General features: G+C 39.4%; 3 protein-coding genes across 4 annotated transcripts; 2 read left to right on the forward strand and 1 right to left on the reverse strand.

Moving 5' to 3' along the window:
* The first annotated feature begins 5,424 nt into the window (after positions 1-5,424).
* On the forward strand, positions 5,425-20,588 carry PRICKLE1 (prickle planar cell polarity protein 1). Its single transcript, XM_082310566.1, has 8 exons — positions 5,425-5,511; positions 10,897-11,076; positions 13,338-13,451; positions 14,287-14,424; positions 14,921-15,124; positions 15,756-15,942; positions 16,083-16,946; positions 18,369-20,588. The coding sequence occupies exons 2-8, from the start codon at positions 10,945-10,947 to the stop codon at positions 19,223-19,225; spliced, it is 2,496 nt and encodes an 831-aa protein (XP_082166692.1). The 5' UTR covers positions 5,425-5,511; positions 10,897-10,944; the 3' UTR covers positions 19,226-20,588.
* A 4,914-nt stretch (positions 20,589-25,502) lies between these two features.
* On the reverse strand, positions 25,503-98,587 carry PPHLN1 (periphilin 1). Of its 2 annotated transcripts, none has more exons than XM_082309784.1 (10): positions 98,511-98,587; positions 93,025-93,072; positions 91,842-91,933; positions 88,375-88,554; positions 87,402-87,463; positions 68,869-69,083; positions 64,777-64,859; positions 60,413-60,532; positions 57,629-57,769; positions 25,503-27,940 (listed from the first exon to the last, which is right to left on the reverse strand). In XM_082309784.1, coding segments are annotated over exons 2-10 (1,104 nt in total). In that variant the 5' UTR covers positions 93,026-93,072; positions 98,511-98,587; the 3' UTR covers positions 25,503-27,730. The 2 variants fall into 2 exon arrangements, with proteins under 2 accessions (XP_082165910.1, XP_082165909.1); XM_082309783.1 differs by having other exon boundaries at positions 68,827-69,083.
* Positions 98,588-98,661: 74 nt separating this feature from the next.
* On the forward strand, positions 98,662-110,648 carry ZCRB1 (zinc finger CCHC-type and RNA binding motif containing 1). The gene is made up of 8 exons (XM_082309785.1): positions 98,662-98,829; positions 103,645-103,732; positions 103,904-103,932; positions 107,178-107,289; positions 107,371-107,478; positions 108,331-108,440; positions 108,532-108,607; positions 109,981-110,648. The coding sequence occupies exons 2-8, from the start codon at positions 103,649-103,651 to the stop codon at positions 110,110-110,112; spliced, it is 651 nt and encodes a 216-aa protein (XP_082165911.1). The 5' UTR covers positions 98,662-98,829; positions 103,645-103,648; the 3' UTR covers positions 110,113-110,648.
* Positions 110,649-142,464: the final 31,816 nt, after the last annotated feature.

Genomic DNA, 142,464 nt, shown 5'->3' on the forward strand with positions numbered 1-142,464 from the left:
CATTTTAATGAAACTTTAATTCTTTGCTGCTGAAGCATAGGATTGTGGTTTTAAAAGGTGTGTTGGTCTTCAACTCTGAGAGCATTAAGAAAAGGAAATAAAATAGGCCTCTCTTAGACATGCATTCTCAACACGCGGTAGCTGATGCCGGCCAGTCCTCAGGCCAGCGATAGCTGGGGCAGCTCTCCGTAGCAAGCTGTTCAGGTGCTGTTTCCCTCCTTGATGTCTAGTTTCTGGATGCCTCAGCAGCTCCCTGTGCCATTGTTTGGCAGGTGAAAATACAAATGAGCATTTTTTTTTTTTTTTTATTTGTCTAGTGCCACTTGATTGTCTCCTGATTAACATCTATCTGATGTTAATATTTCCATTGGATGTTTTCGCTTACTTCCCAAAGTTGTTTGGGGCACTGTTGTCTTTTCCTGATTTTTTTTACTTGTTGCATTTCATATGCACTCTTCCTTTTAATCCCCATATTTCCCCCTCTCTGTTGCATATCATCTCTTGTCTTTTACCTGCCTGTCTCCTATGGAGCTGGTTCTCTCTGTATTTTTAAATGTTACTTAAAAAATAGCAAAGATTCAGACTCCGGAGCCATCGGTACTCACGAGGTGCTGCCTCTGTGCCCTTTCTTTGCAGTCTCAAAAAAGAAAATATAGGAAGACACCAGTCAGCGACCCAGTCGAGAGGCCCTGAGGCACCAGTAGCAGTACCCATCTGCCTCTTGTAGCTTGCACTCCCAGCAGCACGTGATGGTCTGTTGTTGGTGCCAAACTGCCCCGTTTGGGTGGGCAGGAGGAAGGGGTGTTGGACAGGGAGGGCACAAGGAGGTTTCACCTATGGCTGTAGGCGTAGAGTGGCACCAAGAGGGCTGGCCTTGCTCTGGTGGCCCGTTAGGGTCCTCCAAAGTTTCAGCTTTGCTTCAAGGGCATCCACTGTGTCAGGTGTCTTCTAATGATCATATATAGTAGTAAAATTATGAAAACTGTTGCCACCTACAAAGGCATACTTCCGCACTCGTGTTCTTAACCTGTGAGAGGAGGCCTAGGGCCAGGTTTGACAAGACACTCAAGTATCTAGAGATGCAGGTGGGTGTCCACAGGGGTTTCTGAACACACCAAGGCGAGCATAGTTAAATTTCACTTGAGTTTGAGCGTCACGTAAAGTGATCTTGGAGATCAGGCCATTGATGCACCAGCTGAGCAAGACCCTCTTGCCCTTGTGTTTGCAAGGCCCACGACTCCCAGTTTTCCCAGAAGAGGGAGCGAGGCTGACAACTGAGCCTGCAGCTCCACAACAGTCCAGCCTCATAGGAGCTGGTCCTCGTTTTTCCTTATGCCGACACTGGCCAGTCCAGGGAACTAAACCAGCATTTTTTCACTGGGTTGGGTTTTCCCGTAGATCAGCTCAGACCCTGGTGGAACCGCGTCCTTTACTCTGGCCTCTTCGCTCCCTGGGGGCACAGACCTGGGGCCACTGAAGGCGGAAAGGACCTTGGTGCTGTAAACACTTTGTAGAGCTCCTTGCGCTGTAGCCTGCAGGCAGGACCATACATGGTCGAGTTGCTATCCCTAAAATTCCTGAAGGGCATACCCGCCTTCGTCAAGTGTGGGCTTTGATTTGTGCGTAACCCCTTGGGGGCAGTTGTAACTCCTGCTCCGTGGACTCCTCCTGTGCTGTCAGAAATGTGCAAAACTTTTCTTGGTTTGTTTTGTTTCAAAACATGAAACTTGATGTATTTTGAATAGTTTTCTTATTCACTTCTCTGACAGAATTATTACTCACAGATTTTTTTTTTTTTGTTCTAGCTTCCATTCACCTTACTGCATACTTTCACCTTTCATAGCTGACTTGCAACTTTTTATTTTAAATTAACAGGTGAGATGATGCTTAATTAAAACTCTTAGAGTGGAGGTGGTGATCATTAAAGAGTGATGATGTAGAGGGTGAACTCCTCTGTTTATCCACAGAACTAATCGGGCTTGAGAGGTGGGTGTTATGCCACTGTCCTACCCGGAGAAGCCGCCTCTGAAGCACAAGAGGTTAATTCGTTCTCTGCTCCTTGGTCTCTCTTCTGTGACTGCCAACAAAGGTAGCAATTACAGTGTTATCTCAGGGGATGTTCCCTGATGTGGATAATTGCGGAACTGGGAAACCACACTGATAGAGAATTTCTTACAGGCCAGAGAACACCCCTGGCCTGGTCAGTAGTAAAAGTAAGTTGTTACCTAGACTAAATTTGTGCTAATACCTTAGGGCAAAAGGTTCCATATCAATTACAAGTCCCTTGAACCATCCGGTTGTTTGAAGGATCAGCTCTACCCAGCCGCAGTCAAGAATGTGGAACATGCCTTAAAGGGCAAGTCAGTTAGTGCCTGTCTTTTTTTAGCTGCTTTTTTTTGGGGGGGGCAACTTCTGTAGCATAGTTTATGCTTCAGATAACAAGTATGTGTGCTGTCGTATTTGTTGTGTAAAAATTAAAAAAAAAATCATAGCAACACATTTGTTCTTGTGAAAGCAGCCTGAATCAAAAGAGATAGCTAAGGAATGACTTTCACAATTTGCAAATGCCTAGGGGGAGTTATGATAGCTGGTTCTTTAGCCTAACATTCAAGGGTATGATACGATCCAAGGTCCAGTGTTTGAGCACTGAAACACAGAAATCAGATTTTAAAAAAAAAAAAGTTGTTTAAAATAATTGACTACTTGAAACAATTTAACAAGGGCTGTAGTGGATATAACAGGAGTTACAGTGGGGTTTTCATTGCTGGTACTTTTAAATCAAAATCAAATGTTTTGTTCATGCAGACAGTAATTTTAGAAAAATCTTATGACCACAAGAGTTCAAGCTAGAAGATCACAATGGTTGTTTTTGGCCTGATAATCTTTAAGTGCCTTGCCCAGAACAATATAGTAGTTTCTCTGCTCGAGCCAGAGAAGTCCAGGAAGAGAGAGTAGTGCAGCCAACTGTCTGTGTAACGCCCTCAAACACTTCAGTATCAGCGAAAGCGTTAGCAAGATTGGGGACAGTTTGACTGCCCAGTAAAGTAAGTGAACGTCTCTTCTTTGGCTTCGGTAGGCTCTAGGTCAGGAAACTTTGCAAACTTATCTGCAGCCATTGAGCTGGTTGTGTTGCAGAAGTCCCCAAATGAGATTCTCCTTTTTGCAATGTGCTGTGCAGACACGGCCAGCCCTCGCTGCGGGGAACTACTGAGAAAAGGTCAGGCACCCCTGGAAAAGGAGTAGACAATATATGCAAATTGTTGGTATTTAATTCAGTCGTGTAGTGGGGAAGAATAAATGTTATTCCTGACATTTCCATTTTTGATTAATGATGAATGGAGTTGGCAGATGTTCAGCTGGCCACCAGATGGGGTCTGCTCAGTCCAACAAACGGAATAGAAAACAGTCTGGGTCTTGTAAAGCCAGCACTGACAAAAGCTCTGACACAATCTCTGGTTCATCCCAGTGATATGCCAACTTTGACCTCCAAACAACTTAGCAGTTTAAGAATGGAGGTAGTACAACCAGCGAAACTGCTTATGGAAGTGAAATGGGGTGTGGAAGGACTGGAGCTGGTTAATTTGCAGGAGTTTCAGCAGGTTTTTTTCCGCTGGAGGAGCCACAGGCCGCAGCTTTGATTTCATGGGGCTGGATCCGTGCGGGACCTCCCTCATCCGCCTACGGTTAGCAGTATAGCTGTACGGTCTCTGGCCACGGCTCACGGCACGGTCGGTCGGTGATGGGGTGGGCTGCTTTTAACGTCGTTAACCCAGGACAGGCTTTGCGACGTGAGATCAGATAGCCCAGTATTGGTCCCGACCCATCAGCCCGCCTTTCTGTCTGCCTGCCTCTGGCGGTGGTTAATCAGCACATGGGGGGCGGGGGGGGCTCTTCCCGGCCCGCCTTGAGACTGGCGTGTGCCCGGAGGGGTGGGGATTGGGATGGGGATGGGGACAGGGATGGGGACAGGGATGCTTCTCTGAGCGCCTCTGCCCGCGGCGGCCGCCGCGCCTTTACCCGCCAGGGCCGCCTTCCCTCAGCACCCTGCGGGCAAAGTCATTCAAATTTCGAAGAAGTGAATTTAAATTCATGCAAATCCAGTTCCTGGGGGAAGCGATAAGTGTCTGCGAAGTGCCCTGTCGCCGTCCCGCACGGCGGGACCGGGCCGATAAGGCGGGACCGGGGGGGGACCGGCCCGCCGCTGCCCCTCGCAGCGAGGGGGGGGTTGCCGCTTTGACCCCGAGATGCAGCGCGAATAAATTCCCTTTGATAATGACTTCCCAAGGGGGACAAAGAGCGGGAGGGAAGAGGAAAGAGGAAATTTGACCGCGGTGTTCACGGTTACATTCACGGTGCCGGAGGGGAAGCTGCCCGCCAGCCTTTGAAGCCAAACCCCCGCCTCTCGGGGCTTTCCGTGCCCACGCTGGGCAGGGATGGGGGGGGGGGGCAAAAGCGAGGGCTGGCAGTTGTTTGTCCGGGGGCATTCAGAAAATGGGACTTTTCTGTGCATAAGCTGGGGCTCGGACGCCTCTTTCTCGCTTGGGCTGTGCCAAGGGAGGCAGGGATGGACATCTGCTCGCTGTGGTCCTCCGCTTCGGATTGATTTTTGGTTTTATTATTTATACACGGCGATCTAGAACAAATGTTTTCCTGTCCTTATCCGAGCCCTCGGTTTCTCCGTGCGCTTCGGGGCGGCAGGGGCCGGGCCGGGCAGGGTCAGCCCGGAGCACGGCGGAGGTGGGGTGGGGTGGGAGATCTATTTCGGGCGTAAACACGAACAAAAGCGTTGTCGCTAAACCACATTGTCCGTCGTGTCCTGAGCGGAGAAATTTATCGCTTCTGCCAAGGCTTGGTCCCCGGGCAGAGAGGCGGCGGGGCCGGCGACCCTTCCTGCCTCGGGGTCGGTGGCAGGAGCGGCTCCCGCCGTCTCCCCGTCCCCGCCGTGGGCAGCGCTCGGAAGGGAAGATCCCCGGTGGGAGAAATTCCTCCCCCCGCCGGACCGAGGGGCGGTGAGGGGCGCTGGGGCCGCACTCCTGCCGCGCCGGGGGATGCCGGGGTCGGGGGGAGCCCCGTGGGAGGCGGGGCCGGCGTGGGGTGCGTTTGGGGAGGAGCGCTCGGGAGCTGCCCCCTCCCTGGCTTGCAGCCCCGGGGGAGGGTGGGGGGTGCGGCGCAGGTAGCGCTCCCGGCAGGCGGGACGGGGAGGGGGAGCGGCGGCACCGCCCGGCCGGGGCAGGGCCGGAGAGTCCCCCCCCGCCGCCCCTTTCCTCGTCGGGGCTGCGCCTGGCGCCGGCCGCTGCTCCGGACCCGCCGGGGGAGGGAGCCGCGCCGCGCCGGCCCGGGGTGAGGAGCGCGGCGGGGGGCTGCGGCCGCCGGGGCCGGGCTGCTGCTCGCTGCGGCCGCGGGGCAGCGGGGAGGGGGCTGGGGGTCGGGTCTGCAGCGGGCATCGCCTCTCCTGCGCCTCCTCGCCCGGCTCCGCCAGCAGCGTCGCCACTGTTTCGGTGCGGTAAAGAGGTAATTCGCGGCGCCTTGTGTCCGCTCTCGTCCGCCGGAGAGGCTGGGTGGGGGCCGGAGCCCTGGGGCAGCCGGCCCCGGAGCGGGGGGACCCGGGGGGCCTCGGACCCACCGTAAGGTCCTTGAAACTTGGGCAGGGCGGGAAAAACCCCACCTGCCCTTCAGAGAGCTCTGCCTGCTGCAGAGCATCGTCCCGGCTCCTCCGGGATGAGCGCATATGGCTCAGCGTGTCTGTCAGAAGAAACCGGGCTATGCGCGGAATTTTGTTTTTACAACTCCGGTCTTGTGACTTATTGAACACTTTCTTGAAGTGTTTTCTCTGGAAACTTGTCTCAAATGAGGGCTGTGAGCCCTAACAAAGAAGGGTGTTGTTCGGGAGCCAACAGGTGACGGGGTGAAACCTGAGTATATGTGTACATTGGAGTAAAGTCTGGCTGCTGTTTAAAATAGAATTTAAAAAAATCAATGGGAGACTGTAAAAGGCAAGATTTCTTTCTTTCTAAATCTGTACACCCTCTTAAGGAGGGGGGGGAAGCATCCACGAGAATACCGCTTCCTCGGCTAGAGGTTTGGTTATTCCTAACTGCAGCGTGCGCCTGTATTTCCATCAGTGCTACACAGCGCCAAGCATAATACATCCAAATCAGATGTGTTGGCGTAGGGCGATGCTTTGTCACGGGGCTTCCTCCTTTTGTTAATGCAGGTAGCCTGTCCTTGCGGCACGGCTCGTCGAAAGAAAATACCCTGAGAAGGACCGTCCGACTTCCAGTTGGTAAAGAGATCTTTGCGCTAGGATGCTAGAGGAGGAAAGCAGTTAACTCTTCTGTTGGTCTGTGTGCACTGGCTAACGAAAGGGAAAAAAGTTCTTACTTCTAGGGTCCACCTAAAGGTCTGTTGAATGAACAAGTGTACAGGCTTCGTTGCGTCCCCCACTGCTCGGGGTAGTTCATGACTCAAAGGACCCAACAGCAGCAGAAGTTGCTGTGTGCTGGTGCTGATAAAAATTCTGCTCGTCAACTCTGGACCCAGATTTCCCAAGTACAGAGCTCTAGAGCTGTCTATAAATACGTTACTTGTACTGTAGCTAGGGAACGGGACTTTCTGATCATTCGCGTAATACATATTGGAAATAGTCTTTACATTATTAATAGGTATTTTATGGTGGTTTGTTGCTGCTGTATTACACCCTTCCTCTTCTAATGTAGTTATCATGCACCAGGGATTAAATAAGCAGGTGAATGGGCTGGCCATGCTAATCTTAACTCGTTGAGCCTTCATTGTGAATGGATGCATGTGATATGCATCTTGTATCCCCTATAGCCTTGTTAACAAGCCTTCTAACAAAAAAGTTGTTAAACAATTTGCCCTGCAGGACAGAGTAAAACAGCAGGGGATGGGCAAGGAGATGTTTGTCTAACTGTGCTTACAAATCATGACCTCTTCTATCTGGTCAGGGGTGAACATAATCAGTGAGCTGGAAATTCTAGCACGGGGATAACTTTCATATGGGGTTCAGCAACAGCTTTGCTCCAAGTTTGATATCCTAACATTTTGTGTACCAGTAGGTTTGTAATTAGGAGTGTAGTTTGTCTTCACTTCTAAGAACTTTGTCATAACATGGTCATTTTAATACATCAGCGGAAAAAAAAAATGTATCAGTTGCTTTCCTTTTTAAATCAAATTTAGCTGTTCAGTTCAATTATGTTATTCATAGTTGTCAAGCTGCCAGTGAAATACACCACCTTGTAGGCTATGAAGCTTTTTTTGCGAGGCAGTATTTGAACAGAGCTGAAACCTCAAAATGTTCCACAGTCTTCAAGAAAGCGAAACAAAACATCCTTGCTGTGTTTTGTAGATGTCATGGCAGGAGTAGACAGACCACCTTTCTACTCATCCTTCGGAAAGCATTTATTTTTTCAGCTGTTGTTTATATTCATTTGAATCCTCCTTAGGATGTAATCATTTTAAACAGATCACTTTGAAGGATGAGTGTCGTTGGGGGGCGGGGAGGAAGAACCCTGTAGTTTTAAAATGCAAACCAAATTACACTTGAGCAGGAGAGGAAGGAGAACTCCTAAACAAGCAGTTGCTAAAATAGTTCTGCAGATAGCCTGCTGTTAAGCTGGGCTGGTTTAGAAACCTCACTTGCAGCAGCACCACGATATTTGTGACATGGCTGTATTGATAGATGGTGTAGTCAGTCATTTTATAGCTGGTTTAGCATTAGCTCTATGGTAGAGTTTTTCTTTTAAAGTGAATGCTGTCCTTTGAGTAATCTCGGTTCATTGAGATTTATGAACCTCACTTTAAACGTTTCCAGTTGCCTTATCTGGGGAGGAGCACCCTGACTGCAAAGTTGCATTTTACAGTTGGAGGTGAGGTGTATTTTTCCTTTATTCTCTACCAGCCATGCTTTCAACCTGCCCGGTATCGCTGGGAAAACGGGCCTGTGGGTCTGTGGTTTTCTCTTGTTGGAGCTGGAGCGCGTGCTGTCTGAAATGCATGGGTCAAAGGCGGCACAGGCAGGCTCAGTCCCTGTGGAAAAGCAGCCTGGTCTCTCTCGTACCAACGCCTTGTCTTCCTTTGGAATTAAGCAGTGCTCCTGCACTTACCTACCTTTGCTGTACTTGAAATCCTAACATAACCCGGCGCTCCTTTATGCCACGTAGAAGTAGCATGTACCCTTAGTGTTCAAAAACCCTCAGAAAAGTTAACAAGCCTGCATACATTCAGATTTTGTTTTGTTTCCTTGTCTTTCAAGAGAAGAAGGTAAGTCAGAAAAGTTAATCTTTGATCTTACAGAGAAGGGTTTTTGAATAAACAACATGAAGCAATTACTGAATTACCTGTGTGCTCATGAGCATTGGGTGTTGTGTGAGCGGGCCGGGGTGCACCCTGCTCCAGTGCCCGGGGACTGGCAGAGCTGAACCTGTCTCTCTGCCTAAATTGCATTTCAGATCTGCTTCCTGTGGTGCGGTTGAGGTCGGGCTGCCTAATGAAATGTTGGGAAAGATGTTTCATCTAGTGACTCCTTTTATTCCTGGATTATTGGGCAGGAGTCAGTTCTTGAAAAGTGACAGTCTGACAAACAAGTTCTCGTGATGCAATGCCGTAAGAATTGGAAATACCAGCTCAGGCGTCAGCGAGTGGCACGTTCTTGTAAACCAGATATCTACCTCATTCTGAAGGGAAATTGTAAAACAGTTCATCTGCTGCTGAGATCATCTTGGAAGGACTTGTGCTTCTCCGTGATACTCATAGTGATTTTATACTTCAGAGTTATTTAGGTATAGATGATGCGGGACACAAGCTGCCAACCTGAGCATCCCCATCCGTCTGCAACAGTGAGCACTGTTGCCTTTTTTGCTAGCAGTGATTTCTTAACTGCATCTCAGTATTCCTCCATCCCTCCTGCCTTGCCCCCCAGTGTTACACAAACAATAACAAAAGCCATACCTGATGGTTGACTTCACTTCCACTAGTATGTGGAGAGGGAAGACAGTTTTGTATCACTTGTCTTATCATCTGTTTCTGAAGGAAATTCATTCAGGGGATCTAGTATGTACCAGGGTGTCTGTCTTTGTATTTTAAATAGACAGGATTGAGCTTTTAGGACTGAGTTTGATTTTACTCGCCTTCCTTGACAGAGGTTGTAATATGGTGATGCTAAGCTCAGAAACTGTTTTGCTAACCTTCACTTATTCAGCTAGAGTAAGATTTCAGAAATTTGCCTGACAGCTGACAAGCCTTGTGGAAATAGCCTGTTCTCAAAGGGAAGGTTGGCAGGTTTGCTTGCCCCATCAAATACTAAATGAATCTTTTATTACAGTGCAGCTATGCAGTGTAACAGAAGTGTGTTGGCATCTTAGCAGTGTACCAAAAATAGTGCATATGTTTTTGAACCAGATGTTTTTGGAGTAAAGTTAACATACAAATTAAATTTTTTGAGCACTAGCCCAGTGGAAGAGTTAGGTAATCCCATCTCTTTTTATTGCGTGTGGGAATGTATAGACTTATTGAAAATGGGGGTAGATAGACTATGTAATACTGAATATCGTCATTTCTCCAAGTTTGTAGCTTTGGGTGCATGTGGCCACTTTTTATGGAGCAGGTTTGGGTTTACGTACTGAATCAACAGAGCCTGGCACTAACCAGTGCCTCATGCTTGAAGAAGGAGAAACTCTTGTTGAGTAATTAGCAGAACACTTGGGTATGCGGTTTTAAATCTTTCTTCCACCTGTGATCTAGCAGCAATTTATTTTCTCTAATAAGGTGGTGATGGGACTGGAACTGCAATGTGGGACCCACCAGAAGGGTGGTTGCTCTCCCCTTTAGACCCACCAGCAAGGCTATATGTCAAGGAGATTAAAATTTTCTACAGCTCAGATTGAGCACTGACAAAATTGCATCTGTGTTTAGATGAATAGGTGAAAGAATTGCCTAAAACGGGGAAGGCACAGCTCATGTGCAATGTTGTACTGTAAAAGCAAGCTTGTTTCTAACCCCAGGGGTCAGGATGTCTGTCATGGTGGGATACATCCTCTCTGCTTTTGGTAATCTGTACTTCCATGAAATTCCTGGTCTGATTTTCCTAAGAATTTCTGCTAGAATTAATGTAAGATATTTATCTTAGTAAGCTTTTTACTGCAGAATGCTACGGATGTTGGTGAGAGCCTTCTTTGCCAGTTGTGACTCAAAATGATCCCACTGATATTAAGTGAATCAACAGAAGCATCTTCCTGTAGGGTTTTAAATTAACAGAACGATTATGATGCATTTTACAGAGCCTAATCTGGCATAATTGGATTTCAGATATTTAGCTGGACCAACGCCCTTCCGCTCTGATACAGCTAAAACAAAGTCCTCCTTCTCAGAGGAATCCAGCAGATGCTCACTGCTCTGTGCCTCCCTTCTGAAAAACAGGGTGCTACTTGCACAACCATCTTTCCTCAACAATTTCTTTAGTTTTTGACAAGCAGTTGTCATGTCTTTTGTGTTACTAGATGGGTGGTAGTAATGACTTCAGGAAGAGCTCCTGCCATTCCTTTTGTTAATATCTGCTCAATGGGTTTTTCCTAGATAGACCTCCACATAACCTGTGATGTGAAACAAGCAGAACTATAAAAGATGATAAATGATAATATTGAAATACTTGTTGGTTGCCAAATGTGGTAGTGTGTGTCTAGGTTTCTTTTTCTTGAGTAGTTTTATTTTTGTAACTCTTCTAAGCACTTTTGAATCGCTTGTAGCAAGTTGTAATGATGCTTCAATCATTTATTGTTCTGGGCAACACAAGGAATACTAAACTGTTGAAAGATCATTTATGCTGATAATTAGTCGTTGCATGTTCAAATTTATTAAAGCTCTGTTAATCTCTTCCTCCAGATCAATTGCTTGATGAGCTGCAGCTGAAATATTTAACGCTTCACACTTATGCCATCGGAGATGGAGCCTAAAGCTAACAATCTCGTTTTCGGGTGTCAGCGAAGCTCAACATCTGACGATGACTCTGGCTGTGCCTTGGAAGAATATGCCTGGGTCCCCCCAGGCCTCCGACCAGAGCAGGTACCAACACTGCTTCTGCATTTTTAAAATAAGCCTTGTAGGGACTGTCTAAGGGAGTCATACCCTGCCTTTACAAGTCTAATTAAATTCTTATAATATTATAAAACTTAAATTTGTCTAAAACTCTTCGCTTCTTGTTTTGTTTCCTATTCCAATGAGGCTGTGTTTAGGGAGCTTAAAATCCTCACCACTGAGGAGTTTTATGTTCCAAAAAAACCTTCCCAGTCAAGATTTTTCAATAAATGTGTGCTGCAGAGGTATGTATTGTCGAGTCTAAAAGCAGCGTAGAAATTTGCTTTCTCTTTGAAATAAGTTATTGGTTTAAATTAAAGCTCATGGCATACCTCACGGCATTGTGCTACTTGGCCAGTACTTCGCTGCACTTGTACAATTCTGTACATAATTAGGCATTTGACATCTAGAACACGTATGTTACTACAGCGCACATAAACGAAAGCGTTCTGTCACTGTGACAGGTAGTAATGTATTTTACGCTTGTTTAAATAGTTGTATGCCTGCCATTTGTTCATGCCAGGATTTCTGTTGCGTGGTCTCTGGAGCTGACGCTCATGGGTTGGTTGGGCTGTTCCTTCCCCTCTCCCCTTTCTTCTTTATCTTTTATAACATCACGGTAATGGAAATAAAAGTGAAATTATCGATGAGCAAGTTGAGATCAAAATGAACCTCTCATAGTATTCATTTACTGGATGATATTGCAACTGTGCTGAAGCTGGGTACTCGGTAATATCCAGTGTTAAATGGGTGGAGTGGCTTTGTGATGTTCGTTAATGGAGGCAGAGCAACCCTCCTTCAGCTGGCAAGCTAATACAGTCCATAGTTATAAAGGCGCAGAAGATGTTTCCTTTTTGCTATGCAGAGATTTTCTCAATCATGAAAAAAGTAAAAACTCAGCAGGGATGGCAAGTAATAAGCTATTATTAGGGAAACTCAAATTTTTATCACTTACTTAAGCATATGTAAGAATACTGATGAATCGGACCTTAAGGCGAACAGCAAGCTAATGTTCTGCCAGAACAATTAAATGTCATAAAATACCCTCATAATCCAGCTAGCTCAAACTCAGAAAAGATTTTTTTCTAAGAAGAATTACTTATTTTGAGAATGGTGCAATAAACTTGAGAAAAGGGCATGAAGTATCTTTAAAGCTTCACTTTGTACCGCATGTTGTTATCTTTTCCTACAGCTTCTTGAAATACAGTCAGTAGTAAGTGGGCTTACAGTAGACTTCTGATGTTTAAATTTTGGTTAAATGAAGGCCATTAAATGTTTCGTACAACCTTTCCCTTGCTTCCTGAGTCAAGTGACTGATTACTGCTTCTTTTTCATCTGTCTTGCACAGTAATAAGCTGTTGACCTGAGCATTATTTAAATCTGGATGGCAAGTAATATTTTTGCCAATCATCGGCTCTTATTTACAGCCCCAGGTCTCATGACAAGCTGGAAACAGCATAGGAAAAACAATAAATCTGTAGCTGTTCCACAAAAATATTTTTTACCATTGGGCTTTTGTCATAGTGTTCATTACAGCTTTCCTGTCATAATTTTCTTCTGAAAAAGAAAAAAAAAAAAAAAAAAAGTGAAGATTGATAGATGTGTATACCTAATATTGATATCTTTATCAAAAACATGCAGCCTGTGAAAATTTCGTAGTTAATTTGCATCTGATTGAAATGTGGCTGGATCCAGCCGCCTCCCAAGGGAAGGATGTTTCCACCTTCTTACCAGAGCCCACATGGAAGCAATGAAAGCTGATGCTTTGGGTGAACCTGATCAGCAGGAGACTACAAAACAGCTTTTGTCTCAACAATGTGTAAAATGCAGAGAGCAAATTAAATTTGTTTATATAGTGGCTGTTTTCTGGAAAGCTTCATGCCTTGTGTGGTAAATTGCAGAGGGAAACTTGGAATTTCCACGGGGTTGTTGACCAGCCCTGAAGGGGGTGGGAATAATGAGAACATTAAATGTGCATAATTTATGATACCCCCCTAATTGTCACTGCAAATTGCATTCCAGAAAAGCAATTCAGCAGCTGGGTGCTAGTTTTATCAGAGACAATTCAGGTTTGCTGAGCTGGTTCATCTGGGTCTCGTATTTTCAGCACAAACCCTGTCACAGGTCTAATGTAGCGTAACCTTCTTCCCTCGTAAATGAGACCTGAGATAAAACAGTAGCTGAAGGACGCTTGCGGCGCTTGGGTGATGCGTGTCCCTCGGTCTGAACTCTGTCTTTCTCCTGGTCAGGTCCAGCTGTATTTTGCCTGCTTGCCCGAGGAGAAGGTCCCTTACGTTAACAGCCCTGGAGAGAAACACCGAATTAAACAACTTCTCTATCAGCTGCCACCCCACGATAATGAGGTAAATACAGAATTTAGGATGCACCGTCAGGGCTTCGGTCTCCCAGGTGGTTTTTACATGGAGAATTACCTACCTGTGTATTTATTACAAGCCTGCCCCGTGGCCTGCAGTGGCATCTGACCTACGGTGTGCACACGGAGCCCATTGTTTAGCTGTCCCGTTGGCTTGTGTGCAGATAAGAGCTGTCTGGAAGGACACTGCCTTTGCTTGTTAGGGAGGCTGGTGTCACTGCAATAAACTTAACACAAGTTGGGTTTATAGTGTTTGCAGCCACCCACCAATTACCAGGAACCTACAAATTCCTGGAATTGCATTGTAGCACAGAAAAAGGATGCTTTGTGATAGTAAAAGGTTTGCATCTCAGATATGCAGTGTAATTTGGAGTAGAAGTGGAAATAACAAACAAGCTCTTTGTAAGGAAAGGGGGCGGGGGTGTCAATACTTAAGATCTTGTGTATACTGCAATACTTAGTTGTGGGCAATTAACCATAAATCTAAAGGACAACATTATGGCTGATTTAGGTTCATTTCATTATTTTAGGATACCAGCAGGTTTTGGTTTGGCTTTTTAATATCTTATTTCTTGCCTAGACAACTTCTTAGTTTAGTATGGTGGGTTTTTTTCCCTGTAACGCATACAAAATCTCTCTCTGTACTACTTTTGTATTATGCCATATTAGCTAAATATTAAGAAGGTAGAGAAGACAAGTTGGAAAAGTTTAATGATGATTGCCAGCACACCTGATTAATTTCTTGCATATGTGCACTTACTTACTAATCTGTTACTTTAAAAGCTCAGTATCTAAAATGAGTTCTCCTGTGTTTTCACTGGAAGGTGAGATACTGCCAGTCTTTAAGTGAAGAAGAAAAAAAGGAACTGCAGATGTTCAGTTCTCAGCGCAAAAAGGAGGCACTCGGCCGAGGCACTATTAAACTACTCTCAAGAGCAGTGATGCATGCGGTTTGTGAACAGGTAATACTGCTGGTGCCACAAGCCAACTAGCGGGCTGAATAATGTAAAAGTACAGTATCTGAATATTATGTGTAAGCTTATCTCTGTCTATGTCAGAACACCAAAAAAAAAAAAAAAGGCATTTTTGAAACTGCATGTAAATGGAAAGAAGGCAGTGCATGCTTAAGCAAAACACAACCTTTGATACTGGGAAGGAGTTGAATCTTTGATATATTTCCTACTCAAAAAACCCTGTTGCTGATCCACACTAACGTAATGACAAATGAAAAACAGGCATATGCTTAAAAATGTTATTATGTATAGAATTAACTTCTATTCGCAAAAGGTTTGTTGATGCACAGTTTGTCTAGACCAAAATTAAGAATATTTTTTTTCCTTCTTGTCAGAATTTTGGAATAAAACCTGCACATTGGGTTTAGTGTTTTAACTTCATTTAAATGCTAGAAGCTAGTAGTTTGGGATGGGAAGTGTGTTCATTTTCTGGTTTTCTTCCTAGTGTGGTACAAAAGTAAACGGTGGTGAAGTTGCAGTTTTCGCCTCGAGAGCTGGGCCTGGCGTGTGCTGGCATCCCTCGTGTTTTGTGTGCTTCACGTGTAATGAGCTGCTGGTTGACCTCATCTACTTCTACCAAGACGGAAAAATTCACTGTGGCAGACACCACGCTGAACTTCTCAAACCTCGATGTTCAGCCTGCGATGAGGTAAATGCTTCACGTTTTACAGCCAATCTATGCTCCTCTTGTTCAGTTAACAAACTGCATCGCTTGGGCAATTATAACTTCAGATACATTCGTTTAAGAAGTCAGAACTCTGCTGCACAGATGTGTTTGAGGGCTGAGGGGTGTTTCCTTTCTTGTCAAATTGGCAATATTACAAGCAATATGATGGTATTTAGAAAGTACATACCTGTTTGTATTTAGAATTGAATCTTGTAGACTGAATTAGAAAAAGGATCTGTACAAATATTCCAAAATATCATCCTGCTAGCAGCTTCTTTAATGATTGAGTTCTTATGTTCTTGGTTTTGGGTTGGGTTTTTTTGGTTGTGGTTTTTGTTTGTTCGTTTGTTTGGTTTGGTGGTTGTTTGTTTGGGTTTTTTTTTTTTGCTTTAAAAACTATGGTCTTGTGTTTTGTTTTGTTTTTTGTTATAGAGAAGGTCAGAATGCCACAGTTGCTATGGGAGATTGTTGTTTCTACCTTTGTACTCAAAAGGCAGCTAAAGAAAAATAAATGTAGCGTGCGAACTGCACAATTAGGATCTTTTGCATGCTCTAACTCCCAAGGTGAGGTTTTGGCCACTTAACTAAAAGTTTACTTTTTATCTCTGAAAAGATCATTTTTGCTGATGAGTGTACAGAAGCTGAAGGTCGCCACTGGCACATGAAGCACTTCTGTTGCCTCGAGTGTGAAACAATCCTGGGTGGACAGAGATACATCATGAAGGATGGGCGACCATTCTGCTGTAACTGTTTTGAATCTCTCTATGCGGAATACTGCGAGACCTGTGGGGAGCACATTGGTAAGTATGTCCTTTTTAAGCATTAAACTTACAAATTAACGGAAAGCCAATTTATGAAGTTATTTCACATTCCAGAACTGTGGATTGTGCAAGTGATTTTTTTAAAGAAACCCAAAGCATTGCTTTTTCTGCCTTTCCAGGTGTTGACCATGCTCAGATGACCTATGATGGACAGCACTGGCATGCCACAGAGACTTGCTTTTCTTGTGCTCAGTGCAAGACCTCTTTGCTTGGCTGCCCTTTCCTTCCAAAGCAAGGGCAGATTTACTGTTCAAAAACCTGCAGCTTGGGAGAGGATGTTCATGCCTCCGACTCTTCTGATTCTGCGTTTCAGTCTGCTCGATCCAGAGATTCCAGGAGGAGTGTCCGCATGGGAAAAAGCAGCCGGTCAGCCGACCAGTGCCGCCAGTCTCTCCTCCTGTCGCCGGCCCTCAATTACAAATTTCCTGGCCTTTCAGGCAATGCCGATGATACTCTTTCTCGTAAGCTGGATGATTTAAGCCTTTCAAGGGAAGAGGCAAGCTTTGTTAATGAAGACTTCTGGAAAGGAAGAGTAGAGCAAGAAATGCCTGAAGACCCTGAAGAATGGGCTGAACATGAAGACTACATGACTCAACTTCTTCTGAAGTTTGGTGATAAAAGCCTCTTCCAGCAGCCCACTGAAGTAGACATTAGATCAAGCGAACACTGGATTTCTGATAGCATGGTCAAGAGCAAGTTGGACTTGAAAAAAAATAATCCAAGCCTAGCAAGTAAGAAGTATCAATCAGACATGTACTGGGCCCAGTCACAAGATGGCTTGGGTGACTCTGCCTATGGCAGCCACCCAGGCCCTGCCAGCAGCAGGAAAATCCAGGAGCTAGACATGGAACACGGGGCGTCAGGATACAAACACGACCAAACACCATGGTACGGAGGTTCACTTGAATGTTTGTCTGACCTGAAACAGCAAGAACAAAGTGTTCGAGACTCAATGGATTCTTTGGCTTTGTCTAACATCACAGGTAATGGGGGAAAAAATGAATGGCTTTGATGGAGAGGTCAACCAAAGCATGTTGGGGTATTTTGAACTAAGACTTTTCGTATCTGTGACTTCTAAAAAGCTTTAGTAGCAAGAGATGCACGTAAAGTAGGCAATAGCTTTTATTGAGCACATATTCTTCCACAAGATATGTTTCTGCTACTTAAATTCTATTTAAATTCTTCTTCTTTCCTTTTGAATTCTCTTTCCTTTGCTTATAACAAAAAAATCTATCATGTTAAACAGAGTAAGAATGGTCTTGAACTATGCATTTGATATATACAAACCACCACTTTAAGCAAATGAAGGTTTATTTTTTTCCATACCTTAAGTACAAGAAGTTGCATTATATACTAGGGTAATATTAAAGATAATCTGCAAAACACTTTAGGTAATTTCCTGATTTGCTTGTAAAAATATGTAGAAAATCTGAAAGGATGGTAACCTTCTTAGCCTTAGGAAATGAGGTTTATGAGATTATCTTTCTCCATTGACTAAAGAGAAACTGATAATCCACTTTTGTGAACCTCCTTGTCAAATGTGATTGAAATTAGCCAAAGGGATAAAAGTCAGATATGCAAGGGTCTGTGTGTGCACGTGTGTGTGTGTTAACCTTTCTTTCCTGTTTCCCTACAAAAAAACCAAACCTGAGAGTTAGGTATGAGACCCCCATTTTAAACATTGTCCTCTCCTCTTCTCCATTCCTTTCCTTCTGTAATGCGAATTAGCGTAGCTACTCGTGTCGCTGAGGACCGACCACATGCTGCATTGTCCAGGCAGTAATGAAGGAACTGACGGGGGAGCTTGGTTCAGGGGGCACGGGAGGAGGAGGAACTGGAGGTATTGCACCTGGGAACGTCACAGCGCAGGCGACGCTGCTGTTGTGGGATTAAAGGGTCATTGGACACAGACCTAGAGTAAACCAGGCCAACTTACTGCTGATGATTTTTAGAGGGCAAGGATCCTTGTTGCAAGGCAGTAAGCCTGGCCTTCCTGTAGAAACAGCTGGAATATTGAATTTAGTGATACCAGAAACATGAGATATTTTAGCCTTAAAAATGGCAAGCACGGACTGTAGAATAATTTTAAGTCATTCATTTTTTCTTAGAGGTTTAGCTGTATGGGTGTTAGACCTGTTTAAATATTTTAAACGCATTAAACTTCTTCCGCTCTAGATGTCCTGATGTTAGCTAATTCTTTGGTAATCAGAGCTAATACTTAAGTGTTTTGAATCAAAACAAAGCTTATTCTTCTACGAAGCTAGTTCTTTTGGTAATAGTTCCAAAAAACACTAATAAGGTCTGCTTTACTGAAAAGAAATGTTTAATATTTATTTTGTTATCATGCTTGTCTCTTCAATAGTCCTCTCATTTTCCTTCTCCTCCTTTCTCCACTCTCACCGCAGGGGCTTCAATGGATGGAGAAGGCAAGCCACGGCCATCTCTCTATTCTTTGCAAACTTTCCAAGAACTGGAGGTAGAGGACTGTGAGAAAATGAGCAACATGGGAACTCTGAATTCTTCAATGCTCCACCGGAGCACAGAGTCCTTGAAGAGTCTGAGCTCAGAGTTGTGTCAGGAAAAGGTCTTACCAGAGGAGAAGCCAGTGCATATGCCTGTACTGAGAAGATCTAAATCCCAGTCTAGACCACAGCAAGTGAAGTTTTCAGATGATGTTATTGATAATGGAAGTTACGAGAATGTTGAAATACGTCAGCCTCCAATGAGTGAAAGGACTCGTAGGCGTGTTTACCATTTTGAAGAGCGTGGAAATCGGCCTTCTCATCATCGTAGAAGAAGTAGGAAGTCTCGTTCAGATAATGCACTTAACTTGGCCACAGAAAGAAGATGCTCCCCAAGAGAGAGATTTCGTTATTACTCCCCTCAGGATCATGAAAAATTCATTCAAAACAGAAGCTCACGTGAGATTCGGGCATATATTCAAAATGCGGAGCTGTATGGACAATATGCCCATACTAGGTCTGATTATGCACTGCGGAATCAGGTGGTTGATAAATTTTTTGGATTGTATGGTGAGGAAGATGACTCCTGGTGTTCAACTTCATCCTCATCATCCGATTCTGAAGAGGAAGGATATTTTCTAGGACAGCCAATTCCACAGCCACGATCACTGAGATATCCGTACTATACAGATGACCTTTCTGGTCCAACTACTGCATTATCTAGTTCTCAGTTTGGACAAAGGACAACCAAATCAAAGAAGAAGAGGGGACACAAAGGAAAAAATTGCATCATTTCTTAATTTGCTTTTAACGGTTGGGAAGACCAGTCAACTCTGTAGCTACAGTTTGAACCACATCTTTTTATATTAATAATTGTACTTAGGCAAGTTGCTAAGGTTCTTAATGCTTTGCCAGTGTAAATGATAACCGTGCCAGAGTTTACATTGTACAAGTAACGTTCAGAAATGTCACCACGCCAAACGATGATCTGCTCAGATATTGCTAGGTTTACATAGTATGTTGCAGCTGTCAAAATAGTGTTATTGCAGTTCTTGATACAGACCTTTTGTAGACGTTTTATTTTATGCTCGCTATTCACCTATGTTGAATTATCTGAGAGAGGGGGCTCAACAAAGATCAATAAATAAAATTGTCAGTCCTGTGCTGTAGCTATACCCACACAGGGTGATCTTTGACTTTTTCCTCTTACTGCCAAGAAAAAGAAGGCTCTATACTGCACCCCTTCTTCATTGATAAAGCTCATTCTTCCTCCTTCACATTTCCTTACAAAAACTGGAATTTTTTTTCTATTTGTGAAAGTGCTCCTTTTCCAGAGAGTCCACTAGTAAGGAGGCAAAAATCGGAATGTGGAAACTGAAGCGCTTGAGGCCTTGATGTATCCTAAAGCAGCAGTAAATGGTTTATACGTTTAATTTTCATGTTCTTCCCTCCACAATTTTTTAAAAATTCCATCCCTCTGTAAGGGTTTTCTGTGTGCCTGTGTAAAGGAAGATGTTAATTCAGCTGCTGGAATTGGACTTAGCTGCCAATGAGCGGTGATGGTTTTTACGCCGTGTCCCCCATCCCCCAGCAGTGAGAGAGAGGTGTAACTGCTGGAGTCCTTTGCTCAGGCATGTAACCCCATTTAAGTCAATGAATCTACTTACGCAACAAATACTTTCATAAGGGCTTAAGGGATTAGGCTCCAGAATTGTGTCTTTTCAAATGCATTATCCAGGTTTTAAAATGTATTAGCTGCAATTCTAAATCAAAAGACATTGATATTTATAATGTAGTATTTCATAGGCTTAAATGTATTCATAATTTAACAGTGCAAATACTAATGTACATATTGTACAGTTAAAATTTTAAAAGCTGAATATTTTTATATCCCTGAATTTGAAGAAGTTTGTTACAATATCAAACTAGATTTGTTAGGGGTTTAACAGCAGCATTATGGATGAAATATTGCTTGTATTTTAGTCAGGGGTTTTAAGTTGAAAAATATTGAAAAATGTTTAGTGCAAAACAGCTTGATTTTGTCTACTAGGTATTAAAAGCTCTGTATGCATGGTGGGGCTATGTAAATACTCTCTAAACTATGGCCCTCTTAATCTTGCAAGTGTTATTTATGGGTCAAGCAAAATGTAAACTATATAAATGTAAAAACCACACAAGCCTGGAATATATCAGTACAACAAATATGCAACTCCTGTGGATGTGGATTTTTTATTTTTTTTTTTTTAATTATTGTTCCCCTCCTTTCCCAAAAGTAGTTTCTGAAGCTCGCCTACATAAGGGAAGAGAGATGCTGGGTGGTTCTAGAAGGCAAGCTGGCAAAAAACGATAAAGTAGCAGCTAATCTCAAAAGTTGCCTTGAACTCATATGTGAAGCAGGAGCTATTTTAAGTTATAATAAACTTAGAATCATAGAATCGTTAAGGTTGGAAAAGACCCTTAAGATCATTGAGTCCAACCGTTAACCTAGCACTGCCAAGTCCACCACTAAACCATGTCCTCGAGCACCACGTCTACCCGTCCTTTAAATACCTCCAGGGATGGAGACTCAACCACTTCCCTGGGCAGCCTGTTCCAATGCCTGACTGCCCTTTCGGTGAAGAAGTTTTTCCTAATATCCAACCTAAACCTCCCCTGGCGCAGCTTGAGGCCGTTTCCTCTCGTCCTATCGCTTGGTACTTGGGAGAAGAGACTGACCCCCACCTCGCTACAACCTCCTGTCAGGTAGTTGTAGAGAGCAATAAGGTCTCCCCTCAGCCTCCTCTTCTCCAGACTAAACAACCCCAGCTCCCTCAGCTGCTCCTTATTCCACTATTTGTTTTAAATAAAGGGCAGAAATTTGTTAGCTGAATTAACAGTGACATCCACCACCAATTAAGACGGTAAATGCTAAAGCCGTTAGCTTTCTGACTACCTGAAGAAAGGTAGTTAATGAAATAACAGATGCTTCTTACAAAAAAGCCTGGCGAATTGAACTAAGCTTGCCCTTCTTGAGGATACAGAAGTTTGGAAATAAAAGCAGCTAGAAGTAAGGGGGGGAATAGACGCATGAGTATTGGCTTACACCAAAGAAAATGAAGCTATTGCTAAGGCTAAATCAAACTAGCAGTTACTTGCTTGTATTTTCCAGGGTAAAATAAGCAACAGATCCTTTACTCCCAGCAGTAGTATTCACCATATAAGTCATCTTTCTAGTACAAACAAGTCTTGTGTACACGTAAAGCTGATCAAAGTAATACTGTGCTACATTGCATGGGCCAACGGGCGGCTCGTGGGATGCTTCCAGCTGGCGGGCTGCTGTGGTGGCTCGGGCAGCGTTTGCTTTCCTAGCAGCCACACGCCTGTTGCGCTGAAGTCTGTTACAACAACCAGACTGCCAGGGCTTACGGGACTTGAGGAGGGACGCTGACTTGTTAATACTTTCCCCAGGATGGTCAATGATTGGGACCTTCCATTCTTACCTGCATTTCCAAATAGAGGGAAGCAGGATCCTCAGAAACGAAATGCTGTGCCCTTTTTGGAGCAAGTAACTGTCTCATGGAGCGATGTCTCCACCAGTACTTCTGATCTTACACCATCTTCTGAGATACAGCATATGTACGCTCCCAAAGTGCAATGTCTTACAGAGTATTAGATGATAAAAGTTCTCCATAGATTGTTAGTTGCTTCTTAATACTTTTTCTTGAAAAAAACAACGCAACTATTCAAAGCAGATCTCTAAAGTGTGTCATTTACAAATTACCTCCAGAGTTAACTTTCACATTACCTCCCTCTAAACCTCAAAATGAATGAGCTGAAAGATGTCCTTTTTCCCCATGCCCTTACACAAAACCCAAGGGTGACCTTAGGGCCAACAGTGTCATTGCTGGAGCACTGTGAATTCTCTGCTCCTGCAAGGGCTCTGGGTACTTCAAAATGTGTGATGTAAACCGTGACATAAACCCCCCTCCCACCACCGCTGTTTATATTGCTGGTTTTCAGCTGGCAGCTTTGGCAGTGGATAGCGGCCTTGCCTTGTCCTCAGTTTTACTCAGAAAAAATGGAGAGGCACATTTGGCTGTGCAAGGGGGCAATAAACCTCCCGTGCGCAGCGCTGCTCTCCCTCTACGCAGCAGCAGTTCTCCAGGCAGGAGCCGGACCTGTTTTCCCTCCAGACCCGGCTCAGCCACGGGAGGAACGGTTGCGCAGCACCGTGCCCAGGGGAGCAGCGCTCCAGGGTTGGTGCCTTCCAGTGGTTAAGCAGCTTGTTCAGAGCCGGTTTAGATACCTCTGCTCTGAGGCACTACATCTCCCTCACCTCCGCTGGGCTGCAGGACCAGACGTAATTAAGAGCATTAGAAAACATTCAGAAAGCTTTGTTTTGCTGAGGAAGGGACTGCTAAGAGACATTCACGTCCGGAAGACTAACAGGTACTTGTAACCACGCTTAATGAAAGGGGGGCTAACATATTTTTATCCACTTTAAAAATTCTACACTAAGTTTAAAGATGGCTGTACAACTTTAGTTTTTTCACCTTGACCTAAAAGATTTCTACTTCATTATTTTTGATCACTTCCTATGAGAAATGTTTCTAATAGACTCTTCCACCTTAAATATAAAGAGAATGGTATGGGATATAGTGTCTGCTACCAGCCCAAGACTCAAGATAGATACAGTCACCAAAGCTGTAAATCCTGGTTTGTGTTATGAGAAGTAGTACCTGTATTCCAAATGGAGCTTATGCCCCGGTAGGCACCTAAGCACCGCACAGCTGCTCATACATTACCCCCAGGTGGGATGGAGGAGAGAAGCAAAAGGGTAGAAGTAAAAAAACTCGTGAGTTGTGGTAAAGACAGTTTAATAAGCTAAAAAAACAAAAAAAAACCACCTCAAACCAAATCAAACCAACAATAAAAAACACCCCCAAAAAAACCCCAAAACCCCCAGTTGCTCACCACCAGCCCACCGATACCCAGCCAGTCCCTGAGCAACAGCAGCCCTGGCAAACTTTGCCCCCACCCCAATTTTATTGCTGAGCATGACATCATATGGTATGGGACATCCCTTCGGTCAGTTGGGGTCAGCTGTCCCAGCTGTGCCCCCTCCCAGCTTCTCGTGCACCTCCCGCCTACTCACTGGTGGGGCGGGGTGAGAAGCAGAAAAGGCCTTGACTCTGTGTAAGCCCTGCTCAGCAATAACGAAACCATCCCTGTATGATCAACACTGTTTTCAGCACAAATCCAAAACACAGCCCCATACTCGCTACTGTGAAGAAAATTAACTATATCCCAGCCAAACCCAGTACAACCTTCATGATAGTGAGAAATATCAGGGCAACACATTATCCTCATCCTCATCAAAAGAGGAAACCTTGCACAGAAAACAGGGTCGCAAGGAACCGGTCCTTCTCTGATACATGGCAACAGCTCCTTTCATATCCATAGTGGGTTTATTGCTGATTTTCACCCTATCTATCTGCGTACATTGTCACTCAAAGCTGCCAACTCACCCAGTGAGGTTACAGATCCGTTCAGAACCGCTCCAGCCTCAGCAGGTAGCACTCAATTTCCACGCTCCTTTCCCTCCTTTTCCTCTTCCCTTTTTATTCTTTTAAGGGCATCTGCACCTTAATGAGCGCTAGGAGTAAGATTTTTTTCAGGGGCTCTTAAGAGGACAAAGAAAATCAATTCCTCCAGCACAGCATCTGGTTCCTTCCACCAATGCTCTTCCTACCCCTTTCCAGGAGGCCCATCAAGGCTGTCCATCAGACCAAGGACAACTTTTTACATTGATACGAAATGAATCCAAAGTGTATGTTTGTTTCTACAGGAAACAAGACTAAAAGCCATGTTTCTCGCTTAAGTGATTGGCGTAATAGTTTACTTACTTACATCAACAGAAAGCAGACATCACAAAAGGTTAAATGTGAACGTTCAACATAATGACAAGTATTAAATGGGAAACCAGTTACCTATCACTCATGAATGTGAATTAAACCTTTCACAGAAATAGCACTTAAAAAAATTCAAGAGGCTCCTTAGCTCATGAGTAAAATTTAATCAATTTTAAAAAAAAAAAAAAGTCCGATTAAGCTAAGGACAACCTAATTAATAAACTTTTGAAGGATCTTGCTGACCTATCAGCTAATGTAAAAAACCCAAGAATATTGGCTGACAGGTTGGGCTCAAAGAGTTCTGCCACAAGGGATTACATCAGGCTGGTGGCCAGTCACCAGTGGGGTTCCCCAGGGCTCAATTTTAGGGCCGGTGCTCTTTAATGTTTTTATAAATTACATGGACACAGGAGTTGAATCTGCATTAATTAAGTTTGCCAATAGTACTAAACAAGGAGGAGCTGTGGACTCCCTTGAGGGTAGAGAGGCCTTGCAGAGAGATCTGGATAGACTAGAGAGTGGGCACTCACCAACCGTATGAAATTTAACAAGAGCAAGTGCTGGATTCTCTACCTGGGACGGGGTAATCCTGGTTATACGTACAAACAGAGGGATGAGAGGCTGGAGAGCAGCCCTGCAGAAAGAGATCTGGGGGTTTGATGGCAAGTTGAACATGAGTCAACACTGTGCCCTGGCAGCCAAAAGGGCCAACCATGTCCTGGGGTGCATCAAGCATGGCAAGGTCAAGGGTGGTGACTGTCCCACTCTGCACTGCACTGGTGCAGCCCTACCTTGAGTATTGTGTGCAGTTTTGGGCACCTCAAAAGAAGGACATCATTAGAGCGTGTCCAGAGGAGGGCGACCAAGACAGTGAAAAGTCTCGAGGGCAAGACTTACAAGGAGCGGCTGAGGTCACTTGTCTTGTTCAGCTTGGAGAAGAGAAGGCTGAGGGGTGGCCTCATCACAGTCTGTGACTTCCTCAAGGGGGGCAGTGGAGGGGGAGCTGCTGATCTCCTCTCTCTAGAGACCAGCGATAGGACACGAGGAAATGGAATGAAGCTGCATCAGAAGTTCAGATTGGACATTAGGAAAAGGTTCTTCACTGAGAGGGTGGTCTGTCACTGGAACAGGCTCCCCAGGGAAGTGGTCAGGGCACCAAGCCTGTCAGAGGTCAAGGAGCATCTGGGCGATGCTCTTAGTTATATGGTTTAGTTTTAGGTAGTCCTGTGAGGAGCAGAGAGTTGGACTCCATGATCCTTATCGGTGCCTTCCAACTCAAGATATTCTATGATTCTATGATTGTAAGCTTAGGTCTTACTTTACAGAAAAAGACTTGAAAAATCAGATACTTTTATCATAGTAAATTTAATCAGACTTCTAACAAAGGAGACTCCTAACAAACTGTACAGTAATAATGGACATTTTTAATCAAAAAATATATTAAACATGATTTCAGTATTTTTTCGTTAGCATTTCTAACCCAAAGCAGAAACTCTGCTGTAACACCCTGAAGGCTCTCAGTCCTGTAGGCAAGTTGTAGTTACGCTTCTGCCTCAGAAAAGACTTTGCCTGTGGTTTCATGACTGATCTTGGTAAGCCAGGTTGTTGCCAGAAGGGGCAGGTCAGGTCTAGCTACTCTGCCACAACAGGTTGCCTCTCCTCCCCTCTCGCCCTCCCCAAATTAGCATCCTGTAGGATCCATGAGCTGATTCCCACTCACTGCGCAGCCCACACAATCCCAGGTGCCAACAAGGTAAGTTGCAGGTCATCTCCTTTGAGCAATGTGAACTCTCAGAAACCAACAAAAGCCAACTGCAAAACCACACCCTACTGACATTAAAACTAATCAGGCATCTCAGGAATCTGATATAATATGTATTTAATATACCATATCACGATTTGCATGTGTAAGATGCTGTGATAGATACAGTACCTTGTAGATGCAAAATCATTGCTATTTCATTTACTTTTCTGCAAACCATCCTGATGAAATCTGAGAAGCTATCTTGAAAAGGGGGCTGAACTCAGTGACTTTTTCATTTAAAAATAATGTACAATTTGGAAACGGTGAGTTTTAGTCATTAGTCCTTTTACAGAGTTTCACGTGTTTTTAAATGCAAATGTATACAAAATAATCATGCTTATACTTACCTCTTTGTGATTATGACTCAAATTATTCCTTTCCTAAAATGTTCATAAAAAAACAGTACCTTATTAAATGTAAAGCTGGACACAATCCAACAGTCAGGATACCGCCAATGAGTCCTAAATATTTTTCATCTCTGAAAAGTAATCACATAGCACTGGCAGGCTTGTGACTCTCCTCAACCACTGTTCGCCAACTACAAGTCGCTCTATCAGGTCAAAAGTGGCTCCAGACATTACACAGAATCACCTAGGTTTGAAATGATGATGGATTTGGGGCCTTAGGGTTCACCTTCACATTACATCAAATCCAAAGCAACTTGGAGTTACTAAAGAGACGGTCCTGCTCGCTTGCCTTGCCTCACCTGGCCACCCTAAATCCCTGTGCCTTCTTGATGTCGGAAGTAAAGATTACACAGCCTCCTAACTGTTAAAAATAATGCATGAAAAGTGGTGAGAAGGTGTAAGGGGGGAAGGGGAAAGAGTAGAAGAAGGGACCTTTCCCTGCTCAGTGGCTGCCTGCAGTTAGTCTGTAAGGTGTAGTCAAAAACATAAAGAAAACATTTAGTTGCAAATATTGACAAAAAATTGAGTTCATCCTACATAATACTGCTTACTAGTAATGACTCACGATATGAAAAACACCAAAATTTAAAAGGCATTGCAGAACCTGCAATTAGAGCAAAAATACAGCACTTTTTATATCAAGTAGTTAGAGTTGCTCTGGCAGTCAGAGACTAGAGATAACCCCTAGTGTAATTTTACAGAATGAATCCGAAGTTTAATTTTAAACTATAATAAATAATTTAAATCATAGTTGCAAACAATTTTGCAAGTCTTCCCTTCCTATAGTGTATATGAAAACAAGACATATTTCTGCATAAGTTGAGGAATGAAGAGCTGCTTCTTGTTATTTTAATAAAAAATACAGTGTTTGAAGTTACACTTATAAACATCAAAACATAAGTGTACATCCATCGGACTGAACATTTTTTCCTAGGTAACTGTGTAAAGGTTTCAAAAATAGTTTGCCACTTTACAGCATTTTTTAAAAGAACGTCCTTTCAAAGGAATATATGTCAACAAGTACAGGTAGGAAGAATACAATTGAGGAGACCACAGTGAACAAGATATATCCACCTGAGCTACTATGAAGGAGTGCAGGCCTTGGGTTCAAATCTCCAACAAGATCTCCTCTTTCCCCGCAAAAAGCAGATTTATGTATTATGGCATACACAATGCAGAGGATCTAAAAGCACGCTTTTGTCCTTAGTATGAGCCCTCTTTGAAGGGTTCTGATAGATCTTGATTGGCAGCATCGTACTGAGCAATGAAATGTTTGAGTTCTTCAATGCATCGCTCACCTATTTCATGCAAATTCTGCCTCAGGGCAAACTGAATGGACTTCTCTAATGATGGATCTTTATCAATTAGCATCTTCACTACCATGCCAAAGGTTTCACAGTCTTGTCTGTAGACCTAGAAAAAACACATTTTAGAAAACGATTAAATGCAAAAGACTCTTTACATTAGCACACCAACAGCCCTCATTGAGTTAGGTGCCACTGCAGATCCAAACCAAACAAAGAATATTAGATTTAACACGAATTTCAACTGTAGGACATATTTGCCTTTTCCTCTCTTCTGACCTGTGCTAACACAAACGTAACTAGTTCAGAACTATCTGGATACAAGAAATAACTCTTATTGAAAGAAATGCCTTAAAAAGAGAAATTAAGTTCCTCCTGCAGCAATATTTAATAAATAATGGCAGAGCAAAATGCAAATGCTAAACCAGATTTTCATTGCAAATATATGTAAAATTAATTTAACCGTGACATGTCTAGCAATCTCAATCTTTATACAAAGCAACAATAACTTAGTTTGTGATCTTTCCTAATACTTTAAATACAAGTTACGTTTAAACAACTTCACCAAATTATGTTTATTTGTTGGATATCTGTTTTTGTCAAAGTCCTTGACAAATACGACTTTAATCAGTTTAACTGCATTGGTGATTCGACCACTAAGGATAAGAGAAACCTTGGCAGCGGTTTGCATGAACCCGTCTGATCTTGTACTGCAGGGAATGAAGAGTTTACAAGTCAGTTATGTACTGCAGTTGAGGAGAAGTAACTTCTCGTTATCGCTGCAAGTGTTTTTCAAACAAACATCTGACTATGCTCTTAGGCGGTTTTCAAAGAGAGTCAGTGGCCTTTCAATTATTTTTTTTTCCAAATTCCAGCTAAGGTTATTAATCTAACCATCCACCAAAAAAGGAACTTGTCAAATTCTGCCAACTGCCAGATGCAGTCCATTTTCACACCTCTTTGGCCCATTTCCGTTTAGAAAATACACTGGCTTTTTGAATGAAGATAACTCCGTTTTATATCTCTGTACATTTTTTAGGAGAAAAAAAATATCTAAAATGTTGATATTCCTCAAAGTATGATTATTTTTTATTATTGTGTGCTTCTGTTAGAACTTGTTTTTTACAGAGATGTGTGACCCTTTCCTCCCATATTTATTTATATTGAGGACACAAAGGATACAACTGTATATAAGCAATTCCCCATTAGTAAAAAAGAAAGGAAAAAAAACAAACAAAAAACCCCCCACAACGAAACACCATCACACTGTTTTATTCATAAGGACCAGTCCAAAGGCAGCTCAAGCATATTCATGTCAGAGAAGCAGGGGAAAAAAAGTACATTCTGCACACAAATTAAATTATTCTCAGAAACACAATGATTTAACATGATACCTTTAATAAAGACAGTTCTCAAATGTTTGATAGTATATTCTATAATAATAGTTTAAAATGAGACCCACTTTTCAAACACTGGTTAGCAAATAAAAGAAAATCTTTTGGAAGAAACTAATTTTCAACAGAGATTAAGAAGTCAGAAAGAAGAGTGCAGCCCAAAACGAACTGGAGCTAAACATCTTAAGTGTGGAAATAGTGTGCACATGGCATTTTTTCTGAGAGGGGGTTTGTCTCCTGCTTTGTGTTTAATTCTTTGGTAGTAAAATATCAGCAAGAAACAGACTCTCAGAGTCCATGCTCCACAGCAAGTGAAACACGGTACTTGCTAAGAGAACTTCAAACAGAGCAAATTTGGGTTTCTTTTTTTCTGACTCTTTCCAAGGAAAAAGCTCAGGAAGAATTGCTGTATCTGATTAACCATATGACAGACAGATGGTATTTCACTTTGGATAACTCTGGCCTTTCACGTCCTTGCAGCATGCTTGCTAGCACCTTCACAGAACGATTTCTGAAAGATTTTTTCTCCCCAGAGCCATTATGTTTTGGGGGAAATAGTTCAAAACCTTTTTTTTTTTTTTTTTTTTTTTCTCCTTATTGCATCTCTATTTGTCCTATTTTATCACCTTTGAAGTGGTCAGACCAAGGATGTGTGAATGATCTTCCACAGGTAAATGAACCCGGTAACTGTCAGTCTTCAGAGGATGCTGTGCAACACCGGCATGAGTGAAACCCTGACGCTAATCGAGAACACAGACACATCGCCCCATCCTCTGCACGGGAAGGCTCCAAAAGCTATAACTGAAGGAAATGCTCTACTTTTAATTGGTCTTCAAATTAATGGCAAATAGTGCTATCTGCTATTTCTCTCACACACCACAAAGAGCTAACCCAGATGAGATTCTCTGACCCTTAGCATATAAATATTAGCTCAATCTAAGCACATTTTTCTTCAAAACTTTCACAAAAGAAGACTTGGAGGATAATCAAGAGAGCCATCGTTGCCGCTGCGTCTGGAGTCAGAAGTCACTTCGCTGTCACAACTATCTGGAAACTAAACACCTTCATACATGAGATGAACTTTTTCAATACTTTCTGACAAAAGACTTAAAAAAATAGAATTGGCCTAAAATAGGGGAAGAGGGCGAAGGTGGAGCAGGAAGGCAGTTCTAACAACAGAAAACAAAGGAAACAGCTCAGCTCCTCCAACAACAATTGAGCAATTTTCCCTCAAGAAGCTTTCTACCCCAGCTGCTAATTCTGATCCCCCTTGTGCAATCTGCCTCCTTCTCAATTGTGCTGATAAACCTATTTGTATAGCTGCGACGTAAATTGCATCACTGAGATGATCCCTTTTAAAATTACTTCCTCCCCAATTAATGTGATTCAGTGATTCAATTCTAAAACCAGATGCATCAGCACAACTGAAAGAACTGTGAGCCACAGTCGTGAAGTGAAAATAACTTCATAAACCAGTTTATATCTGAAGCCAGTGCACGACTAACAACCTCAGAGAGAAGTTACTATGTTTTGCTGAAGGGAGTAGAGACTATAAATTACAAGAATACCAACTACTGCTTAATCAACTATTTGAAAAAAATACAACCAACTACTTGACAAAAATTGTGAAAGCACTCAAAGCTCTTGAAAAAGAGGATGGTGGTGTGGCATATTAAAATCCATCTTCTCCAGAGAAGAGAAGGAGGCTATTTCTGGAAAATAAGCTGAGAATGGGATGCTTAAGGAAGAGAGAAAACTGCAGAAAAGACTCCAAACAAGCAAAAAAGCTCTCTGTCGGAGAAAAATACTGGAAGAACTTGTGACCCAACAAGGTTTTAAAATATCCCCGTCTTTAAAATTCCAGCTGATACGGATTTTGAGCTCAGACCACGGAAAGCTCATCTGTAAACATCTGGAACTAAAACCTGAAAATGATTCCATGTGTGGGGAAAGAAGAAATAACATTTTTATCTTGAAAAACAAGAAAGGAAAAGATACCAAAGACATGATTATTCTGTCTGATATATATGTCAGGTAATCCTGAAAACAGCTAAAGCCATAGGGTGATCATTTGCCAAGGCCACAGCACGCTTTTATTCTCTGACCTAAGCTACGGCACCAGCATAATGGAAACAACGTGTAACACTTTAGTAAGCAGATGAAGGAGAAGCAAAAACAGCTGTTCTATTCTCAAATATATATTTATATTTATTTTATACCCATACACACACAAAATATATGTATAGTCTTGATTTTCCTACAAATGAGAAGTATATAAGCTGAATTCATGTTCTCTTTGAAGAGTTTTCCAAAAATCAGCACATCTGGCATCTGTAAGTTCAGAGGATCACAAATATGCCTACTTTTATATTATTCTCATGGCATTTTAGCTCTTCTGATTCTTACATGATAATAGCATAGAAGCTCTGGCTGAGATCAACTCTGTGCTAGTCTCTGTATAAACACTTAGGCTTTGTCTAGATGCAAATCTAAAGGCGTGATGCACCTGCAACGTTAGTGAACACTCATATATTTGAGAAAACTAAACCAAAATTTGCACTGTTAGACCTGTTTAAATATAGCTAAGAGATATTTACTTCCAGATCTAGCTAGAGCAATGGAGATTTAGTCCCCTAGGTTGGAGGTGATCATCAGCTGGAGGTGATCGAGCCCTAGAATTCACCAGGTAGAACGAAACTTTTGAGAATTCCCTAATCTGCATCAGTGCAAAGTTTTCACAGTTAACCTCAAAGCGCCATCAACAGTGAATTAAATTACAGTGTAGGACACTGACATGGAAGCGATGAAGGATACCGCACATTCTCTTCTTCCAGCTCAGCTTTGGGACATTAACCTCTGGTGGGAAGAAGAGGGGCAGAAGCAAGCAGATGAGGACTGCTCATTTCTTAGACTGCTACATCCCTCCTGCGATGATCATCTAAAAATGGTCTTGGCTTAAACCAAAGAAAACATATTGAATGGTTTAGGTGATGGGTGGAAAACACCATCACCAAAATGTGGTTGCACCTCTGAACTCTGGATGTGGACGAAGTTATACCTAGCTAGGGAATACCTTGACGACATATCTACTACTCACTGACAAATTCTGCATCGTTTCCTCTCCAGCCTAGCACAGCCCCATGTTCTTCTCCAAAACTATTCCAGAGCTGCCTGCGTATTTTGCACAACAGAGCTGTTGGACAACATAAATGGTAATGAGAACAAAAACTAGAACTTAAGACGTCCTCCCCTGCAAGTGACTACAGTCTGCAGAAGAGTCAGAAACTTTGCCATCTTGGTCTCAAAGTCTTGCATACCTGGCCAAAAAGGAGCTTCATTTCAACAGCAAGAGTAGATACAATATTCAAGGGGGACAAGGCCAGGAAAAAGAGAGAGTTAAAATGGAGATATTCACAACCCTTATTTCAAGCCATGAACGAAATTTCCTCAGCTTAGCTCTACAGTCTCTGCAAAGAAAGGCTTTTTAACTGCTCAAGGGAAAAATACAGCTTCTGCTCTAAGCAGCCTTTGAAGAAGAGGGAAACAAGACAGAAGTTCCCTGATAATTGGAAAGACCCCCAAGAAGACTGGTCCCACCAGGCTACAAGTTAGCCCCTGTATCTCCCATGTCCACAGCTGGTAGAAAGTACAACTGAGTAGCAAATGGGAGATGCAAATTTCCCCTCTCTCTCAGAAATGACTAAACTGAATCTTCACTTCTCATTTCTCAAAGAACTGTTCTAATGAATGTGCTTTATTTTATATAAAGGTAGACAACATTAACTACCTTCTCCAGCTATGGTTTTGAATGAATATGACTGTGGCACTTTTTTTGAATGCTCTTGGCTTTATACACATGTAAAAGCCTCTTGAATAGGAATCAAGAGACTCAGGCATGCAAAGCTCGAGCAGCTTTATGCAAGAGATGGGCAAATTCATTTCAATGCAGAAGGTGGTACTTCTGCTCACAAAGGCAAGCAGGACCACCAGGCATGACAACCATATCCATTAAGTGGATGTGATGATTTAGCAAGTGAAAATAATGCCCATGATTTAATCTGTAATTTCCAATCCCTTGCTCTTTTTCATCACAATCTTTCCTGCATTTTTGAGTATTCTTACCATTCCATCCATTTACAGATTCATCTAACACTCTCTCACCCCCAGCAGCATTCCTTCTTCACAGCAACACGACACAACTCTCGGCTCTCTGAGCAGCTCTGCACCCTATGTATACAGCCCAGCATCAGTGCTTGTGAGTCAGTGCTCGGAGATGCCTGTTCTCGGCTCCTCACCCAGAAAGCCAAAGACCCTCAAGGCCCAGTTCACATGAGGGAAGGAGTTAGGGTTGTGGCTCAGAAACCACGTTAAACAGCCTGCAACCCTTAGATACTAACTCACCCTTGAGAAGATCCAACATGCCCAGCAATCACAATCTTGTATCTGTGATTCATGCAAGTATTCATTTAAAATATTATCTTTCAGAAGACAGAAACTTTTCAGTTAGTAAGGGCACATTTCCCACAAGTATCAAATACCCCATGCAAGGAGAAAAGAAGCAACATGCTCACTGGTAGTTGTTTGATTTCTGACAAAGGTAGAGCTTGAACTTGCAGAGCACAAGCATAGCACCAGTTTGAAAGCCGTACCACATCCCCTCCAGACACCCCGTTAATGAAAGGGCAAACTGCCTGAAAGCTCTCTTGCTTCAATGACGCCCCAGGGCTCCTCTACACCAGACAGAGGTAACAGCTTTTGTTCCCCCAGCTACACCGCGATAGCTAGGTTGGTATAGCCCTCTGGTGGTATAAGCCAGCTTCTTATTTCCCCTCCTCAGCAGACCTAAAATAAGTCTGACAAAGCACTCTTCTGTTAACACAGCCACATCTATGCCAGGTTTTCTGGCATGGGTAGACAGACTATGAGGTATAATTTTTCTTGTACTCCTAACTAAGAGCTATGCTAAAAGATTTTGTAATGTAGACCTAGCTCTAAGCTGACTGCATATGCAGTAAGATTTTGCATTATAATTGTGCATGTAAACTCTAGCAAATTGGGAAACTACTATACACTGCATGACTTCAGTACTGCTGGTATCAAAGTGTTTTCCTTGCCAAAGACATCTTTTAAAAGGAATTATTACCTCTCCCCAAATCACTACTTTTTAATTTATTTACATACTATCTTGGATCTTTCTCAACCATGCAAATTAGACTTTATTAACCTACCCGAAATTTACTCTCCTCAAGTACAATAAGCTCATCCTCTACTGAAAGAGTACAGAGAAATTTTCATTACTGCAGCGGCAATGTAATTGTACTGTTATGTTTATGAGCACAATATATAAATTTATAGCTCCATAGTGCAAAGAATGCTCAGAACTGTCATTAAACCACTTGCAGACAATTCCCATGATCAAGACATTTAAAATTGGTTTTCAACCAAGATGAACTATTTTTCATGGTTACACAAAGCTAAATTAACAAATTTAGTACTTGGTTACAATAGTGGTATACAATTTTTAATTATAAAATATCAACAAGTCTACTCCATTCCTTTCTTAAAAATGCACTAACAATTTTGCCTTGAATCTATGTAATAATTTCTGCACCCATTAATCAATGTGTTTATAGACCAATTAGATATTCATTGAAATGCAAATTGGAGGAAACAAGTTATTTAATCTACTATGTAATAATGACCAATTTCATGTTAATTTGCTACTTACTGAAGATATGCAAAATATTAAAGTTATTTGCACTTAAATGCAATTCTGCCTCCCTTTCCATTGAAAGTTTCAAGCGCCTGGTTTAATAGATTTCATCGGCTTTCAGAATGTAAGCCCACCATTTCTGGCATCGAAATACCTGACTGAAAAGGTCTGCTGGAAGTCCCTCATGTGGAATAGATGCTGATAGAGCCATCATTTTACAAGAAGCGTGAATTCCAACTTGAATTCTGCTTTGCCCTCAAGGACCAGGACTGGCGAGGTGGGGGGCAGCGGGTGAGCACAGTGCAGCAGGGACAGGCGCTGGGAGCCGCAGCCCCTGGGAGAGGCAGCTGAGGCCACCCGGCTCTGAACTCCCCAGGAGCTGGTCGCTGCTCCCTACATGGGGCCACAGTGTTTCTGTCCAGGTGGTCCACAGCATCTTACTTCTAGGACACAGCATCTCCTGCCTGCGTTTTTGTTTATTCCTTTGATTAAACTAATTTGAAAGAGGAAGATGCAGTCTAAAACAATGCCACCACAAGGCTTCCCCCTTCATTTTGAAGTAGAATTCTAGTATGAAAAGAGACGAAAAGTGCTCTGTAAAATTAGGGGGTGGGTGTCTATGTCTACAGTAACAAATTCTCTGCTGAGTTTGCGCATACGTGTTAAAGGCTGAAAACCCTCAAGAGTTGGCTTGGGCCCTGAGACACAACTCTGGTCTTTTCCATGCTGTGTAATACACCGGGAAGAAAACACACGGGTCAAATTATTTACTTGCATGAAACCATTATCTCCAGTTTAAGCTCAAGACATCATCTGGATACTCCTTTGCTTCATATCATGCCCCTGGTGACACCTCTGCAATTACAGTGAAGTCACGGGGTTTGCACAGGGTGGAGCCCGTTGCAGCTCAGGGGAAGCCTATGACCGGCTCCGGTGTGCGATGGCTGCAGGAGCGCCCGAGCAAAGCCATGCTGCCTTGTCTTCGGCACGTCAGCCTCATCTTCCTGCGACTTCTGTTGTGCAGGGCTCTGCCCCCCAGCAATAATACTTCTAATCACCTTCCCTGTAGAGACGCACCATCCCTCCTCAGCACCTTTCTTCTTCCCTTCACCATCCAAACAAAAAAATACATGTTTCTGTGCATTTGCTCAATGCTTACAAAGCAATCTAAAGATGGAAGATACAGTTTTGTATGACACTGTTGAGCAGAGCCAAAAAATACTAAAAATAAAACGTAATTAAAAGACAAGTCTTCAACAATTGTAGTAAGTGTTCACAGCTCGTCACACAACAAGGACAAATCCGTAGAGCACAGCTATAGAGTCCTGAACAATCATAGCAAAAGCCAACCAAGTTGGTACTATTTAGAAAACTGTTCACATGAACTATTGAACTGTCTCAGCTCTCTTTTAAGTCAAAGTGAACAGGGAAAGCACCGCACACAAAGTATTCAGCACAGTGCAAGATAAATCTTAAAACTGCTATGACTTGCACCGCCTGGCAATGAAATTAATATCTGGAGAGTTCAGCAACAGAGTTTTCATTTATGAAAACTTACATTTTCCAAGGTACTTACAGTTCCCCATCATTTTAAAATTACTACAAGCCAGCTTTCAATAAGAAGCGAGACGTTTACTTTAAATATATTGCTAGGAAATCCATATATTTACTTTAATAATTTTTAATACTACAGTGGAGGACTTTAAGCGAATGTTTAAATGAACAAGAACTGATCCACAACAAAAATGTACATGACGATACACTTCACTTAATGTTACATTTTGGCAAGAGCAAGCGCATTATTACTTCTTCAAGAAATGTCTTGCTCAGTCAAGCAGAAGTAGCTCCCATGTGGGAGAGCGAGGACTATTATGTTACATGGTTTTACTGGAGATAATTCTTTACTAAACCAATCAGACCACATAATAACAGCATTCTAACACCAACTACAGGCCCTTGGAGACCAGTTTGTGTGTGGCCTAGATTTCATAGGCTTCTTTACAACAGATGTGTTGGATGAGGGTAGTGTTACTTCATATATTAACTTGTGTGTTCCTTAGGTAAAACAGCAGTATTTTTAAGTTCTACCTTTTACATATTCTTCTAAGAGAAAGTGTGTGCCTTCTGCAAGCAGATGATAAATCTGAATTCAAACAATCCATAGCAATTACAATTCATCAGTTTCTAAACCTCACTAGAAGTTCAGTCTCTTAAAGATATATCAATGACATCTTTTCAGGTCATGTATGAGAATATCCAGCTATATGTTTAAAATGCCCAGCTACAAACAACTGTGCAGCTAAGTCAAAAAATTGTCTGAAAGAGCAACAATTTATATATCTATTAGTTTCTCTTTCTTCTATAATGACCTTCAAGTCTAGAAACTGCATTGTCATAGGACCATAAATGAAAACAAAATCCTAAAAGCTCTCCTCTCTGACAGATGCTAAAAAAATCCCATTACTTGAAATGCACCAGTTCAGGATTAAACAGGAAATAATCAGCTTTATGCCAAAGGAAGGACCTCGCCCTGCAACTTTTTATTTATAAAATACTGAATTGATGGAAAGCTATTTCCTAAATCTGCTCCACGGTAAACTTATTGCTCCATCCAAAACAGGAAGGGTGAAGTTTATCTACAAAAGACTCTATGTTAATTCTCTTGTTAAAAATGCTTTAATAGCTTTCAGTTATGTCCACTGACCATAAAGGAAAGCGATACTCATTTAAGCTTCATCAGAACGGGCTGTATATTAACAGCAACAATTACATGACAAACCAGTCTTCCTTGGTATAAAAAACACACTAATATTTTTGTACAGAAAGTACAGTAGTTTAAAATCCACATATATGGACTGTGTTGCAGTCAAGATCAGCAATGATGCATTTGCTTTTACCAAAAAGTGACCTGTGGTGATTTAGTTTTCCCTCAACAGAAGTCTTCACACTTTCAATTTCAACAAATATCCTCAGCTACAAATACTCTCAGATTCAACATTCTGCATTAAGAAGGCTCATTTTTGTTAATGGGCAAGACAGAATTTTATCCTGACATGTGGATCACCTGTATTTTCTTCAACAGTATAATGTAAACAAACAGCAAGAGAAGAAAACAAAAAATAAATCTTCCCTTTCCAATTAAGAGCAACTCCCAGCAGATCAGTTGCACGATTAACTGGCAGCAGTACTGTCATTATAAACTCAAAGCTAGTGGATCGATGAGTTTAAGAACCAGCCCTTAAATGAGAAGACTTTCTCACCATCACTGTCTAAAGAGCAACTTCATTTTTTTTAACTCTTTTATGGTCAAAAAAAATGCTAAAGCAGGTTTGGATATGCATGCCAAAGGCTAGGTTCTTTAATCACATGTGCAGCATAAAGAAAATACTACACAAAATAAGTAAACTACTGTATGTAATGGACAAGTTTTCAGAAAGGGAAAGCAACAGCTGCAAGAAGAAAAACAATTACTTAAATTACCAACATTTTATTACTTAGTTTATGTTAAACCTTAAGGTTTCTGAAAGTTTAGAATTACTTCACACATTACATTAGCCTCACAAATCAGTTTTATTAGCACCTCAATAATGGATCAAATTTTTTTCACATCCAAGTCATGGTCCTGTCTCTACCCTCTAAATTGCCACTCTCATCATTTACTTTAAGTACTCATTTCAAATATAAAATCAAATAAAGGAGAAAGTAAATTAAGGCCATGTTTTTGGAGACTTCTGTAAGCTTTCCCTAGCTTGTGGATGGATATCTTTTTCCATATGCAGCTGTGACGGCTAAAAAGACTATTCCCCCTTCCCAGCTGTCACCATCCCCACGCCAGAAATCATCACCTCACTTGTTTGTGTGAGCCAGCAATATACAGGATTACTCCTAAAATTCATTTTTAGGCAAAAATCAGCCTGATTAGGTCACATGCTAGCACATCAGTTGGGCTGCAGGGAAGAATCACCTATTCTGGGCGAGAGGGCAACGAGCAGCGGTAGATGACACCTAGAAAGGACGTTTATCTATAGCCTTCCTAGTGTGCCCAGTCTCCGTGAGCTCATCCAGGACTGCTCATGGAACTGCCACCTAACCTAGACAGACAAAGCACATGGGATCTGCGCTGAGACGACCACATATCTTAGCATGTATCTTCAGTCAAATACAAAACTTATAAAGAAACAGAACATAAAGCTAGCATAATGGCTGGCACGGGGAGCAGGTCAGAAAAGCTCATTTCTCATTGCAAATATATTCATTCCTTCTGTATTTTTAGTATTCAACACCCAAACTCTCTCTCCTTCTGAATCTGTTCCCACAATTCTAGCTAGTTCCATTTCAATTTGGAAGCAGAAATCCCATCCAAAAATTGGTAAAAATAGAAAGCATGTCTCTCCCCAAACAGAAAGCCACAAGGAGTAGAGATTGTCTTTTATGGTTAGTAAATCATATGTCTTAGGGCAGTGATTACCAATTGTGGTTCCAAGGGAACGTAGTAGTTCTGCATTTATTCAGTGGATATACCACTGATTGTATACCACAGTACTTGGAATTAGTTATTTGATAAGTTTGGGGTACAGCTCTTAAGTAATACTGAAGAATCACAGCAATTAGCTGGTTCAAAAAAGGTTGGGAATCACTGATTTTTAAATTGTGAACTATTTTTCCATGTGAAAAACAAGCCTATTTTGTATTTAAAAAGATCTTTTGAGACTAAGAACATTGGCTTTCTATTTCCTCATTACAAGGCTTTATTAATGAGATAGTTAAGCAATGCTGCAACATTTCAGCACAAGAACTGTTACCTACCCAACTCATTAAAGGAATGTCTGCCCTGTTCAATCCAGTGTCACTGAACATTTTCCAGAAGTTGTCTGATGGGGTGAACTGACAGAGGACAGATTTGGAATGAACTTGGCAAGATATGTGAACACACTCATGACTTTTTGAAGTGTTCACTTGTCTTCAGATTCTGGCATCCCCTGAAAAGCTTTGATTCTTTTCAAGTCTGGCTTCAGTCGGTCCTTATAAAAAGTATTATGACCAACAGAAGAAAACTGGGATCATCAAATACTGTTTTGTGTTGGGGTTTTTTTGGTTGGGTTTTTGGTTTTGTTTTTTTGTTTGTTTGTTTGTTTTTTAAAGCATTAGCTCTGTATTCTTCAGATAGCTTAGGGCAGCTTTCTGTGACCCCTGACATCTACAAATTGTGAAAATGGCTCGATGCAACAAATTCACTAAGTAAAATAAAAATAACAGAGAGATTTCTAGTACTTAAGAGACAAAATTTGCACAAGGATATTAGAGGTCTAAACTCAGTCCTCTTGGATTTACTTCATGAAATGTCTTATTTATTCTAACCATAAAACAGGGAAGCTGATTATGGTACCAGTATTTGCTTACTAGTAATGATGGTAAAGCATCGTGTAAATTAACAAGTCAATAAAAAAAAATTAAAGCTAGAACAGCAACTTAGTCAACTTCCTGTAGGTTACAGATTTGTTGAGTATCACCAGCAGCGTTATGAATTGTGCCCACTTCAGAGGTGCAGCAAGTTCTGCCTCTAGCCAACACTCCAATGCGTAGAACTTCACTCTGGCAAATCACACAGACAACTAAAGGGATGGGGGGCTTGATTCTTCAACTAAACACTTCATAAAATCTCAGCTTACCCCCAACACCTTGATGATTTGAAGATATCCTCGAATAATGAGGAAATCTGTTAATATCTGCAAACATACTTTGCCATATTAATCTTATCTTTAGAGATACATAGGCTATTGTTTGAATAGTCTAAAATAATTCACTTCAGGGCAGACACCAAAACAAATAATTTCAAGTCAAATAGCTAAAATCTGGGGAAAGAGTCAGCTAATAAGGAGGTAATACAAAAGAAGATCTAAACTAGATAATGAAACTGGAAACCACAGAACTATATATGAAAATATTTATTGAATAAAATGTACTGTTACAATATAAATAAACTTTTTAATGCTGTATCTGTAAGCAAAATAATAGCTGTTGCTGATGAAGTCTACTGATGCTGGATTGATACAGTGTGTTTTGGATAAGAACAGCATGGAAAGAGAACAGTGAAGTCTCTTTTGATAAGCAGAACTAAACAGTTCACTGCCTAAGATAAAAATAGGTTGCTAAAGGTCAAACACTTTAATGCAATAGCCAAAAGAAACAGTACCATGCCATTTACCTTTTAACCTTACTTCATACAAGATTACCATGTGCTCTCAAAGATAGAGACAGAGGTTATTCGTACAAACATATCCTGAAAAATAAGGCATTTCTCACTTCATGCAGCCTTCCAGACCTTTTTTTTTTTTTTAAAAAAAAAAAAAAGTTCATGCTAGTAAAGATCTGGCTGAACTACACTGTCTGGAAACAGAATTAAATGAGGGGAAAAAAATTATTTAGAATCAAGCAAGCCAAATTAAATAAAAAAACACAATGAAAATGAATGATATTTTCTCATTTCATTTAGAAATTCCAGTGGGCTTTTTGTTTTTTAAAATCACAAACTTTCTACTTTCAAATTAGCAGGTAAGACATTTTGTTATTTCCAGGATTAGTATCCACAAAGAATTGATTTACATGCTAAACAAAGGATTGTTTTATTTTTTTATTTATTTATTTAAGAGTACCATGGACTGCGTAGAATGATAACAGTAACTGTTTCATAAAAAAAAAAAATAATTAAGAAGTTGCCTTCTACAGGGTAAGTCAGTAGCTTACACTCTTACTGAAGAAAATATGACTAACACTTTCCATTTGTTGGCTGCAATGCACTGAAACCAGATTGTAGAACTATTGCTTAGTTTTAGTATGATCCATTAACTCACTTCATCTCACCTCAACTTCGTATTAACCTCTCTCACTTGTTCACCTCTTCTCTTTGTTCTCCTTAGTTCTGCATTGCTCAGCAAACTGCAGTGTGGACAAAGCCAAATGACTCTTCCTGCTCCAAAGACACTGCAGTTGGCCAATACCTACATAATAAAGGAACCCCTACTACCTCCGGCTACCTTCACTTCTGCCACCACAATTTTATCCGAGTCTCCCCCCATTCCCTCAGCAAGTCTTCACTCAAGCTCTCATATAACTTAGCTCTCTGAAAAATCAGAAGTTCATTGAAAAAATATTTCACGTCAACTGAATTATCTAAGCATCTTTGTATTACCTTGTGGGACAACTGCATTTACATTTCATGTATTTGTATCAAATACAAAAAACATAAACAATAGTTATGTTTCATAACTAAATGGAAACATTATTTAAAGAACAGAAACAATCACTGCCCACTGTTACATTATAGACATACGCACATGTGTTCTTCTAGAGCTTTAAATTTAGATATATAATGCAGTAGCTTTAAGGAATACAGTAAAAAGCTATTTGTTTACATGTTACACATACATGCTGAGCAATTCATACTGAAATGGATTGCAAGCATACCAATGAAAGCTTGTACCCTTATATGCATAAACCCTCACTGACGTGAGACTAAGTATTCAGACTCAGTTAACATGTTAAATGACCTTGCCTCTTTTAAAATCTTAATTGATCCACAATGGACGAAAACAAGCTCATCACTTTATCCCTAACAGACCTCTGCATATCTTAATATAACTCTTCAGCAATATGCACATAATATTTTTCAAGAATACTTAGTCTTACTGTACAGAAACACTTAGTCAAACAGCAAGACTGAAGAGAAACTGAAGCCTGAGATAAGGAAATAAGACACGAGCCATGTTACTATAAAGGCACTAGACTTTCAAAAATAACCGGTATCATTTTTAACAAAAGGGTTACAAGTGATTGAACCCTGCTTTTCCTAAAGGACAAAGGATCATTTTTTTATGATAAATGTCATGATTCAAAAAAGTGAACAAACTGGTCCACATGCAGAGTAAAGAAAGAGGCTTGTGTTGCAAAGCAGAGGTTACGTTCTCGGAAGTCCCCAACGCATAGCACAGGTCTAAGAGAAGCAAGGAGTTACCTTACATTTTCACTGCACTATCAGAAATACATACATGCAAAAATTATGTTTCTCTCATCGATTAAAAATGTATTTGGATCGATATAAATGAACAAGGAGAGAATAATCTTTACAGTAGATGAGATACTCCTCTTTGGAATCACTGCTCTGGCTGCTTACCATGACATGAGTAACACCTACACAAATTAAAAGGCTCCAGAGCCAGCTCATTATAATGATACATGCTTTTCTTGGTAGCAAAAAGCCCACCTTTCTTAAAATAGAAAGGAACACTCCTAAAACAGAGTTTCTTTGGTAACTTATCTGGGTCATGAGAGACCATATAATTACTTTAAACTCCAGATTTTTTTGACCACCTCCCAATCCCCAAATACTGGCTGACAAATGATGTAGGAAATTCACACACCAGGAATGCATACTGTATTTAACTGATTTTTTTAAAACTGTCTTATCAAATCACATATAAATTTGCAATTTTAGATTAATCACATCTGGGTTAGGTATGTTAATGACTCAATACTACAATCATTTTACTGTGTATTTACTAGTGTACAGATGATAATTGTCACATTTGGAATGCAGATGTGATTCTCAATCCAAAAGGAGACCGCAAGAATAACAAGACCAATAATTTTGTTGTATGTCTTATGAAACATTTCACTGTGCTATTAAAAGCACAAATCACTTATACATGGGCTCAAGAAACCAATAGCCCAAACCAAATCAAGGGCGAGTCAGAGAGCTTTCCAGAGCTCAGAGTTAAACACTTAGGTATCCTGTTACTAGAAAATCAAAGGAAAAAAAAGCATTAACTGACCTCAGTGAAGCAGGAAACAGAATCTCAGAGTTTATCTTTGCTTCTGATTTTAGTGAAAACATAGTTGCAAGAAAACATCCTTCAATAGCAATGTAAGAAAAAGGAAAATTGTACAGTGAGCTGTAGTTATGCCTAATAGCAAATTTGAGAAAAACTAAACAAAGTATTTAAAAATTAATAAGGGCATTTTTGAGTTATGGCTAGACCTACACTTGGGTAAGCAGATTAACAGTTTCATTAAAACCAGTATTCATACTGTTTTTATTTTTAGTTGATGAGAAATACAATAAAGTGAACCAAAAGGACAACAATACAATCAGCAGTGGGTGACGTTTATCAAATTCTTCAGTGCGCAATTTCAGGTACTCGATGCAGGAACGCGATATTTCCTGCCATATGATTGTAGCTTTCTGCAGACACCTCGAGAGCACCCAGAGGAGAAGACACCAAGCTGGAAGCACCTGACTGCTCCCCACTTGTTTCTGGCACCAGAAATAGCAATGAGTTTTCTTGCATGATGTAGCGTCTCCACCCTCCAGCCAGGGAGAAACTCCACTGCATTTGCCCACAGGCTTCAGAGCTTCTGTGGAATTAATTCCCATCTCCACCCATGTTCCTCTTGTTCCCCATCTCTTTCTTTTCCCACCCTCTTGGCTGCAGTTCCTGATCTTAGCACAAATATTCGTTTTTCAACTGCAAGTCTAGTCCCACACTCGTTCATTGCTTCCCACACTCCCAATTCCCAACTCTACCTCTCCTGTCACCATGAATCCTTTAATCTCCTCCAGATTTCCTCCACCCTCCAATTCAGCAGTCATCTCATCCCTCAGCTAGACATAGTTCCATTCTGCCTCTTCTTCAGAAACTCTTGCATCCTTTTGCCCCTGCCTTCTGGATCTTCTCCTGCATCCAGTCCTCCTTGCATCTTCCCTTTGGCATGGTCCACCTCTCTCCATAGAGAAGGAACTTTCACAGGAAGATTCCTAACTTGAGATTCACCTGCCTTCCTATGCTGGCTTCTCCCCTTTCAATTGTGTGGAAAAAAGTGAACTTTTGTTGGGGGTAGAGAGGTGCACCAGTCATTGCCAAGAGCTGGTGAAGGTTCGGTCTCCATCCCCTTGCTGGGAGGGCTATGGGTAAGACTGCCCCACCGGTAGAAGTCACCTAATTACAGGTTTCAAGGAGGTTGCATCCAGCTCACAGGTTCCCCCAAATGAACAAAGAGACATCTTTATCTTAAACCGTAACAAAGTCTTTGTTGCAACTTTCCTTTCAGTGGCAGGCAGCTGACGCATTGAAAAGGACATTCGGCTTTACTTCACAGTGAGTTGTGCCTTGGTATGGGAACATTTCTCTGTAATTGCACACTTCCAGTTCTTTATTACATTAGCTGACAGGCAATGAATACATAAACCATTCAGAAATCTTTTGATCTTCATTTTCCTAAAAGTGCGAATACTTTAATGTACTGTAAGAGGTTAGAGTTTTAATTAAAAGGGACCGTTTAGTTCACAAAACTGAGCTATCTCACTACCAAAAATACTGGTTATTGTGACTGCTCTTTCCTCTCAAGATCTACTCAAGAACTTTAGGGGCTGGAGCAGCTGGGTACCAGCTTGGTGCACAACTAGATCAAAGTTCAGCTCCAACAAGCCAGCTGGAAGAAACTGCTATGAGGGTGTCTACTGATGCACCAGTGCTCCCAAACAAGGGAATTCTCCAAAATATGTAGAAACAAGGCTATTGAAGTTAGAAGATGGTGAGGTATCCTAAAGGAAGAAGAGAGTTCTGGTCATGCCAGCTTTAGATACAAACTAAACAGAAATATTTTTTTAAAGTTTTATCTTCCCTATGACAAAAAAGAAACAGTTACTATGCAAATGCCAAAACTACCAAAGACACTCGCTTTCTATAGACTTCTGCCTGATGATCAAATAACTCTGAGTGCCTAAGGCAGTGCTTTCAAGATACTGAATGTTCAGAGATGGTAGTGGCTTGACACACAACACAACGTGAGTACTCACTTGTCGCAGCAGGCACGTTCAAGGAACCACAATAAGAGAACTGGTTAAAGAAGTATCTGCAAACTTTTCATTCTTTTTCTGATCTGATGGATAGCCAGGCCCCACAGAGACTAACGTGCCAGTGCAGAGGACAGTACAGCATGGGGATGTAATTTCTTAAACTATGGTTGCCACCAAACTCTTTGTAACGTGCAGCTGAGGTCTGCAATGGTACAAGTTATTTTTTTGTTTTGTTTTGTTTTTGAAAACAACTTCAGCACTTCCTTAAGGGAACCTTCTGATGTCTAATGAGATGCAATCATATTATGGTCTTTCTCCACTGAACTCGTAGTTTCTGCTACTGCCTATTTTCATAAAGCTTGTAACAACTAATCATTTTGGTTTATGCCTAAATTAAATTTAGTTGAAACCTGAGAACAGAATCAAGAGATACAGAGCAGAGATACTCTGCGATTGCATAAGCTAGTTTCTCTAGGAAGCCAAGTTAAAAAAAAAAAAAAAAAAAAGTAATAAACTGGGAAAATTTCCAGTTGAAGATGATCATCAAAAAGCTTGTGTCAGCATACCCTAATCTATTCTGATTTTGTGTTTAAAAATGCTTACGTGGAGATTTTTTATTTAGGTAGCATGTGACCAAAAAAGTTAATATATAAATAATCTACTATACTAAGGTGGTGAACTGCTTGTGGAGATTAATTATGGTCAAATAGGTACACACAGTACCCACGTAAGTACCACATTTCATGTTGTAATGAAACCAAGTATTTAAGCTATCTGGGGGGCAGGAGAGAGGGAAAGATTGCTAGCAAGCCAACTGAACTATGGAGAAACAGTATCAAACCCATCTATTAAAGGTTATTAGTGTCACTCAGAGCAATACTCGAAGTTCAATAGTTCAGAAAATTAATGTATAAACAGTCCTTCTCAAGAAGCATGAGAAGCTAAAGAACCATGAACAGCATGACCCACTTGATTTTGTCAGTGTTCAACTTCTGTGATTTTATAAGTCAAATTGACCCTACTAGCCTTTCAAAGTCAAAAGTACCAAGCTAAAACAGGCACACTATAACCTTTGTCCTGTGGGGACTCTTGGCCCTTGTTTTTCTGCCATATTTTGTGAAGTGTGCCATTAAAAGTTGTGATATCCATACTAGTATATGTCCAGACAATCACTGAGGACTGGAAGTCACAACATCAGTGTAAGTAAGACTCAAACAGAACAGGAAAGTGATCCTTGTGGGTGGGTGATAAAAGATGATGTGCATTAGTCATTTACACCCCAAGATAAAAATATAATGTTTTTATAATCTTAACTTACACAAGAAGCACATGCATAAGCAACTTATGCAACAAAAGATTTTTTTCCCCATATCATTTAGGAAACTAAGTTCCCACTTCTGATGCCTTTTGGAATTATCTTTCTAAAAATAATAATAATAAAAAAAAACCCACCATGAAGAAGGACTAGAAGATTACCTTATATTTTAAAGGTCAGAGGAAAAGAATACTTTCTATGCCAAGCTTTTAAGATACAAACCTATATAAATACTATATGCACTCAAAATAATTTGAACAAAAACCATTCACAGAGAGTCCTCTGTGAATTGAAGCTTTTTCATCTTAAGTAATTTGTTTGCTTTCCAAATGCCATCCAATTAATGGCTGTCAAATCACTAATGTTCACAGAAAAGAACAAGCTATTAAAAGAAGTGTGGCCTACCCATCTTTAAAACATATTGAGTTTAACCTGCTCAGTGAAACAACTGCCAGAAGGAAGAAGATATCAGGCTAGGCACTGAGATACAAAAAGAAATAGAAACTTAAGAACCAGGTGACAAATGCAACCTGTCACCAAAGTGTCTTTGGTCACAGATGATCCCATATTTATACATGAATCAGTGTTGTACACAAATCAGATTACAAATGGATTAGAGGATTAAACTACATGCACCAGAAAAACTGTCATCTACAAAACAAGTTTCTGTTATATTAAGATCAGACCTGCAGTCTGTAAGACACACAAAAAACCATAAAACTGTAGATTCACACTTCAGCAGACTTTCCCTACCTACAGGTTGTCTGTGCGATACTCTTCTGTTGCTGTCTACTCCGACCTCCTGAGGCCTGAAAGCTCTTGTCAGTGCAGGAGAAATGGAAACCAGCTTTCATGCCAAACATCAAGTCCCTCCTGTCACCTACCTTCCTGCCACTACATTTCATTTACCACTTTCCCATCATCACATATGGGTTTATGAAACCTTTCCTTCATGACGCCGTTCTCCGTTTGCCCTACATACATCCTGTTTTAAGCACCACTTGGACTCCTGTTTCATCTCTAAGTCTTTCAGAAGATCAATGCTCAGACTGTATCGGGAATACTGATAGAGCTGATGTGAAATCAGTGTTGGGGGGGAATAGATGCTGGACAGTAGTTCTTTGAGCTAGGGCTATTTCTGAGGCAATTTGAATTTCTGGATCTAATTATTAGGTATATGGGACTAATCCTATTCTCATTCTGTTTCAATCCAAGCAGCAGCAGGTTTCCCCAGCAGCAATGCTGAAATATTCCTCCAAAATTCAAAAGATGCCTTGTTCAAGAAACACTAGGTTATAAGCAAGCAAAATACTAAAAAGTTGAAACTTTAAGCCTCAGTACACTGAGCCAACTAAGAGAATTGTATCTTCCCCCCTTAAAACAGTTCAAAAAGAAAATCAAACACCACTGCTAAAAGCACCTCTCAAGTCCACCAATGCCCTTTTGTTAAAGCAAGAATAAGCTGCAGACAAAGTTGGAGAGGAGGCTCTCTCTGTCCTCTAAATTGAAGTTATTAAAACCAGCAACAACAAAACCCCACCAACGACAAAAAACACACACACAAAACAATAACCCTCACCACAGAAACTACTGCCTTTATCAAGGCTCAGACTATCCATCATTTCTAGTTTTGTCCTTCAGCTTTCTCAGGAGGCTCGCCAGTGTCAGCTCTGCTTATCCTTCCAAGCATCTTAACTTCTGACAGTTTTTTCAGTAGGCAATTTCTCATAATTAGTTCCTAATTATATATCAAGGCCCACACACTTTTAGAGAGTTTCTTCTCTTCCTAACGTCTTTTCCAATCCTGTTTACACTCATCATCTCTTGAAACTAATCTTTCTTCTTCCTAGTCTACTCAGTGTTATAGTTTCCAAATCTTCTTTCATCCTGTTGTTAAGTTCTGGTTTCTCATGACAGAACAAGAAATTTTAAATCAAGCAATCACTGCTAGCTGTTGACTGAAAAAAAATACTATTTAATGGACTACTCCTTAGATTTTCACCTTATCTGACCAAGAAGTGATCTTGTCTTTCAGATTTGAACAGCTGGGCACTGAGTGAAACAGGTACAACCTTCTTTCACATTTTCTTTGGTTTTAACTTAAGTCCAGCAATTTTATGAAGTACCTAAGTCCTAACACTCTCTCATTTAAGTATTCCAGAGACCTGCCATGAAATTAGAACATCTGTAAACAATCCCCTTTAAGACTGTCTGTAAGCAAACAGTCCTCTGAGATCTCGGAATCTGCAGTCCTGCTTGGTCACATAGATGAAGCACCGCTACATCAAAAACTGTATCAGTTACTAGATTTGTCAACAGGTTGAGTCCCCAGCATTCACCAGCTTCAAAATAATGTGCTTAGCACAGGCCAAAACTTGTTACATTAAAAAAAAAAGTAAGGCAAAATAAACTATCACACACAAAATCTTCCACAGATAATGATAAAAAGCCAAAGGTGAATCCTATCTAATGTAGTTAAGTCTCTCTAAGAATGAAAATACCCTACTGTTACTGTATACATGCGTGCATTTATAGTATTAAGTTCTCTTAAAAGTATCGCTCTGTGAGTGTTGCATATTAAATAACACTCACTTTTTATCAGCTTTCCAATGAAAAAACCTGCTGGCAAAAAGCTGAAATGTGGTAATACATTTCCTTATTAAACTACACCTTCAGGTGCTGAAGTAAAATGAGTGAGTTGCGCTGATTTTGCATATGCAGCAGTTTGTAATTACGAACACTGCAGTACATCCCAAATAACCCATTAATGTCCATGGAAAGGGAGAAAACACAGCTAAAAAAATGGAAAGTGAAGGACTGCAACTTGTGAAGCGTGGTGACCCAAACACAAGAAAAGGAAAAGTAGTTAAATCTTTCATATCCTTTTAAAAGTAACCTGCTTTTTAAATCAATGTATTTGTAAGGAGAATCAACGATACTATGAGAATACTGACCAAAAGCTTTCATATTCTCCATCTTGCAGTCCCGATAAATGTGAAAACGCAGATTTCTAACAAACAGCTCAGATTTAGAAAATTGAAAGACCTCAGCACAAAGAAGACTTAAGGCAAGTGTGAACTATGAAGATGCAAATAAGCATAACAACTTAATTGATTTGATTCTGCAATGGTAAAAATTACGGAGGTCTAGAATAAATATTAAAAGATAGTAGAAAAATCAGCAAGTCAGAATTAATATGGAAGAAAAAGTGCCTAAGAATGTGTAAAAAGTAATAAATTACTTGCCTTCTATATGAGAAGAGGGGTACTAATACAAGGAAACTAATAAACTGCAAAAGGACGAAACAAGATCATAGGCAGATGATATCATTAAGTAAAGGAATCATCATCAATTTTTCTGACAAGCCTAAGGCAAAATACCAAAACCTGAGGCAAATGTTTTCTTGATTAGGAAAAAATAAATTAACACACTTAATTGTATCTTATATTTAAATAAAATAAACATAAGCTCAGGGGAGGCATGACACATACTATGCTACTAACCAAATTAGACTGATGATAAGTTCATCATTAAGGCCATGCTACTGTGTATTAAGTACACAAGGTTTGAAGGACAACAGAAAAGCTAGGAGGGAACCAAAATCTACAGCTTCCCCATCTTTTACTCTGATCTGGCCTGTTACTCTTGTCTGGTCTACTCCCGTCAGAAACAAGGCATGTCTGACCTCATCCATAATCAGAAATAATCCTTTAATGTGTTCTCTAGCTACTGTTCTAGTTCCCTCAGCTTCACTTAACTTACCTACCTCTTAACTCATATTTTAATTAGTTAAATTAAATTAATTAGGGGATTTTTTCCAACCTAGATAATTTTGCCTGAAATGAGCAACAGCACAAGCAGACCAACAAGCTAATCTAAGGAAACAGTAACCTGCGTCCCTCACTCAGACGAAGTCAAAAGAAAAGGTACATTCAAGGCCAGCTCTGACAGCTTCCTTCATTCCTTCCTGGATTCCCGTTAGTCCAATTTATTCATTTATGTATTATACTACAACCGCTAAAACTCAAATGTTTAATCTAACATATCCAGAACTTATAAAACTTTTCTGATATACTTACCACGGTTTCTCCTTAGCTTATTCCTAGCCAGGATGCAGAAGCTACCTCATATTTACATCCTCCTTCACCTTTACATTGTTGAAGCACTATAAAACAGTTTTGCTTGAAGCAAAAGAAAACTAGCAATGGACATGGGACAGGGTGGGGAGGAAGGCATGCAGTATACTTCCACATGTTACAGAAATTCTAACTATTTCATCATGACAGAAATGCCTGTGTATTTTCTTTATGGTCTGATATTAAAACCAAAACCTTCTTAACTAAATCCTCGCAATGTAAAAGTTTCACTTTGTGAGCTGTCAGTCTTCTCTCAGAGCAGCACCTCCAGAGAACAGTCCCATTAAAAAGTGTTAAATACACAGAAAGACAATTCAGTTATTGCCATATAGATCTTACCAGAACAAGAGATCTGACAAAGCAGAACAAGAAACAGTTCTTCTGAAACTACACACACTACAGCTACTGAAACCTAACTCTTTTTCTTTCTTAACTGCAACTTCTAGGCCAGAGATTTAAGTAATTTGCCTAAAAATGAAAAGCAGTTAGACAGCAGATCTGGAAATAGAATTTGGACAGCCTGTTGACCCAGCCACACACCTGTTTTTCCTTCGTTCTATGCACCGTACCTATGAAGTTTCAAATGCAAGCTTTAGAAAAATCCGTGATTTTCAGCATCTTCCAGCAAGAAAGCTGTCCAATAAGAGTAACAGCTCATTAATACTACTGAGGGCTGTTAACAAGTAATATTAATTTAGAAAGCCAAGTAAACAAGCAATTAATCCAAACATTTGAACACCTAAAATATCACTCTGCTGAACATGTAAAAATATTGTTGAACTGAAACCATTCAGTCAGCCAGTGATCCTATTAAGAAAAAACGCATTCATGAATGCATTAATTCCTATGCTTCCTTCTTAGATGCCAGAGCTCTGTGCTGACAGTCAAATTGAGGTCTGAGTGTCAAACCTCATTCAGAAACTTAGAGGTTTGATTTTTTGCCAAAATCAAGGAAGGTACTTGGCTCATTTGGCAAAATTTGTCTTCAGAAAATAATAGATTTTCAGAGGTAATCCATGTCACTTCAACTTGCCTACGCAACACTTAAGAAACTGGACACATAATAATGGACTAATTAATACAGTGCTGCAGACTTGATGTCTAGACAAGATAAGACATTTCAAGAATCCCTGCTACTCATGCTCATAAAGGAACAACAAAGAGATAGCCTTTTGTGTAACACTGACGCTGAATTGCTCCAACTGTGAATTTAACACCAGGGACATATTTGTCATCACTTCCGAAAAAACCCCACACTTCAGCACATTATGTGCTAAAAGCATAAGCTGATCCTTAACTATATAAAAACAGAAACTAAACAAATCCAAAACAATACCTTAATATATATTACATGTTATTAAATGCAAAAATATAAAAAAGTGCATGAAATTGTTACATCAGCAACCCATGAATATTCATTGACCTTGACATGCCAATGCAAAATTCTCTGCTACACTATTCTCAAGTACCCAGACCACTTTTTTTAAACACCTGTTTAATGGGCTTCTACCCTACCGTGCTCAGACAACATATAACACCAAATTTCAAAATTATAATAGTGGAAGAAAGAGGGAAAGGCATGTTCAAAGGCATAAGGAAACACTTAGCTAAAAAAAAAAAAAAAAAAAAAAAAGAATCCACCAACCAGAAAACTAATTACCTCACTATTTTTACTCTTAAAAACTCTCAAAGTTTCTGATCGCTTACAAACAGCACATCAAAAGCCACATCGTGGATCTAGACCCTACTTCACAGAACATATTAAAACATGAGACACACATTAGTGCTGCAGAATTTTCATTCAGCACAAAGAGGTACGAAGATGGAAAAGAAGATGCACCAGGATGGAAGGGATCAGTTTTCCCAGTACCTGGCATGCAGAAGTGCCAGGAAAGATCCTGTCCTACCAACCACAAAGCGGCAGAGTCAGCGGGTCCTGGGAACTCAATCCTTCCCTGAGAGCAGCTGGGCCCACTCCAGGTGGAGTAGGTCTCTCACCTCCCCAGGTGAGGCCAGCCAAAAGCAGGGGACCACAGCAAGAGGCTGGGACTCTGCAGTTTGAGGATGGGGACAGGAAACTGCCAAGAGGAGCAGGGAGCAGAAACCGTGTCCTTGGTGGAAAGAAAGCATGTTCTGGAGAACAGCATGCAGGACTGATGGCAGCTGAGCTCAGAGAGAGAGCAATGAAACACTGAAACAGACTGTCCAGAGAAACAGTGGAATTTCCCTCACTGGAAATACTCCGGACTCAACTTGACAGAGCCCTAAAGGACCTGATCTAAAGCCCTGTTTCAAGAGAAGACTGGCCCAGGTGAGGTCCCATCCAACCTAGACGTTTCTATGATACTGTCACTATGCCTGTCATTTCAAAGATGAAACCAGAGACTTCCATGATCTGCGGTTCCAGTTCAGCAATGTTCTCAAGTGCCTGTGCATCTTCAGCCATGTTCTTCCTTCCCAAGTAATATTGGCAGACTTCCAATTAAACATATGCTTTGGAGTTTTTCTAGTTTGGGAGTCACACAGATAATTCTTGGCTCTGTTCAAACAGTGTCTGGATTCTTCTGAGCATTTATCCACGAGCACAACTTCCATTCTCCTCTCCTTATGTCAGCTTCAGTTAATACTTGCAAGGCAACTGCAGACTCTTAAAAGATAGTAACTAAATTGCAAACAGCAACTAGCACTTGTTTGACCATTTTTGTCCTGGCATAGTCAGCACACAAAGAATTTCATTTTTCTTCAAATTACATGATTTTCCATGAATGCTTGCAGTAAGTCCCCCATCAAACAAATAAATAATATACAAATATTTTGTCAATGAGCCAGAGTGACCATTTACAACCATGTTCCATTTAAAATTCTGAATTTGGCGACTGTATTATTGTAACTTAGAGGAAAGGTAGAGGGAACTTTACAAAAGAGTGATATGAGCGATACATAAGATACAGAGACAGACTTATTTAAACAGAACACCTGTATGAATATTTCATTCAATTGCTTAAGGGATTTTTTTGTTGTTGTTTTTTCTTAAGAGAAATAACAGACTATATCACAAGCCCCCCCCCCCCCTCCTGCCAAGGGCATCAGGCTGCCCGTTTCTCTGCTCTACAGCAATGAATTTGCTCATTGCAACCCACTGTAGGTGTTCTGCCAGCACCGTTTTTTGCCTCTGGGTTTACCTGAAATAGTACCATACTACGAAGCAAAAGTACATATTTGGAAAATTTTGCTCTTTTTCCTGGTTGGAGCTTTGGAGACAGATGGATATGGAGAGAACAAAGCAAAGAGGGCTTTATTGGCAGTTTGGAAGAGCAAGAATACCTGGCAATCAGGATGAGAAGAAATATGAACTGAAAAGCAAACATCACTAGATCTGGTGCTCCAAGAGAAAGCAGAAGAGCTCTGATGGGTCAAGCCGCCTAATCAAGCCTCACTTTCCCAAACACTAGCTGGACCCTCACCAGTTCTTAGACACATGCCCAGTGGCACAAGAAGTTATTTCTACCCTGTCTGATTTACTTATTTATTTTAAATACTTTAATAGCTGTCCAGTGAAGTCTGAAAACCAATCTTTCAGGAATCGTGCTTTGCAGAAGGATTACAGCTTCACCATTTTTGCAGCATAACGCTTTGCAATAAGTATTTTATTTTAGTAATCCTTCCACAAAATTACATTCCAGAAATAATACATTAAAACTAGATATTCAGAAGCAATTTTAAACACCTGAACTGGAAAAAAGTCCATAGAACAAAAAATTTTCTCCTGTTATTTGAGTCTTCAAGACAAATAATCAGAAACAAATTATATAAAAGCTTTCTTATAAATGTATTCTATATTTCATTATCAAATCAGTGTTCCTATTCCTAAAGTGTATTATAGCCTACAGTTCACTTTTAAGATTTAAATGTTGCATCTATATAAACAATACAGCATGACTAGCGATAGCATTAAATTTGCATGTTAAGAACTGATTTTACCGTGCAAAAACCAGAGACATACTTTCAGTTAAACAGTAGTAAAGCCAGTATAAATTATATTAAGAAGTTCATCCAAAAAACCTTTAGTAAGCAGTTCACCACAGGACTGCAAATTTAGTTTCCATTCCACTCTTTGCTGCCTCTCTCATTCCTTGTCAAAGGCAGAGAACTCAAGCCACACAGAATTAAACCAAATTCACTTTTAGATGCTGACAACTCAAAGTCAACGGAATAGTGTACAAATTTCTACAGAGACTGCTTCCGTACACAGTAGGAAGATTCATAGTATTTCACAATTATGAAAATCATCAGGACTATAATAACAATAGATTTTCTGGATTTTTTTTTTTAAATTGCTGAAGCAGAGCTTACTTTTAAACGTTTATCTGAAAAACACATAGGTCATTTTACAGTCTTAAGTTTAAACGATTAAATACATATCTTGTCTAGCTCTCAACAAATTCACAGTACTTGATTTAATAAAAAATACAAATCTTGTTCAGTTGAATAAAATGTATTGAAGATGCTTCCAGTATCATTCTAAAATCTTGTTTTAATTCTGCGGAAGCTGACAGCTTTAATATTCAAATCAACAACAGGAGAAACTGGTTCTATGAAATCCAAATCTTTTTAAGTTATTCCTCAGGCTTTTCTGAGCTAAGTTCCTAAAAGTATTCTGTTTTACAGAACATAATCTAGATTTCCTTAAAGATAAGCACAAACTCTACCAAACGTAATAACATTAGATCATATTGAAAACAACATTTGTTTTTTATGACCAAATTTTCATCTGTCTTCACCATAAGCCTGACCTTAGGACCAAGGGGCAGATCTTCATGGGCAATAAACCAATCACCGATTCACCAGCATCAGGCTAAATAATCACAGTTGCTATTTTTTAAAAATCTGCTCCTAGTCTTTTTTTTTTTTTTTTTTTCCAGTTTGTCATTTTTAAATAGTTAGAAGTTTATGCATTTGGTAATAGCTGATTTAGGCCATATACAACCTGGTGATCAGACACACAGGGATAAATAAACTGCATCATGACCCTCATAAGTTACAGCATGCTCTGGTTAACTCCACCCCAGCCAGACCCAGCACATATGCAAAGCCACGCTCACTAGGAAAATGATTATGCAAAGTCAACATTAAAAAGAAACAAAAACAAAACAAAACAAAAAAACCCCCAAAAAAACCAATTGAGTAGAAAGTTGTTTTTCAAGCATCAAGAAAAAAGGAACAATGGTGTTACAGTACGGGAAATGGGCTCACAGGCAACAGAACAAAGGCCACTGGAATTAAGATGGCAAACAAAGACCTAGAATAAGCTTATCTCGAACAAGACCAGAAACTTATTTTCTTGAAGATGTTATTATGAGATAATCATGAGGGGGAAAAGTGGTACTTCCCTTCCACCCATCCCAGGCATACACTGAAAACACTGTAAATTAGAGCAAGTTTGAAGGAAGTCATCTCTTTCTCCCATACAAATTATAAACTTTAAATACAATTTCCAGCGTTGGGCATAGTTGCATTTACGTTAGAAAGATCAAAGAAAAATCTCCAAACTCTGCATTCAAACTAACAAGAACGGAAGCAAAACACTTCAATTGTTTATGACAAATGAAGTTGAAGGTTACTGTAGATAATTTCCTTACTGTGAGGTGACATGATATTAAAGACTAACACATGAACGTCCACTGAACCACCTCAAAAACTCAATGCTACAAGAAGAGTAATAGAAATCACTTCATATTAAATCAATCCTCAAGTACTCAACACAAAAGAGAAAAGGATACAAATTTTTAACACAATATCCCTCCCTCATCCAGATATAAAACACTATAGTCAAAGCAAAACTTAAAGGTTCTTAATCTTCAGAGAATGACAAAAGGCACTGAGATTCAAAGCTGATTTAAAAAAACCCAAATAAACACAAAACCCCAACAAAACACCCCCCAAACCACAACAACAATAAAAATAAACAACAGGCAGCTTCTAGTGTTCAATGCCAAACTGTACATATTTAGGCTAAGGAAATTACAGTGTAAAAGTAATTTTTGATAATTTGATCTCACATAAAGCCTTACTTTTTCATTGTATTTGAAAATATCTGTATTATATTTGATTTTAAAACAATTATTCAAAGAAGCAGTCATTTTCTTGGCTAGCAAAGCAGCAGGTGTTTCATGTAAGTTACACAAAACTAACACTAATTCCCATGTGCAGATGCCATACTTCTTCAGAATTAAATAGATGGAGATGTTATCATCACATCATCTCAAGACATCAGATTACAGTCATATTATGCTCCAAGAAGGAGGAAAAAATAAATCAACGTATTTCTAGCAGTTCAAACCATTTGCACAGGTACTGTATCAGTGACAAAATGCCCAGAGGACTCACCTGTTCAATCTCCTTTGTCTTAGTTGCAATTGCTTTTGAGCGCCCAAGAAGCTGGCCATCCTCATATAATTCCGTACTATCCGTTATATTTGTTTCTGTTTCCTCTGTTTGTTCGACGTATAATGGAGCTGAAGATCCAGCCTTAAAAAAAAAGAAAAAAAAAAAAAAAAAATCAGAGTTTTGAGAGCAAAATAAAAACCTCAAAGTGTGAAAGCAAAAGTAAAAACCCAAATACAGTCATTCAGTTAGATATGAGTTGGTTATCAAGACTATTAATGAAGTATTATTGCTACAATCTAACAGATACAGAAATATGGATTTTAAACACGTAGAAAACATGACATCGTAAAAAACCTCCGACTCAGTCTTAACTGTGTAAAGACAATGATGTCAGATAACCTTTACCTGCCCTTCTGCTGAGAATAAACTTGTATATGATATTTATAACACCAGCTAGCAAGAAAAATCCACAATGAAAGTGGGATTAGTTTTCTGGGAAAGGATAAAAGTAACAAAATCAAAGGTAAATAGGCATCAACAAAATCAAAATGCTGTCAGAAAGAACTCTTGCAGCATTCAGGACCACAGGTTTAATATTAAAGGAACAGAGATACCTATTATATAGCAAAAGCAAACTCCGCAGTTAAAGGATTCCTGATAATATGAGAAATCTTACTGAAGTACCAAAATTGTATAAGCTTCCCTCTAAAACAAAAATTAAGACAGTATCCCTGCCCCGAAGAAAACAGACTCTGACTCCAAGGAGTCTATATAGAAGATGTAAAAAGAGAAGAAATTACTACAGCATATTTAAATCCAATATTATGGAACAGATTTGTAGAATGTAGTAATTTTTTCTTTTTAAATAAGATTTGAAAATTGAAGAAGATGCATAAAAATATTTTCTATAATCAAAAATAAAGAGGTGGATAATCTTAAGACTTAACTAACATGAAAGAGAAAGGCATTAGACAAAAAAAAAAAAAGAAGCTTAAGTGGTCCTACGAGCACCTCTCAAAACTTAGCAGCAATACAAACCATTAAGATTGCATCCCAAATCTTGTTACTGCAGTAAATCACGAAATGCCTGAGAGGGAGTACAGGCTGCTAAAAAGTTCAGCGCAACACAAAATTCAACTATTAAGCACTATGTAAGATAAACTGGAAAAAGTTAAAACCTGTTGCAATTCATACATGACAGCCTACTAATCAAGGTGAGAAGTATCCTTTCTTCTAGGACTCAGACTGAGATGCCTCACCTCCTTCGTTAGCATTCCTGTAGCACACTTTCTTAGTCAATAAATCACCTCAGACTCGGCCATAATCAACTGCAACTGTTTCATTTTGAGTCTTTCTTTATTTTGAGTCTTTTTGCCACTGCAATTTTCTCTGAGGCACAGAGGAAGCTTTAAACAACTCTCCTCCATATGGCCCACTCTGTTCTTTCCTCCCTTGCATTACCTTCCCCTCATCAAGAACAGGACGGGCATTTCTCTTCACTGTTACTCTCCTGAACCTCTCAGAAATGTCCACGTATATGTTTTCCTCTGCATGGCATTCATGCTTGGATCAGTTTGCTGCTTCTTTTTCCTCCCTCCAACCCCTCCCCGCCCCGCTCTTTTTTTTTCTTTAATTTCTTTTTCCTGGAAGGAAATGAACAGTTTATTTATCCAACTGGATCTTCCTGTCCAGTATCAAGAAGCTGTTGATGCGCTCAGCCATCACATCAATGGACAGGACTTAAAAGTTCAGATAAATATGGATCCAGTGAGTTTATTTCTCTAATCTAGCTCTTAGGCTCCACAAGTGAAATACAAGGAGGAAGTCTGATGCTTCCCAAGATGCTTTTCTTTTCCCTCAATTATTTACAAACAAATATAAAATACAAACCCATTAATCATAAAGTTTAAGATGTGACTTTGTAAAGTAGGTACTATTTTGTTTTTGTAGGAGTGCCTCTAAAGTTGAAGCAAAGTGAAAGTTGAAGATGAAATGATCACAGAATTAAAACAGGCTATTTTACAAAAAGACATTACATGACATTTGGTTTGTTTTAGATGACAAATACATCTTCCACTAACACAGCAGAATTCAAAGAAGACATCCTATCCAAGAGCAGCATAAGAAAACGAAGACTGAAAAGGTCTATAATCACACTTCAATATAGCAAGGGGTAGAAGACAAGGAGGGGGAAGAACAGATGTGTATAAACTGGCAATTAATTAATGCTGATTATTAATGAAATAAAGGTTCTGGGGGAAAAAACATCCACCCACTGCAGTACCAAGACAAAAGCTTAATTTTTAATATAGAGGAGGACTGCTTTCTGAAAAGGAATACATGACATGGCAGGCTGACGTGGCATGGAACTGAACTCAATAAACCAGGGTTTCTCTTCTAGTCTTATGTTTTACATGTACGCTCGTATTTTGACTCAGAAGTCCCTTGCTAATTTTAGCAGTTAAGTCGGCATACATACTTACACTAGTGCAAGAGTTCCTTGGAGGATCCCTGGGAGAGCTAGAGCCTTATTTTGTCAGTTGTAGCTCAACATGAATTAAAATTATACTAACAAAACCAACTCTGTTTTTGTACATTTTTTCAAATAAATAAATAAATCACAAGGCTTTAGTCTCCATCTCGCTCCCTTTCAACAAACATTTAATAGCATAAGCAGACAAATTCAGGAGTAAGTTACAAAATGTGCCTTTCAGGAGAGTACAGAAAAACAAGAGTCTATTGTTGTAACACCTTAAAATAAATCGATTAATACTCCTGTCTTACATCATACTCTGTTATTTCAGGTAAATTGCTTTCATCGGCCTTCTCTGACTTTTCAGCTGCCCACTTGCTTGCAGCTTCTGCAAGTTCCTTTTCCGATAGTCTGTTGCTCTTATCCAAGGCCTGTACAAAAACATCATAGTCAAGGTTTAACATGAAATATATTTACACATGGTGAAACATCTTTAAAACTAAAATAAACAGTTATTCAGATGCCCAAAACATTTTAGAACAGGAAATAAGGAAGCTGAAGCTATTTCATTTGCTGACCGATTTCTTTAAAAAGAAAAGTGGGTGGGGAGAGAGCAGAGAAAAAAAGAAAAAGAGAGGAGAGAAAAAAAGAAAAATCAATTAAGTTCAGTAAAATGTTAAAAAAGCACCATATTTTCAGAAACAGGTTATTAAATTCATGGGACAGAGATAACAAAAATTGCTTGAGACCAGTTGAGTTTAAAGAGACATGGATCGAATGGGCACTAAGAAATCAGATACAACTGTGGAGTGATCTAATAATTCAATGTGATTTTCAGGCATAAAAGGTTGTAACAAATTTAAACTAAACTATTAAATACTGTGTAGGGTATAAAAACTTAGCTAATTAGGGACAAAAAGTATTTTATACATACTTTAAATGATCAGAGCTGCTTCCATTAAAATTCATTATTTTTTATTTGGGGGAAATGTTCATCATTTATAACAGAGTCAGTCATGGCTTTATGGCCAATCTACCTTTTCAGATGGAAATACTCATAAATAATATTTAAAAACTGATTTCATATAAATAATATTTTAAAATTGATTTCTCTCTAAGAATACAATTTGGCTTTTACTGACAGAGCAACAAACAGACAATGACAAATACCCTCGTACCAAAACCATTTTAGGAATAGCTATCTTTATAAATCTTGTTACCACTACGTGGGTAATTCATTTGAATCAACTGTATGTATAGAAGTATCCATCCAAGAATCTATACAACTCTAATATTAAAAACTGAAACACTAAGGTGGATATCTAAAAAAGATACAAAAATCCTACTGCCTCAAAAAGGTTGTCACAATTTCTACCCGAAAATATCTATCTTAGCAAATAGATGGACAAAAAAAAGCAAACAAAAAAAAAACAAACCAAAAAAACCAACACTCCCCCCTCTTATTCTTTGTTCATTCCAAATTACATCACTGCCCAGAGGAAGTAAATACTGTGACCTGTAATAAGACTGCTTCATCTTCAGACCTTCTGTGCTTACCTCAAGTAAAATATTATGCAAACATCTCTTTGTGCTGTAATATGGCATAAGTATACAATTCACAGAACCCTTCCAGGATTGTGTGTCATAAAGACACCACCTTTATCTGAATCCAGAAGAGGAGCGCAACGTAATGTTCAAATAGGAATCCCTCTTTTCTATAAGTGTAAATTAGAGAATTATAACCAGCAGAGTCAGGAGGTGACAAAGTTCAATATGCAGGGGCACAAAGAGGGTTCTTAAAAGAAAGGGGTAATATAATTCATAGAATAATTAGCTCAGCTCACCTTTCCAAACTACACAATTATTTTTACACTAGTCTCACTACAAACTATCTGCGGCCAAGTTTTTTCCCCCCCATGTTCTTATTCCCTATAGTACGCCCGACTTTTACCTTTAACCTGACTTTTCCCTAGCTGCCAAAAAATCTTGTATCGTGGTACTATTATGAGACTCTCCCTTTCCTCAAACGTAGCTCTGGCCAATACTAACAAAAGGAAGGACCAGTATCTTTGTCACCGACAGTCAGCTTTGCATGAAATGAAGATAAATAACCTCTCACATGACTTACAGTATTTCCACAAGCCATAAACAGAAACTAACCACTCTAGCATCTACTGGAATACAGCAAAAAGAATCTGTTTAATTTAATCTTACTAAATTTAATTCTATAGGTCACATGTCAATAAATATGCATTAAAAAATCCTGAGTGCATTTTATGTAATAAAGTAATGGTATTTCCACAGGTATGCTACAACTGAAGAACAGGAATGTATACATTTACTTAGGCTGCAAACTTGCAAGAAATTAACAACCTAGTATATCTCATAAAAAACAAACAAACTTTCCCCCCTGTCTCAAAACAGAGGTGTCTTTTTTTCTTTTTTTACCTTATACATAACATAAGAACAGCAAAAACCTGTCAGTTTTCTGCTATCTTTGCTGGGAAGCTTTCCCTGTCTCACACATCTGCCTTTTGCTCTAATTATGTTGGATATAGCCTCCAAGGCTTGCAGTCCAGACAGCTATTAAAGAGAAACACAAAAGATTTCATGCCGTAGTCAATTAAACAGGTGGTTAAGATCAGATAACACCAACATGTATTAATTCACGTGCATGAATATGTAAAAAATTAATTATAAGACAGATAAGAATACCTTTTCAGATTTGCATACAGTTACTACAGTGAAAAAAGATATTGCTGCGGAAGCATATACCTTTGTAAGTATTTCAAAGCTAAATTATAACTCAGAGCATTGAAAATTTTCTCCTTTAATCTATAAAATGAAGTATATGACTCATTTCTGAAGTCTAAGTAGATTGTAATACCTTGGCCCCAGAGATGTTCATCATGTTTTGCCAAGACTTTTTCTGTTGATATTTCTATGTCAGTGAAACACTTATATCACTTAACCGGTCAGTGTAATCCAGCCATCACCCCAAGAGGCTCCACTGACACAAGACAGTACATTACAAGCAGATTTCGGGATGTCAAGAGAAAAAGCAATAAAAGGTCACTGAAGTACTTCCATTTCTGCAGCTGATGCATACCCAATAAATATTCGTGTTGACTGGGGAAATGATTTCCATCACACAAAGTTTCATGTTGTGTAGCTTACATCAAGTGGATATCCACTGCCAGTAGATATATGCAAACTACCAGCAAAAAAACCAATACAGCATAGATCAGACCTGACTGAAGAAGAAAGCAAAACATTTAAAGAATACTTTATAGTTCAAGCTCACACTGAATATTAATACGAGAGCAAGAGATTTTGCAATGGCTCCTTGTTCTGAAAGGCTTGTATGAAGCAAAGATTTGGTATTGAGTTGTAGTATGCGGAGTCTGTAAGCAAAATAGGTGAACTAATTATAAAGTTTATTTTATAATCCAAAACAGTGTAACTTGTGCATAACAGCTTTTATCTTACTTTCCTTATTTACATTGCTGAAAATATATCGCTTGCCACCCCCCTTAAGGACATTGGCAATTAGCTAATGCCTAGCACAGCAGTTCTAAGAGAGCTGCATAAGGGATAAGTACTTAGAATGACATAGCACAACCAAAGCCTGATTTTTTCCCCACCTAATTATTTCCTCCAGTCTCACCTTCTCACAACAAAAAGCACCTTTCTTTCTTCCATTTTTTTTTGTTTAAGCATTGCACTGGTTTTATTAAAAAGACCTCAAGAACCAGGCTAGTTCACCACGCTACTTAGGGCAAATACTACTTTTTAATAGGACCTTATTCACTTCGAACAATATAATGCATTGTTTCTTTATTTCTCATTAAAGTATTTCACAACAATTCAGAGAAAGTACTCCTGTGGAAGTGTTCATTTTAACCTCAAATATAATTTACAGGCAAGCAGTCTGTGATGTGAAAATGTTTTTGCTGCCACAGGACAGCCAGAACAATATTGAATGCTGATTGTTCATTAGTGTTTATTAGCCTGTCCATTTAACTAATTAGCAAGATTATGTAGTTGATGCTCAGCCCACAAGATTTTTTTGATGGGAAATTAAACAGCATCATTTAGAACATAAAACAGCATTTACCAAACTATCTTGCAACGTGGCTGCCTTCCCAAGTAAACGCTATCATTCTTGCTACATCCTCGAGCAGCCCTGCCTCCAAGCCAACTCTGCTATCCACATTATCTTCCCAGTCAGTCAGACACTTCACCACACTGTTTCCAAATCCAGTCACAGCTTAGGAATTATTGAAGGATGAAGTTCCATGCAAGTACAGGCTTGTCCAATTGATCTGTTGCTCCTAAAAACTGCTTCCCCATTTTTCTCCTTGCCATTCCTTTTCTAGCACACTCCTGACTTCGGAAAATGACAATTTTAAATATATACAAAACTCCCTTTCTCCTAAAATGAGACAGTGAATACAGAATAAAAAGGTTTGTCGGTGTCATCATTAGATACACAGCATTATCAGCACCTTCCTGCCAGACAAAGGGAAACTTATCCTCTGCTGGATTGCAGAGCAATTCAGGATGCTCCTTTCCTTAACAGCTGCGTACAGTATCTCCTTCCAATTGAGGAAAAAATCCAACAACAACGAGCAATCTCAAACTGCGGTGAGAAGTACTCAGAAAGAAAATTCACCTTTGATGAGGGTACTGCTGTGGAGCCTGAAGGTGATGCATCTCTTGATGTTTTCAGTGATTGAACTGACGTCCTCTCTTTACCTACAATTAAGAAAAAATTAATGACTGTAAAATTATATTAAAGATAGACGTTGAAAATATACTTATTGGCTTAGAAAAACCGCAGTGAAATTCGCTCAAGACAGACATGAAATCTACATGCTCCACCATCTGATAAATATTGATAACACTTTCTTCTCTTTACAAACAGAGAAAAGATACAGCTATATTATTTCACATATTTAGGAAAACCCATTATCCTTCTTTTCAACATTAACTGAAAGGGTGTATCAATATGATTTGGCAAGATGATGCGGTTTTACTTTTTAATATTCCTGTAATAATAGAAACAGGTGAAATATTAGACACCAGTCAATCATTCCAGGAAACCAGGCAGTGTAGGAACTGGTTTAGCAAGCCACAGTATGTTGAAAAGCCCTGCCATGGGAAACAGTCCTGTATTCTATCAACCACAGGATAGACGCTCTTTGTATTATCAGTGTTTTTCTTGTAAGAGTTAAAATCGGCAAAATGACAATTCAAATTCACTGTGCTAATCACAGTCTGTGCATAGCCTTGCCACAGACCAGTTACAGGCAGCCCGCAGCAGCAGAACTGGTTGCAGTGTAAACTACTAGTTTTCAACCTGTGGTCCATGGATTACATCTAAGGGACCTGCAAAAGGTAAACATGAAAAGCAAATGTGTTGTCAGTAGGCCTAAATTAACTAGACTATTCACACTCATTGAGAAATGGTTGACTGTTCACAAATGGAAAAAAATATAGACTTACCTTGGCTTCCATTACATTTGTATCAATACAATTAAGAAAGGGATGAATCAAAAAGTCTATCAAATACTTATGAAAATTGGGATATAAATTATTTTAGTAGAACTATAAACAAATATGGCTTTAATTTAATGAGTCAAAGCAATAAAGAGAAAACATGGCATCTCACTCCTAATAGCTGAGCTATTTTCCTTTTTTACTCAATGCCACAAAATAAGACTGAATTGTGTTGTGTTTTTTAAAATGCACTGCTACCTACACAAATAATGTAAGGACAAGTCTATGTAAAATGCACACTTTTAACAACAGGAAATGTTTAAGAAGTATTTGAAAAGTTGGTCTTCTACTCTTTCCCCACCTTTTCAAACCATATGTATAGCGTAGACTTAATACAAACCAAGGATCAAACACCTGCTCATCTCTGCACATTGTTAGAGGCAAGTAAGTTACTGCTATGATTTTGAAGGCCTACTAATCCATGCAAAAATCTTCACAGCTACTGCTGGGTCTTTCAAAAATGCTACTGAAAATAGATGAGGAAGTTACTCTGGCAAAGCAAACATTCCAAATTTTTGCCCTCCACTTTTGCCCTCAATTTGATGATGATGCTAAAAGGAGAACATACTTAAAAAACAGCAAGCAGCCTTATTGAAGAATTTCTAGTAGCCATAAAACAAAAGATGAATTATGAATTACCTTTAACTAAAGAAGCTCTTTAACAATGAAAAGAAATAGCAAAAAGAAAAACCGTGAAAAATTAGAAGTTCCTATAAATACAAAGTATATGACAAAGCCAAAAACATGAAGATAGAAATAATTATGTCTTTAATCCGTCACGCTCCCCAAAGCACAGTATGTCTCCCTTGACACCACCAAGTAACACAGAAGTTTTGCTCCTGTGATACCTGCTTTTCAGCCCCACGGATGAGCTACCTCCTTTTAAATATACAGACTACTCTAACTCTGCCTCCTACATGTTTCCTTCATCACACTGGATTCTTTAAAGATTATCTCAGTTCAGTGGATTTTATGTTTGCGCTTGAATAGATGAAATAAACTGATAGAAGTGGCAGTAAATTATTCAAAGTTAAGCAGAGAGAGAAACCACCATTTAATTTGGAGACATTAAAAGGCCATCTTTTCTGAATGCATGTGGGTATTTGGAACACACAAGCCCTAGCTGTGCAATCAAACATGATGCCTTCCGAGCACCACTTCTTGCCACCTTGCATCTCCTTGGCATACCACACTACAGACCCCTTACCGACCAGCCCGGTGAAGAAATACCACCCTGTTTCTCTCCATGCTCTCCCACCACGGCTGAATGCCTGTCCCTTCCCATCAGCGCTCTCCCTCCCTTTACCAAGCTTCTTTATGTCCCCCCAGTTTTCTTTGTTCAAATCCTGTATTTATCCCATTCTATGAAGGGCTGGAGAACACGGGATATTCCTCCCTCAGTGGAAGTCATCAGGCCAAACTGATTCAGACCGCATGATTTTAAATAGTATTATGTTATTGAAAAATACACCGTATTATAAGTTCTGAATGAAATAGTATATACTTCGCATGTTGTAAATCCATTTAAGTACAGACTAAAATGTACTGCTGACATACATCTGATATGTCCCACTTTACGCTACTTTTAAATATGTAATACATGAGCTTACCTAAGACAAATTATATTCAAACATGATTCTAAAAGTATTATTTAAGCCACTTATACTTTGCGAATAGGCCATTTTAATTCAGTCATCTAGAGGAACAGTTTAGTAGTACTATTTTCCAGGGAACAGGTAGTTATGAAGAAATAGTCCAGTGTACAAGCCATCTGGTCTCTTAAAACTGATTTAAAGATGATGGGGACAGGTGTTTAACCATGCAATTGGAAAAAAATCCCCAAAGCCACAGACTTAAATGTAAACTCCTCTCTTGACCAACATCTTTTCTGATTTGTGAAGGTGTCTGCTTCTACTTATCTACTTCCACTACTGTTTGAGTAATTCTGCCAATATACTACGAATGTGACAGAAGTTGGCTCAAAAGTTCAGGAAAACGCTGAAACATTCCAAAATTTTATATGGTTTCTCACAACAATTTTTTCCTGTTCCTGGTAATTATGATCTGCACATCTACAACACTTCTACAAATTTAGCTGAATATCATATTTTTCTCTTCCTCTTCTACACCTACAGGAATTCATGTTCACTGAGTATTGGCACAAAACACTAAAGGAATCGCAGTGATGAGCTAGAAAGATAATTTGTATTCTACAAGGAGTGAAGTGATTCCTCAATATTTAAATAATATTAACTAAACTCCACAAGATCTTTTTTGGCAAGAAGTGCTACATAATGGTCCAGTGTGCCACTCTGGAAACACACAATATGCCTATCAGTGAATAAAAAGAAAAATCTAATTAATTTTTTAAAAGCTGCCAAAATGAACAGTAGGTTTGTACAGTTCACTAGAAAGCATTTGCAGAAAGGGAAATCAAATTGGATTAACTTACATACGTTGCAGAAACAGCAGTGGCTCAGATTGTAGTATACTAAAAAAACCAATTTTGCCTTTTCTTTTGCAAATTATTTAAATAGGAAAACCTTAAATATTTTCAAAACAGATGATTTGTTAGACTTCCAGGGAAGATTAACAGCAAGCTTTCAAAAGGCAGAATGTACACAGTATAGATTTAACTGAGATATGTTCCACATTTCTTCGAGGAGAGCAAGATTTGAGAGAATCTGACGATGAGATGAAATTGCTAAAAAAAAAAAAAAGCTTCAAAACGCTAATAATACAGTTCTAAGAATATTGTCAGAAAATGTAACATATAGCAGTATGTACAGGAAGAAAAGTCTTCATGTGCTACAGATGACAGCAAAGTTTCTTGTAGGGGAATCCAATGACGCACATAAAGAAGTAACAGAAGCAGTTGATGCTAAAAGGAAAATAAAAAACCATATGATACTAGAAAAAGCTGTGCAGCTGAAACTCCTACAGTCAGTCTAGAGCTGCTACTGAAATAACACCTGCAATCTCCCACACGAAATACATAAGGGAACAGAGAGTACAATGAAACAACCAAAGAGCAGACAACACATAACTGGTACAAAATGTCTAGTTTTCTCATTGTAAAAGACAGCATGTAAAGAAAAAGGGCTTATACAGTGAGTTGCAGTTTCACCTCACCAACCAGTTCTCATCATTAATCCAGCATTACCTTGCTGAGAAGAAATATTTCTTTTATGTAAAGATGACATACTTCTGCTATGCTGGGACTGATGGAAAGGATAGGCTTTGCTTCTTTCAGGAGAGTAGCTCCTGCTGCTGACGCTAGAGCCAGATCTGCTGTGCGGAGAATCCCTTCGGCTCCCTGGTGATTCCCTGAAGAAAGGAGAGTCCCTCTTGTGAGGGGATCGCTCTCTCATATAATGAGAAGGATAGAAGCTTTTTCTTCTGAAGCCATCTCTGATGTCCCTTTGAAGACAACAGAAAAATAGAAGTTACTTGGTTGTTCTTCCAATGTTTGTTGAACAGCACTAGATAATACAGTGGCAACATTTTATGTCTGGTAAATACAAATTTGTTAGCTGTCATCTGCAGAACACGTCTGAAATCTTCAGCATTGTTAGAGTACTAGGCAATGAATGAAAAACAAGTACGAAAGTAGAAAAAGAATATGTATATGTATGTCATTTTTTTCAGATTTCATTCAACTACATCATTAGAAGCTAATTGCTTTCTATTTCTCAATAATACAGCTAAAATATAAGAGAAAGAGATGTTCAAGAAATTGGGACTCTCCCATTTTATTTCTTCAAATTCACTCCACACTCCACTTCACCTGGAAATTAAGCCTTAATTTACAATAGCTAAAAATGCATATGTAAATATTGCTCACACTATTTGGCTGTTTTTCAACTCTATTTTTCGCTTACCCTTATTTTCAAGGGACTATGTCCCTCGTTTGATTTCACACACCTTCCTATGGGAAATATCATTGAGGGATTTCAGTTTATATCCAGCAAGGACAAAAAAAGAAAACTGCAGACTATCTATTCTCATGCCTATGCATCCATTCAAGGTCAAACCCTGAATGAAAATATGAAGATTTATACCTACTGAAAAGTCTATGTCTTTCACAATACACAATATTCATTTTGAACTTTACTGTAAAATGCCAGAGACGAACATGAAACCCAACTGATTTGAAACCATAATCTAGTAAACACCAAAACTTTCTCCTAAATGTATATACTGTTACTCCAGACCATACCTCAAATGTCCTGGTTACCTGCAAATTATATTAATATACATATTTATCTAAAGGTAAAAAAAAAAAAAAACAACAGTATCAAATTGAACCTTTCCTAAAGAATCTCAAAGCTAACAAACATGCAAGCGAACACCTACTGAATCTAGACTTGTGAGATTTGCCTTGGTCGGAAGACACATTGCTAAGAGAAGCAAGTACTTCTCTGCTCCTCCACAGCATTGCTAAGTAAAAATAAAGACTTCGTAGCACTTATAGTAAGCCAGAACGTACCTTGTTTCACTGCTTTTCTCTCCTATTTCTCATTATAGTCCAATATTTTAAATAAGGAAAAGAAAGAAAAGAAGCAAAGATCTGGTGGGCTCATTTAGCACTAGCTAATTTTATGTTAGCGGAGAAAAGGAAAAAAGCCCTCTAGTGTACAATTCCTATAGCGTGTTACAGGCCCACATTTGTGACAGGTAACAAAGGACTTCAGTGTGCCAAAGGTGTTTTGGACTACTGAAACTACACAGGTAGCACCACAGTAATACAAACCCTATTACATTGATGTGTTTTATACAGTGCTGATTTACTTTTTGCATGGAAAGCACGTGTGCCTGAGTGGTTCTGCTTCAGAGCGCAAATATCCCACAAGCAACATTGAGGTTATTCTGCAAGAGAAAAATCATCGGGGGGATAGCCAGTAAAAATACAGACTCCTTCAGCTTATTTCTCCAATTCCAGATGGAATAAAGTATCAGGAAAACAAAACAAATCTTTATTTTGAAACTTTTCATATGAAACTAAAGTATGAATCAATAGCTCTCAGCCACCGTGGTTTTCAGTAACACGCTAGTGAAGCAAAGCCAGGTTTCACAGTTAAATAATTATTTCCCTGTTAACAGACCATAGGCCTTTTATAGGTATCTTATCTTACAGAAAAGCTTATTTTACAGGTCTGCATACCAAAACTGATACAAGACAATGTTACACGGATGTATATCTAACAGGTGTGCTAAAAATCAATATTCATTTCCTTTCTAAACATGTTTCCTTCTTCTGTTTATTGTGACAGTTTCTTCTCGGCAAGCGAGCCAGCAAAAGAAACAATTAAGGAACTGTTAACTAGTACTCTATTTAATAGCCTCTATACAGTAGCCATTGTACAGATACTTAGATCAAAGAATGAAGCACCCCAGAATACACAGAAGGATAATCCTCCTGCTTTCTTCAAAGGCCTAAGAGCAATGTGCCCAGCTTTGGACACTACTCTTCAGGAAATGTGTAGATTAATGGGAGACTTTCCAGAAGGAAATAACTGAAATTATCAGAGACTGAAAAAACGCGTTTAATAAAGAAACACTCAAACCCCTTTGTCCACTTAAATTTAGCAAAAAGAAAACTAAAGAAGCCAGGCAAGTTCTCAAACCTATGAGATGTACCTGAAAATAGGGAACTAATGCTTTATTTACATTACATGTATGAACATTTCATGTAGCAATAGACTTAAAGATGGAAGTTCAGACTTTCAGTATGCTAGAAAGATTAGCTCAGCACTGAACTAGTTTGTCTAGTTAGGTGGGTTTTTTATTTATTAAAGAACATATTGATCAAATATTTATCAGGAATGAGTTAGGTACAGCACACTTTTCTTCAGTTTCCTTCCAAATCTCCCTCTTTAAATAATCTCATTTATTTTTAAAGCACAAGCTTTCTAGCAGACCAGTACACCACTTTTATGCCCAAAGCACGTTTTTATGAGCAAGTTATTAAGCCCTAGTATACAGAGAAGTTTATTATGGAAATGTTTACAGAGCCCCAGCTATTGCACACATATAACAAATGCTCTAATATCCACATAAGAATTTACAAAATATCATTGAAACACACTTTTAAACAGGAAAACATTTAAGAGCCTCATTCTACAATAATATTATGCACAAAAAAGTAGAATCTCACTTTCATTTTTAAATTTTCATTTCATCACTCCATGTTAATTCTTAACTGGACCCTATCTCATACTGAACACTCAAGCCATTAACTATATTAAATCTGTTTCGGACAGCATAGCAACAGCACAGCATTTCTGATGTTTTCCATTAATGTAGCAAACTACATTGAACAGAACAAAATAAGCATTGTTTTACTTTTTTTTTTTCCTTAAATACTTAAGCTAACATACACCTGCAATTTGGTAATGAAGGCCCCAATTCAGCAAAGCAGTTAAGCACATGCTTCAGATTCCAACACATACTCAAAAGGTTTATTGAGCAGGGACAATATTTAATAGAGATGCAAAATTTTGTGCTTGGCTGTAACTTTAAAATAGAACTACTGCCCTTAATAACAAATACAGGATTAATCCCTTTTATGTAGGATCCCTCTTATCTTTATACTTTGTATTCACATCTCGCACTTAGTCCTGAAAGCACAATTGAGTTCTCTCAGCAGTGCTGCAACAGGAAGTATTCGCATTTTTAACCTCCATGAAACTTGACCATTAAATTCTCACTAAAGCTGATAATCTTGGATGAGCTTCTGAAATTTTGTAAGTAAACAGCCATACCCTGATATACCATCCACCAAGGGCAGCTTAGGGAAGAGCACAAGCCTGAGAGTTATTTCAGTTAACCATCAATTCCAGTTTCCTGGAGGAAAAACGACAAATACAGAATAGGGAAAGGTATTCTCCTGCTATGCAGAAAGCCCTACAAGGGAATACAACATGGGAGATTTTCTGTTGCCAAAGGATCAGAGACACCACCTTTCCCAAGCTACCTCTACCACACTGAATACTTCTGGTCTCATCCCTCCCTACCATTTTAAGCCCAGCAAACCATTCAGCAGCAATGTTGTGGGAAACCGAGGGCTACAGGAAGCTTTCTAGTTTACGAAAGGGAGTGGTACAGCTTAAGCTATGTGAAACAAAGGCTAACATGAACTGCTAAGTCAGTTTTATATTTTAAGAGTACATAAAGGCAAAATTCAATCACTTGCTAGATGTGAAATGCATGGAATGGAGGTGTATTTAGGTACATGAAAGCACATCCCATGCAATATAGGAAAAAGTTTTGTTTGCAAGAGGAGTTTAGTTCACTCTCTTGAATTCATGCTACTGGTCAACTGTGTACAATACTTCGTGCTTACTATTCTCTTGGACTTCTGCATCCCAATACAGACATCCATCTTTTCAACTAAACCATTAATCTACGATGTGGTCCAGCCATAGAGGACATAACTCACACTTTTGACACTGCACTGAAGAGACTGGCAACTCAACAGTATATCACTGCGGAGCAGAAACTGTGGGTTCTTTCAGTAACTCACAGGTGAGTGCAGTCTATTGCCTAGATAAAAAGTCAACAGAGAAGTTTATGTGACCCCTTCCATCTGAGAGAGATTACTGCTATTGTCAAAGGGGTTAGTCATTCCATTTATAGGCTTGGGTTTGATTACTAACCTTGCCTAAAAGTAACTCACACAGTTTTATAAATAAATTGAGGAAATTATACACATCTCCTAAGACACCAGACTTCAGTGCAAAGACATAAAACAGACAAGATTTGAACCATGCTTCTTAACTCAATACACTTTCTCTGTCTCATAATGCTCAGGCAAGAGGAATGGGGAGGAAGAGTGAAACAAAAATAAAAAATCCTCTTGACTTCCTTGTCAGGACACTGCAGGGGCTAATAGAGCTACCAATGTGATTCGGATGATGTGGAAAACATTTAATAAAATATACTACACCCCTGACTTCTAAGGTTCTCAAAAGATTTGCTGTGTTATACATCCAAAAAGCAAACACAAAGAGTCAAGAACACCTTTACTTTTAACACCCCCAAAGTAAATGGAGGTGGTGGAAGATTCCAGCCACCATCCTCTCTCCCAGAACTCATTCCCTTTCATTCCAAAGTACGCAGTACATGTTTGTGCAACAAACCAACAATTTACTTTAGTTCTGCTTTAGAGACTTAATATAATCTCTTGCTATTGTCCAAAGATCTTTATGGTTATTTATCATAAGCTAAAACAATACAGTGAATTACACCATTGCAGATTTAAGTAATTGCATCTGGTTCCACCGGCTTTCATTTGAACATTTGAAGTGATGACAGATTTCTTATGACAACTGGTTCCCAATGTTTTATGACTAAGCAAGTAACTGCAGTACTTGTAAGTGATACTTGCACTTGCTTTAAATGAAATTAACGTAATTATATCTAGTCAATGTAATCTTATTAACAGCTTTTTGCACAAAGGCAAAAGGAAACAGGCGTTGCAGAACAGCAGTAAATCTCATGAAGAGAAGGGTAACTAGACATACCAAATGCGCAACAAAAAAATTAAAAATATATAAATGCTTCACGATTTTTATGCTGCATGTAGTACTACTGAAGTCATCATATGCAAACACCAAAACTCCACACTGATGCTTCTTGTCCACCTCACTCAACATGAAAGCTACTTAACTCATCTCCCCCCCTCCCCTGACCTTGGGATATCCTGACAGATCAGGGAATAAAAAATAAGACAACTTGAATATTACAGCAACATTAGAGAGAAATGCCTGCTATATTCTTTAATTGAATAGTGTTAATATGCACTTAAACTGAAACTGGAAATCAGATTACACTCCTCTCTATCCTTAGTAAAGAGTACCCTCTTTTCTAGTGTCATTGATAATGTACTTTACTAAACTTGCTGGAAAATGAGCCCACACAATAAAAGTACATTTAAATTCAAACTCTCTTTCTATTATCTGACAGAGAGAAACTATGGTCAAGCATACAGATTACAACAGAAGAACAAGAAAGAAAGAAAGAGAGTCCAGAAAAACACAGTTCCAAAGAATTAAGAGCAAACAGCTTTATACAATTGTACGCAGAATAAAGACAATATTTTAATCAGACAAATCAAGAGCAAATTGGACAAAATAACTGCATTCAAATGCATGTGATCTTGCCTTCTCTTCTTTTTAAAAACAAGGGCTTAGTAACTCCCTGCAATTTCTCTAGAATAGGAAACAAATCATAGGTCTAAAGTTCCAGAGTGCATATTTGTTGAAAGTGATGGACCAAGTTACAATTTCTATTAACAGCTACAGCAATTACAGCAGCACAGAATATCACTGATAAAATATTTACTGACAGACACTACTGTGGGGTCAGATTTCCTATTCTTGACTTTGAGCAGCGTATCATCCCAGAACAGTCAAGCAGTTCAGATAACTATACTGAGAAGTTTATTCCTCGACACAGTAGGAACTGAATCAATTCCTAAACAGACTTAATTCAAAATGGAAATCATTCAAATCTTGTATCTCAATATACAAGCTTAAAATTGGAAGGAAACAGGACGCAAGATACTGTATCTTCACATACTTTTTTTTTTTTTTTTTTTTTTGCTGATACCATAACAGACCAGAGAAACTGGTCATCATTATTGCTTCTAGAGAAAGTTCTAATGGGACAGACCTTCCTAAGTGGGTGTTTGCACACTTACTGTCCTCAGGCATTGAGACCAGCACATGGGAAAGAACTTTAAAAAGTTACCCTGTGGTACCAAAGAGGGTTGACGAGGTGGGAGATGGAAAAAATTCCCAAGTACTACCCAAAGCAAGTATAAACGTATTCAGAACAAACATTTGTGGACAATAATGTACTATGAAACACAAATAAAGAGCCCTATGGAAGTTTTTAAATAATTTTATTTTTTAAAGATCTTCTAAACCAGTGTGCGAAATGACACGAGACTGGAGAAAAATATGTGCTGTTTAGAGTCACACAACTTTATATTGCCAAATTTCTAAACAAAAGAAGGTTTTTATGTTTGGTTGGTTGGGTTTTTTTAACCTGTGGGTTTAGCGGGGTTCTTTGTTTTGTTGGTTTTGGGAGGATATTGTTTGGGGTTTTTTGGGGGGGTGGTGTTTGGGAGGGTTTCTTTGGGTTTTGGGGGTTTGTTTTGGTTTTTTACTTCACAGTCAGTACTTGCCAAGCAATTCAATGTAGGCAAGCATTTGTCTAATACGCACACTAAGTACCTGAAAGAAAGAAGGAAATATTTTTGCACTATATTTTTAGGGGCATAAGTGAATTTTACGTTCGGCAAGCTATTATTCGTTTTCATAGAATCATAGAATCATTAAGGTTGGAAAAGACCCTTAAGATCATCGAGTCCAACCGGATAGCTTTTCTCAAAAGCTATCTTTAAAATTCTTAAATAGAAGAATCCAGAAACCATGAAATATCTGCTAAAGGAGCTCTTAAGGCTTTTCATTGGTATACCGCAGAATGTCATAAGTTCATTGATACTTAAGAGAAAGCAACAAGTAGTGTACTGTAGTAGTATATACTGATTTGATTAACCCTTGTGGTTGACTTTCTAACACCATCAATAAAAAGCTGCAAAAGGAAAGAGTAAGTTCTGGAACAGGTTTGTAAGCAGCAATACCTTATGTCAGTAATACTGACACACAATACCCTTATTATATTTAGTTTTCTTCTCCTTCCAAATCCCTTAATGAGATCTATAAATCAGAAAAACACTCAATTTTTCTCTATATCAGAAAAATGCTCCACAAATCATGATGTTTTTATTCTTAAATTAAAGTGAAATTTGAAGGTCAATTAGGTCAAATAGGTTTCATCTGCTTATGCCCCAAAGTTTTGTAATAGTGGTACAGACTTCGGCATAGCAAATTTAAATAAAAGTTAGCAAACTACCTCTGCTTTTGGATTTTTCGAGGTAAAAGACGTTATATGTATATGAAGAAAACAATTTATTGTACATAATTTTTTTTTTCTTTATTTGATCTCATTCCTTCCTGTCAAGGATGTAGTTTGTTCAAAATATGAAAGCCCTGAGTTAAGACAGAAATTTCCTCTTATAAATTATTCAGCCATGTAGCTTTATCTTTTTCCCCAGTTTGCTTTTTCCTTTCACTTTGATTACAGTTTATAATCACTCTAATATACATTTTTATATATATATATATATATATTTTTAGGCCGTTTCCTATATATTATAAACAGCACTTACCTGAACACATTTAACACAGAGACAAGCCATGCTACCTGGGTAAATTCCTTATTAAAAATTCCTTCTGCAACTACTGTAAGCCTTCAGTTATTTCAGTGATTTAATAACAGTTAACTTCAGAGTGCACCCCAATGACAAGTCATACTGATTCAAAGTGGTGCTGCAACAATCTTCTCAACCTTCCTTGAATCCATATTCCCACTCCACGCCTAACCTGGCATTGATATTTTCTCTCAGGCAACCAAACTGGTAGATAATTAATTGTGGTGGGTTAGCATGCAGGACCAGCTCACTGAAGAGTACAAACACCTGAAACAGTACCAGGGCGAGGGAAGGACTGGAACAGCACCAGCTTAGACAGGTTTAAACTGCTGTGGAAATAGATTTTTACTATAAGAAGATCAGTCTCCTTACTGCATTCATGACTTTTATTTATTTATGATAAATAAAATAGGTCCCTTGGCAGAATTTTAGAGTAGCTAAAGTTAGCATCAGTAAGACTCAAAGAAGGAATACATTTTTTTTCTAAAAACAATAGACATACACACCTAAACAACACTGAAAACACAATATTCTGGTTGTGAGTAATAAATGTAGATTCAAAGATAAATTTTTAAACCGAATACTGTTTAACAGAGACAAGTTTTAGTAAGGGATAAAAGTAGCAGTAGCTGAAGAGAGTTTTTGAATAATTAATTCATTGCTTGTCACTTCAATCTCTGATAACATAATCCTTTGCCTTACTTAGATAATCCTTGTACAAAATTCTTCCAAAAAATGCATCAAGTAAGATAAAAATTGTAGAACACATACTGAGTTTACTATCTTATCAAACCTGAATTGGTTTACCCCTCTAATGCTGCTCTGGTGAGACCCCACCTGCAGTACTGCGTCCAGCTCTGGAGTCCTCAGCACAGGAAGGACATGGACCTGTTGGAGCGGGTCCAGAGGAGGCCACGAAAATGATCAGAGGAGCAGAACACCTCTGCTATGAGGACAGGCTGAGAGACCTGGGGTTGTTCAGCCTGGAGAAGAGAAGGCTCCAGGGAGACCTTATTGCAGCCTTTCAGTACTTACAGGGGGCTTATAAGAAAGATGGGGACAGACTTTTTAGCAGGGCCTGTTGCAATAGGACAAGGGGTAATGGTTTTAAACTAAAAGAGGGTAGATTCAGCCTAGATGTAAGGAAGAAATTTTTTACGATGAGGGTGGTGAAACACTGGAACAGGTTGCCCAGAGAGGTGGTAGATGCCCCATCCCTGGAAACATTCAAGGTCAGGTTGGATGGGGCTCTGAGCAACCTGATCTAGTTGAAGATGTCCCTGCTCATTGCAGGAGGGTTGGACTAGATGACATTTAAAGGTCCCTTCCAACCCAAACCAATCTATGATTCTATAATTCAACACATTAAAATACCTTTTCCATTCTACTTCCAAATTGCATAAACATGCTCTCAAACATAATTTCCAAAAATAATTAGGCATACTAGACTAGGTAAGATAGTACTTCATTTAATACAATGCAACTGTTAAAAGTCATATTTCAGAAGAGAAAGACATTCCCACAGCTGGCTGACGCAACACTGTTGTGTGTCATGGCATTAATATTCAGTTCCACTTAGACAAAAGCATTTGTTATCAACTCACAAACTAATACTACAAAGGTTCATATACAAGGGAAAGAACCTTGTATGGTTATGTAAATATATATCATGAATAAATGTCAAGACTAACATTAAGAATAATTTGTTAGCATGGAAAAATAGCATCACCTTTTAAAAATAACACCAACAGCATGAGATCATGGAATTGCTTTATTTATGAACTTTTCCTCAGATGTAGATCGTAACACACTCAAACACAGCAATAGGTGGAAATGGCATATCAAAAAATCTTCTCTTTGCAGCAAAATGCTTAACAAAAGGATGCCTATACTGTCCATAACACCAAACTTTTTCCCCTACTGAAATTTACAGCACATCTCATTTTGTCAACTAAGGGGGGGGGGAAGCAACTTGCACTCATGTAAAGAAAAAACATCTAGGCAAAGCTCATCCTAGTATTCCCACCCTCTCTCAATGGGAATTAAATTCCCTGAAATGTTTAGTATATTCAAAATATAACAAACAAGACCTTGGAACCGAACAGATGAAGCATTTATCTTCCCAAGGGAAATTACGTACAAGTCCTCTGTGACAAGACTCCCCATCCTGAGAAACCCATCCCTACATTCATTAAGCCAATTCATTGGCTGGTCATTGAAATGATTTAGTTAGATGCCCACCTTAACAGTAGTTGTCTGGACTCAAAGGGAGACTCCCTTCTCTTTCCCTCCCCACTGTCTCTCAGTACCTAGCTGTTTTTCAGTGTATTTGTAAGGAAACCTTTCCAGAATAATCAAGTGCTATCTATCCATGGGAGTTTGTCTTGTTATTTCCCAATACAGTCCTAACTTGCTAGTTTGGTACCGTCTACCACCCAATTATAATGCTAGCTATAAAACTGGACCAGACAAGCTTGCTTTTTGAAGTCTTCTTTAAAGTGAGGTGTTAGCCAAGATCTTACAGTGTACAGGTACATAATGTTATCTTTAGGCTTGTTGCCCTGTCATACGTTGCAAACCGAGGATCTCCTTACAGTTTATTAGCATTATGTAAACATCACTGATAAGACGACAATAATCATATTCCCAAAGCGTGACTTAGTTTTAAGCAACAAATCAATGTTACTACAAAATTTAACTGACTTTGCACACACTACTGAGTTTTTCCTTACGTGTGTATCATAACATACTAATAGCTGTAGTAAACAGTTCTCATGCAATAACCACTGTTACAAAAATATAATGATGACACCAATTTCATATGACGATTTAAAGCCTTACAAAAACTGCAGTGGGAAACAGTTGTACACACAAAAAGCTACAGATCCTTAAAACACAAGACAGCTTCGGATCAAAAGCAAGTTGAATAAACACATGATAGCTGTTGAGAACCACCATGATGAGAACTTCTAGGTTTTTTGTTACCAAATTTGGTGTATTTACTGTAACTGTTGTCAAATAAATACTTACAAGTCAATTTACTACCTAGCTGTTTCTTTATTCAACCGTAATTCAGGCTGGGTTTTTAAGAATATCAAAATGTTGAGAAGATTGTAATTATCTGTCTTTAGTCCAAAGAATACTTTTAGACTCACAACACAGAGACCATATTTAAATGTAACTAAAATATTTCAAAGGACTGAAGTATAAGAAATACCATACACGCAGAATCTGACTGAAACTACCTATTTTTAATTGTGCTTTTCGCAAACAATCTTACCCAGTTTTCTCTTACGGCCCTCAGCAGGAGTTAAAGCCAATATTTAGAACCCTTCTAAGTTTCATAGAAAAAGTAAGCTCTACTGCATGAGGCTGTGTATTTACAAGCTCAGCAGGAAAAAAAAAAAATCAGGTAGTGGGAAGTTCTGCTAATTTGACAATTCCCATATAGGGGAAACTTTGAAATGTTTTGATTAGAAAAACAAAGCTTCCATGACATCATTCTGAGATGAAATAGAACAGCCAGACCCCTCTATTACCAAGAACTGTCAAAGGAGTCTCCCATCAACTGGGGGTGGGGCGGAAAAATCACAGCTCAGACCCCTGTGGGAGGTTCCAGGGTCCTGGTTGAATGGTAGGAATACTGGCACTGACCTCAGAAGCTCATCAGGAGAAATGATTACGAGAAAAAGTAATTAAGTGATCAATACAGCATATATTATGACTTTAAAGTTTAAACTCCTTCCCCTCAACCTGAGATGGAAATTGCATAAGCAATTAGAGTTCTGCAACATACCTTAAAAGGAACAAAATTATCAGTAAGCAATTTTTGAAAGCAAACATGTTTTTTAGAATTGGAATGATAAATTCTGCGAAGAATTAAAAGAAAATAGGTCCTCAATAAAGATCACGGTCAATAGTTATGCAAATAAAAATATTTAAAAATTAAAAACAATCACTCAACAACTACAACTAGCTGCCAGTGAAAGCAACGTTCACCTTACAGAATGACCCCACAATTAGCTGAAACATGCAAAAAAATCCAGTTGAAAATATGAGAAATTTTTACCTCCTCCCCATATTTTTACATTGTAAGGCGGGAACAAAAAAATTCTACAACTGAAACCCTGTCCACCAGTCTCTCCTTTTCTCCCCATTCTCTCAAGTGACAAACATTTCAGAAGTGGAGGGACAGCAGTCTTGCTTTGAATGAAGTTTCTAGTATAATTCTAGATATAAACAAAGCAGGTCCCACCAACATATATAACAGCAGAAACTCAGGTTGACATAATGTTCTTAGTAAGAAAACAGCCAGTGCTCACATACATAGTTTTAAGTCTCTGGGTTCCAAGTTAAATGGAGGAAAGAGATTCATCATAGCAACAAAACCAGACTTGTCTGAATTGAAACTTTTTTACTTTCAATTGCATTGGCCTGCAACAGTGGACAGTCCTGAACTGTTCTTACACAGCCTTCAGTACAGGGCAGTTTTAAAACACTAAGTGATATCTGCATGAAAAGATTTGAGTGCTTACAATCCATTCAAAATAAAAATCCATGGTCCAAAAGAACCCAAAGCATTAGTAATACAATTAGACATATATAATTCTGGCCAAGTAACAAAAATAAAATTATAAAACATAAATCTCAGTTTGCAAACAAATTGGTTGTCCCAAGCACAAAAGAGCTAAAGAGGCGGTGGAGCAGAAAACAGCCCTCAAAGAAAATGTAGCAACTACTGAATCAATAAGACTGCTGCCTAAGACGAAGTGTGATATGAAGTCATTAAATATTTAGTGTAAACCAGAATCTACTTTTAAGTTATCTATTACCTATTATCTTGTTCCAAAAAGTTCTAAATCCCCCTCCACCCTCTCAAAATATCATAAGCCAAGGTAAACTAATTTAGCTAGCAGCCTAATACAATGGGTCTTCTGAACTAAAGATTTCAACAGACTAAGTCCTTGCCTGGAGTTGTAGACAGGCATAATGAATCTACCACAATGACCTATTATAAGAAACTAATTTCGTATATGAATAAACAAGTTACTCTAGCAGTTCGTGTGAATACCTGAGAGGTTCAATGTTCTGGCAGAGATTTTATTTATTTATTAAAAGAAAAAGGCATGTGCTAATGAATATGATTAGAACTCTGCTTATCAATCTCTGTCAAAAGCAAGACCATTTTCTTTGGGTGACTGCCATATTTATTTCCCTCCACACATGTTTTTTAATAAAGAATGAGGTTCTTGTATGGTGTCCCTTAAGACCTGTCAAATATTGCAACAGAACAGCAGACTTATGTACAATTTTAGCACCATCTCATAAATCCCTTTGGCTAAGTTTCTCTTCTAGAAGCAAGACAAAGATCGGTTTACATTACAAGAAAGTTTAAATCCAAAGCCTAAAGACCTCCCACAATATAATACGCAGTTTTAAATGAGCATAAAATCTTTAAACAGCTTCACTGTTTCATTCATTAGAGAACACATACAAGGAGGGGGAAAAAAAACAAGAAACAAGCTACCCCCTGTAATTCAAAGTTGATTGCACAGTGATAATGTAAAGATAACTGCCTTGGCCTATGACACATCTGAACCCTCAATACTAAATCCTGCTTTATTGACAGAAGAGTCAGTGACCCTTAACTTCTATCTGGAGACTCTCTCATCAATGATTTTGGTTTAAAATAACCATTCTTGTCAAAGAACAATTTTCTTCTTAATGTACAATCTTCAGACCACTCCTCTAGAACATCCTGTCATCACATACTGCACCTGCAAGGGGTTAATCGCCAAATGGAAGGGTAGTTCAAGCAGAGATCAGAAAGCCACAATTGCTGGGCTTCTATCCCCCTCTTTGCTACCAATTTGCTCCATGGCCTCCAGTAAACACAATCTCACTGTGAAGATTTATGCATCTACAAAAATTGGGGTATATTATGCTTTACTGCCCTAAAGAGGTAACTGTAAGTTTAATGTTCAGAAAGCCACATAAAATTTTCAGAGGAAAGGCAATGTGCCGTTGATGTAAAAGATTTCCGAAATAAAATATAGAACTGATTGATGAAGCTTAGTTGTTCACAGATCACCAATTGTTTAAAATTAAGTTTCAACATTTTGCCAGACAGTTTTCTTTCATTTCTAGCATCAAAATTACTTCATTATTTCTATTTATTACAAAATATTTCCTGTGCACTCCACAGATAAGCAGATCTGGTTTATATACACAAATGCATTAGTATTAAAGACTGGACTAAGACTACTTCCTAATTTCACACAGGACATGGAGGAAAAAAAAAAAACAAACCACCAACCAATAAATAAAACAACACAAATAGTAGCAGCAAGTTTCCTTCATTAACAAAAGAAAACTTATTCATATCAACAACTTGAGAGGAGATATTAAAAATGTCCTACGTGAGCCACTTCTCAGGAGTCTATATTATATGAACCAACATTACTACTGATGCCGAGTACTTTGTCTACAAATATGGCAATCCTTAATTTACAAAAATCTGGACCTCGGATAATTGTAAGGATCAAATTTAATGCATGTATAGCTGGGATTTACAAGTGCGTCATTTTGTAATTACTCTTTGAAGATGAGTCTTACCCATCTTAAGTTGCCAAGTTTCGCATATTTCACATCTTATTTGGCTGGAAAAAAAAAAAGAATGAAGTAATGTTCTGTGCACTCAAAAGGATTAAAATTTGGTATGACTAAAGTGAACAGCAGCTAACAATCTTCTAAAGCATTTCACACTGAAAAGTTCATCTGACTTTATAAAAATGAACTTGTATGCAAAATCCATTGCTATGAAGCCCATACAGAAGTACTGTAAAATTGGAGTTCTTCAACATGTAACGGCATAGTTCCCTGCAACTTTTAAAAAAATCTGACATGCATAAAATAATTTGAGTGCTTTGAATAAATGAGTTTGATATATCACTAAAGACAAGTAGTAACACAGCCCCAGAAGTAATCAACATCAGTAAAAAATAAATGTACAAAGAAGTCATGTGTTATTTGATCTACTTCTCTCACAATTTCCAAGTTTCACAATTCTCATAGCATCAGCGACCAAGACATTAAAACTGTTGTCATGTGTGCAGAAAATTCTCTGTTCTCCAAACTAAGAGGTTCTGCTTTGATGTACAATTCTTTATACATGCCAACTAGGCTTGAACCAAGAGGCACTTCAAACCAAGATATGACTGTAAGGTTACACAATTCACATCAGTTCCTAGAGGACAGAAATCCATCAAGAATTCCTTAGGTCAGAACAAGAGAAAAAAGGCTGGGAACTCGTGCTGGACATAGATTTCAAAATATCATCTGAATTACTTTATTTTTTACATATAAAATATGATATTACCATAAGGAAATCATGGTCAGGATGAAAGCTGTTCACTGAGCATAGTATAAAACAGGGCTTACAACTCTCAAGAACTGAGTGGTCCAGAAAAAGAGCAGAAGGATCAGTATCACTCCGCTCAGTGGTAGACTATCGGCAAATGACAGCTGCTTGGAAACCGAAGCATAACTCCATAAGAAGAAAGAAGGCAAGAAAAAAAGACAGCTAAGCCAAGTGGTAGAACCTCAACAATCCTCTTGTCACTCACGGAGAACTGCTGCTGGTCAGCTGACACATCACAGCTCAAGCCACAGCTATGCAACTGCTAAGTAAGCATGCACTTCCTATTTTTAAGGAAAAGGCAAGAGGCTTAAAAAAAAAAAATCCACAAAAGAAATAACAACAGCAACAACAAAAAATACCCCAGCTGGTTTCTTCAACAAAGGAAACTATCACCCCCCAAAATTCTGCATCATTTAAGGGTTTCTGATATTCCAGATAAGCAGATTCTTTTACTTTGGGAGAATCTCAAGGAATGTTTTTCAGCACTCCAAAGAAAGATAGGGGGGGGAAAAAATGGAAAGAATAAGAAATCAGAAACTACTTTTTGACAGTTAAGTTGTGAAAAATCAAAGCAGGAAAATGTGAATGATTAATGCTTAAGAGGAAATGCTAAACATAATGTTGACAACAACTTTTTACAGCGCATTTTTAGCTGCTGAATGAGTTTTTAAAAATAGTCAAGAAAACTGATTATTTATGTCAATAAAAGAGCTATTCTTTTTAGAATTTATAGTCACTGTACTGACTACAAAAACCCATTAACTTTGCAAGTCTCCTGAGTGTCTTTAGCTTCACAAATCTAACTTTGTGCTATGTTTTAGCCATGTTCCATGCTATTTTTTAAGAAGTACTTCTGGTTAAAGTAATCTTAAATCTCCTTCTACTGCCACAAATAAAAAAATAATAAAAAAAAAATTTATACGTACTCCAGAAGAACTTACCCAAAATAACTTCCGTCATATCCAAAGAGAAAGCATTTTCGCATATAATAATTTTTTAATCTCATGTTTTATAGTGCAAACGTCTTTGAAATAGAAAGTAATTAGCGTTTCCACCACAGGAGACAACATACACCAAGTACTGTACTTCACTATTTCCTCTGTTGAGATCCACTACATAGCTCAATAGTGAGCAATATGCAAAAAAATCATAATTAAGTTTATTACAAAGCATGTAATGCTACAAATGTTTAGCAGTCTGATCACAGGATTTACATCCAAGGTTATTTACTACTCCTGTGCTTTTCTGTAGAGTCAGACTTATGACATGCTAATGCATATTTATGTAATAGATCAGTAGGGCTTCATTCAATTGCAAATACATTCCCATACCCTCAACTGAACCAAGTATCTTTATGAAGTTCTTCCATACTGCTGTTGCAGTTGTATAACAGTTACATATTCTAAAATATACAAGGAAGATTCAGATAGGACTATCACCTACCACGCAACACATTTTTAAAGCCTTCAACAAAACGAGCTGACATTTTATCCTCACATTTTAAATGGAAGAAATCAGGATGCATTTAAGAATCTTTTTGACCACTGGGTGCCACTCTTGTTCTGCGTAAAATGAACTGCCTGGCACTAACTCAGTCTTCTCAGTCTTTTTTTTCCACCCCCCCCCAGGTTTAAACAACTCTCATTCTTCTAAGTGGGAGGAAAAGATGCAAGAATTTTTACACAAGTTTCTATAAAACACTTACTACTTTTTGAAACCCTTTACCGTTGCTTCTAACCCCAAGAATGCAATTTTGAGAGAAGTTGAGTGCAGACAGACCATATTTTTTTTATGGTGAAGTTACGTAGTAACCTAGTTATGCTACGTCTAAATCATCACATTCAAAGGAATAGATTTCTACAACTGTGCAGCCCTGTAGCACTGTACTGCCATTGCTACTAACAGCTTCATATTGTGTTTGCAAGGCCTCAATACTGAGGCTTCGAGCAAGCTTGCTCTGTCTGAGCTTTTCCTGACCTCTCTGAAGTCTTTTTTTCAATTTGGTGCAGGTTTAACAGCAATTTTTCTAACTGACCAGGTGTCTTTAGCTAACTTGGTTTACTTTTGTTGATCTTTGTATGGTACAACCACAGTTTTGTATAGATAGCAATAACAAGGAGTTATTCTATGTAGAATGAGATATTTACAACTAACACCATGATACAGCATATAGAAATACAAGCCTGGTATAATAGTAGACACCTTGAGAAGTGGAAACACAGGATGTGGCAGATAAAAGTACAGCCACAAGATGACATTCTTAGATTAGATTATTAATATTTCAGTTATACTAACAATTCATTCTTGTCTGAACATTTAGGATGAGTTTCATCCTTGTCCATAAGTTCTGGGTGTAACGCTATCCTGTGCACTTTATTTATCATATCAAACAATCCCACACCAAACATCATTGCAGGCATATGTGTGTTACAGCCCTCCTGTTTAATACTATTTCTTACATTTCACAGGTGGGAACCTGAGCTACAGACTAAGAAGTGCTCACAGAAATGAATATGATGTATGATGGAAATACCTACTCATCAGTCCAGCTGAGAAAAAAGGGAGGTCAGAACAAGGCTATGGTGAACTTCATAATCCCATTATTCGCCCCACCAACCTTTAAAATGGCGCAGGTATCTTTCCACTGTATTGTTGCCCCAAGGTACTGCAGTCACAGAAGCAAATACTACACCAAAGAATTCTCTGAAGTCATGTAAAAAGTATGACTGATCAGGGAGATGCACTAAATTACTTACAGTCCCAAGCTAACATCTTAAAGATGCTATCATTATGCCTCCTCTCCTTGCTAAACAAATACTAAAATAGACACTTTCACGTCATACCATTTATTTAATTTGTGTTTCAAACACTGCAACTAGAAATCACTTTTCCACTATTGTTTTTACTTCAACAAGTGCCCTTTCCCACATACCTGCCATTTCACTGCTCTGCTCTACAAACTGTTTTGATAACAAACAAAAATGCCCTAAATAGTCCCAGCCTATGCATTGCACTACTGTAAAGTCTTATAAAATACCTGTATTCAGGCTGCCGACTTATAGGATGATCATCCCTTGGCCATCTGTATCCTGATTCATCCTGCAAAACACACATACAAAACAACTGTGTGATGTGTATCTCAACAACAGATGTCAGGTACAGTTAGCTGCCAAATGGTACTTATTTATTGCAAAACCAAAGCATTTAATGTGCTAAAAGAAAGTACTAATCATTCACAGCGAGGTTCCTCTCAGTTTATTCACTCTGCCCCGTTCCTCTTATTTTCTTCCTCTATTAATACTAAGGAGAGCAACTTTGAAATGCTGCACAAAACACAAAAACTAAAAAAATTTCCAAAATATACATAGGCCCTGACTTAAAAAAAAGAAAATTTCCCCCATTGAAATGTAAATTATTATCAATAGCTTGAAATTACAGAATTTCAAACAGCTGGGTTAGAGGAGGTGAATGAACTTTCAAAGGGACCATAAATTTTGTACTTAAGTGTAGCTACTGGGAAAAAAAAATATGCATTCAACATCATGACAGAATTTATATAAAATTAACAACTGCGGGAATTAGAAGGGTAGGCAGACAACATTCAACAAGTTGCATGTGCAAGCACTTGTTAAATAGAAAGATTTTGCAATCATTCTTCTATTCATCCAGATAACTTTGCACTGCATTACAGAGAGGACTTCTAGCCACTTTTCTTTTCCCAGTTCAGGCTCTGAGCTTTCCACAGTGCTGGACAAGGGCTCTTTTCTAAGTAAACAGAGTAGCTAGGAACCGTAAGAAGCAGCAAACAGTTATTACCTTATAATCACAAGAGAAGCACAGTAACTGCAAAAAAGCACCAAGTATCAAAACCTGGATGTTTTTTCTATTCATTTGATTTCAGTTTATGGGAACAGCATTAACACCAATGGTCTGTCTGAAATAATATTTTAATTGTTCAGTATCAAGCATTTACGAGAAGATAAACATCATAAACATGTGAGAAGAATTACCTTATGTACACCTCTGTGTGGAGGGCCACTTCTTCGGTCATGGGCAAAACTGCGACCCTCTTCATAGTCTCTGTACTCAGCGTGACTGTAATCATCATACCGACTGTAATTCCCATCCCCAGGTCTTTCGAGCAGTGGTGGTTTCTTGGGCACAATGTTTACTACTCTATGATAATCATCCTAAACCACAAAACAAACAAAAACATATTGCTTTTAACAGCTTGAAATCTGTAGTGAATATACAAAAGTAAAAACAACAAGTTATTTCTAAATATGGGACTACAGTAATCTTAAAGCTGAAATAGCACAGGGAAACAACAAATATTAAAAATCATGCCAGTCTGGTGGTGGAATAATTTATTAAATCTATTTGGACACCATTCAGATGCAATCCTTAGGCATTACAAGTTTAATTATAGGGGGAAAATTTTCAACATGGTTTAAGTTTCTTTTGAAACTTTAAAGCAGCAGCACTAGCTACTTTCTAAGCATCAGCTACTTTTTTTTTTAAGCATATATTTCTCAGAGACTTTTACATTAACTTAGGAATGCAATAGTTACACCTGTAACGCCTGTAAAACAAGGAGCCCATTTGAAAACATAATCAATTTTCTTAATGTCAATAACATCCTCCACACTATGGAGATTATAGTGAAGACAGTCCTTGCTTCATAATCTGAATAGATAAGCACCTTCTCAATACAATGCAGTAGGTGATCGGAGGATTGAAGTGACAAGAGAGAATTTGAACACTCTGTTTTTCTTTTAACACAAGTTTCGGATAGCTTTTTGCTAGAATGCAAAATCAATTTATTGTATTTCCTTCAAATAAAATGTCATCCACCATTTACCAATTAAATAAATCCTTTGTTTATTAAGTGCAAATTGCACAGCTGCAAAAGATACAAATTCGATTTTCTAGAACAAAGTATTATATAAGCCAACTGCAAATAAAAAGCAAACAAAAACATGAATGCAAGACCTTGTATTTCAAGTCTCCTTCCTTTAGTAAGATTTTTTTTTTCTATGGGCCTTAAAAACACAAGCTACAAATGCAGAGACTTGAGTTGGCATGTGCAATTTGGAGGGGGGGAAGGATACTCAAACTAGCTTTTTTAATAGTAGTAGAAAGTCACAATCTAATGCACGAATAGTTTTTGTAGAAAAATACATTTAATTCACAAACTGCTAAATATTGTCATGCAAAAAAAAGTTAGTTCTGATTTCAGAGACCACCCAACAAATTCACTAGAGGGCAATCCAAAGCCAGCCTACAGCCATACTGATGCAAAGCAGAGACTACATACACATCATACACAGCCACAATGCTTGATCTACCCTTACCTCACTGAACATCCTCCACACATATTTTTTTTTTAGTTTGGTGTCTTACAAAGATTTTAGCTCTGAAACTAAAATAAAACTGCACTGTGCTTTAACCTTACCCAGAAGCCCCCATCACATAACTATACTGACATATAGAAGGATAGTTACATGAAAACTCAACGTGTACCCACCTACGGTTAATTGTGCCAAGTGCTTGCAACTTTATGTTGTTTACCAGGATCTGAAAGGATGTGTTTCTACTACAGTCTATACTTGATATAAAATTAGCACCTGGTTTAAATTAGGACAAGTTTCTTGCTCTCTCAAACAAGAGATACTTCATTCTGTATCACTGGCGTGTCTCAGTTCCAAAGTACTAACCTATCAGCAACTGCTAAGTGTGTTCATAGATTGAATAAACTAACTCCATTTTACTTGTCTAGTCAAAATTAAGTCAGACCTGTACACGTGGACACAGATACAATGGCACAGGCTTACAAGGACAGAAACTGCCTGCCAATTATCTTGAATCAGCAGAGCTGTATGAGAGGGAGCTTCATATCCATCTTTCAGTAAGGCAGAGAGACATCAGATCTTGGTTTGCCCAGCTACTGGGTGTGTTGTTTTGGTGCAGATGGATAGTGTTGAATCTGAAAAATGAGTGTATTCTGCTAGTCCCGTCATCCCCAGTTCCAAACACATGTAATATAAAGCTAGCATTGAACTACACAGTTAATTCTTGCATCAGAATGAGTGCATCACATCTTTTCAATTTTAAAGGAAATTTTCATAATGCATATGCCATGCATTGTTCCCTGGACAGCTTGAAAGACTAAAGGGATTTAAGAATATCACTGTTGCAATGGTTAAATTAAATTAGCAATGTGTTAGTCAAATCAAATGTTGATTAAAAAAAAAAAAAATCTGTGAAAATGCATTCTGCCTATTCTGACATTCTCATGTCCTATTGCTGATAAGTGTTTTGGAGAAGCAGCTGACTAAATACCCTGTGCAAACTTATCTGATTTCCAGTTTGCTGAAAATGCAGAAATTTTGTTGTTGCCTGTAAAGAGAGTTAGAAATGTCACAGAGCAGCCAAACACTAATACACCACTCAATAGAGAAGACTACGTAACTAGTTACCAAGTTACCAACACTGGTACACTTCCAAAACAACACGCTGAAAATATAGTAGAGGGAACCCAGAAAGTATGCTAAATCAGCTATGCTACTATTGCACCATTTAAAAGAACTAAAAGAAAAGCCAGATAACAGGCACAGGTACCTGAAATTTTATTTTGCCAAATGTACATTGCACAGCATATAAATAGAAATGTCAAAAAGTATTCTTAAAGTTCTATTTAAGGTGTAATAGCTCAAAAGACAAAGCTACAAGCTGTTTTCTTTCTTCTTTAGAGACTTCAGACACAGGACAAAAAAAAAAAAATTTACCCAGCTCTTTGGCACAGAGATTTTCTAAAAGCATTCTAAAGTTACTCTACAGCAGAGTAAGCATAGCTTCTGTGTTTGCTTTTACAAGCACAACATACAGTAGAAGTCTCCATGTCTATGAAGTAGATTTCCATTGACACTCTTCTTGATAAGCATTTCCCTTACAAGGCTTCAAAACACAATTTCTTTAGCAAAGACGTATTTTCAACATTTGTTATAAACATTTCCTTCTATACTTTAAGCATCATAACAAAAAACTGCATCAGTGACAACACCAATACCAAAAGTAGTGATTTTACCATCTCAAATCACTTCAAAGATGTATTAACATAACAAAAAATGTCTGGAGAAAAATTAACATAGTATGGCCTTTGGTTCTCCAGAAGTTATTGAAAATCCTGTGTTTAATAACACAAAGAACTACACCAAAAAAATCAATTTATCAAAATACAAATGTTCTGAAACACTTTCAATAGATTTGGAAAAGAAATACAAGATTTAATTTTGTAGGCATTCTATTATCTCTGTGCAGATATATTTGCTAGACTGTTGGCTTAAATGAATGAGAAAAGAACCTGGGGTATACTAGGAACTTAAATATGTACATAAATCCAGCCCTTATAGTACAAGTCATGGTATAAAGGTATAGTACAACAGTATAATGCTAAAGAAACATACTATACACTTACATCAGGATGAATCCTTGGAGGGAGACGTTCTCTTGGAACTCTTTCATAGTCATATCGCCCTTCAGACCACATTTCATCTCTTCGATAAGCCACTAAAGACAATAAAAATCCAATTAGCCAAAACCAGACTCATGAATAGATGAAAGAACAGTGAGCATAGAAATAAAGGTTCCCAGTGTAACGTATTATGCACAAATCCTGTACCTACACTTTTTTTTTAATTAGCCCTTTTAAAAGTAAGTCTATCTAGTTATAGAAGTAATTAATGAACTTTAAGCAAAAATAACTCACAGTATGTGCAAGAACAACTGAACAACTGGAAATTAGTGCAGTACAATCAGTATAATTACAGGACTTACAGATACTATAAACAGCTCTATTGAAATATATGCATATTGCAAATATCAGCTGTACATATAAATTCATACACACATACCTTATAGCAATTTTGATACTGCTCTGCTAAAAATACAGGATTTTTTTTTAAAAGCATTCAATTCCTACTTATTAGATTGAAGAATTTCTACTTTTTTATATAATATAATAATTTTGATTGAATTACTTCATCATCTCAACCATGTGGAAAGAGGTTAAAACACAACACATCAGTTAGTACAAAGCTCCGCATTTTGAATACACACATGAAATGCATTCTTCACATGCAGATTTTTCCTGTTTTAAATTGGGAGCCAGCAGAACACAAAAATTCCTCTTTCCAGAGAAAGGTGACTTTCAAAGTCAAAATTAGTAACTACATACAGGTGGAAATACACCACCACCATAAGAAATTCTAGTCATGCTATGTTAGACAACACAAACTTGAGGAGTTGAAACCTTTCTGATGATTATAAAGGCGACAAATTATATACTATACATCATTGAAAATAAATAAGAAATCGCTAGAATTATATTTTTCAAAGTTTTCCTTCACAATGGTAGTTCTAGCTATTAAAAATAATCAATAAGAAGCAGTAGGACATATTCAGAAGGAGAAATACATAACATTATCTACTTTCACAAAATAAAAACACTTAACTGAAAATAGACTTACGAGGCTATATAAAAATATTAGTTATTACAGATGTTAAGAACTAACATGACAAAAAGGTTTATTAACTGTAAATAGAGGTAGCACTGTCAGATACATATTTTTGTGAACAACGACGAACACTCACATACTTACTTTTCTGACAGTTTTAGCAACTCTTCTTCTGAAGACCCATTCAATTATCTACAAAAAAAAAAAGAAACTGAAGTTAGCAAAAAATGCATATATATTCATAAATACATTTTTTCTTTTAAGTAAACCAGACATTTAAAATCTACATCTTTCGACCGCCCGTCCTCCATGATCTGTCTGAATTAGTACGGAGTAATTCATTATACTCAATTAAGAAAGAATATGAACTACTCAGCTGAATTCACAATATCAAAAGACTTCCCATGACAAATTATTAGGAAAATGTTGTATCTGTAATAAGTTCCAGAGTTTTCTTTCCCTTTTATCAACTTTTACTCACTATCTCAAGTCTCAGTTTTTCTTTCATTTGTTAGCAAAAGCCCTTGGAAACTACTGTAACTGCTTTCTTAAAAACATTCAGAAAAATATTTTATATATTCACATAACCTGTATTTATTTAAGTGTCCTTCAATATCATTAAGTAGAGAAAAATAAGACTCAGTTGCATGTGATGAGAGGTTAATGAAAAGTTTAACAAATGCTTTTCCTTTGGTAACAGATAGTAAATCCTGATGAAGTAGCTCTTTCTTCAACTGTAATAAGCCTTTATGTTCAGAGATTTTGACACTACCACTGGTACAAGGGAACCAGAGTATCTCCTTAAAAGTTTGTTCCATTTTGTAACAGACTTGACCTTAAGTATGTTCCATAACCAAGACACAGGACTAGCCTGATGCAGCCACAGATTATAAATCAAAAGCTGACTAAACCAACAGAGTTTGGTTGGTCCTGGTTTTGTTAAGGGTAAGAGCTAGCAGGTCTGCTGTCCCTGCCCTCACCAGTGTGCTCCGCCTAACAGTTACTAATTCTGAAACCATTGCTCATATTGCTGTATTTGTTGGTCAGGCGTATCCATCGGAAGAACCTTCCTAGCACTTTCACAGTAACTGCTTCAACTTTTCTTCATTCTCTACTTCAGGGACTTTTGCTAAAGCCTTAAAAATTCATACCAGGGGCTACATGTGCATTAACTGTTCTCAGACTGACCCTGTGCCCTCTCCTTCCCACGTCACCAGGAGGGTGCTCTATCTGCTCTTACATTGTCCCCATAATCCTCCTTTCTTTGTACCTAGAACAGTACCTGAATGCTCCTGTGTTTTACACATAGCAGGAGGGACAGAATTAGCCGAGGCAAGACAAAATCATTACACTGGAAGAGCGTCATGCGCTCTTTCTCAAAACACTTTGCTGCTGGACCCCCATGCCCAGCCCTTGGCCCAAGGCAGACCATTCCTTCTGTCCATACCAGCTCCCAGCCGGAGAGCGCCTCAGCCTCCTGCAGTGCCTGCTCCCACCCCTGCTTCTCCACAGCCCACCCGCCTCTCACATGCACATAGACTTTGGTACCTGATGGCGAGCCTCACTCAGTTTTTAGACCAACAGCAACTATCAGAAGCTGGATTCAGATCAGGTTTTCAAGTGGGTTGTTTTGCATTTTGAGAAATACAGTAGTATCCATGCCCCACTGCCTGCAGCAGTTACTGAAATTGTTAACTGAACACAATGTTCAAAAGGCAACACATTTCAGATAAGTGCCACTGAAGCTAGGTGCAAGCTTTCACATCATGCTGCTCTGTCAATAAAGCCACCTCCAACATCCCAACACACATCACTGCCAGCAGGCACCGACATTCACATACACGCTCTGTTATACTATCAGGCAGCAAGGCTGATAAAAACACTCCCATTTTTAACCACTGTTGCTGGACCTCACTGAAACTAGCAAGACTTATCACCAGTATTTTGATAAAACAAAAACACAAGTGGGAAAAAAGGTAGAGATATACTATCACAAAAGCCAACTGTCTGAAGAAAAAAACAAATCACAATTACATCAGACAAGTAAGTATGGAGGTGGAACAAAAATCTCAGAAGTGAGAATATTTAGCATTTAGAGGAATGAAATGAAGAAAATTAATCAGATAGAATCAATCATCAAGTACATTGCTCAAAATGCTTATAAAGAAAAAAAGTAGGAGACCAATTTTATATAGAAGGCTAAACAGAAAAACTTTAGCTGGGACCACTGAGATAAAGTAAGGATGCATTTGAAAATACCAGAAGAAAAAAAAAAAAAAAAATTTAAAGGGAGGAAAACACATTTCCCAGCATCTTGAGCACTTTTCATCTGTTTCTATAGAAAAAAAAAAACATTCCATTTCTTAAATGACATGACCTAACACAGCTTTAATAACAACCACGAAAAGACTAAACTCTTAGGATCAATGAGAAGATTCCATTAACAAGGATTCAAGAGATCAAACCTCAAGTTTAGTACTCTGTATTCAGATTCATCTGTTATCTCAGTACAAAGTTGTTCTAAAACAAAGATTAAAAAAAAGAAATCTATTTCTGTTTCACACCTAACACCATTGTCGCTCACATTGACTATTTTTTATTAGCATATACAGCAAAGGTAGTTGGTATTTCTTTAACATCATGACATGTATATAATCACTTGCTATATTAATTTAAACGACCTCTTCCTATTTTTGATCAGAGGCGACTGTTTTCCCTAAAGCAAGGTCTTAATTTTCTCAAATAGAGATACTCTAGCATACGCAGAAGCCATTCTATTAACACAGCGCAAGCTGCTCCACTGTGGCCTGGTGCCAAGAATGGCTTTGCTCCGATTATCACAGCATTATGTCCTGCTCTATGCTAGTATAACTGATGTAATACAAAGAGGGTTTCTTCATCGAGCAGGTTACATAGGTCACTTAAACTTTTTTGTATGACTGGGTTTTCTTTATCAATCATTAACTTTTTATTCTTTTTTTTTCTAAATAATATATGCTAAAAAAAGCTGACACATTTGCAAAAGCACACCAGTATTCTGCAATATTTTGTACACAATCCTTGTCTGTTTACACTTACTTGCAACATCAATTTTCATCATGGCTAGAAATATCTACTTCTCCAGAATCCATAATTTTCCAGAGTGTGCTATCAACCTTCTGCAGAATCTACATTTTTGTTTCAAAAACATATGGCTTACTAACCCAGATGGCTACATCTTGCCATATGTGAACAAAGCATAAAACCAATGCTGTGCTGTAAATGTAGAGGCAGGCAGCTGCAGTATCTCTGATGCTCCTGGGATAGATCTGGTTTTATACTGTTACTTTGACAAACAGCAGAGATAGATTGACAAATGTGGGCCAGTTCTGTCTCTCCTCTGCTTTGGAAAGCTCTCAAAAAAAGCTTAGATGCTTTTGTATGAGTAAGATCTGGGAAAGACGCCTAGAGAATTTCAGCTTTTTAGAAATATCATGGCCAATTTTGCAACAATTGCTGCTTTGAAGATATGAAGAAAGACAGAAAACACTGCTTTTTCTTCCAACAATTAGAATCTGTATTTGATGGTACTTCAAAGATATTCCAGTATCTCTTACCTAGACAGGATGCAAGACAGATAAAATTGGGGGGGGGGGGGGGCGGGAAAAGTAACTTTCTCCTCCTCCCCCCATACTTAGGACAGACAGAAAACACTGAATAGACATAGTCCTCTATTGCTAAGATGAAAAAGCGGAAGTGTAAGAGCAGAGGGAAAAATCCACCATGACAGTACATAAAATACTGTGAGGGAGGCATTGAGAAAAAAACGGGACACAAAGAGAATCCATTTCTTCCTAACAACAAAAATTAGGCTATAAGACATTCAAAAACAATTAGAAGCATGATTGCAACAAGTCTAAGTGTATTCAACCTAGATACCAAATAACCTGAAGGAAAAGGCTTTCTTCCAATCTTTCCTGACCTGTTCACAATAATTTTGACTTAAAATAAGAAAAAAAAAAAAAAAGAAAAAAAAATATTTAAGAAAGTACTGACCACAAAAGTCAAATTAACTCCCACCTCAAAAGGGAAAAAAGCCAGAAACGTGTAACCTGAATAAAGGTATTAAAAGCAGCAGCATTCTAATGAGGATTTACAATCCCACTTGTTCAGTTTTCTTACCACATCATTCTAATATATCACTGGGAGGAAGAGAAATGGAGGCAATGTGTTGGGGGTTATATTAATACGATGACTGATGCATTAGGGCTTATCTTTGCCTGAACACCTGCACTTACCAACGTCTCGTTCTTCATTAGTGTCAATGCTACAAAAAGAATGTTCTGCCAGGCCGCAGTGGGGCTGCTACGCTAGCAATGTCAATGCAAACAACTGTATGGATCACCGCTTCTACCGTGACTTTCCCTCTTGCAACACAAACATTTTGACAACAAAATATGTCAGCTCACCATACTGTTGTCATGACAGGTCAAAACTTCAATGCTTTCAACATTTACACTTGAAAGTACCAACCAACTCTGAATATTTCACCCAGGGAAAATCAGTGCATCAAACCCTACTCATTGCTTGTACAGATTCTGTGGGTTTCCACGTCTTTTTGTGTATTTCTGACACAGTCTTTGTTCCTTTGAAGTCCCAGACACCTCAGACAAAGAATTATTACAAGATTATCCAGGAAAACCTCTAATGCATGGTAAAGAGCCTACTTAAGCAGTATGAGTGAGAACAAAGAACCATGGAGAGTAGACTTAAAGTGTTCAAATACTAACAAAGATTTTAAATATATTACAGGACACCCTATTGTCTGGCTATGTGTAAAGATTTATTCTAGCACTTTTAAGGAAATCAGCTGACACACTTATGTCTTATTTATCCCTCTAGAAACATAAAGGTACTGGTTCTGCACCACCATACCCACAAGAAGCCTCACTGATAGTGTCTACAATGGGATTTATACAGCCTCCAACGAGTTATTAGAGTTTAAAATGACTCTCGTAAAGTATGCAGAAGGAGTAGTAACCTTCCCTTCATCACAAAAACGCAAACTAAACTGAAAATCAGAATCTTCTGTCACGCACGGGTTTTAAAGAGATTAAAAGGTAAGGTTTACAAAAGTCATCCTCGGTGCCGACACGGCGGCGGCCTGCCCGGAGGAGGCTATCCTTCCACCCCTCCTGTCCCGCCACTTCCACTCCCCCCCGACTTCTGAGGAGCCCGAGGAACGAAAGGACCCCGTCCCACGACAGGGGCCCCCCGCAGGCGCTGGGGGAGGGACGCCGGCTCCCGAAGCCCCCGGGCTGCCGCCTCCCAGGACGGGCCTCCCAGACGCTTCAGCGACCACCCGCGCAGGGGACCGCAGCGCCCAAGCCGGCGGGGCGCAGCCGGGAGGGAAGGCCGGCCCCTTCCCGCGCCCCGCAACGCCGCCCGCCTCACAAGGGAGCCGAACGGCAAACCGCCGCCGCCGGAGCCCGCGGGCCGAAGCCGAGGGCCACGCGATCGGCTCTGACAGGATGAAGTGTCACGTTCGCTCCGCCGAAGAGGGAGGCGAGAAAACCGGCTCCGCACCAGCCCCCGCGGGCACAGGCCGCCGCCCGCGCCCCCAGCCCGGGCCCGGGCCCGCCGCCGCTCACCCGCCTCCCCCTCTCGCTCCCGCGGCGCAGCAGGCGGCTCCCCGGGCCAGCGCCGCACCTCCTCTCGCCGCTTCCGGCGCTCGCCAGACGCCAACGGAAACACCCGCCTTCCTTCCACCATCGCCGCCGTCTATTGGACGGGGACCGCGCCGGTCGCCGCGCGTCGGCAGAAGAGCGACGCCGTGCCGGGAGGGCGCTTAGAGCGGCGGCGGCGCGGGAGGGCTGCGTCCCGTCCCGTCCCGTCCCGCCGCGGCCTGCGCGTCGTCCGGTGTCGCGTCGCACCATGGGCGCCCGTGCGGGCTGAGCCCCGCCGTGACGGGTAGGCCGGGGCGGCTGGGTAGGCCGCTGCGGGGCCGGGGGCCGCCTCCCCTTGAGGGGAACAGGCGCGGGAGCAGGTGCGCGGGTGAGCCGCGGCCCTCCGCCTCCGCCGCGGGTCGGTGGTGGCGGGAGCGGTTGTTTACAGCCGGGGGGGAGGCTGCTCGCCTCGCTTCTGGCTTTTGCGGTTGTAGGCGGGGAAGCGGCGATTTGTCAGCGCGCAGCAGCTGGGCGAAGCGAAATCCGCAGCTGGCGGGGGCCGCGCTGCGGTAGGGGAACCGCAAGGTGATGTTATTTCCAGCGAAAGGCTTTAATACAACCTGTGGAAGTTTCTGAGTAGTGTGTAGTTCTCTTGCCTTAATATTGATTTGCACGTACTGAACTCTGAAATGGAATTGCTTGTCTCAGCTGTGGTTTTTAGAAGGACAGGGCATCCCTGAGTGAGTTACCCGGAGCTGCCCCTCCCGGGTGAAGTTCTGGGTGAGAATAGACGTGACTGAACCAAGTGACTCTTCTCACTTCTTGACTATGCCGGAAATGCATTTAAAAAGAAACTCTTGTTAAAGCTCTTCATGTAGTTCCTGCTGGCAGCCTGGTTGCCCAGTCTTATTGTCCCAAAGTTTGTGTACATCTTTGGTTTGGGCAGATTGAAAGGTTCTGGCACTCTTTCTTTTGCTAGTGTCAACTTTATTTACCTAATTCTGATCCTATTTAATATTTGCCTTGTAATATTTAAGTGACTATGTACAGATAAAACAGATTCTGCTCTGATAGTTTGTTACATGCCTCTTGTATAGGAAAGAAGTGTAGCAAGTGGTTAATACCCTTGTCTGGGACCAAGGAGAACATGTGTTTGGTTCCTCCTTCACCACAGACTTTTGAATATAAGCTTGAGCCAAGCTCCTCCCACAACTAATGGTTTGTTGATTTGGGTCTAAACCATTAAATCGGAAATAAAATATGGTGTTTTAAGGATCAAAATAGAAGAACTCAAATTAGTTGGCCTGAATAAGCATATCTGGAGTAACTTACCCACAAATCATTTATACATACCTAATTGATTAAGTCGCAAATCTGACCTTGCTGCTGTGCACTTAAAAACAAACAAAAAAGTTTGTGCTTAAGTTGAAATGCTGATGTTAAGTCATGAAAATATCAGTAAATTCACAGACCACTTGATGCTTCAGACACATCCTATCTATTTTGGTGGTGTCCTTATGTGTTCTGGGACAGAGTAGAAAAGCCAATTACTGAAATGAATCATTGTCTTTTCTTGTGATGTTCTCAACATGAGTGACAGATGCTGCATTAAGCATATTGGATTCAAGCAAAACATACTCGTGTACCCAGTATATTTTGCAGGAGACTTAATCATTACTGACAGATGGCTCTTGTCAAAGAATGGCCTCTTTTAGTTAGAGTTGTTGGAAAAGACAAAAAAGATTGAATTCAAGAAGTCATAGTAATGAGAGACAGCCCCATCCTGAAAGTTAATATGTGAAAATGATAAATGAAAAATGTATTAATATTACAGAGAGCCTATTACATTAATGGGAGTTGTGCTCAACCCCGTGGAGATAATGTACTGACTTGCAGCTGATGCTTTGGAGTTGAGTAACCAGGTAATACATTGAAGATCAGGGAAGCCCCAAAAAAGCATCCTGTATAAAACAGAAATGTTTTGATTTGTTGGGGAGAGCTAGCAGGATATAGAAGCCAGGTTTTACATGAGACTCAGATGAGTCTCCTGCAGCAAGTAGAAAGCTCAGATGGTTTGGAGGTTTGGGTTTTTTGTTGGGTTTTTTTTTGTGTGTGTCAGCCTGTGAAGTGAAAACCTGTAAAGCAGAGAGACTGGTGATCGAGGAGAAAGAATGTGGTGAAAAATGTTAAACTTGTATTGGACAGTTCTATGAAGTTAGAAAATTCCTGAAGTAAAAGGACTCTGAGCCTTGTAATGATGAGCCTCCAGATGAGATGTATCTCATCTAGAGTGGTAGCTTAAAGCTGCAATTGGCTTTTTTTTTTACTCTCCTGTCCCCCCACCTAGCTGGAAAACATCAGACCAGTAAATGTGAAGCTCTATGGCAAGGCTGGTATCCATAAATGAAGGGAGGAGGAAAAAACTATTCATATGGTGTTGGCACTTGGTATCCCCACAGGGGCTTCATGGTGGTTTAAAAAAAAAAAAAAAGGACTAATGGATTTGTTAAGGCAGGATTAAAATTGACACGTGTGATGTTTTGTTAAGGTTTATGAGGGTGGGAAGAATTGTGCCAGTAGTTGAATCTAAAACTGCATTTATACCACTGTATTCACAACAGATGACCAGAAATCTGCATTTTAACATGCTGAAGCTTTTTGAGAGGTTGCTTTTGGTAAAATGTCATGTTTGAATGCTCTGCAGAAGACTTAGTAAGGACAACGAGGCTTTTAAGTAGATAAGATGACTGGCCAAAATGTTGCCATTCTGCAAACCCGTCAGTGGATCTGCTGGCTTAAGTAAGATATTTGTAAACCATCCCAATGACACCTTAGTATTTAGAAGAGGAAGTCCTGCAGATCTGGGGAAATATTCTTTCCTGGAGTGGCAAATTTGAACTTTGCCATCTTGAACATGAGCATGGCGATAGCCTTACAGTTACTGTACTTCCTCTTTTATTAAAATTGTGCCTGTCTGGCGAGTCAGACATCAAAAGTAAGAAATCCTGGCACAATAGTCCTAAACAATACAGATTGCTAAGAATATTTGGGCAGTCGGAACAGCAAGACTGTTTCACTTAGATTTGTCCAGAGGACTGGAAACAAAGCTCAACCTCAGCTGTCTGGCAGCCAGCGCTCCAGGGTGCAAGTCTGGAAAAAGTAGTGTACACCTGAAAAGGGCAGTTCTGTAGCTTGCATTCATTAATAATTTCCTATTGACTGAGCTATTAGGCCTGTAGTAATCTTCACATGACATATCTTCTCTTTGGAGGTTTGCGCTGTAGTATTGTGGAATACGGAAGCTGACTGCTCTCCAGTCATGCCATTCTCACTGACCTGGTTGGCCTCCTGTTACAAGGTGCTCTAGCTTCTCTTGTCTTTTAGGCAGAGTTAAATTGCTATCTACAGCCACCTGGGGTTCACCTCTGCTGTCTTCTTCTCTGCTGTTGCAATATATTGGCATTGGCAACATACCATAATGCAGCGCTAAGGTAGCTCTTGCCGTATCCTTTGTATCCACTGTACATCTGGATAACTGCACTTTGGACCATCTATGTGCGTGGCATGTTGCCAAGTCAGTCTGGTTAGGCTTGTCAAGGATACTAATGCCAAGAAGCAAGGAATTTGGGATAATGAATCCAGTCTGTGTAACACCAGATGCAATGTGTGGCCTTTATTGGAAATTTATTCTGTTTTCATTTGCTTAACCTTTATGTTGCCATTTCTGCTCATGCCAAAAAACAGTCTCTGAACATGGAAGAACTCAAAATTCAATCACTTAGAAACTGCCACTCAAGTGAATTGTGATACAGTAAGCAGGTCGGGAACAAGAAGCAAAACACTTGGATAATCAGTGTCTACTGGGAATGTCAGGTCGTCAGATTACTGAATCATGAAATGCCAGAAAATAACCACAGCTGCATTAGAGTGTGATATCAGTTACTTTGTTGGCACTTGGCCAAGCAATCTGCTCAGACTCACTACCCGAAAAGTCTCCTAAGAAACTACATGCGCTATGACAGATGCTGATTTTGAATACTTTAGTTTCTTTCATCCCCTCATCAGCTTTTGTCTGCATTTTTAAAATGAGTTGGTCTTGCTGAAGAAATGGCTTGATCCTCAGTTAGGAATCAGCTAGAGGTGTCAAGAAGCAGGAATAAGGCTGCAGGAAACTATAAGGAGGTAGTGATTGGACTGCGTGGAGGACATTTTTGCTGAACTATTTGGCGTGTCCTCTCATAATGGTTGTGCTTTATTCTGATCTGAAATTGTACTCACTTGGCTGTTTGACTGTGCTATGCCTACAGAATTGATGAGAGGGAAGAAGTGTTTTGCACTTTTGCTACTTAGTTTGAAGAGCTTAAAAGAGAGTGGAAATTAAAACGGCTTTGAGATTTCCCTGGTTCCTGCCAGTATAGAGCTGTTTAATCAGGAGGTGGAAGGGGAGATGCTGTGTGTAATCAGCTCTGGACACTTGCAGTTCCAGAGCAGTGTAGAAGCCTGAGCAATGGATACAAGAGGAAATACTTGCTTGCTTTAGCAGCTGAGATACATGTTAAAGCCAATGCAGTATCTTGCCCCCACTCAATAATTTGGACTCTGCTTTAGGGAAGCTTCCCCCCCCCCCCCCCCCCCTTAACTGAATGTGGTTTATTCTATGTTGAATGCAGCTGAACTGAAACTTGTATAAAGAATCAGAACATGCAGCTACTTGAACAAAGGTCATTAATTTCACATATTGGCCAGACTGTTTAATAAATGGAGATTGCTTGTTTGTTTCTGGACCTAAACATTTCTTTACTGCACAAATCAGCAGAGGCTTATTTTAAGTACACTAACTTGTCTGTGTTTTCATGACTCACAAATTCACTTGCATACAGCAAAAATACGCTTTGGATCCTGGGGGGGGAAGGAATGTATGTCTTTTGTAGCACATGAAGGCAAACACTAATTTCATGTAAAATGATGAAAGGGAAATGAAAGCTATGCTTTCCTGTAACTTTATCATGACTGTCTGGGCTAGGTTTGAAAAACAACTTTTAAAAAGTCTTGCAACTGTTTTATAATTGATTGCTCTGTTGAATACAGTTTAACTCTTCTCTCTTTCTCCTCTCATCAGAAAAATGAGCGGTGGGTTGGCACCAAGCAAAAGCACAGTGTATGTGTCCAATTTGCCCTTTGCTTTGACAAACAACGATCTATACAGGGTAAGTTTTTAAGAGCTGCATTGTGCAGATTAGACTTGTTCATAACAATTTTGAGTGTAAATACAATACTGATATATATCGCTTACTTAGAAATGTTTGTCTTGATAAGTTTATTACTAATGACACGCAATTGTCTATTGTTAAATCTTTTTATTTTCTTTCATATTTCAGATATTTTCAAAGTATGGGAAAGTTGTCAAGTAAGTGACCTGATATGGCCTGCTGTTTTTGTAGCTTTCATTTTAAATATTTAATGTCTTTGCTTCACTTGAACGTCTTGTGCTTTTTTATAATTTAAGTATGAATGTGGAACTGTATTGAAGTCCTGTTCCTTTTTAATAAAGTATAAATTTAATATAACAACTGGAAGTTCTTGCAGTTACACACATAATGTAAGAATATTTGTGTTGGGGACAGGTTTTGCTAACCCCTTCTTAAGAGCAAGTAGAATGTTGTCATATACCATGGTCTTGCCTCCGAAATAGTTGAAACAATATTCTTCCACTAAGTGCTGTTCCCCTTCCCCTGAACACTGCCTGGGACACAAGTGGATAAGTGTTAAAGTGGGAGCTTCTACTTAGGTGAACTAGATGTCACAGTTCCCACAAACAGTTCCCACAATCGCAATGTACAATTCCTCTATTTGTGGTTCTAGAGAGACTTGTTATTGTGACTGCTTAATATTATCTTTAAGATTAGACATAAGGCTGCATAGTAATAGCTTGTAATATGTGGGGTATTCATGAAAAATACTTGTGAATACCTGCCTCTGTGTTCAAATGATAGAAATAAATGCCACAGTAAGGAACTTGCAGTTTTGTTTTGCTTCTTTATTTTTTAACTGGTCAGAATAATGAGACGCAAGACTTCCGTTTTCAACCCTACGTCAGCAAATATCTACTCTAACTTTTAGTAGCTGCGGCAATCATCTGTGAGATACAGAGCTAAATTAAAACTTGAAGTCCCAGGAGTGTGTTTCAGGTGACAAATAGCAGGAAAAGCCAAACTACAATTTTAGAAAAGCATATTTTTTAAATTGACTGAGGAAAACCCTTATGTAGTGCTCTGGCAGACATGCAGTGACCAATACAACTGGGCACCTACAGTCTCTATTGTTTCCAGGGTGGGGTGTCTGTTTTAGTTGATTGCTGAACTACTGATTTAGAAAAATCGTGAGCAAAGGTCATAGTAATGCTGGTGTTTAATATCCATTGATGGGCCTGTTCTCCAGAAATTTGACACTTTGGACCTCCCTGCTATCATTTGGTAATGTACCTGTACTCTGTGTGTTTGGGGGTAGGGGTCTTGGCTTTTGAACTTGTTCGATAGGAGGATGACAATCGTATGAACTATTGGCTATATGATGCATTGCTTATTTTAAAGGTGTCATAGCAGCATTCCCTCTTTGCTTTATTAATAGTTTCTAGTGTTTTATTTGCTTTATTTTTGACTGTCATAGACAACAGAAATGGTGTTTTCAGATGCCTATGCAGAAGAAATCCTGTGCTGTGTCCTGTGTGAAAGTAGCTAATTTAGAACTTGCAATTCTACCTGCATAGTTACTGTTTTCTCCCACCTATATATTGTTTTGCCAAAAAATCACTTATAGATACCTAATTTTTCCTGTCATTTTGTCTAGTTGCTGCCAGAAGTTAAACCAAATGCAAAGCGTCACAGAATACTATGTGTAAAATGCTACCGTGATTTTTTTTTTTTATCTAGCAAAATTTGTTTCCTGTTCACCCCTTTACAAGCTGACCTGACTATAAACAGTGCAGATACTGTGGGATTCTACTGATACTCCCATTTCACCGTGAAACTGAGGCTAACAAGGATCAGTTTTCCTTTTTGTAACTAGTTATTAATTCTCAAGAAAAATCTTTTCAAATATTACCTTGATTTCTGTAGAGTCTTTGTTCAGGGACTTTAACACACTTTGCAGAAAGCTTTGTGATGTCATCTAGGTCAGCTTTAACTTAATTAAATAAGCTTTAATAGACTTCTTTTTGAAGTGTGTCTTGAGTCAGCAAAATCATGCTGACTTTTCTTCCGTACTGCATTTCTCACCCCAATATATCCTGACTATTATGATCTCAACTCAGTTTGTTCAGTGAGAAATCAGGCTTTCTAGGGCTCCAAGAAGTTGCTGACTTTTTAAAGATTTGTCACACTTGTTTCTTTCTATGCTTGTGTTATTAACTGGTACATTCAATATCCCAATTAGAAGCCTGACAGTCATATTAGGGTTCCATTGGAACTCTTGGAAGAGTAACTTGGCAAAAGAATTAATAGAATTGTTCTGAAGTCAGTTTTATTGACACTTCAGCTTGGTGCATTCAGTTGGACACATCCTTGTCCAAGAGGCTTTGGTAGAAAAAGTGTTCTAAGCTTAATCTTTCTGTGCATTTATTTGGGGTAAAATTGCGCTTTCTTTACTGAGCTTTTATTTTATACACTTTTTACTATGTAGGTCATCTGTTACTGATACAGGTTCTCTGGTAGGCCTTCTGTGTTGAAGTGGGGTTTGTTCAGTGTTTTGTTGTTTTTGTTTTTTTTTTAAATGTCCTATTACTTCTTACAATTTTGGTTTGCCTTGTGGCTGAACCTTGTTCTGCCCATGGAGGACACAGGAAGGAGTTTATTCCCTACTTTTTAGCATGTTCTTTTGTTTTTATGCACAGGCAGACTGGCATCCTGTTTCCCACTGTTTTTTGGTGGGGTTTTGTTTGGCTAAAACCAGTTGACGTTAAGATTAAAAGAATTGAGGTTGTATGGGTTCCTCCCTGCCTTCACCTCTTGTCTTTCTTTGTCTGTTTTTACTGCATCTAAATCTTTCTTGAATTTCTCGATGTGCTACCGGAGCTGTTGATTCCAATGTTAGACTGAAGATTTGGCTTTGTATGTCATGTAAAATAACACATACGTCCATGACCTGCTTGGATTCCAGCTGGAGATATTTGTAGAACAATACTGCATATACTTATCATTTCCTATCTTGAACCTGTTTAGCTAGTTAGTCCTACAGAAACATAAAATTCTCAGTTTGGATGCAGTTCAATACACTGTGTTTTTCAGCAATGACAGCAATGGTCAAGATTACTCCTGAATTTTAATTTCAGCTACAGTGTGTGTAGTTCCCTCCAATTACATTGCCTGCAAATCTAAAGAGTTTGTTCTCTGTTCTTCAAGTCATCCAAGGGAATAAAGAATAATACTGGACCCAGAAAGAACCCACGTGCTTTTTTTTAAATCATCTCCGCTCTACCTGTAAGCACATGGTCAGGTTAGCTGTTCCTTTGAATTTCAGTTTAGTGAGCCTTTCTATTGTTAAATATACTTTTTCCTTTTTGCTATGTAACAAAGCTAAGGTCCCACTGAGATCTTTAAGGAAAAAATGTCTCTGAAGTCATTTTAGTGTATCAGTAACGTGGTTATATGTTTTCAGAGTTACTATTATGAAAGACAAAGACACCAGGAAGAGCAAAGGAGTTGCCTTTATTTTGTTTTTGGATAAAGAATCTGCACAAAACTGTTCTCGGGCACTTAATAACAAACAGGTAAATTGTGGAAAGTTGTTATAGCAGGAGGGTTGGGTTTACAGTCCCAAAATATTTACCTTTTTTTCCAATTTGCTGTAGTTGTTTGGAAGAGTAATAAAAGCAAGTATTGCCATTGATAATGGAAGAGCAGCAGAATTCATTCGCAGACGTAACTACTTTGATAAATCTAAGTGTTACGAATGTGGGGTGAGTAAAACCAAAAATGAACTAATATATTCCATCTTTTGACTCTTAGCTCGTTTCTTCAGTTTGGCCACTGCTAATCCTGCCTGTGCTGTTAAATTGATTTTTTTCTGTTGATATTATCAACTTGCATAGCAGTTGTACCATTTTCAAGAATGACAGTACCCCTTTTGTCTTTTATTTGGGATTTTGGGGATGGGGGAAAATATGTACCTATACTTGCTGCTTAACATGCTGATGAGCAAACAGATCTGAGTATCAGTATACTGCTCTTTGAGAAGGAAAACCTCCTAATCTTTGCTTCAAAATACCTGCTTTTGCTATATCTTTGGAGGTTCATGATATAGTTGGCAGCAAAATAAATACTGGAAACAACTGTTTTTAAACAGAAGCGTGTGTTAAGTTGTAGGTAATGCCTCACTTTTCCTAAACATAGTAACATAGGAGATTGAGATTTGAATAGTATTTAATGTCAAATACAAACTTGATTTATATTCATAACACTTTTTAGAGCAAAAATGTTGACTCACTCCTGTTTCTTAAACTGTTAATGCTGAGGTTTATAGCTTGACTTGAACATAAACCATGCTGTAGTATATTCAGCTATTGCAGCAGCCAAAGAAAATCTACTTTGCTCATAGCTTGTTCTCAATTTGCAGTTAAATATGCATATCTGTGGCAAGCTTATAGAGAAGAGGTTGTCTTCTGTGTGCTAATTCAGCATTCCATTTATCTTACTAATTGCTTCCATTTTTTTTCCCCGTGAACTGTCTTATATTAACTTACCTCATGATATGTTTCAACATATAGTTGTTTGTAATGGTTTCTGTTAAGCAATATTTCTTTTTCTCCAAGGAAGCAGGACATTTAAGTTATGCTTGTCCTAAAAATATGCTAGGAGAGCGGGAGCCACCAAAAAAAAAAGAAAAGAAGAAGAGAAAGAAAATAGTTGAGCCAGAAGAAATGTATGTATATTTATTCACATGTTACTACTTCTTTTAGGAAGCTTTTTCATACTGAACACTTAAAATATTTTTCTCTCTCTGCACAATGAAGTGAGGAGGAAGAAGACAGCGACGAGGAAGGAGAAGACCCTGCTCTAGATAGCCTCAGCCAAGCCATAGCTTTTCAGGTACAAAATTGAAGCACTGCATGTTCATTATTTATTATTATTTAAATGCAACTCTACTTCCTTTTTTTAGCTGCTTTTCAAAAGCTTTGAGATACACCCGTAGGTCTGTCCGCTCTGTAGCACTCAGGGCACTCTCGCCTGGCAGTAGCTGGTGACTAGTTGGTTTCTTCATATTGCAGGCATGTTCAGTCAGGGTTTTTTTGTTCGTTTGTTTGGGTTTTTTGTTTTTTACTGTTTCACTATTGCTGTGTTTGTGCATTGCAATTTTTTCTTTCCTTCAAGCTCCTTTGCTGCTTAGTTCCCTGTCATCTCTTCTGTGATGCTCTATTAGGTTTTTGGTCCACAAATCCCTCTTTACTCTGTTAACTGAGCAGCCAGAAAGAGAGTCATGTGTAAATGACCAGGTACCTCCTCTGCCCTCACTCACTAGAATATTCTTGAACAATGTCTATTTCTGGAACACTTCCTTTGCCTAATACAGTCCATTGCGGTCTCTAATAGAACTCTTCTCTCAAAACGTATTTAATGCCTTTTTTGTTACGTAGATGGATAGTCCGACAGCTGTATTACTGTCTTCTTTAATACTTCTTTACAGGCTTTTGCTTCACTACACAGAGCAAGCCTGACCTGATGTTCAAATTTCTTGGCTCCCTTGTCCTTAGCTGTTCCCTGTGTGCCCCTGTCCCCCCCCAGAAAAAACCCTCAAGATTTTTTAAGATAACTTTGCCCTGAATATGACTGTAATAAGTGCAAAACTTTTACATGAGGTAGTCCAAAAAAATGATGCAAATATGTACAATTATCCCCCCCACCCCCAGAAAACTCCACGACTGGAAGTAAAACCTATAAATGTAAACAAGCCAGGAAACATTCCCATTTCTATCACCATCCAAAGCTTTTAACTGGGATAGCATATTTCCCAGTAAAAATAGGAAGCATCTATTTAAACCTTTAGTTGAATAACCTTTACACCCCTGAATGAATGATTGCAAAAGGCAACAGATGGAATACTTGTTAGCGGAACAAAGCTGATTCAATAATGTCAATTTAAAACGCGATGCATTCTTTGCTTCAGATCTCAGTTGCTCTATAGTTCTGTAAGTTTGCCATGGGCAAAGTTCCTCTCTTTGAAAACAGAGGGTGCTCCGTGTGGCCTGCATTGGTGCAGAAGACTTACTTTTTGCATGTGAGAACTACTTTCAGAAATGTTTTCTAGTGCATTCATTGCACAGTTTATCTGGAAATGGAGATAAACCCTTTGAATTCTTTAACTTACTAAATAATTCAATGCATATTAATGATTAGCATTATTATTTGTAATGCATCTTAATTTTTCTTAATACTAGCTAATACTTTTCCTTCTTTCACTGTAGCAAGCCAAAATTGAGGAAGAACAACAAAGATGGACGCAGACTGCAGGAGAATCTTCAATTTCAGATGATTCAAAACGTCCACGGATTAAGAAAAGTGCTTATTTCAGTGATGAGGAAGAACTTAGCGATTGAAATCATACTGGTTTATATGCATATATAATATATATATTGTACATTTTGTAAAGTGCTACAAAGTGATCTGTAAAACAGGTTTGTCTTGGTGTTGAAGACACTTATTGAACATCATGTTGTAGTTCTACCCTGCCCCCCGAACCTCCCATCTTTTGATATCTGTCTCTCAAAACTTCACCTTTCAAGGCAGCTTCTTAAGAAAACTATGTGTTTCTACACTTAAATCCAGAAAAATATCTGGGAGAATGCTTCTTGCAGTTATTATCTAGACCCAAACCCTGGAAATAAAATCTTTCGTAAGAGAATTTCCCGAGATTTTTTTCCTAAGAGGAGTTCCTCTTAGGATCACTGTTAGCACCACCGATGCTTTATGTATTGGTCTGTTTATTGCCTGTTTGGAAGCAGTGCTTTAGTAGTACTTTAGTAGTATATGAATCTTGCACTAGTTCCTCTGCACAGGGCTGAATTTCAGCCTTAAGCATTGTACTAGTCTTTTAACTCTTCATGCAGTAATATAATAAATTACTGTCACATCAGCTTGGTCTGTGAAATCATTTTAGACTAAACAATACATCGGTCTGTTTTCCTAAAGGATATTAGGATGTTGATCTTCTGTCTTATGCACAGTTTTAGTAACTTGCTGTACACCATAGTATTATATAGCCTGTATACAATGTAGGCTTCGTAGGAGATGCAAGTTAAAAGTGATGTGGTGATTAGTTCAGTCTTGAAACATACTTAGTATTTTTTTTAAGAGTGATAGTTCTGTTGCTCTTGCATTAAAATGAGAATGGCCGTATATTTAAAAAATGAGAATGCGCATATTTTTTAATATGCTCTAATCTGATATTGAAAGTCTCTTGCTGTAATAAGGGCTTATACTGCACTCTTTCTCCTGACTGCAGTTTGGGTGCCTAACGTGGTAATTATGGTTATGCACGGGTTTTTAAATATACTTGTATCTGACATGGGTCACAGTCCTGTCTTTTCAGGCATCTGAACCTGCTGGCAAAATCCAAAAGAGACAAAGTTTCCTACATGCTTAAAAATCAGGTTTCATATATACTTGGAACTGTCATGGTCTCTAAGCAAATTGTGTTGGCACCTATTTTGTACCTAAAGCTCTTCAGATCTTTTAAAGCTGTTCAGATCTTTTAAATCATCCTTAAATCTCTGTAGGGTTCTAGTCATGTTTTCCTAAGAAGCCTCATAGACACATTAGGAGAACAGTACAAAGCCCTGCAGCAGTGATCATTCTCAAAACCACAAGACACATGGTGATGGTGGTGACTACTTTGTGTAGTCAAACTTTTCATTTTTAGGAGGCACAATATAAAACACATTCACACTTTCACACTTGGAAGAAGAGACCAGCTGGCCTCTGTTTCTATTTTCAGCTCTTGCTGTTGCTCATCAGGACTTGGTTTTCTTCCAAATATAGAATATGCAAGTCCAAATATACCATTACATATTCTTAATTAATACCAATTTACATTCAAATATATAACTGGGTGCAAAGCAAAGACACACGCACACCCCTAAGCTAATAGAAAGCAGTCACATTCAGAAGGTCCTTCTGGGGTCTTCTGTTGCTACATTCACAAGAACTCAGAAACAAGAACAAGGTAATAAAGTAAAAGAGTTTTCTGTGCAAACTACTCAAGCCATAGAATGGGAAGAAATATTGTACTTTATACATAGGAAGGTCTTGGACTCAGTAATCTAAAGAATGTTTTTAAGACTTTGCTGAAAGTACTATATATTGAATCTGAAGCTTCCTTTACTGAATATTGGAAAGATCTCTTGATACTGAATAGGCAAGTCTAAAGTTCCAGGTGTAACTTAGTGGTAATAAATGCAAATCACTGTATATCACGTGCATAATAGTGAAGACTGAGGAGTTCTAAACTCTGCTAAGGAAGAAAATCTTGCTGCCAGCATGCTTCTCTGCAAATGCTAGGATAGGGCTCAATGGCAGTAAAAAAACAAAGAAATGGAGAGCAAAACAAACAAAAATATTATGCCACTACTTAAAATCAGGGTTTGTTGTCTTCTCCAATATGATGTTCAATACTGTTTTTAAAAAAAGATAGAAAACTAAAATGTGACGGAGGACAGGTTTGACATTGTCCATGAGTTTGATTTGGGAATGTTTGATAGCTTATAAGAATTAAGATTTCAACGAAGTGATCAGGCAGCAAGTTTCAAACTTTTATTTCATTACACTGTGTAATGTAGTAGTGGAACTTACTGCTATGAGACTTTTTTCAGGGTCATAGGGTCAAAAGGATTAGACTTATATGTGGAATGTGATATTTAAAAATGTTAGTTTAAATAGAGTCTCCACTCAGAAATATCCTAAATTACTGGCTACCTCTAACTGTAAAATATACAGGCATTTTAACAGTCTAGGAATGTTTTATTCTTATACACTTTACTGTTTCATATTTGCTACTGGTGTCTTGTCAGAAAGAATAAAAACAAAACTGACCTTTGTTCTGACCTAATACAGTACTTTTTCAAGAGTTCCAGTAGCTGAAGCACATTGATATATCTTTCTACTCTGCTGCTTCTGCCGCACTGCTTTCCCTGTAGGATTTGCTTTTGTCAGCATGAAGCAGTAGCGCGGTCCAGACTATTACAACTGACCCAGTGGTATTCCTCCGTGCTCTTTTGTTCCAAGCATAAAGTCACTTGAGGCAGGTGACATTGGAAAAGAAATAGATAAAAATGACCCTGTGTCTGTGCAGAATTGGCATCTAGAATTCCATACCTTAAATCATCTTCCGTTAACAGTTTTCTTAACTGTTTGAACTTCTATTGATCAGCAGCGCTTATAGGTTTTGGCTTAGAGTCAGGGTAAAGAAGAAAGCACCTAGTGCCTAACACAGGACTTGGAGGGACTTTGGAGGAGTAGGATTTTTGCAGTTTGGTCTCCTGAATAATTTGAAGTTTCTATTCTTTGTTGGCAAGATAATGAAGCATCTCTAGGTGAGAAATTCAGAACACTAGTATTAGATAACCATTAAGTTAGATAGCATGAGTACCTGTTCTGCTTGCTTAAATCCAAAATAGTTGTCTGCAGCACCCCCTGATGCAGCTGCCTCATTCTGGAAAAAGGCCAAAACTTGTCAGATAAGTCCCTTTTTGATCTTTGAACGCCGAGGGATTTGCTCCTGTTCGTGCCCAACCTCACCTACTCCGAGCAGCATGGCTTCAGGTTTCCATCTGAGTCTGATCAGTGCTGAGAAGCTAGGTAGTGTTAACTAAGCTCCTAATTTAGATCAGGCCGATTAGTTTTCAAACCCTGAGCAAGAGTTGCGCTTTTGTCAGAGTTTGGTATCTTAAAGCACCAGCTCAGGAAGCAGAAAACAGCTTTGGTGGCTGCATGGCTCTGGGCCAGACAGATGAGGCTATGTAGCCATGTTATCAAAAGAGAGAAGAATAAAAACCACCTTGTAGAACACCTTCCTGTTATTGTTAGAAAAACCACAGGGGTTTGTGGGTGGGGTTTTCTGTGTTGGTTTGGGTTTTTTTTTTTTTCGTACTTTGAGGACCTACCTTAGGCTAGCAAGCCAAATGCTAGTTTTAGAGTATATATAATGTGGCTCTGATTATAGAGAAAATGACATTAAGTGGCAGACAGATTTTTTTTTTTTTTAAATAATGTAAGAATTTGGATCTTTCTGCAAACATCCACTTATTAGATTTTGTCTTTTGTATTTTCAAAACAGCTTGAAAATTGTCAAAATAACGCATTTTGGGTCATGGGACCTCTTGTCTATTGAAATGGCTAACCGAGTAGTGTCTCAAAAGAAGATGACTTTTATCTGTCCTTGGGGACGAAGGGGCTGTGGAAGGGGGATAAGGATGATTAGCTTAACTGATTAGAAATGGTGTTACTCATACTGTGCCTGTGCAGCACTTGTTAAACCACTGCAGCTAAGAGACACTGGAGTAAATTTAGTCCATGTTTAGCAGGCTCCCACTATGTTCTTGGCATATTCAGGTTACTACTCTCAGCAGAGCAATAGAAGGGGCTGTAAATATAAAGAACTATGTGTAGCTAAATAGGTGATATCTGGAACAAATTGTAAACATTTTATCTTTGGCTTCTGGGTCACCATGTTCTCTGGGATAGCCCTTTTTTAATCTGCAGAGGTGACTTATTGTAGCATGGGGAGATGAGCTGTGCCTGCTGTTTCGGTTGTAGTCTTCTGAGGCACAAAATATCAAACTGCTTAGAAAAGCTAGATGTAAAACGTGATATTTAAAAATGGGATTTATTAAGTGGTACTATGAATGTTTAGAAGTCACTAGTATAGAGACCTCTTCGTTTCCACTTTCTTTTCTATTTAGCATCTGCAGTGTCAGTATGATAATATATAGCATCACAATTGCACTGTTGCTCTGCTATAAAATATTTCAAATAACACTATTCTATATGTGTTATCTTAAAATAAGTGGTGTTGGATAAAATAAGTGGATTGCTTCTTTTTAGTATAGCTTACAAAACTGTTTTTAGGTGTCCTTAAAATATTCATACTAAACAGCTTTGTTTATCTTACGAATCTTAACAGGGTGAGTTTTTTCTGTAGCTGTTGATGGCAATATTAAAAATTACTACGCTGTTCCTTCTTTAGAGAAAAAGGTGTAAAGTGAAGTCACTCTCAACGTAGATGACCTTGTTTATTGTATCTATCCTGGTGTCTGTAAAAAGTATCCTAGAAGGGATAGGCTGAGGAGATTCTGTATGTAAAAGAAAGCAATATTTTTTAAGTTGAAGAATTGTACAGGTTGGTGAAATACCATTTCGTCAGTGCCAGGCTAACTCTGACCCTGCTGTGCATTCAGACAGATGAGATGTGTGCTTATACAAGTATTTAATGGATGTGATAGGTAACACAGCAAGTGAAGAGTTACAGAAACTGTGGCAGTAAAATGTGATAAAAGCATGTGTGAAAAATCTAACCAATCCAGTGAGGCAATGTAGGTCACAGTGGCTTGAAGAAATACCACAGTTACTAATATGAGAACCAATACGAGAGGATGCTCTAGAGAATCAAAGGCAACTGTGAGACTGTGAGTCCATCAAAGGCAACAGCCAGAAACCTATGTTAAGATGAGCTGATCCATGAAAATTCAGTTTTATCAGTATGCAGTTAAAGAAAATTAGAAGTCATGCAAATTTAGATACTGCATCAAGCGGTACAGCAAAAACTCACTTGGTTGCAGGAGTAAAGATGCATTATTGTTAACTGCGTATGTGGCGGCAGAGGACGTAGACACGTTCTGCCCAATGAACAGATGTGGCTATGGAAGAAGGAGAGACCCAAAATAGAACCAAAAGGGATATTAAGGACTGTGTGGGTATGCTGTGAAGTTCTAAGGCACCGAGTTGTGTTTTTAGAGTGAATGGGATAGAACTGCTTGTACTATGTTGTGCTTAATTGAAGAATGAGTGTCTTTATCTGAAAATTATGAACCTTTTGGTAGTACAAGTTTGTACTGAAGTGCAGATGTTCAAGGAAAGAAGAGGAACTAAAGGAGGATACGGTTCTACAAAGGACCTCACTTGGGATGCCCTTGATGTGCGAATTTGATTAGGTGGCAAAGAGCCATCTGCCCATGAAGCCTGGAGCCATGAGGGTACATATAAAATGAAATGACTTAGTAGCATATGGCAGTTAGGAAAGATGAGAACATGCAGTACTTGGATGTGATGGTTTTGAGTTCATGAACCATATATCTGGAATGAGTGATTGTAGTCCTTGAAATTATGTTCTTTCGAAGAAAGTTTTTGAAAATTCAACAGCTAGATTTATTTTCATCTGCTGCAGCATAACATTTTAAGAAGTGATTTTACTGTGGGAGGCTTTCACAGGAAAAGCTTAACAGAGGAAACTCAGTTAATTAAAACCTGGAACACAGTTCTGCAGCAAGGGTGGATTCTCTGCGAGTCCCATGCCTGTGGCATCCCAGAGAATGCAGGGCCCCAGGGCATTATTCATGTTCATATTTAATTTAGCTGAAGCTGCTGGAGAATGTCCAGAATTCTCTCCATTTGCTCCACAATTTAGGTCAAGCCCACAATGGAGTATTTGGGTTCAGGACAAAGTAGCCCTTGCAAAATTTTACCTTTTTTTCACTCTTCTGTTATTTGTGCTAGGCTGGCGGATTTTGTACTAAATTGCACACATGTTGTATGCCTGCTAAACATTAAAACAGTACAAGCTACAATATGTTATTATTACTCCTGCCAACTTACTGCAAATTTGGTGTGGTGTTCTTCCTTAGGATTTCATATGAGTGCAATCATTACTTAAACCTTTGGAATGGCGACCTGGTTGATGGGAAGGCACTGAGCTCCCTTGATCTGAATGTGGTAGGAGCACTGCACACAGATGACTCTGCTCCGCTGAGGACAGGGCAATCAGTAATTATTACAGCAGCATTCTCTGGATGCAACTTCACTGCTCCTAGGGGCTGGGAGCCAGAAGAAGAGGGAAGGAGGCAGACAGGGCAGAGAAATGGGTAGGCCAAATGTCCATCCAGAATGCCTGTATATTTTTAGGTTTCTTTCTACAGATTCCCCTCTTAGCAGTACTTTAGATCAGAATTTATAAGGATTAAATTTATGTGGCAGTCTCAAGTACATAGTTGTAAATTCTAACTGCAAATATTTGATTTCAGTCATGGGACTGTTTCAGAAGTATAACAAAAGCACTGCATGGATTATATTAGTGCAAATGGGACTTGCTACATCTTCACGTTAAGTTATCTTCATGCTTTAAGTGGCTTCTCCTGGGGAACAATGACACCTGTCTGTTAGCAGAACTATTTATTGTAAACTACTTTTTACATAGGTTTTATAGATTCTGACATGAGAAGCTTGGATGCAGACAGCACAGTGGCTTTGTGGAAATTAAGAGGTTGTATTACACTTGGGAGGAGAGGAGGGAGAGCTTCAGAAGTAGGGGAAAAAAAAAAAAATTGGCAGGTGAGACTGAGAATATTGGTAGAGCAGAGACCAGCATCAGAATAAGGGTCAAAAGGGAGTAAAAAAGGTCAACTAAAAACCAACACACACAATCGTCTATAACATTAATTGTCCTCTATTTAAAGAGGGCTTTTATAGAAAATGAGTGATTTTGCATATTGCAGTGAAGGTTTATTTTTCACATTCAACTCTGAACTCAGTTATCTGATTTTCTCAGGTGCTAAACTTCACAGCAATATGGCAAAGGTGGATGCGGCTCAGCTTTTTTTGAAAAATAAAGCCACGAATGACTTCCCAATCTATCCTTTGTGTCACCGGTTATTGTTCAAGAGCTCTTTAGCCAATAAACAACAAAGACCTAATGATGCTTCTGAAAACCAGTGTCTCTTAAGCTCACTTCCCTGCTCTCCTGTCCATCCCCATGGGACTGTTATTGTCCAGAGCTTTCTCCAGTTTTTCCAACTGTCTGGATGACAAAGTCCTCCTATCTCAATTCACTTCACCACTGATATAATTTATGCTGAGGGTTTTTTTCCTCATTCATAACTTGCTGTTTGTTCTTCTGCCTATGATGAAGGTTTCCTCCCTAGATTTCTGACTCTCTCAGATGGAGAGATTTCTGTTCTGTGGTTTTTATGTGTTGATATCCAATCTGCAGATCAGCTTCATGGTGTCTCATTGTAACCATACTTTACCTGCAAGGTGCTTTTTTTTAAAAAAAGTTGCTTTCCAGCTATACCATTCATTTAGTTATTCTGTCCAATTGATTTTCCTCTTATCGAGTTAATTTAATACCTAAATAAGGGCCTAGGTTTACAGCTGAAGGAGACTTTACTCAATCAGGTTCTTTTTCGTTCAGTAAACTGCTAATAATGTGAGGGCATAGCCCATGTATTTTTTAAGTTTTAATTAATCAGAAAAATATAAAATGTCAAAAAATGGACACAACCCTAGCAAGCTGAAGTGAGCAACTAATAATAAAAGTTCATCCTATGGTTTGTTCTAAAATTACTTCTATTAATAATGAATAAGGAACAAGAAATTAATTCCAAAATTTGCTGCCTGGAAACTTTCCTCTGCCATCTCTGTTTCTCTCTCTTCTTGCAATAGAATTGTTGCAGTTCCTTGACATAATATGAACGAGTTAAATTGAATTCAATGAGATGATTAAAATATATATGGTCATCATTAACTGAGTTATAGCAAAACCAGCAATGAATCACACAGGCTAATGTTTGCTGCCATGTTCGATGACAGATGCATCATACTTAGGCTTCAGCTGATGAGGGAGGCCAACAAACTATATTTCAAGTGTCTGAACATATTCCTTTGGAGAAAAGTATGCATTTCATACACGCCTCCAGTCTGAGTGCTAAGTGCATTATTCATTGATAACTGGTTTTAAAAGATGTATTTTGTGCCACAGTATTATGATAGGCAGTATTTTTTGCTGTTGCTATCTTAAAAGGTTTATTAGCTGTTCCATTTTTTTTTCTTCCTTCTTTTCCCCCTCCTTTTCAAGGGTTTAAGAGTTCACTGTGGAAATCTGCTGATGTTTGGCAGAAAATACTCACTTTAGAATCATATCTTTATTTCTAAAATAAAAAACAGTGTGGTGGGGAATCTTTGTAATATTTTTATATGATTTCAAAGATACTGTCTTAAGCTTATTCAGTTCATTTATTATATGTTAATTCATTTAGAAATAAAAGTTAGCTGTTTTTCCCTTTTAATAACAATAAGCCAACCAGCAGATGGTTATTCCATATTTTGATTCATATTTCTATAGTTCCATACTCAGGCTGTTCCCAAATGTTCGAATTTCTTACTAGTACCACCACATCTGAATGCTGGTTTAGGGAAACTGCATTTCAACTCAGAGAATCACAGGAGGGAACTGCGAGGCTCGGAGGAGCCTCAGTTGGCTGCTATCACTTACATGGCATGAATAGTTTGTTAAGAAACAGGAAAGTCACATGAAGTAAACCAGCCACCTTGCTGAGGAGAAATCCCTCACGACTGATTGTTCACTCTTACTGGTTTCCCAACCTGTTTATCTCATCCAGAGGCAGTGAATCAAGTTTCACTTAGTAAAAGTACTATTGATCCCATTAATTTTCAAAAGTCTCACAACAGAACTGAAGTAGTAAGAGATGAAAACTCAGAGCTCATGGGAAGCAGTCAAAAGCAAAAAAGGCAATTCCTTAAAGAAGCTGTGATAAAGACATTACTGCAAACTACCCCAAAGTGGAATAAAATAAGGAGTGAAATAAGAGCCCAACTTAACTAAACCATCAACTCTTCAACAGTGTTAAAACAGAAAAAGAAAAGGGGAACCTAGGTCAGTTTGCTAAGTGTTATTAGCACAAGGATACAGAGGCGAAATCAAAAGATCAGCCAATCAAACAAGAAACGGCAATGAGTGTTGTACGAATAACAAGAAAAGAGGAGTATGTTCATAGGAAGGGTAAAACCAGGGAGCAAGTTGATCCACCCTTCAATGAGGAGGAGTTGTTGGTGCAGCAGCTGACAAGGCAGACGTGTTTCAGCCCTGGCGGAATCAGCCCCCACTAATAAAGTCAACTCTAATGCTAGCAACCATCTATCAGACTGGAAGCTGCAACTGGGAAAGAAAGGGGTGGGAATGCTTAGATTAGTGAGATGTTGTTAAAATGGCTGGGCCTCCCGCAGTACCTAGAGACCCGAGGCAATTTTAGGAATTGTTTTTGAGAATTTGAATTTACAAGTATACACTCAGATTCTGGTTTTAAAAAATGGGAGCTGAGGAATTTTAGACCTATGGTTAAAAAAAATCCTGGAACAAAATTATCGAGTAAAGGGGTGAGAAGTAAAAATCAATATGGACTGTAATCAATCTGATGTCTTTCTGTACAAGGGTACAGATTTTACATGTAAAAGGGAGGTAGTAGGCATCGTTTATCTTGACTTCATTAAGATTTGTGATATTGTGACATAGTAACAACATGGTCTAAATGCTACTACTGTAACCTGAGTGAATATTTTTGGGGAAAACTGCTCTCGGTAGTTCACAGACAAACTGATGAGATGTACTGAGTGGGGTTCTGCAGTGATCTGTCACGAATGTGATACTGTTCAATACTCTCTTTAAAACCTTGGATGGTGGAATAGAAAATATGCTTGTAAAACTTGTGAATAACGAGCATCACGTAGGACACCAGCTGTCTTGGCTTTTCATCTGATACTGCTGAATATTGAATGGGCATAAGAATAGCTCTTCCCTTCCTGGCTGTTCCTGAGCTAATCAGTTACCTCCGATGACCTCCGTGAGCACCTTCTGCTCAGCCCTTGCTTCTCCCTATGGTTCTTCCACGCTGGCATGGGCTTCTGCCCTCTGCTCATCACAGCGATTTCACCAGCCAAACTGACCTGTGCTCAAGGCTTATGTGTCTTTGTCCTGTGGGGACAATGGCAAGATGATTGGTAACTAAGCGCATCTCCAAGGCAGAATATTTTAATAAAAGCTTTCTGGATAAAAATGGGGCTGAAACTCCTAAATCTGGTTTCACGCACCTGACCATTTTTTCCTGGCTGATCTAAGCTTTCAGTAGATTCTGTATCTCTTTCCCAGAGAATGGTAGGTTTGGTAATGTTTGGTTCACAGACACTTTAATATTTCAGGAAGACATCCATTAAAGCTGGATGGGGTGGGGTATTTTTTGTTCTGGCGAGGGGGGCTGCTTGTTTTGCGGTTTGCATTTTGTTGTGTTTTTTTTTTTTTTATCTTCAAAGTCTCTGTCTAGCAAAACAAGACTCTCTTTTCCTTGGAGGCAAGTTATAAGATCTTCAAAGCTAATAACTGTCCTCTGTCTTTCAAGGCTATGTTGAAGCCTGGGGCCATAGACTGTATTTCCCACAGCCCCCAACAAGCTCCATTATGCCTCTAGCTGTGATGCTCCTCTAAGTATCAATAACCTCCCATCACTAACAAAGTCAAATACCACATTTATAAAATACTTCAGTGTTCTTAGATTGAGGGCAATCCTATCTTTCTCTAGGTTTATACTCCTTTACAGCAGGAGGCTGCTGCTCTGGTGAAGTGGTAGGGTGAGATATCCATTGCCAATGTAGTAAATGCCAAAGCTGAATTACAGGGCTCATTTGAGTTCAACCCCTTCAGTCTGTCAGCATGGCGTTTATCAGCATGTGGGGGAAAGAATGAGAAGCAGACTCTTGAGCACAAATAAGTGACAAAACTGAAAAAAAGGGCTCTTTAAATGTGTTCTTACACTTCAAGAATTTTTGTTAATTGAAAAGAGAGCCTTGTGTGGGATCGTCATTTAAAGAGGCAGCTGCAAGTAATTTCCATTAGATGCCAAGAGACAGTAAACCTGGGTGAGGTGTTGGTCATGTTCATTAGATTTCTTGTCTAATTGTGTGATACTATCAAGCCCTACTCTCTGGAAACCCAGCCACTCTCATTATGTATAGAATCATGGTGCTAAATAGCAATGTGGTTAGATTAGAAGAGTCAACGCTTTAACAGTTTTGCAGCCTTCCCTGTATGTTTGCAGGGCAATAAGATGAAAATTTCCAGGTCCTGCTTTGATAGATCACAGCTTATAATTATAGTCACGTTGCATGGGAACGTGGGCACACTGCTGGCTAGATTAGAGAAAGAGACAGACAAGATCGAAGCCTCCCTGTTATTTTTTCCCCTCTCTGAGTGTGCTAACATGTGCCTATTTTAGGAATTTTGATGATAATGTTTTCATACTTTTTCTTCTTTCCTCATTTTTATAGCTCTGAAGGTTTCAGTGGTTCTGCTTTGTTTCACTTATAATAAATTCTTCTTTTGCTTGACCTTTATCTATTTCCACCGTATTCATTTGACTGTACTGTATTCCTTTTCTCCCCTCGCCACAATCTGAGATCTCCACCCCCTCCAATGCTGTCTCCACCTCCCTCCCTGGAGGCAGCCCCTGTCATTATCACCTCTCCTTCACTCCTCTCTTCCCTGACATAAGCGAGAAGCTCGATGACACACAGTTTCCTGCTTAAGAGGAGGCTGTTCATCGCCAGCTTTTATTTATTTAATAATCCCCTTTCGCAACGGTGCTTTACAGTTTCTTGTAGAAGATACAGGAAAGAAAATGGAACAGTGGTTTACAGAGCGGTGAGGTAGAGCTGTGGGTCCACCCGCTGTCCCTGAGTCCTGCTCCGTACTACCCGATGTGATAGCGCCGTGGGCTGAAGGGCTGTGGATCATAGCCTGGCAAAGCACTAAGCCTGACTTTTGAATGCCTTGCACCCGATCAAAATATTCATAGAATCATAGAATACTTTAGGTTGGAAAAGACCTTTAAAATCATCAAGTCCAACTGCTAACCTAGCACTGCCAAGTCCACCACTAAACCATGACCTTAAGCACCACAGCTACCCGTCTTTTAAATACCTCCAGGGATGGGGACTCAACCACTTCCCTGGGCAGCCTGTGCCAGTGCCTGACAACCCTTTCAGTGAAGAAATTTTTCCTAATATCCAACCTAAACCTCCCCTTGCTCAGCTTGAGGCTGTTTCCTCTTGTCCTCTCGCTTGGTATTCGGGAGAAGAGACCAACCCCCACCTGGCCACAACCTCCTTTCAAGTAGTTGCAGAGAGCAATAAGGTCTCTCCTCAGCCTCCTCTTCTCCAGGCTAAACAACCCCAGCTCCCTCAGTTGCTCCTCCTTAGATTACTGCTCTAGACCCTTCACCAGCCTCGTTGCCCTTCTTTGGACGCACTCCAGCACCTCAATGTCTTTCTTGTAGCGAGGGGCCCAAAACTGAACACAGTATTGCAGTTACGTAATACAAAATACTCATAGGGTATAAAGTCACTCCAAAAGGTGAAGTGTTCCCAAAAGGGGTCTTTGCTGACAGGTCTTATGACATATTTTCTTTTCTGACTAGGGCTTTACTGGACCTCCCACATCTATCCTCAAGTCTTTTCTTGGTCAGTTCTTTGCCCACTTATAACTGTTTTGCCCAGGAGCAAAGATGATTCCTCAAAGCACCCATTCTCAGCCCTATCCTTCCTTTTCCTGCAGGTACTGCAGCTGGGTCTCTACAGCCTTTACCTCGGACCTGGCCTTACACCAGAGGTCTCCACTGCTATAGTAGCCACCAGTGGCACTGTCACCCATGTAGAGCCCATCAAAGGACATAGAAATGTCATTTGTTTTCAGTCTTATTGGCTGTGATCCGACATGGATCCAGGAAGAGACTTGCTGGGGCTCTGGAGAGGAGCTGCTGGGCAGCAGTCCCTCACTGGAATACAGTGCCATTGCCTCGTGTATGCTTAAGGAGAGGTATGAAAAACACTTGGACCAGTGGAGCATCTAACCAAGGCTTTGCAGAGGGCTTATAAAAAGTCTAAGAATACCAATATATGGTCCAGTGCTGGGGGATGTCTTCTTTGTACCCAAATGGACTTGACTGCAGTTGGTGTGGAGGGGTGTGCAGTTCCCGAGTACAGCAGGGGTTTGGTGGTACAGTCCCAAGCCTCCCTTCCGTAGGAGCCACTTCCCCTCTTCTGAAGATGGGCATCCATCTACACTGCTTGGAGTATTGTGAGAATGGTGATGGGGGGACAGTGGATAAACAGGACTTCCTCAGTTCCCAGGTACCTTTGAGAAGGTCCCAGGCTAACAGGGGCATGAAATGAGGGACAACCTCCTTGGCGGGTGCTTTGCTTCCTTTTCATGGCAAGTCTTATTTTCTGGGCACATTGCCAAGCAGCAGGGTTTTCCAGCAGGGCTGTCCAGTCTTCTCAGTTATCCTGCACCCTGACCCTTCTGCAGCAGAGATGCTGGCCCACCCCACCTTAGAAGCTTTGATCAAGACCATGTCACATCCCCACCCCTTGGTGGTTGGGAGACTACTTCTAAGCATTTAGTTTTTGCTTGCTCTCTCTCTCCCAAAACCTTTCCTACTGAACAGGCATAAACACAATTTTTAAAGTGATGGCAGACGCATTCACACATCTCACACAAACCCAGAGCTGTTTATTACCATCAGAAAGTGTTTCGGCAACGCATGGACGTAGAACCAACCTATCTGTCCATCCTTTGCCAGCTTTCAATGATCGTACAGATTTTACTTAAGTGCTACTGGAAATTAAGTGACTTTTTTGGAGAAAACTAGGCATACTGAGGCACCTTTGTGACCAAGATGTTTTCTTATTAATTACTTCTTTTACTTATGTGTTTAATTCCACCCAGAACATAGTTTAGATACCTAACAGGTCTGATTATTTAGGTGTAGGTTTAGGTCTGATTAACTCAAAAGTAAGAACTGCACAGTTTACTTGTTACAGAGCTACCCAGCATCACCAGTTCCTTTTAATTTCATGGTAGAAAACATTTTTTTTTCCAAATATTGACCTCTGTTTAGAATCAGCCAGGCCTTTTCAAGATGCTAAGCAAATGCATCTAGACAATGCAGATACAATAATTGCCCACAGGAAGATCAACTGAAATGCTGCCTCCCAAGTCATGTTGCTCTTATCCCTAACCTCCTGGGAGAGAGAAAAAGATTAAGAGATACTGCAATTTCACCCACGTATCCTACTCCATACCTGATATTAGTCATGACAACAGAAAATACAAGGGGGAAGATGCTGAATATGCACTTCTAAGAGATGGATGCCCTGGAGCAACAGAAACACAAAGCAGCTCCCAAGCAAGTATAGGATTAACGACAGTGATTGTTTTGTAATGACCTCTGGTATTTTTTTCCTGTTATGAGGCAAAAAAACCTATTTGCTATACATAAAAAATGTGTAGAGCCTACCTGGTGCTAAAAGGCAAGGGCGTGAAGTATAAATAACTTAGAAAGTGAGAGAATGAGTATGGAAAGAGTCCTGCATGGATTTATCCAGGCATGTGTTAGTGATAGTTTAAGAAAAAATAACGTAGTTTGAAGAAATTTTTACATGTATCTAATTTCTGAAGTGCATAAGCTGTGACTCCAGCTCCTGAGAGGGGCAAGCCAACGAAAGCCGAACTAAAAAAGCCAAAAGAAGTGGGAAGTAGCTTATGTTACCTTATAATGTTGTCTTTTCCCTAGTAGAGAGATTGTGGTCAACATGTTCTTCTCCGAGAGTGGTTCACGTTGCACTTAATCTGGTACAACTGTGGGCTGCCACCAAAGATGGCAGTCTTTCTCTCTTCATGTCCCCACTCCCACGTGTGTCCCTGTTCTCTTCCATGCATCACATCGAGGGATTATGCAACTTCAGGGTGAATCAGCTCCCCTGATCCAACAGAAAATGAACAGGTTTTGGGGGGGATAGTTTGCTTTTGGCTGACCCAAGAGAACTGAGGTGGAGGTAGATGGGGAGGATGGGGAAGAAACTGATGAGTGTGTGGGGCAGTGACCTCTTTATCTCCATCAGCTTTAGCCAGAGCAACGTTTCTGACTGCAGTCTTAGGTAACTTCAAAACTGGAAAAGCACACAGGGAGAGCTGTTCTGTATCAATATGCTGCTGGACCAACAGCAAAGATCTGGGGGAGGAGGAGGTGACAATAAATGTGATGGAAGAGGCAGAATTCTGAGGGGTTTGAATGCTAAAGCATATGGGATATTTGGAGAATGGGAAACCACCATCTCAGCTCTTTTTGGAGAACAGAAGGAGCCGGACTCATGCATCTCCCATAACCTAGTGAGCGAGGAGAGTTTTTACTGAGGAAATTAAAATCTCACTTAGCTTCAACCAAGAAGTATTGTTGTCTCATTTGCTGTTGTTCAGATATTTGCTGCTGATTACAATCTAGCAGATGATGTGCTATGAAAGGTGGAGGCAGCATAAAATGCCTTGCTGAATAATTGATCACCACCCCTCCAGGCTATCTCCATGGCTGAATGCATATGCCAGTTAGGATGACGGTGTCCCCAGTTAATGCTCTTAATTGACCAACACTTGATTTGAATTCAAATAGTATCTTTAAAGACATCTTATTTATGTCAGAAGGGGTTTCATATTTCACAATGTTTCTTTTTCGTGTGTTGTTCTGATTAAATGCAGGCACCTTTTGGCCCTTTTATTGTATGGACATTTAGAAATGGATGTCTTTTTAAAAAACAGTGGTGTAAATCTTGATCACACCAAATCAATGGGAAACCTCCTGTTCACCTTCCCGCTGTACTTTTTCATCCAATGTGGGTTGCTACCAACATGTTATAATTCCCCCATTTTCTTAATAGGAATTAGAGAACCAAATAAAAGCCAATATATCAGGTCCCTGTATCTCATCACAAAGGCAACACAAAGCAGTAAAGGGCCAGAGGGACAGACAACAGGGCTGCTGAACTCAGTAAATGGCAGAGATTTCCCATCTTTAAGCTCATTCTACAGATTTCTTGGCCCTTCACAAGAATCACAGAAGGATAAGAAATTTTACCTGAAAATAGGTCCGATTCCTGAACATCTAAAATTCTTAATGTGGCTGATGTTATGCACATATTGACTTCTGGAATTTCCTTTAGACTCTGGAAGGAGGGGAAAAAAAAAGGGAAAATAAAAAAACAGCTAAAGGAATTAAGAGAGTTGGAAAAAAGGCAGCATTAGTACCAAACGGTGCCACCGTAGGTGAGCTCTCCTCTCAGCTTTCTGCCTCATCCCAGCTTCCTCAGTGTTGCTTCTCCTGAAATGCACGGGGTCTGGCTGTTAGAGGCCTTAGGCCATTCTCTTGTCTGTTCGCCTTAGGGAGGATTAATGGTTATTTGGAGGCAGCTGCCTGGATTTTCCCCCCATGTGACTGTTCACGCAGTCACATCCAAACTCGGTCATATTTGTTTTACATTTGCTATGATAAGCTGATTTACTATTTCCTATATAAATTGTTTAACATGACCTTGTAAGTCCAAAGTTAACATGAATTGTAAAAGGAGATAAAATAAAATCTCATCATTAATCATTTTATCTTTCAGTCTTTGTAAAGGCATTTTTACTTTTCTTTCAGGTGAGAACCTGATCCAAAGTATATACAGGTGTTTCTACACACATCATGCATACTGCATGTAACCCTCTACATTACAGGAATATTAATTGGAATATAAGGTCCAAGGTGAAGCTTTTGAACGTTAGAAAGTGGCAAGTTTAAGATCCCCTTATTACTCCTTTTTCATCTGTATTCTGCACTGAACCAGACAGAGATCCCATGGAGGAACAATACGTGCTGATACTGCATAATGCACTTTGCGCAGGGGACCAAGTCAAGGTCGTATAGTCAGCTGGCATCTTCTAACTTTTGGGTAGCTGATTTGCTACCTACAGAACGTTCTCCTTAAGTAGCTTCCTTGCCTCTTTTTTACAAAAAATCTTAAGTTTATTTTAAAGAAGAAAATACAACTGTGTCATGTGTGTCGCAGCTATGGACAGATGCCCTTTTCCAGATCCAGCTGTGCTAGGGCAAAGAGTTATCCTCCCTGCAGGTTCATAGTGACCTGCCCCTTCCCCAAGAAAAACTTCTGTGCCCTGGTACCCGCCGGCTGAGCCTGCCGTCCACCTCCAAGGTCTGAATGAAATCGCTCCAGGTTAAACAGGGTGAGCAGGAGGCTTAGCTCACGTCTCTTATTCAGACTGAAATGGCTAGGGGAAAGTCACGGGTCCCAGGGTGGGAGTCCATAACTCTCTCGGTGGACCCTAAGAAATGGTGCCTCCCGACAGAGAAGGCTATGAGTGTGCCAGTGTGCTGTTTGCACAGAGGCATTTGCAGAGTGGACTTCTGCCTACACCTGAGCAGCCCAAACAGGAGAATCACAATGATAGTTTTTTATAGTTTTGTTCTCTGCTAAAGCTACACAGATGTTTTTGTCACAGAGGAAAGGCAATTTCCCTGGAAAATATCACAGATTTTATATAAAGTGTGCAACTTCTCCAAGAAAGAGAATGATATTTCAAGGCAAGGACAAAGCCCTGAGCAAGCCAGCCTGACTTGAAAGCTGATCCTGCTTTGAGCTGAAGTTGGACTAGAGGCGTCCTGAGACCCCTTCCAACCTGAATTATCCTGTGATCCTATGATTTTTTAAAGTTAAAAATAACCAGCTACAGATTTGCTGCCACTAGTGCTATACACCAAATGCAAATAATTAGCACTTTGGAGCACTGTTGGGAGGGTTCCCACTGTAGCTGAGACAATCGGATGCCTGGCTGCCACCAGGAGGATGCTTCCCACTCTGCCAATCTTTCTGCTTTCATGTTACTGCTCACATGGCCCTACAGTTTGTCGGATCCTCTGGCTGAGCTGGCAGAAAGCTAGTTTAGTGAGCTGACCCAGCTCACCCATGGGTCAGACAGTGCCAGAGGCAAGAAAATGGGAAAAGGTGGGGCCACGTGGCCAGGATTAACCCTGGGAAAGCAGGGCCTTAGCTTCTCACTTCAGCAAGCCGTGAGATAGTACAGTTTTATTCTTGTAAGTGAATGTAGATGTGTCTAGCCACTGTCTGGGTCAGTTCTCCCACTCTCATGTTTAATTATTTAATATAGGGCCTGATCCTTCAGGACTGCAATGCAGTGATGTAGGCTGGTCTCTGTGCCTCCGTCTTGCAATGTATGTTTAGACTGTGAGTGCCAGGAATAAAGTGCTATATCTGTGAAGTACCACTTACATGTCTGCTGTTAAATAAGTGATAATCTACAAAGAGCTTTTTCCTTCCCAGTAAGTTGCCTGTTCAGAGGCTTTTCTGTCTTTTGATCATAGGTCAGATTCATGTCCTTTTTGACGTTAGGACAATTTCTTTTTTGAGTGATTTTCAGTGCAACCTTATTGCTCAGATTACCTATTTTTATATTGCTGACTTGTGATGTGTGCAATGAAGCCTGACTCGCCGCAGCCTAGAATGAACAGCCCAGCTCTCTCCTCCTTGCCTCTGGTTACAAGCTCCCGCTGCTTCCAATCAAACAGCTGTGGGCTGAGCCGGACCAGCTCACAGATCAGAGCAGAGAAAGTGAACTCTGCAGAAAACCCAGCAGAGCGGTTACGGTCAGCCTGGCAAGCTGATCCAGCTCACCATGCCCTGCTCTGTCCGTACGGCGGCCAAGGCGGGGGGGAGGCAGGGACGGACCCCTGGGCAGAGAAGGGGAGCGCTCCCTGGGGGTGCAGCCTAAAATTAGCTTGTATAAAGTAGTCGTGAAACTGCAAGATCAGTCACCTTTTGCTCTTCGGAAGTACTTGCATTAGAATTTTTCCTCAGGTGATTTTACACGTAAAAAAGTTCCAGGAGAAATTCCCTGTGAGGCTGCAGAATCAGTAAAAGACACCTTACTGTATGGTTTTTTTTTCCCTTGAACAAATGTAGCAGAAAAGAATGGTTATTTAAAAATTATTATTTCTTCCGGCATAGAAAAAGAGCAAGCTGGAGAATATTTTATACTTCATCAGTGAAATATTTACAATAGTAAAGTGAAGTGGCAGTTTTCTTTTTAGCTTTCAGCAACAAATGCAAAACTGCAATGATTAGCTTTACATGAACTCAGTGTGAAGGAACAACAGTATTTTTAAGAAGCTGTCAGTGGCTTATCTCACAGCTGGCACCTATTAATACAGTGAGTAATTTCTGCAAACCCAGACAGACTCCAAAATTAACACTATCCATTAAGAAAGACCATGGAGTGCTATAATTATGTCAGAATACTTTGGCTGGCAATAAACAAATCATTCTTAATGTTATATTCACATCCATTAACACAGGTTTCTAACTAGACCAGCTGTAAATTTATTTATTTTTAATACAACTTAATCCATACATAGTTTAACATCATCCAGAAAAATAACAATTTTTCTGTTATTTCCACACCAGCAATTTTTGTGGGAACTAGCCAGTTTGACACGACACTTTTTTGTAGTAACATTCCCATGTTAATGTGTGCTTTCACCCAGCCTTCTCAGACTGCTCAGAAGTGACACAATTACTTCAGACTCAGCAGTGCAGCAATAAATTACAAATTGTCCTCTAGCTTGTTTTTGCACACCCACGGAAAACTTCTTCCCTGCGGTTGTTCTCAAAAGACTTGAGATTCCATCTGCTTATTTTATTTCCCAGGTGGAAAAGAAAGGGAAAAAACCCAAACAAGGTAAAACTGAAGAGTCTGCATCCATTTAAACCTCTTCAAAATCCAGAGTGAATGCTTGGATTTAAGCAGAGTCACTGAAGATTTGCAGTGACAGACAGACAAGAACTCAAAATCTTAGTCCAAGGCTGAGTTAGGAACACATGTAAACAACCTGGAAGCAGGCTGAAACAAGAAAGAACTTGTGCCCACTGTTTATTTCAGTGTAAACACATAGTGCCATCTTGAAATAAAGTCTGTGAATCAATTCAGGCGGTGAAGTTGACCCTGTTAACTACCAAAAGAAGGTTCCTGAGCTGGGACATTGGAGGAGTATTGAATACTAAGCTCCAGTGCTCAGCTGCTAGTTAAGCGGGAAGCCAGGCTGGAGTAAAGGAGAATATTGCCATGATTCTGGGGATTTAGGTGTTGCAAGGGCAGCCTCTGAAAAAAACCAAAAAGCTCTAAGAACTTATCTAACTTAGCTCATTTGCTGAAAGCCCCAAGAGGCTACAACAACTGCAAGTTACTGGACACATAAAAGCTAGTAGCAATAACTTTTTCTGAAGACATAATTTAATCTTTCTATGGGGGCCTCAATGCAAACATTTGCAGAGGTTACTGGTATCCTGGAGTAATGTATCTGGGCTTTCTAGCTGCGGAATGTTTTTTTTTCCCCAATACAGAAATGTAGTTATCCTAATACAGCTGAAAAACATGGTGTATCACTAGTTTTTACAAATGCTCTGACTCTTCCCATCTCTGTTTGATTTCAAACACAAAGAAAGTGACTCTGCAGTCACATTTGCCTGTGCAAAATATTTCATGTGCAATAGAAAAAAAAACCCTAGATATTACATAGTTTATTACCCTCCGTATAACGTTCAGTTGCTTCTTAAAATAAATGTGTATCTAATAAAGCAACTTAGTAGCTGATAGTTTTTGCAAGAAAATAAAAAAACTACACTGACTTACTTTGTATATGACATTTCTTGACTTTTGGAAGACTCCCGGTATCAGAATATGACCCCTCTTCCTCGCCAATTAAAAATGAAATAAAACAGCAGACAATAAAAGAAAAATTTCACCCAGACCATCTTCTGGAACTGAGTGTCTCTTGCTTTTAACTCCCTGGCTTTCCCACTGTCCAGGTACAGCTGCAGCACACTCATATTATCACTGACGTTCCTGCTGTTCGTCTTTATACAGGTAACATTAGCTTTACAATACTTCGCATCTTTGATAGCACTGGAAACAGACATTTCAAGGTTGCTTCTGAACTTGGAGGTTTTGTATAGCAACACCATTCATCAGCACATCTAAGACACTGTGATTGGACTGGCCAGAAATAATTCTTCCAAGCTCTTTACTGAGGACTTCAAACTGAAGTGGCAGCATGCTGTGAGAGATCATCCTGACTATGCCTACTATGCCAACCCTTTCCACACCTTCTGAACATCAAAGAAAGCTTATATAATCTGTAATATCATCACCATAGGTGATTTTTTTTTTTTGGTAGCATTTCCAGACCTTGAATGTACTGTAAGGAACATAGAGTACCGGTGTGTTTGTGGTATGTGTCTTCTTATAGGGATCTGAGTGAATGGTTCGATACTCAAAACTTCTTTGCTTTGTACACATCAAAGTTCAAGATCCTTTTGTATGGATTGTAGGATGCATCACCTAGGATATGGATTTCATAGGATGCATCACCTAGGATATCGATTTCATAGGATGCATCACCTATGCTTTGGATATAGCACTTTTTGTGGCAATTTACAGATAAAATGTTTCAATTCATTTTTAACTGAAAAATTAAAACAAAAAAACCCCCAACAGTCACTTTAGAAATTTGCCATTTTCCAGTCTTTTATCCGACATCTCTGTTCAATAATGCGAAACCACAGCAGCATTCAAACTTTCCCTAGAGTTAAAGTTCCTGAAATCTCACAGGTAGGCTTCAGCTGGAGGACATACATTGACAGTATGTTATTAATGACTGGTACAGAAACTGCTGGTGTAGAAACTGTAGGCAAGAAACAGGCGCAGATCTATACCTCGATGTATAACACCGGAGATAACAAAGCCAAGCGTCATCCTTCCTCACTCACTGATTTGCATGATTCAGTTTAATTGGGCAAAATCAGTTGGGGACACCGGCCTCATCTGTTAATAGCTCTCCCTGACAGCGCGCACAATTACCACCCGGTCCCCAATGTCACTCTTATAAAGGTTCTCTGTGCCTGACTGCTAGTCAATTAATGATTAGGCTTATAAGGTCTCTTCGGCTGGTGTTAGTTCCCCCAGTAATGCAAAGCAGCTGTAGACCTGGCCTAGCTTATGACTATATTTTGTTTGCTTTGCGTTGCCACGTAGCAGCACAAAGCAACTAGTGCCTACTGATGAACCCGTCTCAAAAACTTCAGATAACGTTTTCAGCTGAGCCAAGATTCTTCATATATATCTTTAGTTTGTGGCAGATATTATGCTACCGTTCTTGTTCTTATTGGGTTTCTCTCTGGGTTTTCTTCTTAAATGTTCATATGTAAAAACCTTTTAAAGAAATTCTCAGCCAAAGATCAATGTTAAATTGGAGTTGATATTGAGAATGTATATCACGAATTTAACTGAAAGTACTCCCAGAAAAGATATGAACTGCATCTAGTGATGGTTACTTGCATCATAATCTAGATTTTAACAGATTTGGTCATATCTGCAACTGATGAACCGAATGTCAGGTCCTGAACGGACACTACCAAAGAGACTAAAAGCAAATACGTATTCTTGCACAGATGTCTGCTAGCTATTTTACTTTTGTAAGTTGATATCTCAAATGTAAGAATGCTTTGAATTATAAATTGAATAGCCTGGTTTATTTCTATACTATTTTATCCTTTGATCTATAGATTATAACACTTGTTAAGAGATACAAATCTGCGGCATATCTAGGCACAGAGAGAAAAACTTAGATTGCATTAGTCTTTTCTATTGGTGTTGATAAAGCAGGCAGTTTGCTGTCAATTACAAAGTGTTCAGTTTACCTAACCCTATATTCAGATCACCAGTTAGTCATGCATATCAAGGTAATCTGATGATTGAAGACTTCTGTATGTCCATCCCTTGTCCCAGTCAAGCCAACTAAAAAATCCCAGGGGTTGGTCCGTTACAAGCGTGATAAACTGAACCTCAAACTATGTCGCATTACTCTTTGAAGCTATATCATCCTTTGATTGCTGCAGCATCTAAAATGAAAATTGGAAGGATGATACTTACTGTGGTACCCAACCAATTCTATAGCTTCAAAGATTATAGATTAAGTAGATTTGGTTTGGAAGATTAGCCTATCAATAATGCTAGCATTAATGAAAATAATACCCTTCTACCCTGTAATAGGCTTTCTTCCAGGTCTAGGCTGCCTGCCTTCTTCCTCATGTCTAAGAAAAAGGTTTCAAACATCAAGAATTCCATATTCCAAATTCCATTTAAATCATTTATTATCAATGCTATTTTGAATGCTTGTTTTTGAAGCATTCCACATTTCCCCTGCCTCATAAGAATGTTACGATGCCCTTTATTCTTTTAGACTAATCTAAAGAGCTCACTTGATATACTTGAGTGTTCTGCTCTGTCAGAATGATATCTTACCCTGGCAAGTGTCCAGCTGGTATTTCATTTAAATTTAAACAACAGAAACCATTATGATTTTGAACTCACTTCACTCAATTCTCATCACACAAACCCAAGTCTGTACCCCAGCGCAAATACATGACCTTCCCACAACACTGTTTGAAATTAAGGGATAGTTACCTTTTGGACATGCCATCAAATTATAAACTGTAATCTATCTTAAAGGTACAACATGAATAAAGCTCAGTTTGGCAGACCAGAGAGATTATGATTCATGCTTTAATTTTATCTGTCAGGTGCTATTGCAGTGCTATTCTGGCTAGTGTCCCAGGCAAACTCCTAAGAAGACAGAACACAGCTCTTAGAATATGTGCATTTTTTAGACTTAGAAGCTCTACGACCTCTCTTGTATTTGACCTCCTGAGGTTAGCAAACGAACACAAAGTCAATCAATCATTTCCTGCCACTGTCTGGTTGAGGTGCTTTTTTCCTATGTCTGCTACACAGTTTATCTTCTAGTTACACAGGGACAGATTCTTATCTGGAGTTAAGTGTACAGGTCAAACAGCTTGCATAAAGGTACGTTGGTTAACCCAACCAGAGCATCTAGCTCATTTTACTGCACGTTAATGAGAGATGTGGCTAAAGAGGTTCTGCTACATGTCTCCCCTCGTAACTGCGAAATAGCTGTTTTTCAACAAATAAATCCAATTATAGGATTTTTTTTTCTTTCAAAGAATTGAACTACAGATAGAACTACTGAATTTATTTGAAATCTTCTTACATGTACAGCTAACAAATATTCTGTTGTTACCACACAAGCTAGGAACTCACATTATTAATTACTTTATCTGCTTAAGTACTTCCCCAAGGATAAGGGAAATGGTAAAGCCTTTACTGTATGTTCTACTGGTATCATAAAAAAGACATTCAACACTTCATTCTTAGCAATATTTATCAATGTTTATATGAAAATAGTAGTAGTTAAATAGACTTTGTGAGGACAAATTTGGACATTGAAGTTGCCTAGAATGCTACACAATTTGCCATTAATTAAAAATAGAAGCTTCTAGAGAGTCTTTTCATAAATCCAGTCTTCAGGAAAACTTAATTCTTCTCCGAACCATCTAATTTAATAGAGTATGTATAAAGACTTTATTCTTCTGGGAGAGGTATATTAAGTCACTGCATGCCCATATGTATTTTGCAAGTGGCAACTAACAAACTGAGGCAGAGATCTGTGGGTCTGTTTGAAAGCATAAATCAGAAGCTGTCACACAAAGCTGACTTAAAGCTTGTGCTTACACTGCCTTGATCCCAGGATTTCTTTGAAGATTTCTTTGGAAGGCTGTAAGAGAGCATTCTGAGGGTTAGTCAAATGTACGTAATGGCTACAGATGATGGTAACTCCAATGCAGAATTAAGTAGCAAAATTTGTCATTTTTCTAACTCCCTTTTGTGTCACTACATTTCCTTTTCCTTTTTAGCAGCCAGAGAGCAGCAGTTTAGTTGAGAGCAGAGCTTTTGCATCAGCGGTGTGCCTTTGCAGCATTAGCCGTACAGCCTCCCTGGCCATTTGCAAGCTAGGCACCAGTGAGACTGTGCGGTGCAGCTGCTTCGTAAAGAAGTCATCTGACCTCAATGTTCAATTTCCAGTGATGGTGATCTGTGACAATCATCTTGATGATTGCAATATTTTTTTTCCGGGATACTTTTTTTTTAAGGGTTAAATCATCTTAAAAATAGCAGCGCTGCAAGATTAGATAGTTGTTGATTTGAACAGTTCTTCTTGAATCCTGAACGATTTGGAGAGTCTTCTACTTGAGCAATTACCTAACAGGAGGAATCAACACCGATTCATGTTGACTGACAGGTTCCTCTGGGAGATTCCTGCTTCTCCCAGCCCCAGACCACCTGTCAGTGCAATGGGCTCGCTACAGACAGTGCTCTGAACCTACAGGCAACGCCTGAGGGTACACTCCACATTAATTAAAGAACTTCATTACTCTTTCTCTCTCTCGTTTATGTATTTATTTATTTTGAAAAAGAAGCTCTGTAAAGAGCTTCTACCAAATATTGAGTCTCTACACAGTCCAGCCCTGCACTTGGCAGCAATACAAGTCCAGCCTAAAGGACGGGGAGAGAGACGAAGAGGTGGTAAGATGCAGTGTGTGGTTATTTAGGGATGTTGGCATTGCAATAACCTTAACACAGTGGCAAGGAAATTGTCTTCTCCTCAGGGGAGAGGCTTCCTTGCCTGGCCTTGATTCTGAACCCACAGAGTGATGTATTCTATTAGCTGAATCTGATCCCTGTGCTTTTTTTTGTTCCTTTTTGTTGTTCGCTATATTTTATATTCATTTAATTAAAAGGAGAGGGAAAAAAGGGAAAAATGGAAAGTGTAACACTGGGACTGGAGGCAGAGGATACTGACATGGATTATGTCATGAAGGATATAATCTTCTGCCAAACTGAGACAAAGCCAGTGATTCCAAGCCAAAAAAAAAAGTGAGATCTCTTACCAGCACTCCTACAAGCTGCACCTTTATTAAATCCACCTTTCTCTTCCTTACCTAGAATAGCACGGAAATTGGGAAAAGGGGACTCGAGAGGTTTCGTATGGAGATCTCTTACCTCACACTATTTTATAATGAAAATGTAGTGAGCTGATATGGAATACCTTTTAAGACAAATTTGCAACTGTTTTGAATATTTATGTACGCATGTCTCTGTGTGTGTACGTGTGTATATATAGCTATGAGCAGTGAAATATGCTTTTTATTACACACAGAGAAGGCATTCTTCTTAAGGACTCATCATCTTTGTATGTTTTTTTCTGACAGAAGGTTGGTTTGTTCATTCACTACTCCTATGACATCTAAAAAAAGCAGTATATCTGCAATATCCTTTTTTCCTCCTGATGCCACAGTGCTACACATTCACCCTTTCCCCTTCATTTGTCAGAGATAATGCCTGTAAGTCAAATTCTGATCACAAAGTAAATCTGGAGGAATTTATAAAAGAGATTTACAGTGAGAAAAATTGACTGGCACTTTTGGTCCAAAGGTGGCTTACGGCACTTGTGAATCCAGCCGTTGCAGTAGGTGTTTGCGTGCTGACTGACGCTATGTTGGAGTAGTGAACTGGAGCTGGAACTTGCTTAGGGGCTTTAGTTCCAGTATTTCATTTTTTGCTCTGACAGCTTTTAAAAAATGCTGTGTAGGACCAGGAAGCTGTGTGACTTTCAGCCATATCCCTAATCAGATTCAGAATGCTTTAAATATTGCTGTAAAGTGTAAAATCTCCTCTGGGCTGCTGTTCTTTCTTTGGCGCTATTTCCACTGGAAGCCTGCCACTTGCACGACACAAAAATAGGAAACTCAACCTCTGGCCAGCTTTTAACGCTTTAAAACAACTCCTAAAAGAGAGAGCATCAGTGAAGGTGAAAAGCAAGCAAGAGAAGAGTGAGACATGACAGAAAGGGAACTTGGAGGATAGAGCAGGCAGAATTAGCAGTACAGAAGACCAGCTAGAAAGATAAATCTCAGATGTAAAGACAAGGAGGAAAAGAAAACAGGAAGGAGGATGAAGGAACACATAAAGAGGAGAAGGGAAAAAAACCAACCAGGAAGATGACAAATAGCAGAGAGGGACAGAGGGAGCAAAGTGGGAGGGATACAGGCAGATGATGAAATCAGGGAGCAGACCTGAACAGATAGCGTTGAGAGTGGGCTATTTTTTTCCTCTCCTATAGCCCTGAGGGAGCTTGGCTTGCTAATCAAGGTATGTATGTGTTCACCCCTGTAACCAGCTAGATCTTATGCTGATGTCAGCAAGAACTTGCAGCTGAAGACAGAGATTGTTTCTGTTTAAAGGAGCCTCTGCAATGCATACCCATTCCTCCTCAGGGGGCTCTGGCTTTGCCCGAACGAATCCCCCTTGGCAGAGGATGTGTTGGACACTACCTCAATTCACCCTGGCGGGAGCAGGCAAAGAAAGATTTAGCCCCAAATTTACATAGTAGGTAATGGCATCTTCACTCCAGTTCCTTGAACCCCAGAGACCCAAATTCACAGAGGCTAGTGAGCCTTGTCTCCCTCCGCTCCCTGTAGAGATGGTTCAAAGCAAGACCCCAGCTTTACCACTTTGAACCATTTGCCCTGGAGAAGCCCATCTTTCACCATTTGTTGGGAGGGAAACTTGCACTGGCTCCTCAAACTATTCTCAGACATAGTTTGCGTAAACACCTCTCCAGTGTCTGAAGCCGTCGCTTGGCACACCTTCAGTCTAGCATTCACAGGCTGTTTTTAGCACACCTCTCCTGTGAGAGGTATGATAGAAGAATTAAGTATCGGTATTATTTATTAACATCTTTAGTGACCTATCTGAAATGAATTATCATTTTCAGTCTAAAAGACTGTCATGTGCACCACCATGCCTGCGAATCTCAGCAAAAGGACCAGAAATATTTAACGAGTGTTGAGAATGTTCTTTTATTCCTAGCAGTGATCCTTCACACCTTGGATTGCCTCCAAGAGAGGCTGAATAGAAAAAGTAGGGAAACTTCTACTTTAAGAGTTTTCTGTGACAAAGTAGAGGACTTGCAGAGACTATAGAGCTGAACGTTTGTCATCTTTTAAGTTCACTACAAAACCTGCAAAGACAAAGGCTGGGCCCAAACCAGTAGAGTAAATGAGAAGTAGGCAGTAACTGAAATAATTATTTGATAATTACCAGGCATCTGAAATTAAGTGGTTTAATGATTTCATTCCAGTACACAGAGGGCAAACATAAAAAATAAGCACTATGGTAGAATTTTTCTTGATCTAATGATCACCGACAGAGACAACTATACACTGCTGCCGCACTATCACCTGCCAGTGTTCTGTGTACAATACTCTTTGTCTTGTGTTTGGAGCCAAATTCTCACAAACATACAGTCAAATTATGGCCCTAGAAAGACTCCTGGACTTATTCACCACCATGTTACTCCAGGTTCATGACAGCATATCCCTGCTGATGTCAGGGCCATTCTGTGTGAAACCTGAAGGATATGGTGGTGAACCAAGTCTCACGAGTGCAGTAGTTCCCTCAAAATTATATGTGTTTAGGTCAGGCTTGTACACGCAAGTAAGTGCAAACTCTTTTAAAACATGCTTTAGGCTCCTTGATGTTATGACATACATACTCTAGACGTGGTCCCTCTCCGCCCCAGCCCTTTCTAAAGCAGAATTTCACTCTCCTGCCTCCACACACTAATAAGAGAAGTGTGGACTGCCAGGAGCCGCTGATACTTATTTGATAGCTTGGGCTGACCCCCAGGCTGAGCAAACATACACTGGAGGAGCAGTTCTCCCTGTCACCAATCTTACTGCCTTTATTATCAGGTCTGCAAGTACCTTTCACTTTTCAAAAGCTCTGAATTTTTTTTTTTTTTTTTGCAGTGCAGTAGCATATGGAAGCCCAGACTTGATTCGGGCCTCATTATATCAAGCATGTTAAAAATACTCACCAGACAAATTCCCATTAATTGATTCAATTGTGTTGATTTTATTATATCAGTGCAGCCCAAGCAAAACAGATATACTGTGCCGGAATAACTTGCATTTGTTCCAGTGCAATTTTATACTTGCATAGTTTTCCTTTTTATAAATAGGGATTAAAAGGAGGTTTATCTACAATATAATCGTCTTTATGGAGAATTTTTTAAACTCAAGCAGTGATGAAGTGATTACTTAATTGCTCAAGATGCTGGTAATGCAGCAACTGGCATAGGTTTGATGTGCGCAACAATGGTTCAAGTATTGACTAAATGGCAAGTCTTCATATGGATTTACACAGCAACAGCCTATTTTTAAATAACCTCATATGTGAACACTTTCTTCAGGAACAACTGTAATTTTCTCTGCAGCAAGAATTTTCACACAAAAAGATACTTAGAAATTGCTTTCACATCCTCTTTAATATGAATAAACTTTTAACTGACAAGTCATGCATGCCAGAACATTTATTCCATAAGATATTGAAAACATTATTAGATCTTTAACTTCCACAAAGCTATCAGCATAACATCATATTCAATATCATAATCATACTGTGAGCATTTCCCTAGTACAATGCTATAAAAAAAGTCAATTTTAAGATAATAAGAGACCAAACACTAGCTAGAGAGTGAATGCCTGATGTACAAAGAGACAAATATATTCCCCATCCCTTCTGTCTTAAAGATGTGTTTACTTTAGCTCAGCTGAATTAAAATAGGGTGCAAATAACTATTCCGGAACAACTGTACTTCTAGATGAAATCAAACTTAAAACAAAGAAATTCAAAATGAATGTTCATTCATCCCCTTCTTTCCCTGAACTATTTTTTTAAAGACTGCTAATATTGATGCCATCAATTTTGTCATTCAAACTATCTAGGTCACGTGCCATATAAATATTTAGCAGAAGATTGATGAGTTTTCTGGGTTCACATGGGTATCACTGGATGACAAAATGTCTGGCTATGGAATTCCCAACTTTGTCAGTTTGTAGCAAAGTCTTCCTAAATCTCTTGATTAAGCATTTGACTATTAGGGCCGCCTCTTCCATGTGCTTTCCTGCATTGCTGCTAAAAGATGCTTTCCTGAAAACAGAATCCTTTGCTCAAATAGTCTATTTCAGAAACGAAACATGATTCCATAAATGGACTAAAGTCAGTACTTTTCAGAGCAGAAACAAATGCAGTTCTCCAAGGAACATGGGTTCTCTCACCCAGACTCGTCAGCAATGTGGTACAGTTTTGTCCATCCTAGGGTAATGTCCTGTTACTGGACTAAGTTCAGGATTTGCTTCGAGTTGCTTAGTCTGGCTTTCTTCATAACCTCTTGTGGGTTGAATGCTGCATGCTCCTCGCCCTCAGTCCTATGACAAACCTCCACCATTTCAGTTGCAGAGATGACATGGGATGGCTCGGTGCTTTCGCTGGCGTTCTCTTGTGCTCCTCTTTCAGGACAGAACAAGTGTGAGGAAAATGGCCTTTCTTGCCTCTTCAGTGCTACCCAAGAATGAGACCCATCCTTGGACAGACCCATGGGCACCATGGGTGGCACCACATGGAGGGCATCATAACCTACCCACTTCAACTTTTGAATGCACCATCCAAATCACCTTTCGGTTCCCAAAATAAGGATTAGTTGGGAGTTCAGTGGGAAACAGGCCCAACACTGCTGGGAAAACATTGCGATCTTTAAGCGCAGTGGTTTGGGTGATGGCCATGCAGCAGAAGGTCTGGAACACAACCACCAGAAAGATCACTCGGCTGTTAGGGATAACATTTGTGGCTGGCAGTTGTGATTCCCCCTGCTGATTCTCTCCAAGAATGGTTCCTGCGGGATTACAATATATCCCAGCGTTTTGTAACCATCAGTGGGAGTTCTGTTTTGTTTCTCACAATTGTTATGGAAAAAGTAGGCTGCAACAGAGGAAAGGTCAAGAGAAAGAGGTTGTTTCAAAATAATTGCTTTCTGAAAGTGGGGAATGAATGTGTCTTTATACAGCAGAGGGAGTGCACTGTGGAAAAGGGCACAAGGAGACCAGTTTCTCCACTGCTTCCTGTCTAGAGGTTTCTACGTAGCGTGAGGTTCAAGCACAGGTGAGTCACCTGATAGAATTCTGTAATTTTAAAGGGTAGATGTCCAGTTCTGGACTACTGGTGCAAAGCTCTCTTTATAGTCAATGGAGAGAAATGGTCCCCATAGATGATTGATAACTTCGTATGCCTCTCTTAGCATCAGATCAATCACCTTCAGCAGGAGCTTGTTCCTCCCTGATGGGGGTTGGGTCTGGGCACCTAGGTGTCATGGAGGTGTCTAACTAAACACAAACGAACCCAGGCCAGCTGTCTGTGCCTGGCATGGCCCATCCTCAGATGTGCGATCCACACATTTTATTGATAATTTGCAGAAGGCTCTATGAGAAGCATAAAAAGAGAAGGAAGAAAGAAAGAAATTGCAATAGAGGAAGAAAGGAAGAGGGAAGGCAAATATGGAAAAAAAAAGAGGGCAAGGAAAATTACAATATTGGAAGCAGGATGTGAATGCAGAAGTAAATTAGGATAAATGGCCAACCACATGCAGGAAATAGTACACAGGCTTCAAATTGCTGCTATACAGGATTGCTAGAGAGTGGCAGAAAACCGTGAATCTTTTAAAAGTATTAGTACTTCTACATAAATGTAATGTCCTAACTAATGGGTCTTTCATTGCTTCCCTAAGACAACATCAAACACTTCACCTACATTTTCCTTTTCTTCGGTATACCCCAGTATTTCTAGCTTAAATTCTTTTTGACAACTTTGCCTTCAGAATCAGAAAGTTTCTCCATTGTCTACCTGCTCAGTTTTCAAACACATCTACATCTTCAGTTATGCTTTTTCCCACACTTGGGTAAAGCTCCCCTTGGGCATATTTTGTTCTCAAAATCCCATCGTTTCTTGACAAAGACAATGCAGCAAAAATAGCTTTGACCACTACAATGCTGACCAATATCACCTCATTGTCTGCTTGCACTCTGCCATCTACCTGCGTCTAACTGCCGTCTTTTGTTACGTACTTAGGACATGTGCTCTTTGTTCTGTTTGTACAGCATCTTGCAAAATGGCATCCTAGCCG

The sequence above is a fragment of the Platalea leucorodia genome (genome assembly GCF_965183815.1).
Source record: "Platalea leucorodia genome assembly, chromosome: 4".
NCBI classification, from domain to species: Eukaryota; Metazoa; Chordata; class Aves; order Pelecaniformes; family Threskiornithidae; genus Platalea; species Platalea leucorodia.

Coding starts and splice junctions, on each gene's coding strand:
- ZCRB1 (XM_082309785.1), top strand. CDS start 103,649: ATGAGCGGTGGGTTGGCACCAAGCAAAAGCACAGTGTATGTGTCCAAT. Junction 103,933..107,177: donor AAGTATGGGAAAGTTGTCAA/GTAAGTGACCTG, acceptor ATATGTTTTCAG/AGTTACTATTATGAAAGACA. Junction 108,608..109,980: donor GCCAAGCCATAGCTTTTCAG/GTACAAAATTGA, acceptor CTTTCACTGTAG/CAAGCCAAAATTGAGGAAGA.
- PPHLN1 (XM_082309783.1), bottom strand. Junction 69,084..87,401: donor AGTCGGCAGCCTGAATACAG/GTATTTTATAAG, acceptor TTGTCTTCAAAG/GGACATCAGAGATGGCTTCA. Junction 60,533..64,776: donor CAGCAGTACCCTCATCAAAG/GTGAATTTTCTT, acceptor GTTTTTGTACAG/GCCTTGGATAAGAGCAACAG.
- PRICKLE1 (XM_082310566.1), top strand. CDS start 10,945: ATGCCATCGGAGATGGAGCCTAAAGCTAACAATCTCGTTTTCGGGTGT. Junction 11,077..13,337: donor CAGGCCTCCGACCAGAGCAG/GTACCAACACTG, acceptor TCTCCTGGTCAG/GTCCAGCTGTATTTTGCCTG. Junction 15,125..15,755: donor GATGTTCAGCCTGCGATGAG/GTAAATGCTTCA, acceptor ATCTCTGAAAAG/ATCATTTTTGCTGATGAGTG.